Source organism: Sarcophilus harrisii, chromosome 3 (assembly GCF_902635505.1).
Source record: "Sarcophilus harrisii chromosome 3, mSarHar1.11, whole genome shotgun sequence".
In the NCBI taxonomy this organism is placed as follows: Eukaryota; Metazoa; Chordata; class Mammalia; order Dasyuromorphia; family Dasyuridae; genus Sarcophilus; species Sarcophilus harrisii.
Genome location: NC_045428.1, coordinates 295,766,025 through 295,910,203, shown reverse-complemented (window position 1 = coordinate 295,910,203; position 144,179 = coordinate 295,766,025). Strand labels below are relative to the sequence as shown.

General features: G+C 35.2%; 1 pseudogene; it reads right to left on the bottom strand.

The window, feature by feature from the left end:
* Positions 1-52,817: 52,817 nt before the first annotated feature.
* Positions 52,818-106,869, bottom strand: LOC111719695 (annotated as a pseudogene).
* Positions 106,870-144,179: the final 37,310 nt, after the last annotated feature.

Here is a 144,179-nt window from a genome sequence, read left to right as displayed (position 1 = left end):
CATCCCCAACTCTGCACACAGGGGAAGGCTCTCTTTGGTAAGTCTGGATTGCTCTCCTGTATCAGAGCCCAGCTCATAAAATGCTATTAAGTGAATTACAGATGACCTAATTCCCAGCTGCAGGACACATTCCATTAGAGGCAGGCTGACTGCCAAGTAATGTCAGCAGTACCTAGATGGCAGGCAGAAGTGATTGAAACCATACTGCTTCTTGCCGTCTGGGCTGCTCAAAGTGTAGCTTTTACTCTCAAGGAGGATTTCTCTCATTCCCCAACCTCAGCCCTAGACCTTCTTCTAGGAAATATATTTGTCATCTTCAGAAACTCTTCATTGGATATAACCAGGGCTTGCCATCCCACAAAAACCGGTGGCTCTGGCTCTGATATAAATATCTAGAATTTCCATCTGTAAATGTATCTGACATTCAACTAACATCACATCTCTCTTACCTGAATTTATATTCTGACAATTTCCTTCATTTGAGTTTTTTCCCCTCATTTCATTGCAGGTGTTTCATTCAAGTCTGAGCCTTCATGACTCCATTTGGGGTTTTCTTGACAAAGAGACAGAGTGGTTTGCCATTTCCTTCTCTATCTCATTTTATAGATAAGGAAACTGAGGCAAACAGGATTAGTGACTTGCCCAAGATCACATAGGCACTAAGTGACTGAGATCACATTTGATATAAAGACTTCCTGACTTCAGCCCTGGGACTCTATCCACTTTATCACCTAGTTGCCCTTTTCTCTCTCTCTCTCTTTTTTTTTCTACTTAAAAACCTAGTAAGATTCTGCTGGGCAAATATCATGTCATGTTCTTCGTGTGTGTGTGTGTGTGTGTGCGCACGCGCGTGCGCATGTGCTTACCTATCCTTCACAATACTAAACCCATAGTAAGCACTAGATAGTTACTTATGAGAAAGACAGAATCAAAGAGGAAACATTGTAGGGGAGAAGGAGTAGAGTCCATAAGCAGAAGTTTTAGGCTCTGCCACCATTTCATCAATCCCAGAGAAAGAATGAAGAATATTGGATTTGGAATAAAAACCAAAACTGGGCTAATAACCTAGTTTTGCTATTTTTACCTGTATGACCTTTGACAAGAGTTCACTTCTCTGAAGCTTAGTTTCCACTTTTGTAAAATGAACAAATGGAACTCAATGATTCTAAAGTCCTTTTTAAATCTAAAATCTTACCATCCTATCTAATAATTTGGTCTAATTCAACAAAGCATTTGTCAAGGGCTTACCAATTGCATAGCATTATGCTAAGTGCTCAGGGTTTAGATAAAGGATGGTATCTGTTCTCATGAATGAATGAAAGATAAAAGGAAGAAATGAAATGATGAAATGAGAGTTATGGCAGTCTCCAGTAAGGACATGAATTAAAATCCTAAACCATTGCAGCAAGAAAGAACCTGAAAAATCATCTAATAAAATTTTCTCATTTCCAGATAAGGAAACTGAGGCTCAAAGTGACACAAGTATACTGTGAAAAATCAATACCAAAATCCAGCTCCTGAGTATCAGTCCAGAAATCTTTTGAGTCACATTAGGTTAAGTAGTGAAGTGGACAGAGTGCTAGGCTTGGAATCAGCGAGACCCATCTTCAAAGCTAAAATCTGGCCCCAGACAGTTATTATGTGACCCTGGGCAATTCACTTAACTCTGATTGCTTCAGTTTCCTTATCTGTAAAATGAGATGGAAAGGGCAAACCACCCCAGGATCTTTGACAAGAAAACTTCAAACGGATTATGAAGAGATGGACTGCAAAAAAGACTGAATCCTCCCTCCCCTCTCTTTTTCCCTCACCTTTTTCTTATTGGCTGTGTGACCTTGGGCAAGTCATTTTATCCTATCTCAGTTTCCTTATTTATAAAATGAGCTGGAGAAGAAAATGGCAAATGACTCAAACATCTCTGCCAAGAAAACTTCAAATGGGATTTCAAAGAGTCAAAGACAATTGAAAAACAACTTAATGACAAGGATGAATGATGAGTATACAGAGAAAATTTCAAAGCATTCCAAAAACTAATCTATTTTTAACATACATCAAAAAAGGCTGTGTGCATTACTGACTAATGCAGCTTTGCTGGGAGAGAGAGCATAGGACTTATCTTAGAGTCAGAGAAACTTCAGTTCAAATCTCACCTTAGCCATTGACTAGCTGGATGATCCTGGGCAAATCAATTAAACTCTGTGCTTCAGTGCTTTCATCTATCAAGGGGGAAAACATGGCTTTTAAAGTCACTTCTTGCTCTAAATGGCTGCTATGGATTTATTGGAGCCATATATGGCTCCTCTGATTCTCTATTAGAAAGAATAGAAGTTGGGAGTCCTGGATCTTAGATTTCCTTTTATTCCTATGCTATGTATATGCTATGTAACCTTACTTTCTGAATCCTGGGTTCTTCATCTATAAAAGGAAAGGGAGGGAGCTAATATTCTTCCAGGCTTCTTAGTTAGCAAATAAAATTGTCTCTCACTTAAGATGAGCATGAGACAGGACAGAGTTAGGCTTCCTGACTATCAGTAATGATAGTCATTAGGTTCTTGACCATCAATAACCATTTTCATTGTAAAACCAATATGTATAATATTTAAGAGTGATCCAGTATATCCTGACATTTTTAATAAATGTGTACAAAGTCTCCTTTTAAAAACATTATACAAGTTGACAAGAGCTCATCTCCCTCTTTACTTCTCCCCCAAACTTAACCAAAATTTCTGGCACCTGGGGCAAATAGCATGAAAGGAACTCCAAATCAGATTTTAACACAAATTCAACTATGAAAATGGGGGATTGAAAACTAGCTTCAATTTTCCGGTTACAAGCTCCTATTCAGTGAAAGACCTGGGGCATAGCTTCATGGGAGAGTGGCAGAGACTTTAGAATATCTCTAGGCAGAGAGGTGGAGCCAAGATGGAGGAGTAAAGGCTGGAACTCTCCCAACTTCTCCCCCAAACTGCTCCAAATTCCTTTAAATAATGAATCTAAACAAATTTTAAGGAATCAGAACACCCCCAAAAAGCAGAGTAGAACATTCTCCAACTGAAGGCAATTTAGTAGGTCAGTAATAAAGGTCTGTTACATCAGAGTGGGAGTCTAGCATGCAATCCTGGTGCTGGCCACACCAGTTAGCCCCAGCCCTTGGCCCCAGCCCAATCTCTGAGTCAGGGACAGTACTGGTGACTTCCAGACCTCTCAGCCCAGAGACACTCTGGAAAGTCAGCAGAAAAGTCTATGGAACCAGAGTAGGAGCCCAGAGCCCAGAGCACAATCCCAGAGCAACCTCTGCCTCAGCCCCAGATCCAGTAGGGATACTCCTAACAGTTACAAGACAGAAAAGAGGGCTTCTGATCAGATTCTTAGAAGTATTTCTGAAAATAGCTATACAAAACACCTGAAGCTTGGAGCAATACATCCTACATCCTGGAAACAGAGCCCTACTTTAGCAAAGAGTTAAAGATCAAGTAATAAGCAGAAAAATAAGCAGAAAACAAAAAAAAAAAAAGTTTCTGACCATTGAAAATTATTATGGTGACAAGGAAGATCAAAATACACATTCAAAAGATGCTAATAAAGTCAAATCTCCTATAACCAAAGCCTCCAAGATTATCTCAAGGTCAAAACAACAAAGGATTCTGACATAATAGGACTAGACCAGGAAGAAACTCATTTAAGGATCTGGTACCTTCCTCTTTTAAATGATTATCCTTGCTGATTATATATTAAGTTAATTTGTTTCTTATTGTTGAAAGAATATCAGAGCTATCAGTGCCCAATAAATTCTTGTATTCTAGGTTAAAAGTCCTACTCACCCAGCATTAGATTCAGCCCCATCAACTCTTGGATAGAACAATTCAAAGAGAGTCATATTAAAACAATCCAGAGCACAATTGCAGATTGTATTTCACCACATCATAGAATCATAATATTTTAGAGCAGAAATTTTTATTTTTATCTCTTTATCTTCTGTTTTTCTTCTTTATATCAACTTTTTCTTTCAATCATTTTTTTAAAATCCTGACATATAATAAAAATTGCAATTCTATCTAAATTGTTCTACTTGTTATGTACCATACCAAACTGCCAAAAAATTATTTTATAGAACTAGAAAAAATAATAGCAAAATTAATCTGGTTAAACAAATGCCAAGAATATCAAAGGAATTGAAAAGAACACCAAGGATGGTATTTTAGCAGTACCAAACCTAAAACTATATTATAAAGCAGCACTTATCAAAATCATTTGGTACTGACTAAGAAATACAGTAGTGTATCAGTAGAATAGATTAGATATGCACAACATAACAATAAAGGTCTATGGCAATCTAGCGTTTGATAAACCCTCAAATTCCAGCTTGAATAAGAACTCACTATTTAACAAAAGTTGCTGGGAAAACTGGAAAATAATATGTCAGAAACTTGGCATAGACTGACATCTCATACCTCATACCAAAATAAAGTAAAAGTGGGTAGATGATTTGGGCATGAAGGATGATACTATAAACAAATTTGCAAACCAAGGGATAATTTACTTATCAGATCTTTGGAGAAGGGAGGAATTTGTAACAAAAATAAAACTAGAGAACATTATGAAAGGCAAAATGGACAACTTTGCTTACATTAAGTTAAAAAGTTTTTATACAAACAAAATCAACAGAAACAAGATTAAAGGGTTAGTACAAACCTGGGAAAAAATCTTTACAGCCAGTGTTTCTGATAAAGGTCTTATTTCTAAAATATATAAATAATTGTGTCAAATTCATAAGAATACAAATCATTCTACAATTGATAAATGGTCAAAGGATAAAAATAGACAATTTTCACATGATGAAATTAAAGCCATCTATAATCATGAAAAAATGGTCTAAATCACTATAGATTAGAGAAATGCAAATTAAAACAACTCTGAGGTACCACCTCATACCTATAAGATTGGCGAAAATGTTAGGAAAAGACAATGATAAATATTGGAGGAAATGTGGGAAAATTGGGATACTAATGTATTGTTGGTGGAGTTGTGAAATGATCTAACCATTCTGGAGAGCAATCTGGAACTATGCCCAAAAAGCTATAAAAATGTGCAAAACTTTTGACCCAGAAATGCAGTTATTGGATCTGTATTCCAAAGAAATCAGAAAGGAGGGAAAAGGACCCATACGTACAAAAATGTTTGTGGTAGCAAATAAATGGAAAATTAATAGATGCCCATCAACTGTGGAATGGCTGAACAAACTGTAGTACATGAAGATAATGGAATATTATTGTTTTATAAAAAATGATGAGCAAGCAGATTTTAGAAAGGCCTGGAAAGATTTACATGAACTGATGCTGAGTAAAAAAATAGTAGAACCAGGAATACATTGTACACAATAACAGTTAAAATGGCAATGATTAACTATGAATGACTTGGTTTTTCTCAGTGACAATCCCATTAGATTTTAGGCAGAAAATGCCATCAGCATCCAGAAAAAAAAAAAAAAAAAAAAAAAAAAAAAAACCTATGGAGACTGAATATAAATCAACATATGCTATGTTCACTTCTTTTTTCTACTTTTTTTTTCTCTCCCTTGGTTTTTCAATTTTGTTCTGATTTTTCTCTCCTGATATAATTCATAAAGCAATGTATATTAAAATAAATAAATTAATTAAAAAACTCTGATACCCCTTGTATTCTTTTGATTTTTCTGTACCCTATATCGTTTTCTAGGACTACCAGAACTCTGTTCTAGACCCACAAAAGCTATAAAAAAAGGATCGGGGACAAGATCTTGTCTCCATGATCACAAAGCTTATGATCTAAATGAGAATGCAAATGACTTCTATGTGAAAAAGATAATATACCAGTGAGTGAAAAATCAATATATATGAGCCTATAGAACAAAATTATTTAAAGTAAGTTTTGATGTAATAAAAAGGGATTTTTAATATTCTTTTTAGGTAATCACAGTATTGAAAGGGGTTTCAAAGAACGAAAAGAAACCTGTATAGAGAAGGAAGGGCAATTCAAGTAGAAGGAAAAAATATTACAATAATAAAGATTCACATTTATAATATTTTATGGTTACAAAACTCTGTAATATGCACAATTTCATCCTCACAAGAACCCTGTTTTAAGTAATGGGAAATCAAATATCAGCCAGGATATATATTTAGAGTCAGACAATATAGCTTCAAATGCACCTCTACAAAGTTCAGTACAACCTTGAGTAAGTCATAGAATCTGAGAGTTGGAATGGACATAAATGCATAACTAGTCCCTTCCACACTTGAGTTTTTTTTCTTTCTTACCATATCACTGACAAGTGGTCAACATCTGACAATCTCCAAAGAAGAGGAACCCATTGCTTTTCTAGGCAGCCATTTCTCTAATAAGATACATTTTTTCCCCTTTGGAACAACTGAAAATCTATCTTCAGTTTGACTCATTGCTTCTAGTTATGTACCCTAAAACTGGAACAAGTTAGGCTTTCTTCCACATAAGACCTATTTTTTTAAAAGTTGGGGGAGGGGACTGCTGTCTTCTGTTTTTTCAAGCTAAATACCTTCAGTTACTTCAGCTGACCCTCTGTTCATCCCAGAAATAACACTTATTTTGCATATATTTATGTATGCACTTGTCTCCCCTTTTACAATTAAAGCTCCTTGCAACTAGGAAAAAATGTATTTGTATTCACAATGTCTAAAACAGTACTTGGCATGTATGAGGTACTTTTAGCTGATTGATGGATACACACATAGAAAAAATAGAACTATAGATTTGGAATCAGAGGACCTAGGTTTGATCCTTAACCCTGGATATTTATGATTAATTATTGTAATTAATTCTGGGCTAAATACAAATATTTTAACGAGTAGTTTTGGAGAATCTTGTTATCAGTAGAGAATCCTTCTATGAGAAACATCTTTCATGGCAATAGTATATGCCCTCCATGAATGTACAACAGAATGCCTCTATTTAACAAAGATACATCAACATTCAGCAAACTTGTGAATTATTCCATCATATCAATATTTATCAGATGTGAAACAAAGTTATCTTCATAGACATATCAGTCATAAAATTTCATATAAACTCTTGAGAGGTATATTATCTAAGAAGAACCTGTCTAGATTTCTTTTTTTTTTTTTAATTTATTTAATAGCCTTTTATTTACAGGATATATACATGGGTAACTTTACAGCATTAACAATTGCCAAACCTCTTGTTCCAATTTTTCACCTCTTACCCCCCCCACCCCCTCCCCTAGATGGCAGGATGACTAGTAGATGTTAAATATATTAAAATATAAATTAGATACACAATAAGTATACCTGACCAAAACGTTATTTTGCTGTAGAAAAAGAATCAGACTCTGAAATATTGTACAATTAGCTTGTGAAGGAAATCAAAAATGCAGGTGTGCATAAATATAGGGATTGGGAATTCAATGTAATGAACCTGTCTAGATTTCATTTTTCTCTAATGATCTCAAAATTTTAATCAATAAGATTTAAGAAAAAGAAATGCAATCGGGATTTTTAATCCTCTATTGTCTTTTGACTTTGGTGGGAAAGATTAGAATTAATTGTTAGGACATATTCATCTATATAAAGTCACCTATTAGAGTTTATCAGTTATTTTCTCTTGTTTTCTTAGAGAATGCCTTCAATGGGTACATAGACCATTTTTATAAACCCTCAAAAGGTTTTTGGAAATGAAAAAATGTATATGGGACAGAAGCTATTTTTATCTTTTCATTTGTCCTTTGTTCAGTCAAAGCCCTATTTGTGATTTTTTCTATTCTTTTGGAATTTTTGAGCTATCTTGAAAAATGATCCTTGAGTGTGTTTGAAATTGTGTCATTTCCAGTATGAATTTCTATTATATGTGTTTGGTCAGGAACAACCATTCTTATTTATTTCAATTTTTTAAAAGTTATTACCACTTTTTTGTATAATAAATTAGATATAGAGGTGAAGAAATCCAAAATATGACATTTCCTCTATTGTTGCCTGTAAAAAGAGATCACTATAGAAATGCTGGCAGACAAAAGATTACATGTAAGAACACATCTTTGCATGTCCCCAAACTTTTTTGTTGAGGATGGGGTGGGGAGGAGTAGTATCCACAAATTTGAGATACTGCATATATCATTAAAATTTTCCTATGTCTTGACTGGTTTTGCTGCTTCTTCCCCTCTCCTGTTTCTTTCTCTCTTTTTATCTTTTAACAAAAAACTTTTGTTATAAGGAATGGCTCTCTGAGGGGAATAAGAGAAAGACTGTGAGGAAATTTAAGCAACATATAAACAAAGGATGCCAATAAAAAATCTATCTTTAAAACTCCAACAGATCTAAACCATTTTCTGACTTTATTCTGATTTCTTCTACAACATTCTCCAGAAAACAAGCCTATTTTGATCTCACACCAAATTCTCTGCAGGTTCATTTTCTCCTCAGCAGCTTCTAATCTTTCATCATTCTTTTCCAAGGTGTTTTACAAATGAGCTTGTATGCTTAAATGGTTTATCCTTGGCTGCTATGGCTCTCCTCTTGGCAGCTTTTTGGCTAAAGAAGTTTCAAAGCACTTTGACTTTGTTTCGTTGTTGAGGTAATTGTATTTCAATTTTTTAACTTTCTCTACAGTATAATAATCAACATAGTTTATTAATATCTTTTTCTTTTGGGGGAAAGAGGGAAATTGACAACTTCCTAAAATCAATTTTTTAAAAAAGATCACAACTTCCCTGTCTGTTTTCAAGACTTTGCTTAGCAATTTGGAAGTGTGCCCAAAGTGCTATAAAACTGTATAGATCTTTTGATCCAGCAATGTTACTAATGGGTCTGTATCCCAAAGAGATCATAGAGGAGGGGGAAAGACCCACATGTGCAAAAATGTTTGAATTGGCTCTTTTTGTGGTGGCAAAGAAGTGGAAAATGAATGGATGCCCAACAATTGGGAAATGGCTGAATAAGTTATGGAATATGAATGTAATAGAATATTATTGTTGTATAAGAAATGATGAGCAGGCTGATTTCAGAAAGAACTGGACAGATTTATATGAACTGATGCTGAGTGAAGTAAGCAGAACTGGGAAAACATTATACATAGTAATGCCAAGATTGTGTTATCAACTATGGTAGATTTAGCTTTTCTCAGCAATACAGTAATCCAAGACAATCTCAGTAGACTTGGGATAGAAAATGCCATCCACATCCAGAGAAAGAATTATGGAGACCAAATGCAGATTAAAGGATATTATTTTCACTTCTTTTTTGTTTATTTGCTTTTTCTTTTTCACAATTTTTTTCTTTTGGTCTGATTTTTCTTTTACAACATAACTAATATGGAAATCTGTTTTACCTATATCAGATTGCTTGCTGTCTTGAAGGAAAAAATAATTTGGAACTCAAAATCTTACAAAAATGAATGTTGAAAATTATCTTTACAGGTAATTAAAATAATAAAATATTACTGAAACATTAAGAGAGAGAGTAAAAACATTGAAGTAGCAAAAAAAAAAAAAAAAAAAAGACTATTTAAGTTTCACTTTCTGCAAGAGATCTTTCCTGGTCTCTCACTCTACCCTCACTCCCCAGCTAGCTCCTTTCTTCTGAGATTACCTTCTTACCCCATATACATGCTGTATATACAGTTACATGAATGTTTTCTCCCAATTAGAATATAAGTCCCTTGAAGTCAAGAAACATCTTTTTTGTCTTTCTTTGTATCCTCAGTTCTTATCAGTGTTTGGCATATAGGTAAGCATATAATAAATTCCTGTTGACTAAGTATGTTTGAAGCTTCTGTAATCTAATACAATGCCCCTCTTCTTGTTTAGTAATGTTCAACTCATAAACATTTGCAGTTTTTTAAAATAATAACTTTTTTAAAAAAATTTTTTCCTGAGGCAATTGGGCTTAAGTGATTTGCCCAGGGTTGTACAACTGGGAAGTGTTTAGTGTCTGAAGTCAGATCTTGAACTCAGGTCCTCCTGATTTCAGGGCTGGTGCTCTATCCACTGAGCCACCTAGATGCCCCCTCATTTAAAATTTTCTTGGCAGAGATACTGAAGTGGTTTGCCATTTTCTTGTCCAATTCATTTTACATATAAGGAACTGAGGCAAACAGGGCTAAGTGACTTGCCCAAAATTACACAGCTAATGAGTATCTGAGGTTGCATTTGAACTCATGAAGATGAGTCTTCCTGACTCCAGCCCAGCATTCCATCCACAGCATCTCCCTCCCTAATGAAAGCCCACTTCAAACAATTATCCTCTCTTTTAATGTTTCTTTTTCCTCCTAACTTCTGAGCTAACCAGGTGATGAACAAAGCCCTCCAAACAGCTGATTTTGAAATGATTATTACTTCTCACAATTACTTTCTGTCATCAGGTTTCATTGCTTATTGTCCTATTTGATGATCATACTCCCCAACTTTCTTCTTAAAGAAGATATTTAGAACATTCAGGCCTGAGTATTTTTAGTATCTAAACTTTGAAAATTTTCATTCTGTCCTCAACCATAATTTCCAAAATATGAATACTGTGCTAACTTTTGCAATAAAATCACTTAGTTTCAAAGTATATATTGACTTGGTTTGTCATTTTGAAAATGTTCTCTCCAACCACTTTGTCTTTATTTGCAAAACTATTGGTCTGATTTTCAGATCTTATCCTCTGATTGTACATGACATTGCTAAGTGCTCCCTCTTCTTGATGCTCCTTTAAACTCCATGATATTGGATTTCATAACATTGTCCCTTCATAATTCCTACTCCTTCTCCTTTTACTGGCTCTTTACCCTCTTTCCAAACTTTAAATCTGATGACTTTCCAACGCTCTAACTCTGGCTCACTTTTCTTCTCTTTTTATAATCCATCATTGGTGATTTTATCCATTACAATTACTTCAATAATCCCTCTATAAACATCTTTCCAAAATCTACATCACAGAATAGATTTAGAAATGGAAGGGTTCTTAAAGGTCATCTACCCCAACCCTGCTGCCCCTTTTACAGATGAAGAAAGTAAGTTTCTTTTCTCTCAGGAAGTTATGAGTTGAACCTAGAAACTCTAATTCCAATCCATACTCGCTTTCCTCTGTGCTACATTACAACTACAACAAACTCTTGTTTTAAAATATGCTGCCCTTTTTTCAACTGCTTACTAGATAACTTCATTTACTATCCCACTGCCTTCCAAATTGATACATTTTCCCTGAACTCCATATATTCCCTTCAAAATTTATCTGTCCTCTAACTTCTCTATTTCTGATGATGCAACTCAATCTTATCAACTTAGAACAATCTTTTAACTCTTTAATCTCATTCATCCCTCTCATCTAAGCAATTGCCAAATCCTATGAAATTCATCCCTTCACTATCTTTCATATCTATTCTACTTCCTCCACAATTAACTTACCTAAGATCCCATCTTGTTTAGATAATTGAAAAAGTCTCCTTACTTGTCTTCTTGCTTTAGTCTCTCCCTTCTCCAATCCATTATTAACACTGCTATCTGTAGTCTCCATAATGTACCACTCTGATCACCTCATATCTCTTCTGAAAAACTTTCAGTAGCTTTGAACTAAAGTATCAATTCCATATCCTGGTGTTTGAGATCCTCCAGATTCTTTCTCTAATCTTTCTCTAGGTGAGCCTTAACTCACATTACTGCCTTCCATAGTCTCTATATTCTAGTCAAACTGGATCAACTACATCTTGTTGTAGATTCTGTTATAAAACATTTAGAAAGGAGAAATGACTAAATCTTAGATATGGTTGTTTCAAGGACAAGACAAAATAACTTCTCTCTTTAAAAATCTCCATAATCCAGTTAAATTTTCCAGTCAAACTCACAATTCCCTATTCTCATCCTGTACTCTCCTGTTCCTATACCTTTATAAGTATTGCCCCCCCCCCCTTCCCCAGTCTCTAGATTGGAATCCCCTATTAACTTCTAATCCCAGTCTCTGTCCTTCTCTACCTCTTTTGAAATCTCTCCATTCCTTCAAGGTCCAATGCAAGTCCCATCTATTCTAAGAAGTCATTTCTGACCCTTTCAGTGGAAAGTGTAATACAACAAAAAGAACCCTGGATTTGTGGTCATAAAATCCAATTTTAAATCCTAGCTCTTCCACTTGTTACCTATGTAACCTCAGAGAAATGAGTATGCTGGAGTTAGCACAAGATTGCTAAATTTTCAGTGTAACCATTTATATCTCAGAAATCAGTAAATGCTACATATCAGGGCTTGATTTATTTTTTTGTTGATTGTCTGGATTTAAGAAAATAATGGAGAAAATGTTAATAGTGCAGATTAAATTGAAAGGTATGTTTGCATACTTTTTTTTTTTTTTTTAAGAGTTCTGGTTGTTAAATATTTATCAGCATATACCTGCCTTGAACAATGACTTGCCTTCTCTGGACCTCAATTTCCACTTCTGTAATTTAAGAGAATTGGACCAGATGACCATTAAGGTCCCTTAAATTTAAAAATTGCTGATCCTAACATCTCCCTGAATTTCTCACAACACTTTGTATTTGCCTTACCATGGCACCAATCACATTCTCCCTGGCATCAGTATTATTTGTGTTTATTTTCATCTACTCTATTAAATTACAAGCTACTTGAATTTATCTTCTTTATCTTTGTACCCTAGAACCTAACATGTTTCCTTTCATATAAAAGTGCTTAATAAAGGTTGAATGAACTGAATCTTGCTATATGTGTAGTAAAAAGTCCACTTCACCATGCTGTTTTCTGTCTTTCTTACACCCCACTACCACCACACACTTGAAAAGTCTTGGAACATCTGCTTCTAACTCTCCCCCTCAAGGCTTAAGGTTCTGAGTATTGAAAGGCTTGAGGCAGTAGAAACTGAGGCTGAAAGCATCTGGTGAGAAATGGAGTCATAGTATGATCACTGTGCTACATGGAATGAGGCAAGAGAAGAGAAAAGAAAACCAGGATAGGCATCTTGGAACAAACAAGGGAAAAGACACCGAATTCTCTACATCGTTGTGTAGACCCTAAGATGAAACATTTAATACTCAGAAAAAATGACTAAAGTAATTTTGCCTTCTGTGTAGTATTATAAGAAGAAAACCTATTGTCCCTTCAAAGATATCTGTAACTTGCAGACATCCAATGTCTGAAATTTTTCCTAATGGTTTCATTACTTCCCAAAAAAGAGGAAAGATTCCCTCAAATGCAAATACTTGAAAAATAAGTGTGTGAATGTGAATAAATATATCAGATCCTTTTCATGTTTTGACTAGAGAAGTGGTTGGGGCAGATGTTGCCACTGAGGGAAGAAAATGAGTACAAAGAGGTGATTGGTGACACTCAAGACAAATTTAACAAATGTCAGTTCTGTCTTGAATCAGAATCAACTGTATTTGTCTTCATCTTGTACACATCTATAGAAGCTATAAACAAAGATATTTTAATGTCTCAGGGAAATGCTGATTGGCATCTTTATTGAAACTCTACTCTGGTTCCCAGTCCATACTCTTGTCAACATATTAACTTCCTCACATCTTCTTGATGATGGATGAACACTGTCATCTTTGAATACTTTGTACCTTATACAACCTAAAAGGTAGATAACATACACCATATGTATTTTATATGTCCTCACTGTCTAAATTTTAGTTTTTAAAGATGTTCAGACTATGAGGTCAGAACCACATACTTCTATTCCCCCTCTTCCACCCCTCATCCCCAGCACCTTGGTAGCTGCTTTTTCAAATTACAAACATATTGACTAGGAAGAACAAACAGCCACTGGAATATTAGTGAGGACAGATGTCATAGAACAGTACAAAGGCATCAGGGTTTAGAGGGGCCCCAGATAGCTCAACTAGTCCTAACACAAGTCAGTAATATAAATTTGGCTGAGGCAACACCTCATTCCTGGCAACTGAGTCCATGCCAACCTAGTCAGGGAAATGACCTCATTGACTTTTCTCTGGCTAGCTTTGGCTCAGTGATTCTGTCCTACCAAGATTCTGAGAAAGGTACCTCAAAGAACTAAACAAAGAGATCTTTTTTATTAGTCAATCTCGCCCTGAGTCTATATTGAAAACTAATTTTTCAGTTGAGGTACTAAAAGCTTTTTTTAAACTTCGATGAATGCACCCACTCTTGACAACAGATCCTAGGCATGCAGCAAATGAAACTCTCAAACCTGCCAAAGAGTTTGCTGTTCCTGGTAACCATCTTCTAGACATTGTTGTTCTTTTTTATTTTCTCTTCCCACTTTCTTCTCCATGCTAGACTAATATAGCAACATACTTTTTCCTCCCTTTTTACAATATGACATCTGTCCAAGCAAGGACTTTTCACTCCTTGCATCCTTTCATGTAGACTGGGTGTATGTGTGAGTGTACTTGCCCACACACATATTTCTATATATTTGTTCACCTAGCAATTTAACAACTTTCTTACCAGAAAAAATCTTTTCCCCCTCTATCTTTCTCAAAACCAGCTAACATTTATTAAGCCCTCTCTACTTCTTCTTTCTTTATGTTTCTCTCCTATTTCATGACAGCTACTTGGTGAATTCATGCTTCTCAAAATGCACTTTACAAAATGTAATCTTACATTTGAAAGCAGTCAAGCCATCAGAGGTAAAGAATGAAAAATTTGGATACCATAATTTTTGTTCACTTAGAAAGTTTACATGTTCTGTGTATATAGGATAATACAATCTTAAAAGTTAGAAGGGATCTTGGAGGATAACTCATTCAAGTTCTCACATCATATGGAAACTCTTTTTAAAACATCTCTAGGAAAAAAGGTCAATCATCATACCCTTAAATACATCTAGTGATGGAAAGCCAACAATTTACCAGAAAGGTTCATTCTATTGCTATATAGTTCTAATCATAACTATTGGGGGGGGGGGAGGTGGAGCTTGGGGATTTTATTGGCATAGGGAATTCCTACTGAAGGAAATCTTTCTACCAATGCAGATCAGGTTCTGACCTGGGATTTATACTTATAGAGAGTTGGTCCCCAAGGTTCCAAAGAGTCAGGATTGTACAACAAAAAGGAGCATTAAGAGATGAAATGCCCTTCCTAGGGTATCAGACTGTGTATCAGAGGCAGGAACTAAACACAAAAGTTTTTGTATTTGCTATCTCTCTTATTAGAATATAAACTCCCAGAGTGAGAGTATGGATCTTTTCATTCTCTGTCCTTATATTCCCCAACACCTGGTATAGTTTCTGACATCTAGTAAGTGTTAAATGATGGTTGTTAATTGTTGAAGAAGGCTGATTCTCCATATGTAACAAAGTTGTGGAGGAAAAAAATCTCTTATTTAGGTGACCTTCTTTGTAAAGCAATTTCCTAACAACTTTGTGAAGAACATAGGAAACATGGTTTAGCAAAAATCATCCTGAGTTGGACATGAAGAAATGCATGATTTTGTTGTGTTCCACTATCAAGATTATGGCTTTATAAGAATCATATGAAGTGAGTAAAAATATTTAAGCCTTTCTTAATTTTTTAAAATTTTATTTACTCTTAGAATATTTCTAAGTAATACTGATGCTATAACAATGATGTGGAGGAGGGGCAAGTTCTATTATAGATGTGTATCTTGCCATTCTGAAAGGACTTTCATATTTTTGAGGATAAATGTCCTACCATTACCTTCAATCAACCAATCTTTTCACCTCTCTAAAGGCAATGACTTCTGGAATCAGTAAAGGTTCAAACATGTGTGTCTTAATTTTTCTTCATCATCACACTTTTAATCCTCTTTCCTTCTCCTGGCTTATATTTCTAAGGCCCAAGCCAAGAATTAACATATGAACTATGTATTCTATATAAGGATAGTTCCATCTAATATTTACCCAAGCAATTTGTTTCACATTTAAATTACTCATGCCTTATCCTTCCCATTGCATGCTTAGGAAAAAGTGCCCTTCTTCCTCCACCCTAATATTTCCTCTGATCAAATCAGGCCTGATATACAATTTCCTCTCTTCCTCTTCCTTGATTCTCTCTTCAAGAAGAAACTTAAATTCAGAACTAAACTAACTTTGTAGCAGTTTTGACTGGGACATGCCTCCAAGGCCACAATTTTAAAACTTTTTGGTCTCCGGATTCCTTTAAACTCTTAAAAATTATTAAAAACTCAGAGCTTTTGTTTATGTGAGTTATATAAACAAATCTATTGATATCTACCAAATTAGAAATAAAAACTGATACATTTTATACATTTTAAAATAATAACATAGCAACTGTATATTAATATGAGTAACATTTATGAAAAATAATCCTATTTTCCAAAAACAAAAATAGCTACTGAGAAGAGTGACATTTTTAATATATTTTTGCAAATCTATTTAATGTTTGACTTGATAGAAGACAGCTGGATTCTTCTATCTGTTCATGCATTCAATCTGTTGAGATATACTGTTTTGGCTGAAGGATCTGAAGAAAACCTAGACACACACAGATTTGAAAAAAAAGAAGAATATTCTAATAGGTAAATAACATTGTAGGATTATTATGAAAACAGTTTTGATCTTGGAGATCTCCATCGTCATGGGGACCTTGAGGGACACAGAGATCACACTTTGAAAACTGTTACTCCAAACTAATGCAATAATAACTAGAAACTGATCCAAAGAATTTAAAGAGGATAGTAGAGATCCTCAGGGGACCGGCCTTTTGTTGTCTAATGCATTCTGAAAATACAACCCCACCAGAAATCAAAGGACTCAAGTATTTATAAGGACTGGAGAGTTCTTTGAGAGCATGGAGAACTGTTATTTGCTATTCTTAATGGCAATTCCTCCCAACAAGGGAAAGAAGTACCTCTTACTTTACATGAAGGTTATAGAGTCCACTTCAGAGAAGAGATGACTTACACAGAGAAAGAGCAAGTCCAAAGAGCAGTAATAGTGGAGCAGACAGACCATTACAAGATGTCTCAAATGTTTCTGGTGTTACTGTCTGAAGAAAAATTGATGTTTTTGTTGTAGTGCATATAGTACTATTTCAGCAAAGAGCCTCCTAATCACTCACACAGAGTCCATATTGATAATCAGGATATTGAGAAAAAAAAAAAAAACATGGATAAATAGAGAACATATTTGGAAGTATTACACAGTTGTTTTACCTGGACCAGGAAATCCCATCAAACATTAGACTACCAAAACCAAAATAAAGATTAGTTCAAATAAGTCAGTCCAGGCAGAATTTGTTGTGATGTTGACCATGTTATAGTATAAATTATTCCAAAAGTCAAGATTGGGCATTTTGGTAATAGTACCAGAGAGCACACACAGAATCCAAGGTGCATTTTGATACAATTGTGTACAAAGTGGGCACATGTGTCCTGACCGCCTACCCTAAAGATTCCCTGGGTCTCTGCCATTTTTCAGCAATTATTCATGTGACCTGAAGGTATTGGTTTATCTGAAGGTATTGTTATCATTGTATTTGGAAAAACCTTTGGAAGAATATGAGTAAAAAGACCTTTTAAGGTTATCTAGAGGTTATTGATCTAATAATTTACTATCAATCAGTGTCAATAGAATAGACCTTCGGAATCTTTGTCAAGAATGGGAGTCTTACAGTACCTCATCAAGGAGTTTTTCCCTCATCTAAGATGTGTTCCTCATCTGGCCATATCTAAAGAATTATCAAGAGCTGAAATTAATCTTAGTGTTCAGTGGCTACAATATTGTATCAACATCACAACTTTTTTGGTGATTTTATCTGTGATTATACAATTGAAAAAAGTAAAACCAGAAAGGCAGAATGGAATAATTTGTACAAGACCCTTTGGCAACAAATGGATATTGTTGGTATTGAGAAAGATGAGTAAGAATGTAAGGACTTGATCAACTGCTACAATTATACACTAGTGTTGTCCAAAAAGACATTTTGTATCAAAGATAAATTCCAATCTAGAGGAATTAGGAGTAGTTTTATAGTCATCAAATAGTCACCAAAAGCATGTATCATTTTCTGGTAGAAAACTCATTAATGTTGTGAGTCATTATCCAATTCATATATTAGAGTTCTTGACTTTAAAGTGGAATGTCACAGTTCAGGCATTTGACTATGTGTATATAGATTAATCCCAGATATGGATGAACAGCAAAATATGTCTTCTGACATATTTTGACAAGGCTAAATTGGAATCCATCAGCTAGAGATTAGTAGTAGCTTTAGTTAGATATGTTTATCATTCTTTACTCTTCAGGGAACAGTAATATAGATGCAAACTTTTTATTCTATAAACCTCTTGAAACTGAACCCTTAGAGATACTTATGGAGGTGGGGAAGGTATTCTATGATGTAAAGGTTACTTACATAACAAAGTATCTCATACTTTCACTCTGAAAATGTGGGTCTTCCCCCAGAAAACATTCCATCATTTGGAGTAAACATAGCATTAAAATAGTCTTGCCTGCTTTGCTTGTTTGAGGACAGCTGGAACCAACTGCTGGATGATTGTGAGAGGAAGTCTGATAGGGTAATGGACCAATCACTAGCCTTGAAGTGAGGAAGATGTGGCCTTAAATTCTATATCAGATACTTATTAAGTGACTGGGAAAGTCACTTAACTTCTCTAGTCCTTTCAAATTGTGTGTGTGTGTGGGGGGGGGTTAGACTTCATTACTGAAACAATTTTTGTTATTGCTATTCAGTCAATCATACCCAATTTTTATTACCCCCTTTGAGGTTTTCTTGGTTGAAATACCAAAGAGATTTGCCATTTTCTTCTCCAGCTTTTTTTGAACAGGTGAGAAAACTGAGGCAGTGATTTTCCCAGGGTCAAACAAGCTAATAAGTGTGAGTCTAGATTTGAACTCAGGAAGATGACCTTTTTGATTCCACATTCAGCACCCTATCCACTGTGCCAGCTACATAACTTGTAACCTCTATTGTCCTATTAATACTAGTATTAATCTTTAATACTGCCATCTTATGACAGAAACCTCAAGAGAAAGGGGTAAACTCAAGTCTCATTCAACAGAGAGCACCCTGCAGTCAGAGAATATATTAGAGATATTGAATAGAATAACGTACTGAATTATAAGTGAGCCCATTTGGTTTTGTTTTATTTTGCTTTGTTTTCTTTTTAAGGCACTATTTTTTATTTTCAAAGTAGTACTCAAAGTCTGCCAATCAAAGGCTAGGGAACTATAATAGAATAATAATCAAATACTATATGATGATTTTGGACACCAGATTCAAAAGATAACCCTGGACTGGCACAAAGCAAGTTCTATTGGTATGTACCAAAAATTGAGAGACCTATGTTTAAAGAAGTGTAATTAACTCTTATTGCCACTTCAGAATACATAAGCCTTTTAAAGTAATTTTCATGAACTTCATATATAAAAGATATGGAAAGAACATAGCCAACATCCCAGAGGTGACCAATATGCATGGAACTAAGACTTCTTCAGGAACCCAAATATTATAAAAGAAATATTTATCATTGTGTAACTTTTCTGCTGCAGTGAGTTTTAATCAAAGTGCAGAGCAAATTCTTGAGAGTTCTTCAGTTTCTCAGAACTTAAATTTAGAAGATGTCATATCATCCTCAAGAACCTCACAATCAAAGCATTTTAATTGTACATGCTATAAACCTAAGTCCTGAGCAGAAAACTCCATGGAATTAAGATATAATTGCTTAAGTATTTACAATTAGTGTCACCAAGAATGATGCCGTGGGTTTTTCTAATTGTTTTCCAATTCTTATTTTATTTTAAATAATAGCTTTTTTTATTTTCAAAATATATGCAAATTCACTTCTTGCAAAAGCTTGTGTTCCAAATTTTTCTCCCTTCTTTCCCCCACCTCCTCCCCTAGACAGCAAGTAATCCAATATATGTTAAACATGTGCAATTCTTCTATACATATTTCCACAATTATGTTGCACAAGAAAAATCAGATTGAAAAGGAAAAAATGAGAAAGAAAAAAAGCAAGCAATAACCACAAAAAAAGGTGATCCACATTCAGTCCCCATAGTCCTCTTTCTGCATGTAAATGGCTCTCTCTATTACAAGTTTATTGGGTTTTCCAATTTTTAGCTAGGAATCTTGACAAGGTAAACTTCCCTTCCTAACTTTAGAAAGTTCTTCCCAGACTCTGGAAAGGAAAGGGGGTGAGATAAGGGAAGGGGGAGAGAGGGAGAGGAAGGGAAGGAAGGTTCACTAGAGTTCTTATATTCATTTCTAATTCATCATGCTCAAAACAGAACTTCTCTTTTCCTAACCCCTCTATTACAGTTAAGGATACTACCATCCTTCTCACAAAGATACCATCCTTACTACTGCTCAGGTTCATAACCTTGGGTTCATTTTAGATCCAACCACTCAGAGATCCAATCAATTGGTAAATATTTCTAATTTTATTTCCTTAACATCTGGCATCCATTCTCCTCTTTCTACTTATTCATCTACCACTCAAGTTCAGACTTTCATTGTCTCTCAACTGTATTAGATTCTGATAGACTTCTAATTTTTTGCTGATTTGGCTTTCCCCTCTCCAATCCATGTGCCATATAGCAACCAAAATGATATTTGAAAGCACAAGTTTGAACATTTCATACCTCTGCTTAAGAAGTTCTAGAAGCTCTCTGATGTCTCTGATGATCTTTCATTTAGATTCTAGAGCTCTTCATGACTTCAATCCACCCTAGATTTCCAGATTTATGATAGGGAGAAGCATTCCAATCAAAATAAGGTAAAATCTCACTTAACAGATCCTAGTTACAGAGGCAGAATCCAAGGTTGGATGGAGTGAAGATAGGAGACAGAGATGGAAATGTTGGCCAGAATAGAGGCAGCATAATGTGAGGGGGGATGGAGGAATGACCCATTTAACATGTGAAAAGTGAGATTTACCAATGAGTTTAAGAGATTTGCTCAGTTATATCATTATCGTGACAGTCAAGATTTAATTCAGGCTTACCATGATTCCAAGTTCAGTATTCTATTTAGAGCCCTACCTAGGCTGTTGCAGTAATGTATATTTTATGGTACTTTAACTTGTATCTATGTTTTCCTTAATTTAAGTATGAAGGTAATTTGCATTCTAAATGGAAAAAAAAGGTTTCTTGTCTAAAGTTTGGGTGACATTTTGTTGCTTGTGAAAGCTCAGACAATTACAGATAGGTATTCTGAAAGCCTTTTCAGTGACATCTGCAACTAATACCAGTGGTCATATTCAAGACATGGCTGTGATGATGAACCTTGACTCTTTATTCCTCACAGCACCTCCCATTTAGGGCAGCCCTCCCCTAGGTCTGTGGAATAGGAAAGTCTCCAACCTGAAATCTTGGGAATTTTTCTCTGATCCCCAGGCTTCTAGACTTGAAAACATCATCTTTTCTCTCTATTCTCACTCCTGAATCTGACTTAAGATGAAGTCATTAACCTTGTCATATGAAAGCAATTTGTGGAGAGAGAGAAATTGAATGGAGGCTAAACTGAGATCACCATTGCTTATAAATTGCCGCAATAGCCACAGCAGTTCTATCGAGGAAAAAGGTATGCAGGAAGATTAGCTTAAGGGGTTACTTAAAATCAAGCAAGTCTCTAGAATTGCTGTTTTTGAGTAGAACAAGTCATCCTACTTCCTTTTCTATTATGCCCACTGCAGCAGTTTTCCCATGGTCTCCACTCTACTGTATAGATTACAGAAGACTACATCTCAAAGGTATTTAATGCAAAAGGGTTTTTCCTCCTTTTTCTCCCCTTAGTTTTGTTGGATATCACTGGAAGTAAACTGTCTCTTTATATTTTTTTTTCCCTTGTGCAAAATTCTTTTGAGAGGTGAAAGTAGGAGAGAAGTTGCGCAGAAACATTGGAGATGTGTGTTTGGGTTTTTTTTTCCTTGTAATTTTAAGTCTTTTCATTGTTTGTTTTCTCACTATTTCCATAGTTTTCAGTTATCTATGTGAGTAACCAAGGCACAAGTATTTCTGCATGAAGGCTAAGATCCCAAACGCTGCAGGAGTTCCAGCTAGAAGTCACAGCCACCTGCTTAATATTTTAAGGGTGAGGGCTAGCCCTCTGATGGAGATTTCTGCCACAGATTCTCTCTGAGAATTTAATCACTAAGCCACATTTAGCATTCACTGGACCGGACCTTAATTGGAGCCAACACTATCTGCACCCACACACCAGACCCTCAATCCACTCTATGCTTGCTCTAAAATTCAGGGATCCCCAGACAGCAAAGCCAGGGAACAGCTCCTATCACTTCCCCCCTCCCCTTACAGCTCTGGAGACGTGTCAGGGGTTGGGAGAAATGAGAGAGAGACAGAAGCTGCCAGAAAAGGGTGTGGCCCCTCTACCACCTATAGCAGAAATTTGCTGCATAGTGGGCTTGAGGACTTCGAACCTTCTCTCTTGTTTTCCCAAAGAAAGGGGGAAAATGCTGCTTCCCTGAGGCTATTTCAAAAAAGAGGGGAAGGTACCCAAAGCACCTGGGAAATTCTGCCCTTGGCATCCTGAAATAGGAAACAGCTTTTTAAAAAAATCTATAGCTCAGGCATGAAATAAACACCCCCTCTGCACCCTCCTGATTTTTTTCCTTTTGCGTGCGTGATGTGATTCAGTAATCCAAAGGGATTTTTCATATTCCCTTTCACCAATTCTAGTGCTCCAACAAAGTGAGAGTTTCTCTTTATCCCTCCTCTTCTCTCTCCTCCCCTTTCTATTCCCCTCCCCCACTTCCCTCATTTAAATACAAACACTCCCTCCTCTGCTCCTTTTCCTCTCTCCTCCGTAGCCTCCATTTACATCATGCTAGGGTCTCCATGGAAACCAGAAGGAGAGCAGCTGTCTCCTGGTGCTGAGGCAGCCAAGAATTCCCCGATAAAGGAAGTGGCAAGGAACAGGAGACAGAAGCAGAGGGCTCTTTGACTAACTGTAAGAAGTCCTTATCCCCAAGAGTATAGTTCTGGGAAGGGGTTAGGAAGATTTGGGTACAAAGGGGCAGAGGTGATGTAAACAGATATCTCTGGGGGAACAAACATAGCAAAGATCAGGAAAAGGGAGAAAGTCCATTCTTACCATGGCCCTAGAGGACTCAGAATGAAACTTACCTTGTTCCTGAAACAGGGGTTCTCATCTCAACACACACACACACACACACACACACACATTGTCAATCAACAAACCCTAAACCTAATTTAGAAGAGATTTAAGTAAAAAAAAAAAAAAATCTGTTTCTCTCTTTATTTCATTATAATGAATCTGTTTCCATAACCTAGACCAGTAATTCCTGAGAGGGCAATTAATACAAAATGCCTGGTCAACTGGAAATCTGAGCTTCCTGGTTTTCCTGGTATTTGGAAGATACTACAAAGATGACTGTTTTTGATACATGCATACCCATTCAAGAAAACACTATCAGAAAAATAGGAATATTGAGACTGATCAGAGCTAACAATTATGGAGTGCCAATGTTGCAGAGTTCCTCCTTTTAGATTTGCATTATGATGGGTGTCTGGAAGGAAGCTTACTTCTCTCTCTCCCCTACCCCTCCTTATTCAACAGACCATTTCATTTGAGTGTGGTGACATTGTTATTCCCATCTCCCACTGGTATTCATCCACTACTGTGCCTATGTGACAATATTCACATAAGTACAGACTGCCTGGTGCCACCTGGCCTAAGTACCTGAGTCTCATGGGACACTAGAAACCAAAATGAGGAATAATGATAATAGTAGAGCACACCAGTCTTAGAGTTTCTGTCTCCTCTAATCTCACCTTCTCCTTTTTCTACTTGAACTAGTCCTTAGTGCCTGAATTCCTAGTTATGGGCACCCAGCATGGTATAGTTTTAGGAGGAAAGTGAAAAGGTTACAGATTTTAAAGTTGAGTCCTAAGTTTAAATCCTGCCTTTGATGTTTACTACATGTTATGCTTGGTAAATCATAACCTCTCTATACTTCAATTTCCTATGCTATGCTATAAAATATGCTAAATGAAAAATTTAGACTAAGAGATCCCTGAATCCCCTTCTATCTCTAGATTTATGGTTATATTTCTTATTGCAGAGAGAGAGAGAGGGAGAGAGAGGGAGAGAGAGAGAGAGAGAGAGAGAGAGAGAGAGAGAGAGAGAGAGAGAGAAGAGAAGAGAAGAGAAGAGAAGAGAAGAGAAGAGAAGAGAAGAGAAGAGAAGAGAAGAGAAGAGAAGAGAAGAGAAGAGAAGAAAGAGAGAAGGAAAAGAAAGAAAGAAAGGGAGGAGGGAAATAGATTTATGATATCATTAGTAAGAAAAATCCTTCTACCAATGCTAAATGGCAAATTTTCTATAATTTATAGTCTTAGAAAATTGCCTGATACATTGAAAAATTAAAAGTTTATGTAGTATCACTTAGGCAGTATGTGAATAAAGTAAGATTTTAACTCAAATAATCCTAAATATGATGCTGGTCTGATGTTGACCACATTGACACTCTACTACCTTGTATGTGGAATATAATGGTAAAAACAAGCTGGCTTTTATTTTAGACTGTGATGTCCCAAGTGATTGCACCTTGGTGGCAGAGTTCCATCTTCATTTTGTAGATTCAGAAACTATCCTTCTTTTTCCTAGTTCACTGGAGTGATGAAGCCCTTTGGAATTGATTCACTTGAACCAGAAATGGATGACAAAATTTAATTGCAAAGATTTCAGCAAATTGAAATGATGAGCCCAATCTTATATTTAAAAGAAATAAAAAGGGAATAAATGTAAAATCTAGGACTTGAATTCAATCAGTACAGGATGGGGAAGACCTAGTTTAAAAATAGTTCATGTTGAAAAAAAAGAAACATTAAGTTGGCAGCAAACTCAAAATGGGGTAACAGTGTGACATGACAACCAGAACAGCTAATAGAATCCTGGGCTGTCTCAGCAAGTTTGTCATCAGTCATTCAGTCAATTCAACAATCAGCAAGCATTTATTAAGCACCTGGCATGAGTCAGTCTCTGTACTAAGTAATGTGGATGCAAAGAAAGAAGAAAAAAAAAAAAAAACAATCTCCATTTTCAAAGAGCTCTCAATCTAATGGAGGACCCAACTTGCAAATAATCTGTTAAATATATCACTCCTTTTTATAGAGTACACTGTTGTTTTTTTTTTTTTTACATAATTAATTTCCCACAATAGCCCTGTGAGTCAAGTCCCTTCTAACTTTCATCACCTAAAAGCCTAGGGTGAATATTATTGTCTTTGAGGAAATAAAGTTTAGAAGAATTTACCATCAAATGTCTAATAAGATTCAGAGCTAGACTCCTGAGTTGTGTTCCACTAAGCCATGCTTCGCAGAAAAAATGTGACCAAAACAAAACTGGTGATACTTCCCCCCATGTAATGGTTAAACCATATGAAAGCTCCTTTAAGACAAGGACTATTTTGTGCTTGTATTTGTAGGCACATAATAAATGCTTGTTGAATGGCTGACTAGAGTACATGGCTACTTTGAAACTTACTATCTCAGCAAACTGATTGACTGATCCAGGCTATCTATAGCCATATAGTAAAAATAATGTTTCAAATTACTAATCATCAGAAATGTTAAAGTAAAGCTTTAAATTTAAACCAAATTTAAAGTTATCAAAAGAAAGATAAAGCAAATGAGTAGTCTATAAGCATTATTAATAATAATTAATGTATAAATAACACTGTGTGTGCCAGGCACTTGTTAAATACTTTACAATGGATATCTCATTTTATCCTCACAACAACCCTGGAAGGTAGGTGTTACTATTATCCCCATTTTAAAGGTGACTAAACTTAGGCAAAGAGATTAAGTGAACACAGTCACACAGCTAGTAAATATCTAGAATAGTTGATGGAATTGGAGATGTTTAGTTAGCAGAAGAGGGAGGGAGGAGAGTGATTTAGAAGAAAGGTTCTTAATCTGGTATTCATGGGTAGATTTCAAGGGATTCTTGAAGTGGAAGTAAAATAATTACATCTTTCTGTCAATATAATTGGCTTCCTTTGTAATCTTATGTATTTCATACTTTTAAAAACATTAAGCTGAGAAGGGGACTATAAGTTTCACCAGATTATCAAAAATTTCCATGACACATGCAAAAAAGGTTTAAAAGCCCTGAATTGGAGAAATAGGATAGATTTGTTGGGTTGGATTGAATTAGATGGGAACATGATAGCTCTCTTCTGATGATATATTATGTGAAAGAGATGTTTGATAATTTTTATAACTCCAGATGCCTGAATTAGCCTCATAGATAGAAGATATGAGGAGACAGATTTTGGTTATGGTAAGGAACAAATTCTTAATAATTAGAATTGTGTATATATTGCTTCCTCCCAGTGAGAAAAGTTTCTTGAGAACAGGGGGCTGTTATCATTTTATCTCCAGTATCTAGTATGATTCCTTGCCTATAATAGGTATTTAATATATTCTTGCTGATGCATTGGTAGAAAGAGCACTAATTTGAGGCAATATTACTTTACTCTTAATAACCATATAATTTTTCCAAGGTTGTATGAGATTCAATTCAATTCAATAAACATTAATGAAGTGCTTACTGTTTGCCAGTCACTGTACTAAGCACTAGGGAGACTGTCCCTGATCTCAGTGAGTTTACAGTCTATTTGGGAGATATCATGCAAACAAATCTATACAAAAAACAAATCTACATACAAGATAACTGGAAATACTGTAATCATCAGAGGAGTTAAGGAAAGTTTTATGTAAAAGAAAGAAATATCATTGGGACTTAAAGGAAGCCAGGGAAATAAGTAGAAGAAAGAACATCTATATATGGAGGATGAACAGAGTCAAGAAATGGGGTGCCTTGTTCATGTAACAACCAGGGCACCAGTGTTACTGGATCAAAGAGTATGTGTCAAAGAATAAGATATAAAAAGACTGGAAAGAGAGAAGGGAGCTAGTCTGTGATAGGATCTGAGTGCCAGAATGATGCTTCCTTATTTTTAAAAATAGGACTGATAATAGCTGCCATATTTGTACACAGGGTTATAGTAAGGATAGGATTCTCTAGAGTTATACCATTTAAACACAAGCCTATATTCTTATCTATCTGGAATTCTACAGAAAGAGTATTTCATTTTGATGGTACTTGGATCAGATGGCTCTATAGAATTCTATATGATAAATGAAATTTACAAGATCAAGCTTTGTATTCATTATCTCATTTGTAAGAAGACTGTGCACTTAACAATACAGATATTATAATCCCTATTTTATAGATAAAGTGAATCACAGAAAGATTAAGCATCTTGCTCCATTGTCAAACATTTAGTGACAGTTACAGGATCCAAATTCAAAACATTTGACTCCAAATCTAGCCATCTTATTACTATACCATTTCTGGGTTCCATTCTATGGTCTATATAAAAGTTCAGCTCTATAACTTTGTGATTCTTATGATTCTTACCTTAACACCATGAATCAAAAATGAATTTTATTTTAGCACAATTAAATTTAATTTTTGCTAATGGTAAATCATTTATACAATTGGAGATCTGTGTTTCTCTATTTTGTGAATGACTAGGAATGGGAGACAATAGTTGACATGTTCTTCTAATGTATTGAAAGCCTGCCAAGTAACTGATGAAGTAGAACCTTACTACTTTAAATGATTTTTATACTTTCTACTTCAACTCAATTTGTACAATAAAAAACACAATAATTAACATAATCTTTACCATGTCAACCCATGACATGGGTTCTCAAACAATTTTATGGTTTAGCACTTTTAATTCTTGAGAATGGAGACTGTTACCATTTTATCTCCAGCACCTAGCATAGTGCCTGGCTTTAATGTTTTGCCTTTACCTCTACCTTCAAAGAATAAAAGAAGTCAAAAGAGAAATTGCTAATTTATATTTGATTCTTACCAGCATTATATAATTGGTTGCTTAATCAGAAAAAAAAGTGAGAACCTTGGGGGAGTGAATCTTTCATCATGGAATTTATGATATATATAGAGAAAAACTAGGGATAATTTGTTTTTCTCCCTTGACTTTGGAAGAGCAGATCTCAAAGGATTCAGGGAAAAAAAAAACATAAGATCTCAAGACCTCCCTAAATTCTTTGAGTAATCTATGTCAAGAAAGAAGAGAAATTTTAGAGAATGAAATTCTATATATCCAAATAGAAACCATTCCATTGGGAGAAAGAAAATTCTCTGTAAAAAGATCAATGTGATTGTATACAAGTTTGACTGGATAATATGAGAGAGAAAGAGACAGACAGACAGATGAGACAGAGAAAGAAATGTAAAGAGATAGATATATCTAGTTATGTGGGAATGTATATATATAAAATGTTGGAATACATGGGAGAGCTGTTGGAAAACACAGGAATCACCTGACGGCTGCTGGAGATTCATCCCAGAATGGATCTTCTCTTTTGAGAGGATGATACAAGGAGAGTGAGAGTCAGTTGCTGTTCTTTGACTTCTCTGACTGAGAGGCCATTGTGTTGTCTGACCTCTCTCCTCTTCCCTCTGCCTCTAATTTATGTCATTCCCAGTCTGCAACACCTGTGTCAGCAAAGGCTGCCCTGCAATTCCTTCAGATGCTATGATCCACAACTGTGTATGGTCTCAGAGAATTGACTTCTCTCTCTCTCTCTCTCTCTCTCTCTCTCTCTATATATATATATATATATATATATATATATATATATATATATATACACATGTGCAAAGACACATATAAGTAGATAGAGATATACTTGAAGCAAGAACAATCGAAATATTTTTCTTTCTTTTTTGACAAGTATTTGTTTCCTCTTCCTTCTACCACCCCTACCTATTTAAACTAAAAAAAAGAAAAGAAACCCTGAAATCTGCCAAGTGTTTCAGTCTGCATTTTGAATCTGTCATTTCTTACATTTTTTGGTCCTTTATAATCATGGTTTCTCATGGCATTTACTGGAAATCTTTCAAAGGTTTCTTTTTTTTTTTCCAATGCTGTTGCTATAAGATTCTTCTTCTGATTCTTCTCTCTTCAATTTACATCAATGCTTGTGGTTCATCTCCATTTCTCTGAAAACTGTTCATTTTATCCTTTCTTATGATGCAATAATATTCCATTATATTTTATACTATAATTTGTTTAAACCTTATCCAATAGGTGAACAACTGCTTACTTTCCAGTTTTTTGCAACTGAGAAAGATGCTGCTATAAATATTTATATTCATAGAGGTTATAATCAAGAGCAGGTTAATGAAAATGAAAACTTGTGTGGTATAATCCTGAGAAAAAAGTGTCAGGCATGCCAAAGCTCAAGAAGAATAGTTATTGATGATCAATGTTTAGGATAGCATAACTCCATATAATTCTTCTTGTCATTTTTAAAAACTGAATTAAGAAAAGATCAGGATCAAAAAAAGGATGTGTCTCCTGCTTGAAGTGGATATGTTGTGGATAATGGATGATGTAAAGAAGGCAGAATTCAAGATAAAATAGGAGACTGCCTAGAATTCCTCAACAACTTTAAGATACCAGGTCCAAATGAATAATATCCCAAGATAATCAACAAGACAATCAACAAACTGTGGACATGATTGTAGAAACCCTGCTATTGATTGGAGGTTATTATCACAAACTACTTTGTATTTATTTTATGTAAATATTATTATAACATATTACCTTCTATTTATTTTAATTATCTTTTATGTATATATGTATTTTCTGTATTTTATATGCATCTGAGTTTGTGTGTGTGTGTTCTGTAAGCATATATATAAATTCTCTGTGTATATATACATAAATGTTTTATGTATGTTCTGATATGTTTCCTGTATAAAAAGACTATCCTAATAGAATCTAAGAACTTTGAGAGCAAGAATTGTTGCATTTTTTTGCACTTTTTTATTTCCATAAGCTAATACACTGCCAAACCATAGTAGGTATTTAATAAATGTCTATTTATTGATGGATTGATTGACTAAGCCTTCAAACAGAGTTACTTAACTGGAAAATGAAGGGCCATTATATTCATATCTTATACCAAGATTGTAGTAAAGAATGTCTTGTAGGATTTCAAAATATCCACACAATCTGGAGAAATATGGACTAGAAAATAATATAGATGGCTGAATTTGAAATTGGCCAAATGACTACAATAAAGATTAATGGTTTGATGTCATCTTAGAGGTAGAGCTATAGTGAAGATCTTCAAAGAATTCATCTCTACCTTTGGACTACTGTTAATCAATAATTTGGATGAAGACATGTTAGAGATCACTCTCTTATCAAATTTGTAGACAGCATGAAGGTGGGACTGATCACTAACAAAGATGGTAATTAGAAATGAATTATAATGGATAAAATCTAATAAAATCAAGTTTAGCTAAAATATGTTTTAAAAATCCTGCACATTTTCAAAAAAATAAAGTTTTAAGTATAAAAGAAGGGACAAGTGTGCTTCAAAAACAATTCATATGTTTTAAAATGCTGAAGTTTTGGTAGTTTTTTTTTGGGGGGGGGCTTACAAACTAGATATGTCAATAATTTTGCATGGTTCTTGGATTCCATTTAGAGAGTTAGAACTTAGAACATTGGGGATGCTAAGTCCATTTTCCTCTGCCATGGTCAGATCATATCTAGATTGTTATTTGCTGGACATGTGGATATATCTTTGATGGAATGGGTTGAACTTGGTAGCCTCTTAGTTATTCTTTGACTCTATGATTCTATGATTCCAGGATTTTCTTAGATGGGGGAGGAAAGAGGTAAGGACCTGCCTGTGATTTTGTTGATATAAGGAACTTTCAGTGAGGAAATTTCTTTCACCAAGACAAACTGTTATGCTACTTATAGAGTTTCTAAAATGCAGGTTTTATCATGGCAGATATATACATGCATGCACACACCCATACACACCCACTCAATAAATACCAGTAGTTTTCTATTCCATCAAGATCAAATATAAAGTCATATTTTTTTTGGTATCCTGGTTGTCTTCTGTATGTGGAATGCTTTCTCTTCTAATCTATGTTTCCTAGAATTCTTGACTTCCTCCAAGATTAAGCTCAAATGCTTCCTTCTACAAGGGGAAAGTCTCACCCAGTTCCTTCCAGATGTTAAAGGTTTTCCTTCTAAGATTGCTATTCATTGACTCTATATGTATCTTAAATATATGTATTTAAGTGCAATAATTGATTGGTTACTGTCCTACATGCTAAAAGAGGACCAGAATGATTTCACTATGTTGGCATCAAGGTATAGTATGTTTGTTCACTGTAGCTGATCAAACTAATAGGACCTTAGAAGGTTCTCCCACAGGTTGGTAACGAAGAGCCCATAGGAACATATGAAGTGGAGATATCACTAAATTTGCTCATCTCACTTTTCTTTCTATATGTAATATTCACATCTTTATATTCACACAATTCACTGAAGAGTTCAGAGAATATAAATCCCAATGTAATTGTTGATTATTGAAAATAACTATTCAATAGAATAAAGTGTGGTCTTAAAAATCTCTCTTCCATCAAGATATTTTCCATGATTATTTTAAAATAATACAAAATTCCTTTAGAGGCATAACATTAGAAATAACATCAAAGTGATACCTGTTCTCTAAAGCAGTGGTTTCAAACTCAAATAGAAATAGATTCCTAAAGGCAAAATATTGACTTAGAAATTGACAAATTAACATTGTCTTTATTGTACTGTATTTGTATTTATTCTGTTAAACATTTTCAGTTACATTTTAATCTGGTTCAGACCACATTAGGAAATTTGTTTGGCCATGTGCTGCCCATAGGTAGAGAATTCTACATCTCTACTCTAAAGATATTTGCTACTGCATTAAAGATATCCAGTGCATAGTCTAAATGAAAAATATTTCCTGTAAATTGTAAAGTCTTCCAGAGGTAGATGAGTTGATTGCATTAAACTGCATCAGTTGTGTGGAATATCCCACTAAAACATAGCTAATTATACGAAGCATAATATGGATTAAATATAGGCTTCACACCAACTAGAAGGAAAAGTGACACAATAGGATAAACAGCAATAAACTGGAGAATTATCTTAAGAATATAAAATTAGACAATAGTTTGGAGGGTCTTGAGAGAACAGAATAATGCATTTGTAGAATGGTTAATTGGTCCAACCAATCTGGAAAATAATTTGGAACTAAACCGCCAAAGTCACTAAATTATGCTTATACTTCAACACAGAAATTCTATTACAAAGCATATATCCTCATGATATCAAAGACTCAGATATACAAAAATATTTATAGAAGAACTTTTTGTTATACCAAAGGACTGGAAACAAAGTGGGTGCCTATAATTGGAGGCTGAGTGAATAAATTATAGTATAAGAATATAATAAGAATAATAGTATAAGAATATTGTGCAATAAAAATTGAAAGAAAAAAGAAAAAGAGAGATTCAGAAAAATCTCAGGAAATTTGTATGAATAGATGCAGGAAGAAGTAAAAAAACCAGAACAATTTTTACAATAATGACAGAAATGTAAAGAGAAATAACTGACAAATTTAAGAACTCTGATCAAGAAAGTGACCAATGCTGATGCAAAAAAAACATGCATGGAGAGATGATAGATTCCAAAAGTAGAATGAAACCTGCTTTTTCAGAAGACCATTATATGAATTTGTTTCACTTGACTATGCTGATTTGTTATAAGAAAGAGTTTCATTGAGAAGGAAAGGGGAATTGTGGGGTGAGAAGCAGGAGTGATGATAATGATTCAAAGAAAAAAAAAAAAAGAAGAGCATCAAAACATTATAAAAATACATTGATGGGATTAGAAAGAAATTCAGAAGATAATCACTGTAAAATTGTTATCATGTTAAATGTAATTTATGCTTTAAAAAAAGAAGTTTTATTTGAAAAAGTAGGGAATGAAGGAGTCCTACCAAATTCCTTTTATGACACAGACATGGTACTGATACCTAAACCAGGTAGGTTGAAAACAGAGAAAGAAAACTATAGACCAATCTCCCTAATGAATATTGATGCTAAAATCTTAAATAAAATATTAGCAAAAAGACTACAGAAAATCATCCCCAGGATAATTCACCATGATCAAGTAAGATTTATACCAGGAATGCAGGGCTGGTTCAATATTAGGAAAACTATCAGTATAATTGGCCATATTAATAACCAAATTAACAAAAACCATATGATCATCTCAATAGATGCAGAAAAAGCATTTGATAAAATCCAACATCCATTCCTATTAAAAACACTTGAGAGTATAGGAATAAATGGACTTTTCCTTAAAATAATCAGTAGCATCTATTTAAAACCAGCAGTAAGCATCATATGTAATGGGGACAAACTGCAACCATTCCCAATAAGATCAGGAGTGAAACAAGGTTGCCCACTATCACCATTACTATTTAATATTGTATTAGAAATGCTAGCTTTGGCAATAAGAGCTGAGAAAGAGATTAAAGGAATAAGAATAGGCAATGAGGAAACCAAATTATCACTCTTTGCTGATGATATGATGGTATACTTAGAGAACCCCAGAGATTCTACTAAAAAGTTATTAGAAATAATCCACAACTTTAGCAAAGTTGCTGGTTATAAAATAAACCCACATAAGTCATCAGCATTCTTATATATCACTAACAAAATCCAACAGTCAGAGTTACAAAGAGAAATTCCATTTAAAGTAACTACTGATAGTATAAAATATTTAGGAATCTATCTGCCAAGGGAAAATCAGAAACTTTATGAGCAAAACTACAAAACACTTTCCACACAAATTAAGTCTGATCTAACCAACTGGAAAAATATTAAATGCTCTTGGATTGGGCGAGCAAATATAATAAAGATGACAATACTACCTAAACTAATCTATTTATTTAGCGCTATACCAATCAGACTTCCCAAAAACTATTTTGATGACCTAGAAAAAATAACAACAAAGTTCATATGGAAAAACAAAAGGTCAAGAATTTCAAGGGAATTAATGAAAAAAAAAATCAAATGAAGGTGGCCTAGCTGTACCAGATCTAAAATTATATTATAAAGCAGCGGTTACTAAAACCATCTGGTATTGGCTAAGAAATAGACTAGTTGATCAATGGAATAGGTTAGGTTCAAAGGACAAAACAGCCAATAACTTTAATTATCTAGTGTTTGACAAACCCAAAGACCCCAGTTTTTGGGATAAGAATGCATTATTTGACAAAAATTGCTGGGAAAATTGGAAATTAGTATGGCAGAAACTAGGCATTGACCCACACTTAACACCGTACACCAAGATAAGGTCAAAATGGGTTCATGATCTAGGCATAAAGAATGAGATCATAAATAAATTGGAAGAGCATAGGATAGTTTACCTCTCAGATCTGTGGAAGAGGAATGACCAAAGAAGAACTAGAGATCACTATTGACTACAAAATCGAAAATTTTGATTATATCAAGTTGAAAAGTTTTTGTACAAACAAAACTAATGCAGGCAAGATTAGAAGGGAAACAATAAACTGGGAAAACATTTTTACAGTCAAAGGTTCTGATAAAGGCCTCATTTCCAAAATATATAGAGAATTGACTCTAATTTATAAGAAATCAAGCCATTCTCCAATTGATAAATGGTCAAAGGATATGAACAGACAATTTTCAGATGATGAAATTAAAACTATTACTACTCATATGAAAGAGTGTTCCAAATCACTATTGATCAGAGAAATGCAAATTAAGACAACTCTGAGATACCACTACACACCTGTCAGATTGGCCAGAATGACAGGGAAAGATAATGCAGAATGTTGGAGGGGATGTGGGAAAACAGGGACACTGATACATTGCTGGTGGAATTGTGAACACATCCAGCCATTCTGGAAAGCAATTTGGAACTCTGCCCAAAAAGTTATCAAACTGTGCATACCCTTTTATCCAGCAGTGTCTCTACTGGGCTTATACCCCAAAGAGATACTAAAAAAGGGAAAGGGACCTGTATGTGCCAAAATGTTTGTGGCAGCCCTGTTTGTAGTGGCCAGAAGCTGGAAAATGAATGGATGCCCATCAATTGGAGAATGGTTGAGTAAATTGTGGTATATGAATGTTATGGAATATTATTGTTCTGTAAGAAATGACCAGCAGGATGAATACAGAGAGGATTGGTGAGACTTACATGAACTGATGCTGAGTGAAATGAGCAGAACCAGGAAATCATTATATACCTCAACAACGATACTGTATGAGGATATATTCTGATGGAAGTGGATTTCTTCAACAAAGACAAGATCTAACTTAGTTTCAATTGATCAAGGATGGACAGAAGCAGCTACACCCAAAGAAAGAACACTAGGAAATGAATGTAAACTGCTTGCATTTTTGGTTCTTCTTCCCTGATTATTTATACCTTCTAAATCCAATTCTCCCTGAGCAACAAGAAAACTGTTCGGTTCTGCACAAATATATTGTATCCAAGATCTACTGTAATCTATTTAACATATATAGGACTGCTTGACATCTGGGGAGAGGGTGGAGGGAGGGAGGGGAAAAATCAGAACAGAAGTGAGTGCAAGGGATAATGTTGTAAAAAATTACCCTGGATGGGTTCTGTCAATAAAAAGTTATTAAAAAATAATAATAATAAAATAAAATAAAAATATAAAAAAAGAAGTTTGTGTAGTATAAAATCATAAGTTCACATAAAATGAATAAATGAATGAATTTTCAGTCTTTCTTAAGTATTTATTATGTGCTATGCTAAGCACTGGGGATACAAGTTCAAAAATCAACATAGTCCCTGTCCTTAGAAGTCTGTGTTTTAATACAGGAAGACAAGAAATATAGAGGAGCAGTGACCAAGGAGAGAAGTTTTAATCAGGGAAAATACAGGGTTTATAATTGGAGTCATAAGACAATTGATTGATACATCATTTCTAAAAATTTTAAGTATTGATTTGATTACTGATCTCAAAGTTATAGGTGGAAAGGGGTAAGGTATTCACTAAGTCACTATATAAAAATAAAATGACACTGATTGGGAGGTCTGGGTCACAAACAGTTGGCTAGGACCTGAATTTCCTCATCTCTAAAGCGAGTGTGAACCTGCAAAAGACTCTTACTCCTTACTACTTACAACTAAAACTGTTGGGTTTTAGGACTGGGAGAGAGTTAAGATTCTGAATTTATGGTTCTGTTATACAAATGAAAAATGGATGAATGAATGAAAAGATATCTATTTAGTGCTTACCATATATCAATCACTGAACTAAGTATCAAGGATGCAAATACAAATAAAAACCAGACATTTTCTCTTTTTATAGTCCTTACACTAATTGGAAGTAACAACACATAAAATATAGTTCATTTGTAGGATGGATAGTTCTAAGGATGCATCAGTGGGGCTCTTGACAACATATGTATCAACTAACACCTTACTACTTCTTACATTCCATATCCAATGCCAAAGTCTGTTGATATTGCATTGGAAATATTTCTCAAATATTTCCTCTCTGGCTGACACTGCCATTGCCTTGGTGCTGACCCTCATCATCTCACTCTTAGATACTTGTAATAGTCTTATGGTGAAACTGTCTTCCTCAATTCCCTCTTTATCTCATTCCATCTACCATTAACTACCAAAGTGATTTTCCTAAAGTGTAGGTCTAACCATGTCAATCCCTAATCCATAAACTCCAATGGCATCCAACCACTTCCTAGACCACAGATAAAATTCTCTGTTTGATGTTCCTCCTACTTTTTTAGGTTTTTGACACCTTATTCTTTGCCACATTCTCTTCAGTCCAATGATTATGGCCTCCTTACTGTTCCTTGAACCAGATATTCCATGTCTTGACTCTAGGAAGTGTTTCTGGTTGTTCCTAATGCCTGGAATGCTCTCTCTCCTCTGCTCCTCCTTGGCGTCCTCCAAGTCCCAGCTAAAATTCCATCTTTTACAGCAAGCCTTTCCCAACTCCTCTAAATTCTAGTGCTTTCACTCTGTTATTATTTTCCTTTTATTTCTTGTATATCATTGTATATCACTTATTTGTATGTAACTGTTTACTTGCTATCTCTCCCCAATGGATTATAATTCCTACAATTAGATTGTAAATTCCTTGAGGGCAGTAATTGTTTTTGTTTCTTATTTTCATATCCCCAGTACACAGTGCCTGGTACAAAGTAAGTACTCAATAAATGTGTATTGACTAATTGATATAGTGCAACTGGAAATTTGATAAGTGTCTAAAGTTCTGGAGCATGTCAGAGGCAGGGCATGTAGAGGCAAGCCCAGAGAATCTTGGGATGCAGTATCAGATAGATAGTAATGGCTGATGTCCTCCACCTCTGGGAAAAAATTCTAATTGGTAAGTCCCATTCAAACACTGTGAACAATCTTGTCTCTTTCCCTGGCATCTCCAAGGGTCTAAGCATCCTGGATATTGGAGGAGAGGATGAAGAAAAAAAAGGAAAGGCACCTTCATTGATGTGTCTTCTACTTCTTCCCATCCCAAAATTGGATATCTTTGCTTGGGACACTTTTCATCTACATACTGGTGCTGCACTCATTCTTCCAATATTTTAGAATTTATTAATTCCCTTTATAGTACTATATTGGCTTTATCTTGAGAACCAGCATCTATCCTCAGGCTTTCCTGACAAATTAACTTCACCCATCTTAGGTATAATGAGGCTTCATGCCATTCAGAGAAGGCAAAAATTGTTTCTAATAACCTCTCTGGACCCACCTACAGCTTTTCGGGGAATAGATATGTAGAGATATTCTTACTTAGAATCAAACTGCAGTCTGTCCCCTGCCCTGCTTCTACCCTTCATCTTTAAATTGCTTCCTTCCTCCTACTGTTCCCCAGTCTCTCTGAGTCATATCAGTTCCAAACATATGGAAATGTGGGTACTGTTGTATGGCTAATGCCTGACAGGAAATAGCTATCATTTAAACACTGTTCATTAATAATCAGATCTGATGTGATCAAATGGATATGGATATTAAGTTTGAGCCTTGTCTTCACCATCTCAGCAAAAAAGCACTAGGCATGAGGACTGACAGCATTACATAAAACTCTTTCCTTCTATTTTCTATGCTTCTGACATGTTCACATTACACTAAATAAAAGTGAACACCCCCATACGCCCACCCACCAGGCGCTCACTTTATATATAGATATAGATATTCAATGCAAAAAAAAATGCTCTTCTGCAACATAAAATTTGAGGTGGGGGCAGGGAGAATGCATAGTCTGCTACCTACAGCCAAGTTCTGGGATGAAGTACTTGTGTGCTCTGTATTTAGTTCAGATGGTGGGTTTAGAAAGCAACCTTGGTTAGGTCAAATATCTCTAATTCTCATCTTCATCTTTATAGTGAGACTATTTTTAGTAGTGATAATCTATAGTTATCTAGAACCTTAAGACCTACTTAAAACTAAAAGAGGAAGGAAAAGAAGGAAGGAAGGAGGGAAGAAAGGAGGGAAGGAAGGGAGGGAGGGAGGGAGGAAAGAAGTAAGAAAAAAAGGAGGGAGGGAGGGAGGAGGGAAGGAAAGAAAGAAGAAAGGAAGGGAGGAAGAGAGGAAGGGAGGGAAAGAGGGAGGAAGGAAGGAAGAAAGGAAGGGAGGGAGGAAGGAAGGAAGGAGGGAGAGAAAGAAGGAGGAAAGAAATAAAGGGAGGGAGGGAAGGAAGGAAGAAAGGAAGGAGGAAGGAAGGAAGGAAGGAAGGAAGGAAGGAAGGAAGGAGGAAAGGAGGAAGGGAGGGAGGGAGAGAGAAAGGAAGGAAGGAGGGAGGGAAGGAAGGAAGGAGGGAGAGAAAGAAGGAGGAAAGAAATAAAGGAGGGAGGGAAGGAAGGAAGGAAGGAAGGAAGGAAGGAAGGAAGGAAGGAAGGAAGGAAGGAGGAAAGGAGGAAGGGAGGGAGGGAGAGAGAAAGGAAGGGAGGGAGGGAGGGAGGGAGGAGGGAAGGAGGGAAAAAGGGAGGGAAGGAGGGAGAAATCAAGTAATTACTATATGCCAGACTCTGTACTAAACTCTGGGGATGCAAATTCATTAAGAGAAACAGCTCCTACTCTCAAGGAATTTACAATCTAATGAGGAAGAAAGCATATATAAGGGAGGGACATTTTCATCTGAAAGGTTACTGGGCTGTGAGTAGAATCATAAAAATAAATTGACACACACTGTTGGTATAATTCTGTTTCCAGACCTAAAAATAGAAGGAGGAGAAAAGGTATGCATATAATGACTTGGTAGTCATGAGAAGAGAAAATAAAGGGTAAAAATGAAATATGGCTCTAGCCTCTTAGATAAGTGAGCCATAGTGACCGCTCAACAATCAGGATAGAAATCATGGAGCAGGGTTGGGGTAGTGGGTAATGGGGGTTTGGGCAGGTGAGGAGGGAGGTGGCAAAACCCTAGGCAGCATTTCCGGGAGTGAAAGATGTAAATCTCCAAGGCATAATCTCTGACCCAAAGTTGCAAAGGCATGAAGTTTGGCAACAGCAGCACTGCAAGCCTGTGAGGTTAATGATAGAATTATTATCCCCCATTTATAATTAAAGGAACTGAGTTGAAGAGAGATTAAGAGGCTCACCCAGAGTCATGTCTTCATTAAGAGTATGAGGCAGGTCAAATCATTTGAAGAGGATGTGTTGAGGTTTAGACCAAATGTTGAGGTCTAGATTTGGGGTACCTAAATGAAATTAGGGTTTAGTTAAGATCTAGTGGTGGGTTTGGGGTACAGGGAGTCAAACAGAGCTCCCCTACAACCCCTTGGATTCGGCGCAAGGATATGGCGGTAAATGAGGCCTAGTAGCAGCGCGAGTCCCCAATAAAAGCATTTATTAGCCCGAGAGTTAGATTGATAAAAGAGGTTTATTATTGATTTTAGAAGGAGATAGGTGAAGGTAGAGATAAGGAGGGTACTGGACAGAGGGTCCAGTGGACAGAGGGTCCTCACATGGCTACCATGTTTGGAATCTCTGTAAAGAGGGGTTCCCAGCGTGGCCCTTTTATAGTAGGAGACTTAGCTCGAGGGGCTTTTGGGTGTAGTCCCAAAATTGGCTCAGATCCAGGTGGGGCTGAGACAGGTCCGAATCTTCTATTGGAATTCAAAGGAACCAGGATTTGTGAGTCAAAGGGTAATTTACATTAACTAGGGGGGGTTGGGAATCAAAGATTGGAATCTTTCCCACATCAGATGGACTTTCAAACAATTTGAAAATGTTATCTATATGTGACCAAAGAAATCAATGTTCCTAAAACAACAATTCTGATAGCTGGGAGAACTCTTAGACATCATACTCCAACCTCTTTATTTTACAAATTAGGAAACTGAGTCCATATAGATTGAATGATCTATCCATGGCCACATAACTAGTAATCATCATATGCAGGAAACTTCCTCTGACCGAACAGTCATTTTCTTTCCTCTCTACCAAATTGTTTCTCCCTCCCCTCTTCTGCCATTCCCTTCTCAATAATTAAAGGCAACAATTAAATGGGACAAACTAACGACCTATGAACTTCAAAGTGATGAAAACGATTTTGGTGAACTATAATTGAGAATAATTCTATTTCAGTGAATTTATCATTATGAATAGCAGTGTGGTGCAATGGAGGGAACTCTGACCTGAGAGTACACCAACCTGGGCTCCAGTCTGATCTTTGCTTCTAAATGTTAAATTATTCCATCACATCCCTTTTCAGGGTTTATCTTCAAGATTCCTTTCAAACTTGATAAATCTCTGAATCACTATCATTTATTATTGTTGCTTGTCCTTTGTTCTCAAAGAGGTCCAATGACTTCAGAAGAGTGATGTCTTGACTTGCAAGTGAGTTGGATTTAAGTGAGGCAGAGCTGTGCAAAGCCATCAGCCTCACTTTTACCTCCAGAGTTTTCGGAGTGCAGTGGCAAGATATAGGTCAGGATGACTGGTGATGGCCCTGACACTATTATTTAGTGTACTTACAAATGATCAAAAGAATGATTTCCTTTATTAATGATACACTGGGTCAAGGGGATCAACAAAATTATTGGGCAATGCTGTCTATTCAGTTTGCCTCACTTAAACATTCTATATACTTGTCTCTGATGGAGTCATGAGAGATAAGTAATGAAGCTGGAATACAGTGGTGTTACTGGATTCTCTGAAATGGTTCTGATAGCTTTGAATAGCTCAAAAAGGATTGTTTTCATGTGATGCATGGGGAATTTGAAGTCATATACTTTAGCTGGGTTTGGAGGTAGCCCTGCATCTTATGCTTAGCAGGCATGCAGTGTACTCTATATTGTATTTTATTATTTAATTATTACCAAAATAAAAAGCTACAACGAATTTAGCCAGTTAATACAGGTAGATATAGAACAAAGACATTCTCCCATCTTCTGCCTCTGGTTATTTCTACCCAAACTTGAATTTAACAAGTTGCATGTAGATGTTGAGGTGACAGGAATATTTTGTAGGCAGAAATGGAAGGAACATTCAATGAAAGGCAATGTCCCAGAATGAATAGGGATTTGAACCTGAAGTCATCACGACCTATATTTGAATTTCATCTCACACAGACTGTGTGACCCTAAGTCACTCTAAGTTTCTTCACTCGTAAAATGAGTATGTTGAACTCTATGAATTCTAAGGTTCCTAAAAGCTATGATATAATTACTCACCTACAGCTGAAGCAATGGAATGGGATCTTTCTTAACCAATTGTGGCACTAGACAAAGAAATTCGTCTTGCCCGGTAATGTCTATCCTAGCCAAACATCTATTTCTTATCATAAACTTACTGGTAATTTAATGGATTTCTTTTTCTGGCTGAATGCTCTAGGGATCTATCCCTTTATTTTGCTCATCAATAGCCACTAGATTCATAGAATGAAATTCGGCATTTGAAACCTTGAAAAGAACCAATAATAATTCTATGTGGATCTATACCAGCCAGAGAACTTAGCACCTCTTTTTTTTTTAAACTATCTAATTATTAAGTGAATGAAAAGATGTAAGAAATAGACTGTGTAATATTGGACTTGACCTAGAGTTAGGAAATCCAGGTTTAATTGCTAACTTTGATACTTATTAGTTATATGACTACATGAAGCAAATCACTTATCCTTTACAAGCTTCATCTTCTTCATCTATAAAATGGAGGTAAAACTATCATTACTTATCTCTCATGTTTGTGAAAAAAGTTCTGAAAAACTCAGCTTGGAGGGTGAGTGTAATAAAGTACTCAAAAAGAAATAATATCATTAAGTTTCCTTCTAATTCTGATTATAGACTTACCTTGTCCTTATTGGGCTTCACTTTATTGCTTTTCACAGATATTCCGTCTTCTTACACATAGAAGGTTTGTGGCAACCCTGTTAAGCAAATCTATTGGTGCCATTTTTTCCAGCAACATAAGCTTACATGCTATCTCTGTGTCACATTTTGCAATATTTCAAGCTTTCCCATTATTATTATATCTGTTATGATGATCTATGATCAGTGGTCTCTGATGTTACTATAATTGTTTTGGGATGATAAATGTTGTGTGTTCTAAGCCCTACACTGATCTGAAGTTCACTGTCTCTTTCTATCTCCTTCTCCTCAGGTCTCCCTAATCCCCTGAGACACAATCATTTTGAAATTAGGCCAATTCAATTCCAATGGTCTTGGTTTTTTTTTTAATATATAGCTTTTTATTTACAAGCTATATGCATGGGTAATTTTTCAGCATTAACAATTGCAAAACCTTTTGTTCCAATTTTTCCCCTCCTTCCTCCCTCCCCCTCCCCCAGATGGCAGGTTGACCAATATGTTAAATATGTTAAAGTATATGTTAAATACAATATATGTATACATGTCCATACAGTTATTTTGCTATACAAAAAAGAATTGGACTTTGAAATAGTGTACAATTAACCTATAAAGGAAATCAAAAATGCAGGAGGACAAAAATAGGGGGATTGGGAATTCTATGTAGTGGTTCATACTCATTTTCCAAAGTTCTTTCACTGGGTGTAGCTGGTTCAATTCATTACTGCTCTATTGGAACTGATTTGGTTCATCTCATTGTTGAAGAGGGCCATATCCATCAGAATTGATCATCATATAGTATTGTTGTTGAAGTATATAATGATAATCTCCTGGTCTTGCTCATTTCACTCCACATCAGTTCATGTAAGTCACTCCAGGCCTTTCTGAAATCATCCTGCTGGTCATTTTTTACAGAAAAAATAATATTCCATAACATTCCATAACAATTTATTCAGCCATTGTCCAATTGATGGGCATCCACTCAGACAATTCCAGTGGTCTTATGATGAAGAGAGCCACCCACACCCAGAGAGAAGACTGTGGGGACTGAGTATGGATCACAACATAGTATTTTTAGCTCTTTGCTCTTGTTAGCTTGCTTTTTGTTTTCTTTCTCATTTTTTTCCTTTTTGATCTGATTTTTCTTGTTCAGCATGATAAATATGGAAATGATGATCTATGATCAGTGATCTCTGATGTTACTATAATAATTGTTTTGGGATGATAAATGTTTTGTGTGTTCTGAGCCCTCCATTGATCTGAAGTTCACTGTCTCTTTCTATCTCCTTCTCCTCAGGTCTCCACACAATCATTTTGAAATTAGGCCGATTCAATATAGAAGAATCACACATGTTTAACATATATTGGATTACTTTCTTTCTAAGGAAAGGGATAGGAGGAAGAGAGGGGAAAAAAACTTGGACTACAAGGTTTTATAAGAGTGATTGTTGAAAATTATTCATCCATATGTTTTGAAAATAAAAACTTTTAATTTAAAAAATAAAATAAAATAAGACCAATTAATACCTCTACAATGGCTTCTAAATGTTCAGGTGAAAGAAAAAGTCAATGCATAAGGCAAACTTCATGGTTGTTTTATTTAAAGAAATCCCCACATCTTCCCTGATCTTCTACAACCACCACCCTGATCAGTCAAATGCAATCAACATTGAGGCAAGACCCTCCACCAAGAGTGTAAACTGCTGGAGGCTCTGATGATAGATAGAATTATTTTCAAATTAAGGTAAATACTATATTGATGTTTTTAGATGTAATGCTATTGTATACCTAATAGACCACAGAATAGTGTACACATAGCTTTTATATGCACTCGGAAACAAAAAACTTTGGGGAAAGCCAAAAAAATTCATATGACTCACTTTATTGTGTTATTTACTTTATTGTAGTGGTCTCAAACTAAACCAACAATATCTCTGATCTTGAATAAATAAATTTTCCAATCCCCAAATCTGGCCCTTGCATTTAAGTCAGTGTCTCCTATGAGATAGATCATGTTTCAAAGTTTATTCTCTGAGTCAGAATTTGAATCTAGATAAATGCAATCTATTATTAGCATACCTTTAGTTTAATATATTTTTTTTTGTTTTTCAGTCATGTTCAGCTCTTTATATTAGGGATTTTCTTGGCAAAGATACTAAAGTGGTTTGTCATTTCCTTTTGCAGCTCATTTTAGAGATGAAAAACTGAGGCAAATGGTGTTAAGTGACTTGCTCAAGATCACATAGCTAGTATCTGATGCCAAATTTGAACTCAGGAAGATGAGACTTCTGGACATGAGACACTGTGCCAAATAGCTATCCCTAGAAATATAGGAATACAATCAAGTAAGCTGTACTACCTATCTGTCATAAGTAAAGCCTTTCTCCGGAGATTATAGATTTATAAAAGCAGCAGGTCGAGGTCAATGATGGGAAGTCAGGGAGTCCTGGGTTCAAATCTTGCTGCTCATACTTCCTACTATGTGACTTATAGGTCAGGTACTAAGGACTACCTATGAAGGAAGAGATGGATTGGGAGATATGTCACAGAGGAAAGTAAAGATCCTTGAGGTTTTGCCATCTTGTAATGAATTTGTGCTCACCCATCCTCATCCTACCACTTTCCCTCTGTATGACTCACAGCATGCACAATGATTGGTCAGGGTCAGGAGTCCAATCTGTAGCTATAGAATAAAACAAATAGAATGAAGCAAAGTGTTAAGGTCAAGAACCCTGGGGGGGGGGGGGAGCAGACAGCTGGGAGAGGAAGATGGAGTGTTCCTGTATTCATCCACAATTGTTCATTATCCCCTCAGGCTATAAAAGTGTCAAGGTACCCTCTTGATGTTGGTGATTGTTACTGGCATTCTGATGTGAGGAGCATGTAGTGGTTATTACTGAATGAGTGAAGGGGAGAGGGAAAGAGAGAGATACAAAAAGACAGAGAAATGGAGAAAGAGATATAAAAATAAAAACAAAGAGAGATAAAAGGAAGGGGGTGGGGAAGAGACAGAGAAAGAGGGAGAAAGATACAGAGAGACAGAGAGAAACCGAGAAAGACAGAGACAGAGAAACAGAAACTGAGAGACAGAAAGAGAGTCAGAGAGAGACAGAAATAGAAAGTGAAATTTTGAATGGTGCAATGACATCCTCTGAACCATGGACAAGTATGGCAACCATCCCCATCATGTTTAACCTCAAGGGCTTGCAGTTCTAGAGAGTGATGAGAAAGAAATGAATATGAGAAAGATCAAGATCATTCTTTCTCCCGGTTTCGGTTGAGATCTAAACTCACAGGGAAGGGAGGACGAGAGACAAAGATAAAAAAGTATCTATTAGTGAGTCAGTGCAGACCTCTGTAGAATATTAATAAGTGAGTGTGATGGAGGAAGGGCAGTCAAGTAAATATCTTCAAAATTGATTGTGTTGAGTGTAAAGGACTGGGTTCTAGGACGAAATAAACGTAAATATTTCCTGCTTACATAGTTGACCAAAGAATTTGTGGGCCTTGGATCCTAGGGCTAACCCCCAAACAATATTAACATTTGGAGAGTTATAATAATCCATTCCTGAAAGATACAGAAATATAATTAATATAGCTCTGAGCTCTAAGTATTCACTATAAGGGAAAAAAGAGCCTTGAGATTAAAAGGCTAGGTGTGGGCATAATTAATGACAAGTGGGAAGTGCTATGAACATATGTGACTAGATCTGTGTCACAAAGGGAATGAATCCATCACCTCAGACTCATTAGCATAGTACTCTAATTCAGTGTTTCTCAGCTATGTTGAGTCTGTGCCATACATATGGTCTTTCCAGGACACACTCCTCCCTCCTGTCCAGTGATCCATCTGTCCAAATGCATTCTCCCATCTTAAGGCCCCTCTATTATATACAATCCCTCTTCTTCCTTTAATTCTCCTATGACTTGTGAGCTCATCATTGTGGGCTTTATCTCCATTGTTGCAGATAGCAACCCATACACTTCCAAATCTAATGATTTGGGAACATGTCCTCCCATAAATTCTCCATAAAGGATCCACGCAGTGTGGTTTACTACAAACCTCCCACAGAATTTCAAAGTTCAAATAAACTTTATAGATTATCTAATCTATCCTATCCTACACACACACACACACACACACACTCACTCTCTCTCTCTCTCTCTCTCTCTCTCTCAACAAGGAGTCAACTTTCCAATTTAATGGAAAAGTCACTTCCTTCAAGGAAGTCCACTCCATTTTTGAATTGTTAGGAAACTTGCCTTGTATTGAGATGAAATCTGCTTCCCAGAAAGATACTAACCCTGTTTCTGCCCTGTATGGTCAAGCAGAATGAAATGCAAACACTCTTCTATATGAGAGCAAGTAAATATTTGTAGATGCTATATGCCTTACAAGTTTTTGTGTCACAGAGTTAGCAAGAAAAAAGGGGGAAAGGGGATATCTGGGGAAATTAGTGACTAATAAGTCAATATAGCTAATGTTTTATTTCAAAGGAAGCAACATTATGGTAATGGTAAGCAATCCCAATCACCTCTTTATATGAAGATAAGGAGAAAACAGAATGAAGGAAGAAAAAAGACTTGAGCTTTCCCTTTCTCCTCCATAAACTTATTCAGAGGGCAAAAAGCTCAAAGGAACTTCAAGAAAACAACTGTTCTAGCCTGTGTCAATTAGATTAGATAGTATTATCTCAAATTTGCAAAAAAGCAAGAAAGGCCCAGAAGAAGGATCTTCAGGTCTTTTTACATTACATGACAACATGCAAACTATTTCCTTCCTAATGCCTCCTCATCACTTATGACATCTGGACTAAAAACTAGAAAAGAAAAGTAGGAAATTCAGAGAATTATGATATTCCAAAAGGAATCCTTTCCTTAAATTATTGGGGAGAAAAGCATTTTAGGCTGTGGCTAATATGCCACTTGAATAATTAGAAATATTGTAAACCCATTCAACCTATATCCAAATTATTACAAATCCCAGCTTAATGATAGTAGAAATAAATTGTACAGAATGTTTTACTTGTAACATGAATCACTTACCAACAAACCACTGGTACTTCAGCTCCAGTGATAGGCAAATAGTTTCAACCATCCTCTAAACTTAATCACAATTTCCCTTCTCAATCTTCCCTTATTGTAGATTTCAGAAACTTTCCATATCCAGAAATTGAAAGAATAGGGAAGGAATCAAAACAATATGAATATCAACATGAATCACTTACCAACAAACCACTGGTACTTCAGCTCCAGTGATAGGCAAATAGTTTCAACCATCCTCTAAACTTAATCACAATTTCCCTTCTCAATCTTCCCTTATTATAGATTTCAGAAACTTTCCATATCCAGAAATTGAAAGAATAGGGAAGGAATCAAAACAATATGAATATCAAGCAAGTTCTTAGGGTAAAGTTTGAAAAAATTTTCAGAAATGTCCCTTAGATTACAAAGTTACTACATTTCATATTTGCAATGGACCTAAATGAGTAACATGTCAAACTTATACCCTAAAAAAATTATCCCTGTAGCTGTCTGACCTTACCCCAATTGCCTCAGGGAAAAAAAAGAATTACCCCTACAACATATCCAAAATTGGTCTGCCATATTTTCCTTGAAGATTTCCATTGAGAAAGACCCCAGATTTTTTAAAAGCTTTTTATTTTCAAAATATATGCATAGTTTTCAACATTCATCCTTGTAAAACCTTATGTTCCAAATTTCTTTCCCCCTTTTCCCCCCCACCTCCTCCCTTAAAAAGCAAGGAATCCAATATATGTTAAACATATGCAATTCTTCCATACATATTTTCACATTATCATGCTGCACAAGAAAAATCATATCAAAAAGAAAAAAAATAAGAAAGAAAACAAAAAGCAATAAAACAACAGCAAAAAAAATTACCATACTATGTTGTGATCAACATTCAGTCCTCACAGTCCCCTTTTTGGGTGCTCTCCATCACAAGTCCATTGAAACTGGCCTGAATCATCTCACTGCTAAAAAAAAAAAAAAAAAAAAAAAAGTGCCACATCCATCAAATTGATCATTGTTTAATTTTGTTGTTGCTGTATATAGTGTTCTCTTGGTTCTAATCATTTCACTTAGCATCAGTTCATATATGTCTCTCTCCAGGTCTTTCTGAAATCACCCTGATGATTGTTTCTTATAGAACAATATTCCATAACATTCATATACCATAACTTATTCAGCCATTCTCCAACTTATGGACATCCACTCAGTTTCCAGTTTCTTATCACTACAAAAAGGGTTACTACAAACATTTTTGCACATGTGCATCTTCTTCCCTTTTTGATGATCTCTTTGGGATACAGGTCCATTAGAGATACTGCCAGATCAAAGGGTATGCACAGTTTGATAGCCCTTTGGGCATAGTTCAATATTGCTCTCCAGAATGGTTGGATCAGTTCACAATTCTACCAACAATGTATTAATAAGACCCCAAGCTCTTGAATCAGAAGGTCTAATACTTGATATGAGCTAGACCAATCTATATTATCTCCCTTTGTCTTCCCTATGATTTCAAAAAATATTTTGTTTAAATCAATACTTGTATAAAACTGGGAAATTTACAAAGGCTACTTACTTACTATGTAACTTTGGACAAAAGCCTCTCTGGGCTTCAGTTTCCTCATTTTTAAGCTGAATAGATTGGATTGTTGGCTTCTAAAGTTCCTCTGAAATCCTTATGTACTGAAAAACATGAAGAAGTAGAGTATTAAGTATTTAACTAATTAGGCATTAGTGTATGATGGAGGAGACAGGTGGAAAGCAATGAAGTGCCCAAATGGATTGAATGAAAAGAAATGAACAAATACTTTAACTGTGACATCTCCTTATATGGAAGCAATATATTTATCTTTTAGATTTTATTTTTGATTTATGGAATAAAACAAGCATTGCTATAACACAATGCAATAAAAAGATGAATGCACATGAAACTGCAAATCTATTATGTATGACTTGTTCTTTCTTACAAATCTATAACAAAAATATCATGTGAATTTCTTTTTGTTCCCTTTTTTTTTCCTTTTCTATCCATTATATCCTGCCTCAGAGATGGCTACCATTAGATACAAATATATATGGATGCAGATATATCCTCTATAATTACTTTGGTTATTTATAATACTCAAAATAACTTATTCAATCAAAGTCATTCTTAAAATAATATTGCCATTGTTCTATACAATATTCTCTTGGTTCTGCTTATTTTGCTCTTCATTATTTCATGCAAATTTTTCCATGTTTTTTAAGATCATTGAGCTTATCTGCTCATCATTACCTAGTGGTAATACAGTGGTATCCCACTACAATCATATTCCCAACTTGTTCAGCCATTCCCCAAAGAACTGGAAATTGAAGAAATGGAGGTAATTTAGTAGATATTTCTCCTGGCTGCTTAGGAGCTCAGGTGTATACTCCCTTATTCCAGAGAGTAGAAGATTAACAAGTATTCTTGTTCTCCAAAACCCTCTTGGTTGAGCATAGGAACTTTGTGGACTTGTAGAAATCAAAGGATAAAAGGGTGAGAGGATGACAGAAAAGAGCTGAAAGGCATCTCAGAAATCAACTTGTCCTTTTCATCATTTCCCAGAGGAGGAAACTGAGGCCAATGGAGGTAAATGGATTTGACCAAGACCTTCAATAGATTACAATCATTGAATCTTAGATCTAGAACTGAAGGGAACTTCAGAAGCTTTTAGTCCAATCTCATCATTTTACACATGAAGAACTGAGTCCCAGAAAGGTAAGATTTGCCTAAAATTACAAAAGTAGTGTTAAGGGGCAGGTCAATTCTCTGAGAGCCTCCATAGCTGTGGGTCATAGCATCTGAAGGAATTTCAAAGCAGCCTTTGCTAACACAGATGTTGTGGACTGGGAATAAAATAAATTGATGGCAAAGGGAAGAGGAGAGAGGTCAGACAATGCAACAGTCTCTTAGTCAGAGAGGTCAGAGAACAGCAACTGCCTCTCCTTGTATCATCCTCTCACAAGAAGAGATCCATTCTGGGTTGGAACTCCAATGGCCACTGTTAGGTGGCTCCCATGTATTCACATTTGGCGTCTGATTGTGGGGTATAAGAATTATAAGAAGAACCAGCAGCATTCTAGAGCTGTTCGTGAGAAGGATCCTTCCAGAGTTCTTCAGTAACCCACAGCGAAGGAAAGGAAGAAGAGCCCCAATAAGACTTTTTTTAGTCAGGGTAATTAAATAGGCCAACACATTGAAGGGTCCAGCCAGTAGCAAGAGAGAAAAAATTTGCACTCAGACTCTGGATCCATTGTACTTTCCAATGGACCAAATAGTGAAAACTTAAGCATGTTAGCAGGCTTTGTCAATCTAACTTGTTACAGTTAATAACCTGCCTTCTCCTTATCTCCCCTACCCTTACCTTGCCCTTCACTGTACTAGTAATTTATGTCAGATGTTAACCTGTTTTTTCTCAGGTTTTCAGAAATTTACCCAATGATATAAAGATGAATAACATATTGGTTTAGGACATAATATAAATCAAGCAATTCTTGCGTTTAAAAATTTAATATAGTTTATCCATGATTAATAGTACCTTTTAGCTCAATTTTCATGGGAATCTCCAATTTTCTTCAGGCAGGTATGTATATTTTCTTTAAAAATTGATTTGTTAATGTTCAGTATTATTTATCTCTTTGTGACACCGTTTGGAGTTTTCTTGCAAAGATACAGGAGTGATTTGCCATTCTTTTACCAATTCATTTGACAGATGAGGAAATTGAGGCAAAACAGGGTTAAGTGACTTTTCTGAGGCTGGATTTGAATTCAAAAATATTAGACTTCCTGATTGTAAATACTGTGCTTTAATGCTTTAAGGTTTGCATCTATTCCCATTTAATCTTTACAAGCACCTTTGAGGTAGGTGCTACTATTAACCCCATTTTACAAATGAAGAAACAGATTCTGCAAGTGGTTAAGAAATAATAATAGTAGCTATCACTTATATAATGCTTTAAAGTTTGCAAATGCTTAACAAATATTAGCCTAACAACAAACCTGGAAGATAGGGTTTATTATTGTGCCATTTTACAGGTGAGGCAACTAAGGAAGGCAGAGATGAAATGCCTTGCCCATGATCATAGTTAGCAAGTGCAGTCACATTTGAACTCAGGTTATGCTGACTCAGGTCCAGATTTATTTTTTTTAATTATAATACTTTCTTGCTTCATTAGATAAAAATAAAGATAGTTCTGAGGGAAAAGCTGATACTAGTAAATATGAATCAGGCAAATGAAAATCTGGCAGTCTTGCTAGTCTGTTTCTAGGCCTAAGTATTTCAGACAACTGTGGGCAAGGTTTATCCAAGCATTGCCAGCATGCCTCCCCCAACAGGATCTTTGTACTCAAACAAATATACAGGATTAGTGTTGAAATGAAAAGATTTCTTTCTTGATTCTATGCCAATATCTACTTGAAAAAGAAGGAAAGTTAGTGAGTGATGCTCTTAGGCCATTTCAGATACTATATTTGTAGCTAAGCAGTTTAAGCAAAAAGACATTTTCATCCTTGGGATGTTGTTCCGCAAAGGTGATTCCACAACCTGTACACTAGCAATAACAATTTTGATCTGACATTAGCCATGAAAGCCTTCAAGAAGCTAACATTTACCATCCAGGGTATGTCCTGTGGGGCTAATTAACAGCTGGGGTCACTCCAATACTGTGTGGGCCATCAGCTTCTTTCAGCTCATCATTATTTTTCTAAGCTTATATATGCTCTCTCACACTGGGTCTTAAATCTTTATAAAAAGACACTCTCACCAGTTTTTCAAATGCATTTAATAACATCAACAGAATAATCACAGTCCTCTTTCAATAGTGGTTACTATATATCTATTCTGAATTAGCATCTTCTCATTGGTCATAATTTGAGGGAATTTATGCAATTTTTTTCCTATGATGTGCTACTAAATTTGAGACTCAAATGTCTATTAATATAGCATATTGGCCAGATCAAGACAGTCACAGATTCAAATGTGGCAACTGAAGGTATTCTATTATACCCAAATGAAAGGTCATTTTAGACTGAAGTAAAAATCTTCAAGCTAAATTTTCTGACTTGAAGATTTTGACAGTTTTAGAATGACCTTAACCCTGAAGTAATAACTTTAAAATTTGCTTACAAAAAATGTGAAACTGCTTTATATGAGCAAGTTCTTTTAAGTGGCACACTTTTTATTCAATTCACCATCTTTGTAACTTTGTGACTTCCCAGACCAAAGATTGTTTCCCTGGCCACAACTCCTCTATGTCTTTTTTTTAAATTTCAATTTTATTTGTTAAAAAACCAATAAGAGAGAAGAAGGAGGGAGCTACAAGGTTTATCCTGAGAGAGTGTCCAGGCAGGAAATAAAGATTTAGAAAGAATAAAACACACCCATGAAAATGGAGAGAACCTTTGATTACCAAATCCCCTGATCAAACAGTGCCTGTGGAACCTGTCTGGAAAAGAACATACCCCAGAGCTAGCATGCCCAGAGCTGAGGGAGCAAAGAGCAAAGCTGGAAGAGTCCATCTATAATCTGCTGCTCACTTACTGATTGTAGGGAAGAGCAGCTGGCTCAGTCGTCTTCATCCTTCTTGTTCTCCATCTCACCAGAAGCAGCTTATTTCCTTTTCTCTCCATGCTGACATTCTTCTCCATTCATTATCTTCCTCCTCATCTTCCTCATTCTTTGCCCCATCTTCTTCCTCCTTCTCATATTCCTCACCTTCTCCATCAACATCATCATCTTCATCAAGCTCCTCCTCTTCCTCCTTCTCCTTTTCTTCACATCACTTCGCTGTTCTCTCTGCAAACATTCTTCACACCCTCTATCAACCTTAGGGTCAAATCTAGAGCTTCCTAGTCATCAGCATCACAATCATAGAGATAGGTAAGCAGGCACAAAAGGGCAAACATACTGTTCTGGGAGCTCATCACCATGGTCACATCACATTTAAAAAGATTCAGGCTCTTGAGGTTAGGCAATTTCTTCAGGTGCTTCAGTTGGTGTCCTTGATTTTGCTCCCACTGAGGCTTAACGGGATCAGGCTGAGTTTTTGTTCTACCAGAATCCCCACTCCTCTAGAGACATGGTTATCACTCCAACTTTCATAGGTGAGAAAACCTTGGTAGGTTGGCCAAAGATACCTGGTTGATGTTCGCCATGCTGAGAAACACAGGTTTTTTGTTTTTGTTTTTGTTTTTTTCAAATCTGAAAACAGGCCCCCAGTCTTCCCATCATCTGAAAAGCAGTTATTCAAGACTAGATCATCCTTGGGCCTCTTGTTCCACAACTCCTATGTAACCTGTTTCTTGATGTCCATGGCCACATAGCCTGAGCCCAGACAGGGACCCCTGAGAGCCACTGCCATTTCTAGAGAGGCCACCAGGAAGGCACCAAAGGCTTCCTCAATAGAAAGTAAGCTTTTTTTGTTGTTTTAATTTTTTTCCAATTGCATGAAAAAACAATTTTAATTTTTTTTTTTAAATTTTGGGTTCCAAATTCTTTCCCTCATCATTGAGAAGACAAGCAATGTGATATAGGTTATACATATGCAGTCATGCAAAATATATTTCCATATTGTTGAAATATGTTGAATGTTGAAATAAAAAATGCAGACTGATAAATACAAGACAAATCAATGAATTATTTTTTAAATATTCTTTGATCTGCATTTAGAATTCATCAGTTCTTTCTCTGGATTTGAATATTATTTTTCATCATACATTCTTCAGAATTGTCTTAGATCATTGTATTACTGAGAATAATTAATAAATAAATCATTCACAATTGATCCTCACACAATATTACAGTTACTGCATGCAATGTGCTCTGGGTTCTGCTCACAACTTTGTACCAGTTCATACAAGCCTTTCCAGGTTTGTCTGAAAGAATCCTGATCCTATTCCTTATTGTACAATAGTATTCCATTACAATCTTATACCACAATTTGTTCATCCATTCTTCAATTGATGGGAACCCTTTCAATTTTCAGTTCTTTGCCACCAGATAAAGATCTGCTGTAAATATTTTTGTACCTATTAGTTCTCTTCTTTTTCTTTTTGTTTAAATCTCTTAAACAATGAGGATACAGACCTCACAGTGGTGTTGCTGAGTCAAAGATTCATAACAGTTTTATAGGCTTTTGGGTATAGTTCCAAAATGCTCTCCAGAATAGTTTAATCACTTTATGACTCCACCAAGAGTGTATTAGTGTTCCAATTTTCCTATATTCCCTTTTGTTCAATGTTTAAGCTCTTGTCCATTTGGAGATAACTAATATGGGAGAAATGATAGGAGCACACTGTGGCATGAAGTCAGTATTTGATACATTACTTCTTCCCAAACACAGATATTCAGAGACCTAGTTATTTGTCTGAATGGAATGTCTACATGAATACATATGCATATATGTAAATAGAAAAATATAAAGTAATAATGGTCTTAGAAACAGGATATTCCAGCCATGATACAGTAGTTCTAGTTATTCTTTCTCTCCAGTGGGAAAATTAGGACCACTAAAGAAAGAAAAAGGAAGGAAAAAAAAGAAAAGGAAGACAAAAGTCTAAACCTAGGGGTCAGAAAAATTGATTATGTACCTAATTACAGCATAAATATTTGTTACTTTTTTTCATTCATGAAATAGAGATTTTACTATTCTTCCCTAAATTTTTGTGAACATAAAAAAGTATTTTCAATTGTGTGAGTGACCAGTGCATGCTAGGACAGAGAAAACATGGGCATTGCTAATGAGATAAGGTAATGTAGAGGACATTACAGCAAGTCCAGCAGGTAGCTCAAGAGAGGAAAGATATAGATGAGAGTAAGTTCAGACTTGGGCTTTGGACCTAAACAATTCAGAATTTGATGAAAAAAGGTGACATACTTAAAGGGTAATGACAATAGTTCAAAAAGATGTGTGGGAGTTGAATACACAAAACTCCACTATTTTAGCTATAAATGAGAATTTTGAAGAAGGGGGAATATAGTAAAAAGGTAAAATAGTAAAAGTTGGAAAGAGAGAAAGAGGAAGAAGAGGAAGAAAGAGGAAGAAGGAAGAGAAGGAGGGCACGAGAGAAAAGAAGTAGAAATTGTTCATTGGTCCATTTTGTCATCCATTAGGACTGTGGTAGAAGAGGAGAGAGAAAGATAAAACAATATCCATGGCTGTGATAGGGTAAGTACAACAGGAAGGCTCCTTTAAAGGAAAAACCATGCTGTGGATTTGCATCAAGAAACTACAGTTGATTATTAATTCAATCAGGAAAAACTCTAGGGACATATTTACAGTAATTCAAATCCCTGAAAATAAGAAATTTGATGTGAGTTTCAGATAAGAGAGAAATTGAATTTATATTTGAGGCAGTACAGGACATAGGAGTTCTAGTAGGATTCTGTGGCTATTCCAGCTAGGCCAAGTAAAAAGATGCTATTCATTTTCATCAGAAATGAAGCAGGCAATATGTGACACATTGTGACTAGATTACAGAGATTTTATGATATATTGACAGGACTAGTAAAAGGCATCTTCTTTTAAAAATAGAAAAAGAATGAGTTGGAAAATACAAGCAAACTGGTTAGGAGGTTGGGGGTCAGAAGAGATTAACTATATGCCAAATGTTTTTCCTTTAGGGATGGAGAAGGGTAAAAGCTAATAAAAGGATCAGGCAAAGAAACAGTCCGGCTATTTTGAGGGTTTTTTTCTCTAGTTGTACACATTCAGGAAAAATATTTCAGGCATGGAAGTGAAGAATGCAACAGGGATGAAAGTGCATGTAGAAAATTTATGTATGAAAAGTCCAAAGAAAAATCAAAGGTGTTGTAGGTGCTGAACATGTAGTCTGTATAACTCACTTACAAGAATTATGCCTTATTTTTGGAGTAGGAAAGTGTACAGATAGGAAAGAATAATTATGTGTTCAAAGGTTGAGCCCAATCATAGGGAAAGCAGTCAAAATATAGGAAGAAGGCATTGTACTGTCTTTAGGGGGAAAAAAAAGTTGTGTTTCTTGCAAGCAAATCAAGCTCAACATATCAAAAAGTGAATTAATCATCAACCTTCCCTGTATCAATTTGCCCTGTTTCTGGTGATGGTACCACTTTCCTACTCACTTCAAAGTCATCCTTAACTCATTCCTCTTCTTCTCCCCTTTTTTTCTCCCCTGAATTGAATCATCTGCCTGTCAATTCTACCGTCTTTCACCCTCTTTCTTATCTCCAAGTTGTCTATGAAGTAAGTTGTCTTCCACAACTTGTATCCAAGTTAGTTTTTTCATCTCATTTCACTCTAGCCTAGTTCATGCACTCAACATTCTAATAAATTCTATCCTACTCTCTTTGGTCCTCTCTAGGAAACAACCTATCCTCTATTCCTGGATTATACATTGTCTATATTTCTACCTGTTAAAGTTTTTTTCTTTATTTTAAAATCCAGATAAAGGAAAACTTTCTGCATGGCACATTCCCTGATCCTTTCAACTGAAATTCATCTCTCCTTTCTCATTTTGTGTGTGTGTGTGTGTGTGTGTGTGTGTGTGTGTGTGTACTATCTGGGTGTGGCAGTTAGGGGGCACCATGGATAGAGCACTGGACTTGGAATCGGGTAGCCTTATCTTCTTGATTTCAAATCTTCTCTCAGACATTTATTAGCTGTGTGACCTTGGACAAGATACTTAATCCTGTTTTGTCTCATATCTGATCTGTAAAATGAACTGAAGAAGGAAATTGTAATCTTTTACTACTCTCTAGTCTTAAAAAAAAATATATTATTTTTGTCAAGAAAACCTTCAAATTAAAACATTAAGAGTCAGATACAACTGAAAAACAATGTCAACATACTATCTGGTCCCCTATATCACTTTTATCAATCTCAACACCACCCATAAAAACATAACATCCTTGAAAACAGAAACTGTTATTTTTTAACTGTGTGTCTTGCACAGGCAGAAGATACATTTAACAATCATTGAATTGAATTCAATGTGTCTAAAATGAGTCAATAGTTTACCAACAACAATATAACAAGACTTGATAAAACAAATGCAAAACCATAAGAATGGGAAACAAAATGGGAAGGACAATAGTACTGATGATATACTTGGAAGGTTTAGGATTCTCGATATTTATTTTTTGGTGAAGATGAGATAATTTGATGACAAAACAAATTTGGAATTTAACAATTTGAAAATAGATTTGGTATCAGGAAGTCATGGATTTATAAACCTCCTCAAATACTTAATAATTTAATGACCCCACACAAGCCACCTTACTTCTCATCTGTTAAATGGGGATAATAATTGTGCCTACTTCTCAGGATTGTTGTGAAGATCAAATGAGCATAAACATATAAGATGCTATTCAGTCTTTAAAGTGCTATATACATGTTAGCTATTATCATTACTATAGGATTATAGATTTAGGGAAAGGAGTTCAGTGAGTACTTTATCCAATCTCTTCATTTTTACATCCAAAGTGGGATTCAAGTACAAATCCTCTTGATGCATTATTTGCAAAGGCCCCAATACCAAACATTACCATCTCCACCCTGGATGACACCCCACTTTTAATCAGCTCCTGACATTTGTTTCCTCTAGGGCTGTGAATTTTCAACTGTTCCTCCAGCCTGTACAGATCATGGGACCACTGAATGTGACACACAACTCCCCTTAGCTGCTGCTGTCTTCAGATCTCATACCTCCCCTCCTGGCTTGAACCCCTCCCCCTTCCCCAGTACCTCTACTACTCTTGTCAGCTTGAAGTAATTATAAAAGTCTGAGATCTTTGCCCCTTTTTCCCCAAATTAATTTGGGTAGAAACTGCTTAAGGAAGGAGAGGTTGATGGGGGTGTGACACTGTGTTCCCTTTTGATCTATAAAGTTAACACTCTGAAATTCTGTCCCCTTTGATTCTTGGCCTCCCAAGCTCTGAGATATCTGTGAGAGAGCTTCTCAGGCTGGGCCATTTCTAAGGTAAATCATCTTCCTTGATATCCAAATCTCCATTCAAATTCAGGCTGAAAAAGCCTTCAAAGTAATTTTAGTTGGGAAATTCTGGTCTGATCAGTTCAAACTGCCCCCAGTCCCCCACCAATATCTACTCATAAAAAAGATTTCTGCTCTCTCATTTCTTTGCAGAATGTCCAAAGTAGCATGCTTTGCCTCTTTGGCATAGCTGCCAGGACTCCTGCCCGCTGAGAAGACATTCTCTTCTCAAAGCTAGACTCCATTTACCTAATAGGACTTTGCTTTTGTTTTTCTAGCAAAGCTGACTTCTCATCCAACAACAAACTTTTATTTTTGCCACTTAAAACTCTTCAGGTTCATGAATTCTTTCATGAAGGACCTGTGCCAACCAAAAGGGAATTTCCACAACTCTCTGACTGCCATTAGAATCCCATCACTCTGACCTTTGAGTCACCATTCTTTTTACCTTGGAAAGGATATTAGAAATCATTTAGCCCAATAGGACAGGAATCTCCTACTTAATGTTCCTGAAAAATCCATTGATAAGGTCATTGAAAGATCATAATTCGAATATTGCTTGAACATTTTCAGTGATAAGGTTATCCACTATTTCACAATTTAACTAAATTCAGCAAATACTTATTAAATATTTAGTAAATGTCTGTTCTTTGCAAAATACTATCTTGGGAATTAAGGATACACAAAGATTTCTCCCCTCCAGGAACTTATATTCTACTGGACAGCTTCTTTCATTGCTGAACAGCTGAAACTGGTATGATGATTTTCCTATATTTAGAGCCCCCCCCCCAAATTCACTAGGATATGTCTACTTCCTCTTTGATATGATAATTCTACAAATACTTGAAGCCAGTTATCAAGCTGACCTCTACTTACACACATACAGAGAGACAGACAGAAAAAGAGAGTGAGAGAGGGGGGAAAAGGGGGAAAGAAATGGAGAAAGGGGGAGACAGAGGTGGGGGGGAGAGAGGGAGTAGAGAGAGAGGAAGAGAGAAGGGGAGAGAAAGTGATATGTATACATATATAAAAGGATTGGGAAAAGAATGGTCCTGAGGATGAAACACATATGGAAAATAGAAGTGAGAAACAAAGGAAATCAACTATGTTACCAATGCAATGTGTAAGCTAATGTAGCATGCAGGAAATTTTGGTTGGTGATAGAAAAGGAGTGCCAAGCATACTTTTATTTTGTTCAGACTTGTAATTTTATTAGAATTTCATGGAATTCCCTAGATCAATCACCGATCAATTCATCAATAGATATTTATTAAGGGTTTACTGTGTGACAGACACAATACTATACTGATTTATAATTATAAAGAATTGCCTGGGAATCACTTAGAGACTGAGTGACTTTCTCAGGGTCACAAAGTTAATATATGTTAGACGTAGAACTTGAATCTAGGTTTTCCTGATTCTAAAACTAGTCCTAATACTATACCATGCTGACACCTATCATTTATATTAACATATGTTCTTATGTTCTTATGTTATATCTTCTATAACATAATCTAGGTATAAAAAGTATTGAAAAGTATGTAAATATGTGTATGCATATATATATGACACATATATACACACCTAGCCACAGATACATATGTGCATGTGCATGTATACACACATGCACATATATATAGATACATTTATATCCTCATTATTCTATGCCTATGAAACCTGGACAGTGTATCAGCACCATGCCAGGAAACTAAATTGCTTCCATTTGAATTGTCTTTGGGAGATTCTGAAGATCATCTGGCAGAAGAAAATACCAGACATTGAGGTCCTTTCTCAAACTAAATTGCCAGACATTTCAATTCTATTGAAGAGAGCATTACTCTGTTGGGGTGGCCATATTGTTTGAAGGCCAAATGTATACTTTATATTTGCCAAAAAGTACTATTTTATGGAGAACACACTCAGATGAGAACTCACAAGGTAGTCAGAAAAAGGAATACAAGGTTATGCTCAGGATCTCTCTTAAGGACTTTAGAATTGATTGCATGACATGGGAGTCAGTGGCACAGGATCACCCAGCTACCCTCATCAGAGAAGGTGCTGTGCTCTACAAGCAAAGCAGAATTGAATTAGTTCAGAAGAAATGTGGTATGTTCAGAGTTGGCGAGTCCACTCCAAATGGTCATAGGGACTATTGGTCTCAACCTGTGGCAGAACATTCCTGGCTCATATTAGTTTGATCAGCCACCGTCAGACATACTGTAACTTGATTTTGGTCAACATGGTAATGTCATTTTGGTCATCTTCAAGAATGAAGGACAACAACTAAACATATACACAGATGCATACATATCTATATATAATATATGTATATATGCAATGCATATATAAATTACATAGCACATATGTGCATATACATGTAAGTGTCTATGGGTGCATATATACACAATACATACATATATATACACACACACCCCACACACCCCCTCACACACATATATATATTTATATTTATATTTACTTGCATATGTGTATGACTTACATTACATTTTATATTTATATGGGAGGTGCAGTGGATAAAGTGCCCAACTTGGTATCATGAAGACTGCTGCTAATACTTAACTATATAATCCTGGTAAAGTCATTCATCTTTTTTCAGTTTTAGTTTTCTCATCTGTTAAATGGGACTTTTTATTATTGTAGTATCTACTCTATTAGGCTGTTTTAAGGATCAAAGGAAAAAAATAGTTATAAAGCATTTCACAAGTCTTAAAGCATGATATAAATGCAAGTTGTGATGATGCTGGTGTTGATGAAACAAAATGACATCATTATGAAATTGTTTATTATTATGCTTATTAATATTTATTACCATGCAATTTGATCAGTTATTCAAAGCTTATAGTTCCTTTCTCTTCATTTTCAGTCATTTGATTGCTTTTAAATAGTTCTGTCAGAAATGGAACAGGGATTGGAAGAGAAAATGAAACTCCATCAAATTCATTTTTGCTACTTTCTTGATAAAATATTTAGTTGGGTCAAAAGTTGAAGCTGCCTAAAGTCAGCTCACAGTCCCTCACAGTTAGGTGCAGTTGTTGATTTGATTATATGATTAAGATTTGAATAAATAATAGCATTGACCTGCTTAAGAAGTATTTGCATTTTAAAAGAGGAGCTCTGTTAACCCAGTTGAATCAGTGTTTGAGAAATGTAGGCCCCTTCCTCCATTGATATTTCCAGACCTCAGTCCTTTAACTTTGAAGCCTGATGCTCCAGACACTGCAAAACCAAACACTGAGGGTCCCCAACTTCTGTGGTACCTTTTTTTGGAAAGGGATACTTCTTATCAATTGTCTAGAAAGACAGCAGTAGTAGAGAGTTAGTTATAGATAAAACTGTCTGCTCTCTAGGAATATACTGGTAAAGGTTTAACATAGCTCTCCAAATAGCAAACTACATTTATAAATTTAATCTGCATTAAGATTTTCTCCATCATTTTCTTAAGTGTAGTTTGGCAGAGTAATAACTAAGAGCCAAATCCCCATATGTCTACACTCCAATCAAGAAAACAACAAATTTAGTACTAATTTGTTTGCAATTTGTAGCACAAATACACTAAAAATTTAACAACTTCAATATGAGCATAACCCTTCCCTCTTTCATTTCATGGCATTGTGGGAAAAACCAAACTAGGAAGCAAAATATTTAGGATCTAGTACTAATGCTATCATTTATTGAATTACTATGAGCAAATTACTACTTTGATCTAGATCTCACTTTCCCCATCTATAAAATGAAAGACTTAAACATTAGTAATTCCCAACTTAAATCATATTGTTGTTAAGTCATTTCAGTTATGTCTGACTCTTCATGACCCTATTTGGGGTTTTCTTGGCAAAAATACTGGAGTAGTTTTCTATTTTCTTGTACAGTTTATTTTACAGATGAAGAAATTAAGGCAAAGAGGGCTAAATGATTTGCCCAGGTTCACACAACTAGTATCAAAGGCAAGATTTGAATCCAAGGCTTCCTAATTTCAAGATTTGTCCTACATCTTAGCGTCATCTCCTCTTACTTTATCTTAACCTTTGCCTTTGCCTTGCTGTAGTGTCTTTCCCAACTTTGCCCTGACTCACAGTGTTTTGCTCAGGTGGAAAAATTCATAATTTCAGTTCTGTTCATTTCATATTTCTGAGACAACTGTTAGGTAGATACACAAATATTACCAATGCTGCTTCTGCTTGTGGATGATCTGTATCTAGGATTACTAAAATTGCTTCCAAGGATTCACAAAGACTGCTGGTGATGTTTCTCTTATTCAATTCTGTTAATTTTGAGAATTCAGAATGTGAAAGGAGCATTTCATAATTATCCTTTTGTGTGTACTTCCACGAAATTTTTAACTTTTTCTTAATTGTATTCATTTTATTACACAAATTAAAAACAGTAGTCATAGTGCCTTGGAGACTCAAATCTAATTCATGTAGCAGGGAAAATACCACTGATAAATAAGCAAGCTTTTCAACTTATCTTTTATCATAAAAATATAGCAAAAATTGAATACTTCTGATTTTTTAATATTTTAGTTTCAAGTCATACCCAAAATAATCTTATCAAAGCTCCCTCCCGTTTTCTGTTTTTTTTAAATTTTGTATTGATTTTCCCATTTCTCAGAATTTTTCATATCTATGTTTTGATAATATAATTATATTCACATATAATTTAAATGACAATAACTAAATTATTGATTATATCTTTATATCTTTTTGGAAAATATAAATAAAGTTGATATGATTACTTTAGAGCATGCAGATTTTTTCCTGGTACTGTTAAACCCAGGAGTTGAACCTCAAATCAAGGAGGTATGTGCAATTTCCCAATCTTTCTTGAAAAATTTTAAATTGTTTTCAAAAATGGTTAAATTCACAGCTTCAAGATTAGTGAATTAGCATGTATTATCTTCCTATAATTCTTCCAGCATTAAATTTTTCCTTCTTTGTCAATTGTCAATTCTTTGCCAATCAATTGTTTTGATTTGCAAAGCTATGATGCTTATCAATGATTTTGAACAAGATGGTTGTTGATATTTTGCATATCTTCTTTTGAAAACTATTAATATACTTTTACCACTCATCTTTTGAGGAATGGATCTTAATCTTATATATTATGGATATGAGATTTTTATTAGATATGTTTAATGCAAATTTCCCTAGGCCAGATCTTTTCTTCTAATTCTAACTAAACTGATTTTGTTGGTACAAATTTTTAAAAATTTTATATAATCGAATTTCCATTTCATAAAATTAAATGTTGTCTTTTGTAATCTTATATTTATCATCTTAATGCTGCCCTTATATATATATATTCATATATAATATGACCCTATATATTAATACAAAATATACAGCAAAAAATATGAACTTCTACTCTCCTTAATTTTTTATGATGTTGGTTTAGCCATTAGAAATTATGATATAAAGTATAAAATGGTGGTCTAAGCCTATTTTCTGCCTTTTTTTTCCCCAGGTGTATCAAAAGCTCTTGTAGAATAAGGGGTCCCTTCTCCAGTATTTGTTTATAGATTTAATGAATACTGATCTTCTGTTGATATGCATCTTCTTATATTTTGTGGAAAGAGATAACCTGGCATAGTGTCCCAAATACAGTGCTATACCCAGAATCTGGTAGATAGGCTTTTACAATTGCCTCAGCCTCTTATCATCTGTGTGACCTTAGGGAAATCATTTAACCTTTCTTGGAATAAATTTTGTAATGCCGAAGAAACTGAGGCAAGACAGAGATTAGAGGGTTTTACTATTTTAACAGTGGAGAAATTGGGCTAGCCATACTAGCAGGCTTGGATGGGACTCCTGTCTCAAAGCATCCTGCAATAAGCACATAATTCCAGAGACTTTTATAGGGTTCCAGCAATGAGGGAAACAAAGGCAAGGTGAACAGGTTGGGGATAATGAAGATGGTCGAGCAGGAGATAGAAAGTCTGAGGCAGAAGATAACCAGGGGGTTAAGATAAGGCATCTAGAGTTTTATGACTTTTTGGAATGCCAGAGTGGCTAGAGCTTCACAGCCCTAATTGTCTTAATCCTAATGACTATCAGGGAAACTGAGGCAGGACAATTCAGGGAAACTGAGGCAGGACAATTCAAGGAAACTGAGGCATAACAGTTTCCTCTTTTGTAAAACAGGGTTAATAATAACAGCTGTGGCATAGTATTTTGTTTTGTTTTGTTTTGTTTTCCCAAAAGTGTTTTCTTTTTCCAATTACCTGTAAAGATGGTTTTCAACATTCATCTCTGTAAGATTTTGAAGTTCAAATGTTTTCTTCCTTCTTCCCTTGCCTCTCCCCACAAGACAGCAAGCAATCTGATAGCAATTATTTTCATTTTAAACATATTTCCATGTTTGTCATGTTGCCTCATAAAATTTTGTGAGAATCAAATGAAAATGGGCATGAAATAAATGTTAACTATTTTAACATTGTTGTTATTTTTTATTGTTGTTTCTTGATAATCTCACATCCCATAGATCTATTTTACATTTTATCCAGTACCATTATTATTATTAATACTAATGCCAGTTTTTGTGATGATGTTGTTTTAATGATTACTTCTTTGAATAACAGAGGATTCAAAGCTGAGCATTAACAGAAGATTCTCCTCACTGAAAGAAAAAAGTAATCACTTAATATTGTATGTTTGCCTGAGGGACAGGGGTTGAGAAATCTTGTGAGAGGAGAGCTATTTTGACTGCTGACTTCCACAAAAGATACATGTTGTTCTATTCTCTGTTTGGGAAGCAACTGGCAAGATAAGGAACTGGAATCTCAGAGGTTGAACCTATTTCCAATCATCACATTAGAGACCTTGTGATATTTACCCTTGTGTGAAATAGAAGACTCTCTATCCAGCTCCTCTCCCTGTAGACTCCTTCCCAAAGTCTTTCGCTGTGGCAGAAAAGGCAACATGTATGTTCCAGGCTAACCCTGAGTCAGGCCAGTCCTCCTAATAGTTTAGGATTGATATTAGAACAATATAAGATATTTGTAGGTCATTCAACAGTTAATAAAAAGAAATATACTTAGCTGTAGTAGGAGAAGGATATTCAACAAGAATAAGTATTGAGATAATCTCATTATTCAGCTGAGCAAAAGTCCCTTGATTGAGTGGCCCACCAGCCAAATATGAGCATCCCTTACAGTTCCTTGTGGTTGGTTTGTGTTCAGGTGATGAGGAACCGACATCAACTGTCTGAATTCTTATTCCCTGAACCAAGCAAAACTAAGTCTCAATATGTTTTAAGGAAAAAGTAGTCTAACTTAAGTTACCATATTTCACCTAACAAAATACAAATAATAATTATAATAACAACCACAACAAACAAAAACCCAAAACATACTGATAAGCTGAAATAGAAACAATTAGCAGTTGATTACATATGAGAAGTGAAAACCAGTGATGGGATCCTGAATGACTAGAAAGATGATAGTGCCCTCAAAAGAAACAATTAATTTTAGAAGAAGGCTAGGTTTGGGAGAAAATAATGACCTGTTTTGGATATAGTAAGTCTGAGATGCCTATGGAATATTTAATTTAAAATATGTAATAGGTAATTGGTGATAAGAAACAATTTAGGAGACAAAAAAGCAGGAAATGTAAATATGGTAGGCATCTGCTTAAAAGGAGCAATTGAGTCCATGGAAGCTTATGAGGTCATCAGGTGAGAGAGGGTAGAAATAGAAGAGAGGAAGACAGGGCAAAACCTTGGGAAACTATCCACAGGTAGGAGATATAAGATGAATGATAATTCAACAAAGACTGATACAGACAGAGAATGAGATATCTCTGTTTAAAGTGGGTAATGTGGTAGCTTCTACTTCTTCCTAAAGTAATTAAAAACAAGAGGTAATAGTTCTGTTGTTCAAAAGACTCTGGCCAGATAGGAGTAAGAGCAAGTTTACTTGCTTAATAAAATACTAGAAATGAAATTAGCTTACAGATCATCCAGTCTGTTATGGGCCAGAACTTGAAACAAAGGATTCTTACAAGGTACTAAGTCAGTGGAATTGATAGAGACATTAGTTATCTAATTTAGCATGGTTCAGTATAATTGATTCAATCCTACAAGGAGATATTATGGGCCAGAACTTGAAACAAGATACTAAGTGGAATTGAGGAGACAATGGTTAAATCTAGCATTGACTTAATCCTACAACAAATAATGGTTTCCTAGTGATATAATGATTGATTTGTACTCAGTGTACAGCATATAAGAAAGAAGCTCTCAGGGCTAGAAAGGACGAGCGCACTAGAAGCTCTCAGAGGCTGAGACAGATCCATTCCATTGTCCACCTTTGTGGTGGCTGTAGCCTGAAGCACACCTTTGGATTCCAACAGATTCAAAGGGCAGAGAAGGAGGCAGGAGCTCAAGCCCACAAGAACCAAGGAGAGAGGAAGATAACTAGAAAACTAGCTGAGCCCCAAGTGAAGGAGATAGAACTTTGAAGGAGACAATAAAGGATTTGTACTTTAACTCCTGGCTGTACTCTTATGGTAATTACTGAACTGAAATGAAGGCTGCTCCCAGAAGCCCCACAAGAAACCTGCTCCCTGAGAACATTAAATTTTAGAGAGAATATTACACAGTCCACTCTGCATCTTCTACAAAAACAGAAAACTAAGGTCCAGAAAAAGTTCCACCTGAATTGAACTTTAAAAGGAAGAGAACTATTTCAACAGATATGTGAATGAAAATAATAATGGGAATGGGAGATGGATACAAAAAAGCACATATAAAGGAAATGATTAGGATGAGCTCTAGGAACAATGAGTCACATCTTCTGAATGGAAGGTAAAATTTATAAGTCGTAAAACATGTTAAAATTTTGTCTTTTTATCTTCAGCATCTTAACAAAGTGCCTACCATATTGTAAGTGTTTTAGAAGTATTATTGACTTTGTTTGACTTCTGAAATGATCCAACCATTTTGGACAACAATTTGGAACTATGCCCAAAAGGCTATAAAACTGTACATACCCTTTGATCCAGCAATGTCATATTGGTTCTATATCCCAAAGAGATCATAAAAAAGGGAAAATGGCTCACACATGCAAAAATATTTGTAACAGCTCTTTTTGTAATGGCAAGTTGAAAATACAGTGGATGCCCATCAACTGGAGAATGACTGGATAAGTTATGATATATGAATATAATGGAATATTATTGTTCTATAAGTAATGATTGTAAGGGTTAAAAAGCCTCTAGAAGCAAGGAATGCAGTTCAAGGCATGTAGGAAGACCTGAGGGATGAGAGGCTCTGAGGCATAGGCAAGTCCTATGTGGAGGTGGGGCATAGCCCCAGGAGGCGGTGTCTGACCCCAGGTACCACTTCTCCCTCCTTAGTGCTCTCAAAGCCTAGCACGCCTCCCTTCTTCTTCTCTGGCCAATCCCGTTATGACCTGCCTGTCCTGGTTCCTAGAGGACCTCCCCTTCCCCCTGGATCCTCAAGGGGGTATAAATATATGCTATCTAAGAATAAAGTTCTCTTTCGCTTCACCCCTACCTCCTAGTGGTCTGTCTCTATGGGATCCGGGTTGGTGCCCGAAGACAGGTAAGTGTGGCCTAGCCGTGCCTTTGATGAACAGGCATTAAGAGTAGCTCAAAGAGGAGCTACCAGGGTAGAGTAGTCCATAGGGGCGTAACAATGATGAGCAGGGTAATTTCAGAAAAGCCTGGAAAGACCTGTATGAACTGACACTGTGAAGTGAACAGAACAGTGTACTCAGTAACAGCAAGATTATGTGATGATCATCTATGATAGATTTAGCTCTTCTTAGCAATACTAAAGACAATTCCAATACCTTTGAGATGGAAAATGCCATCTACATTCAAAGAGAGAGAGAGCTATGGAAACTAAATGTGGATCAAAGCATACTATTTTCACCAGTTTTTGCTTGTTTGCCTTTTCTTTCTGATTTTTTCCCCTTTTTGCCTGATTTTTCTTGTACATGACAAATATGGAAATATGTTTAAAAGGATTTTATATGTATAAGCTATCTCAGATTGCTTGCTGTCTTGGGGAGAAGGGAAGGGAAGAAAAAAAAAAAGCTGGAACACAGAATCTTGCCTAAATCAATGTTGAAAACTACCTTTACATATGTTTGGAAAAATAAAATGCTACTGAGGAAAAAAAAACATGTTGCAGTAGCAAAAAAAAAAAAAAAAAAAAATGAATGAATGAAATATTGCTGATTGATTATTTAATATGAAAAGCTAGGATTTAATATGAAAAGCTAAGATTGAGACAAATTTCAGAAACCTTTGGCAGAAACCTTTTATTGATTAAGGATTTTATAAGTTATCCTTTGATAATAACAAGTCACTAATATGTTTGATCATAGGAGTAGCACAGTCAGACTATACATTGGGAGTTTGTTTTGGCAACTGTATAATACTAACATGCCCATTATGTAAAACTTTTGCAGGCTCTTTATGTATATCTCTCCTCTAATACTCACCTGTAAAGTGGGTGTTATTATTATAACATAACAATTTGTTATGCTTTCATAATAAATTACCTATTTTTAATTATAACAATTTAATTTTTGCCTTGTGAAGTAGGACCATTTTATAAATGCCAGATGAAACCTAGAGAGGTTAAGTGGTTTGCTCAAAGTCACACAAGTAGAAAAGGACTGAGGTAAGATTTGAACACAGCTTTTCCTGATTCCCAAATTCCAGTGTTCTATGCACTGAATCCAGTGTTCTATGCACTGAGCCTCTTTCAAAAGTAGAGAGGTGAGGGCCACCTAACAATGAAGAAACCAGTCCTGGAATCAGGAGAACCTAAGTTCAAATCTGACTTCAGATACTTACTAGCTGTGTCACTTAAACCAGTTGCCTTGAAAAAAAAAAAATAGGGAGGTGAGAATTGGGAATTGGGGGAAATCAGGTAGACCATATATGAAATGTTTACAATAGTATAGAAGAGAGACTATAATAATCTACAATAAGATGGTATCATGCTGTAAAGAGAAGAAATCAGCATGCAAACATAATTATAAGACTGGGACATTGATTACATATAGAAATATTAAATTAAATTATTAAAATAGAAAGAAGAATCCAAGATTATTTCTAGATTTGAACCCCAGATAAATGGGAATAAAGTATTGGCATCACTAGAAATAGAAGTATTGGTAGACTAAAGTGTGGAGCAGAAAAAGATAAGTTCAGCTTTGGACATGTTGAATTGGAAATGCCAGCTGCACATTTGTTTGAAAATATGGTAATGAAAGCTGAAAAATAAGTCAGAGCTAAAGATATAGATGGAAGGTATAGAGACAATAATTGTAGCAGTGACAATGGCTAAATTCACCAAATGGGAAGCTTTAAAGGAAGACAAGACCAAATATATTGTCTTTTTTATGTAAAAGGATCCAATAATGATCAGGAAGTCTTCTTGTTTAAAAAAAAGGACAACATGGTATGGAGGAAAGAACATTGGATTTGAAGTTTAAATATCTGTATTTGATTCCTGTATTTCCATTTACTAGTTGTGCAATCTCCAGTGAGCCACTTAAACTCACTATATCTCAATTTCTTCATATGTAAAAAGAGAGTATTCAACTCAATGACCCTAAAGTGCCTTCTTTCTTTAAACCTATAATCCTATGACTGGATGATGGTTAAGATGCCTTTTGGTTTTAAATCCTATGTTATCATAATCCTACTTAATCTTAACCAAAATATGAAAGGCACTATGATTAAAAAAAAAAAAAGGACTGTTTTCTTGGGCTCTGCTTCTATAATATTAATATTTGCATTATTTTCCAATAAGCTTCCTGGTTACCAGAGATTGTAAGCAACCATATGCAAACAAGTAGCTTTATGCATAGATAAGATGTTACCTGAAAAATCAAGACAAATCAACCAAGACTTTGCAAGAGTAATATATTCTTCTGTATGCTATAGGTAATATTTCAAAATGCAAAATTGCAAAGTTTTTGAACTGCTGAGGCTATTATAATATTTGCCCAGTATGAACTCTTTGAGCAAGCATTTTTTGAGCATTCAACTATGAATGGATAATAGACTATGCACAGGAAAAATCACTTCTTGTGGTGATGACTTACCAAAGTGCATTTAAAAAATATATATACTGGGAAAAGGAATCATAGTTTTGTGGGAACACCTCTTGCATTTTTTTTAAAGAAGCCCTAAAATAGGAAAGAACAGACTTACTGTAGTAAAAAATCAATTATAAGTTATGTGAAGTCTCACTGAAATAGGAAGTGGTAAAGCATTTGCTTAGCTAACCAACAATACAAATAATATAGATGTCTCATGGGAGAGAATAATGGATCTACATAGTACTGTGATTGAATTGGTATCTCATGGCCTAAATGTGCTTCTTAATGACATAACTGTGAGGGATTGATAACTAATAAGATTGGACACTCAGAGCAAAAGAAGCTATCAGACATAAAACTGGCTTACAGTAGAGTTTCTGTCTTCGAGAAAGATGGCAAGGAATCAAATAGTAATCCGGAAGCAATTCAAGAATATTTGATGGGATGAAATGGTAACATACATTGAGAACTTACAGAAACAAATTAGACTCTTTAAAAAAATAGTATAGTTGATGTCATTAAAGGACCTGATAGTATATAAAATGCCAAACTGAATTGCTTCAAGGTTCAAATGTAAATTTCTCTGAAAATTTTGAAACGACTTTTTAGATATTTGAGTAAAGCTAGCATAACTCTTTTACCTCAATTTCAATAGGATCAAAATTGACATTGGAAATATGAATGAATAAATAAATGAAAGGAATGAAACATTTATTATGTTATGTATTATGTGCAAAGCACTATGCTAAATGCTGGGAATACAAATGGAAAAGCAAGACAGTCCCTGTTCTTTTTTTTTTTTTTTTAATAGCCTTTTATTTACAGGTTATATGCATGGGTAACTTTACAGCATTAACAATTGCCAAACCTCTTGTTCCAATTTTTCACCTCTTACCCCCCACCCCCTCCCCCAGATGGCAGGATGACCGGTAGATGTTAAATATATTAAAATATAAATTAGATACACAATAAGTATACATGACCAAACCGTTATTTTGCTGTACAAAAAGAATCAGACTCTGAAATATTATACAATTAGCTTGTGAAGGAAATCCAAAATGCAGGTGGGCATAAATATAGGGATTGGGAATTCAATGTAATGGTTTTTAGTCATCTCCCAGAGTTCTTTCTCTGGGGCGTAGCTGGTTCAGTTCATTACTGCTCCATTGGAAATGATTTGGTTGATCTCGTTGCTGAGGATGGCCTGGTCCATCAGAACTGGTCATCATATAGTATTGTTGTTGAAGTATATAATGATCTCCTGGTCCTGCTCATTTCACTCAGCATCAGTTCGTGTAAGTCTCTCCAGGCCTTTCTGAAATCATCCTGTTGGTCATTTCTTACAGAACAGTAATATTCCATAATTTTCATATACCACAATTTATTCAGCCATTCTCCAACTGATGGACATCCATTCAGTTTCCAGTTTCTAGCCACTACAAAAAGGGCTGCCACAAACATTCGTGCACATACAGGTCCCTTTCCCTTCTTTATAATCTCTTTGGGATATAATCCCAGTAGTAACACTGCTGGATCAAAGGGTATGCACAGTTTGATAACTTTTTGAGCATAGTTCCAAACTACTCTCCAAAATGGTTGGATTCGTTCACAACTCCACCAACAATGCATCAATGTCCCAGTTTTCCCGCATCCCCTCCAACAATCATCATTATTTTTTCCTGTCATCTTAGCCAATCTGACAGGTGTGTAGTGGTATCTTAGAGTTGTCTTAATTTGCATTTCTCTGATTAATAATGACTTGGAGCATCTTTTCATATGACTAGAAATAGTTTCAATTTCTTCATCTGAGAATTGTCTGTTCATATCCTTTGACCATTTTTCAATTGGAGAATGGCTTGATTTTTTATAAATTAGAGTTTTCTCTATATATTTTGGAAATGAGGCCTTTATCAGAACCTTTGACTGTAAAAATATTTTCCCAGTTTATTGCTTCCCTTCTAATCTTGTCTGCATTAGTTTTGTTTGTACAAAAACTTTTCAGTTTGGTATAATCGAAATTTTCTATTTTGTGATCAGTAATGATCTCTAGTTCTTCTTTGGTCATAAAGTCCTTCCCCTTCCACAGGTCTGAGAGGTAAACTATCCTGTGTTCCTCTAATTTATTAATAATTTCATTCTTTATGCCTAGGTCATGACCCCATTTTGACCTTATCTTGGTTTATGGTGTTAAGTGTGGATCAATGCCTAGTTTCTGCCATATTAGTTTCCAATTTTCCCAGCAATTTTTATCAAACAGTAAGTTCTTATCCCAAAAGCTGGGGTCTTTGGGTTTGTCAAAGACTAGGTTGCTATATTTGTTGGACAGTCCCTGTTCTTAAGGAGCTCATATTCTAATGAAGGACATGATACATGTGGAAAACATCAGCTACAACTCAGATCTTATGATCCTTGGGGTGCAGCAGCAAAGTAAACAGTTAAATCTCTTCTTTAACATCATTTCCACTGACAAAATCATACCAGTTTCTGAATTTGAACCATTTTACAAGGCCAAAGACTTTGATGAGAAGAACTTTCTTTTATGGGTCTTCAGCAGCTATGGCTATAACAGTTGCTAGGCTGCATCTCTATAGGATTTGCTTCTTTTGGTGATGTCAGAAGTCATGGGGCTGGAGGCATTGCTATTACCACTGAACTTCAGGGTCTGAGGGGATTTGGTGGTCTAAGTGGTCATTGTGGTTTGACTTGCCTGACATATGTAGCCTCTCATTTCTTCCTCGGACTACCTTGCTATTTCTGCTAGATTGACTTGCTTGCTCTGTGAGTGGCAGTTGATGGAGATGGCTGACCTCTGCTTAACAACAGCTATTTATCTGGATGATGACTGTGATGATGAACAATATTGTGCTTGTAAAAACCCAGCCTCTCTTTCTGCTGGCTCATCTAGATGTCTAGGGATTACAGTGACCACTATCTCCATGAGACCAGATAATGGCTGTTTTTGCACTAAAGATGGTGGCACATCATGTAGAAATGAAACATAATCTCAAAGGTTGCCAAACACAGAATACTTGAACACATTCATCCTAGGAATGTGGATTAGACTTCTGCTACAAATAACCATCCTCGTGGCAAAGTCTAATTTAACATATCCATTTTCTTCATCCTCCTCAATCATTTTTGACTTGTACAAGAAATTAATCTATGTTGTGAAATAAACCCTATAATGATGTTGATTTCAATCAGTAAAACTTGCCCCTTTCTGTAAGTCTATGAAGATAATACTCCTAAAACATCAGAAGGAAAGACTACAAAGCTAGATGTTTCCAAAAACAGTACCAATTAAACAAAGTTCCATGTGGCAAAAGATGCATTTAATGAGGCTTTTGGAGTTCTTTTCTAGTTTTTTCAACTCATTTTCTGTGTCTGTCTAATATAGAAGGCAATGCTAAGTCCAGAAAGCATCATTAACTTCCTTTTTGTCATTTTACCCTAACAGCAATCATTTCTTTGACTTGTAAGTTTTTGCTGTTTCTTATAAATTGGCAAAAGGTGTGAGAGATGCAATAACCCAGCTCTCATTAGCTTGTAGATCCCTTATACAAAATTGAAAGCACTGAAAATTAACTTCAATTAGTAAATATGTATTTATTATATAAATAGACAATGGTTTTAATTATAATGTGCCCAAAATACAGGCAACAATGTGACATAATTCATAGAAAATTGTGCTTAGGGTCAGTAAGACCTAGGTAAAAACACTGGTCATAATACCCTTTAGTTGTATGATTCTGGGCAAGTCACATAGTTAACAAGCTAAAAAGCATTTATTAAGCATGTACTATGTGCCAGACACTGTAGTAAATACTGAAGATACAAAGAAAGAGAAAAACAGCACCTAATTTCAAGAAATGCAGTCTAGTGAGGGAGACAACATGCAAACAATTAAGTATAAACAAAATATATTCAGCAAGAAATGGGGATCATCTCAGAGGAAAGGTAGTAAGCGTAAGGACTGGGAAAAGTTTCTTCCAGAAGGTAAGACTAGCTGAGGCACAAAAGAAGCCAGGAAAGGAAGTAGAGATAAGAGCGAGTGAGTTTTACAGGAATGGTGGACAAGCTATAGATGGAATGTCTTTTGTGAGGAACAGATAGGAGGCCATTGTCACTGGTTTGCAAAATGCTTGGAGAAGAATAAAATGTAAGAATACTGGAAAAGTAAGAAGGGGCTAGAACATGAAAGGATTTAAAAAACAAAAAGAGCATTTTATATTTTAACCTGAAGATAATAGGGAGCCACTGGATTTGATTCAATAGAACCATGATATGATCAGGTCTGCTCTTTTAGGAAGATAGCAATTATAGATGATTAAAGATAAGTCAAAAATGGGAAAAGATTTGTGATATGGAGACTGAATATTTCTTGAGATCAGATAAAAGACTATTAAAGTAATTTAAGCATGAGATGATGAAGGCCTGTCTCAGTTTGGTGGTAGTATCAGAGGAGAGTACAGGGGTTAAAGGAGTTATAAAGAAATGTAGCAACATAGTGAATATGGGGAGTGAGAAAGAGTGAGAAGCTAGGGATAACTGAGTTTTAAAGCCTAGGTACTTGGGAGGAGGATAATATACTCTAAAGTAATAGAGAAGTTAGGAAAAGGAGAGGATTTGGGGAGAAAGATAATGAGTTCAGTCTTGAATATATTGCAGTTTGAAATGCCTGCAGGCAAGTAGAAATGAGAGACTAGAAGTCTTGTGTAATATATGTATCTCAGGCTACTTCCTAAGACTTATAGGCACTAAATTAGAGAAAGGACTCACCTATGATAATGAAATCACAGACATTCCAAGCATATAAAACATTTTAAAAGCATATTGATTCGTAATGAAATGTTTCCAAATTCATAAGGTGTTTTTAGATCACAATAGTCAATAAATGTTTATTCAACACCTATTATGTGCCATGCACTGTGCTATTAGATAGTCAATAAACATTTATTCAACACCTATGTTGAATAAATTCTTCTATGTGCCATGCACTGTGCTAAACTCCAAGGATACAAATTAAAAAAAAAAAAAAAAGTCTCTACTCTTAAGAGTCTTACACTCTAGTGGGGGAAGCTGAAAGAAGAAGGAGACTGTTTGGTACCTGATTCAAGGATATGATGAAATCAGAGAAGTCCCAGAGCAGTTCAGCCTAGTGAGCTGAGCTCCCTCCTTAAATGTAGGTTTTGGAGTTCTTGGGTTCAACCTTTTGGCCTAGAGTTAGGAAGACCTGAGTTCAAATCTGACCACAAACACTAATTGTGGCCCTGGGCAAGTTATTGTTTGGCCCAGTTTCCTTATCTAAAAAATGAGCTGAAAAAGGAAATGGAAAACTACCCCAGTATCTTAACCAAGTATACCTCAAATGGGGTCATGAAGAATTGTACATGGCTAAAAGAATTCCACAACAATGATCCTTCAAGAGGGACAGGATAATGATGAGGTAGAGTACCAAAGATAATGAAATTTCATATTTTTTAGAATTTTTTTTAAGAATTATATATATTCTCCCCAGATCTCGTTTTATTTCAAAGTGTTTCATAGGATAGAAAATCAAAAGGGACCAAAGAGATCAATTAATCCACAATTTTTATTTTACAAGTTTAGCAGCCCAGATCTACGGAGATAAAATGACTTGCTCAATGTCATTTAGGGAGTACATGGCAAAGCAGGATATAAGCCCAGGCCCTTATCCTCCAAATCAAGTGTTTTACCCACTACACTATACTGTCTCCCTTCCTAGTACATGATGTCTAAGATTCTCACATGTCTAGTGTTTCTTATTTAACTGCCTTCATCTTCCATGCTCTGAGTTGTTAATGTGACAGTTCTAACATGATCCTCCTTTCATTTCTAATAACAAAACTCCTCTTTTATACTGGATCCATGAGGATTGTGCTCCAGAAATACTCCGGTGTATATAACACAAAGAATAAAATATTGTCCATTGATTCCAACTGGTTTGTGATAATTGTTATTGTTCAGTGGTTTTCAATTGTATCAAACTCTTTATGACCCTTTTTGGTGTTTTCTTGGTAAAGACACTGAAGTAGTTTGCCATTTCCTTCTCTATCTCATTTTACAGAAGAAATGAAGCATTCAGGATTCAATGATTTAGCCAGTGTCACACAGCTAATAAGTATCTGAAGCTAGATTGGAACTCAGGAAGATGAATCTTACTGATTCCAGGTCTTACACTAACTACTGCACCACACAGATGCTGATTTAGAAAGAAGACAGTACCAATTACTATTCTCCATTCCCCAAATCAAGCTCCACCCATATGGACAGAGACACTTGAGAAGTAAATCTTGACCTCATTCTTTATTATCCTAATAGGTTATGTAGAATGTGATTTTTTTTTCTCTAGAGCAAGTTTGGAATAGCACAAATTTTCAGGTACACAGAGACAATAAGCTACCTCCTGGCCCATTTTTCCACATTGCCCCCTTCCTGCACATACCAACCCCCCACCCCCCCTCCAAAGCCCTTCCCAATGTTCCATAACTAATTTATTTGCCAAAGGAAAAAATCATGGAGGATCACATCAAACTCAAACATTATGTGAAGGGCAAGTCTTAATTCCTCACCAGAGTGGCATTTGAATTTAAGAGAAAAAATAGTAATCAAGAAGACCTGGGTTCAAATTTTAGTCTCTGATATTTCCTGGCTGACTGACTATGTGCAAGTCGCTTAATTCCTCTGAACTTCCCAGTTTCATATCCATGAAGTGGGGCTACTAAAATCTGTACTATTTCTTAAGCTAACATTAATAACTTAATTAGCATTTGAATTTGCATTTAGTTGTTGGTGTGACATCATTGCTAGCTTCTTCCAATAAAAGTATATGCAAATTCCTAAAAGTATGAGAGGAAGAAAGAAGGCAAGGAGAATGACTCAATTTTGTTTAATTCTTTTGAGTTATACATCTCTATGCTTGTAGACTGACAGTCTAAATGTTCCACAAATCTGAATTTTAGCATATTTAAATGAAGTTAGTTTTATTTCTTTTTCAAAGTTAATTTTATTGGTCATTTTTTCCTTTCATATCACCTTTATTCTCCCACACCTAAAAAAGTCACCCCTTTTAATAAAAAATAAAAGGATTTAAAAAAAAAAGTTCATCCAAACAAATGAAGATATCAATTAAATCTAAAGTATATACAGTATTTCATATCCATAGTTCCTTACTTACATAACAAAGAAGGGAACCTTTTCATATTTCTTCAGTGTAGACTTTGGTCATTTTAATTGTAAGACATTCAATTTTCATTTCTTCTTCTTGTTGTTCTTTCTATTTAAATCACTATGCATATTGTTTTCCTGGTTCTACCTACTCTACTTTGCTTCAGTTTATGTTTTCCTACATCTTTCTGTATCCTTCATATTCATATTAAAAGGCAATAATAATCTATTACATTTATTAATACAATTTATTTAGCCCCTTCTCATTCTGTGAAGTTTATTTTGTTTTGAATCCTTTGCTATTACAAAAAGTACTACTATAAATATTTTAATGAATATAGGTCTTTTCTTTCTTTGGCCTACTTAGGATATATGTCAATCTATAAGATCTCCAGATTAAAGAGTATAAGCATTTGAGTCTCTTTCTTGGCACAATTACAAAGTTGTTTAAATTGAACCAAATCACAATTTCAGCAATAGAACTGTAGTGTATCTTTTCACAGATCCTCAAACACTGGCTTTCATCTTTTGTCATCTTTGTCAGTTTACTAGAAATAAGATGAAAATTCAGATTTGTTTCAACTTGTCTTATTATTAGTCACTTGGAGCAATCTTTCATATGATGACTAGTGGTTTACAAATCTTTCAAGAACAATATGTTCATATCTTTTTGATATTTTCAGGTAGCAATTCCTAGTTCCAAATGATGTATTTGAGGTTTAGCACCAAATGATGAGATGGATGTAGGCACCAAATGTTGGGATTTATCTGTGTGAAGAATTCACAATGAATATTCTCTTCAGCAAAATATAGGTATATTCAAGAGAAAAAGTTACAGAAAATGAAAAATAGATACCAGAAATGAGAAATATGAATTAAAGTTGGGAGAAGATATAGTTAACAAGGAAAGGAATTTTAACAATTAACAATGGAAAAGACAAGTTCCCTGGTTGATTCACAATTAACCAGGAGAAAGAAAATGCTCCATGAGGTGGGAGTATACAATTGACTGGGAGGCTAAATCCATAAAAGAGTTTGGTATTCTAAAAGAATTAATTAACTATAAGAAGGAGAAATTCACCATGAGGCATGGTGAGGTGATGAGAGGAAAGATACCAGGAGTCATGGGGGAAAAATGAGGAGAAAGACACCATGAGACAGAATGCCACCATGGAGGCTTAACCCAAGAGGAATTCAGCAAAGATGGCATGGGGCATAGACAGATTTGCAGGGGAAATTTAATCTCAAGAGTTTGACATAACTTGGATTTCTGACTGGACATGACAAGTTCGAACTACTCATGATTTCCACAGAAGGTGGGACTGTAAAATTAAATTGATCCCCTTCAGGCAGAGCCATGATGGTGAAGTAAAGGCAAGAACTTGTCCAACTTCTCCCCCAAACTGCTCCAAATTTCCTTTAAATAATGTCTATAAAAATTTTAGAGCAACAGAACACCCAAAAAGACAGTGTAGAACATTTTCCAGCTGAAGCCAACTTGGAAGGTCAATCAAAAAGGTCTGTAACACCAGGGTGGGAGCCCAGTATGCCTTGCCAAGGCAAGCCACTCCAGCACAGCTCTAGTCCTGGCCCTGGAGCCAATAAAGCAGGACTCCATTTCTCTAACACACTAGATCTTGCAGCTACAGTGGGGTGGAAACACTTCTAACAGTTTAAGGGCACAAAAGAGGTCTTGTAGTCAGATTTCTAAAAAGATCTCTAAAAAGAACTGCACAAAACTCTTTAAATTTGGAACAGTGCACTCTCTACCCTGGAAACAGAACCCTACTTTTAAAAAAAAAGTTAAAAGCTGAGTAATAGGTTGGGAAAATGAATAGACAACAGAAAAGTTTCTGACCATAGAAAGTTACTAAGGTGACAAGAAAGATCAAAAGATCTGTTTTTGAGAACAGAAAGGGGGAAAGAGAAAGAATAAATGGGGGGGGTGGAAATACAATTAGCAATAGTAATTATACTTTTTAAAACAAACTTTTCTGCTAAGGTCTCATTTCTCAAACATAAAAGGAACTGACTCAAATTTATTTTATGTATACACACACAAATACATGTGTGTGTTTCATATATATATATATATATATATATATATATATATATATATATATATATGAAAGAGCCATGCCCCAAATAACAAATGATCAAAATATATGATCTATGCCCAAAAGGCTATAAATTCATGCATATTCTTTGATCTGTCAACACCACTACTAGGTATGAATACCAAAAGAGATTTTTAAAAAAAAAAAAGGAAAATGACCTATATGTACAAAAATATTTTTAGCAACTTTTTTTTCAGGACAAAAAATTGGAAATTGAGGAATTGCCCATCAATTGAGGAATAGCTGAATAAAGTGTAGTATGAATAACTTAATAATATTGTTCTGTAGGAAATGATGAGCAGGGTGCTCTCAGAAAAAAAAAAAAAAAACTTGGAATGTCCACTATACACTCAAGCAAAGTTAATTGTACTGTATAAGAAGTGATATCAATGTTCTGAGATGATTATTATAAATGATTTTGCTATTCTCAGAAATACAATTATCCACAATCACTCTGAAGGACTAAGGATGAAAAATCTATACTCAAAGAAGAAATTGATTGTTTCTGAATACAGTTAAAGGATTGAAGTGTATTCTCTCTTTGTCTCTCTCTTTCTTTCTCTCTCTCTTTCTCTTTCTCCCTTTTCTTGAGGATTTTTTTTTCATTAGGGTGGGAAATCTATGTTTTCTTTTACCACATGCCATTTATGGAAATGTTTTGCATAACTTCACATTTACTTTCCTAATGGGGTTGGGAAGAAAACCTAGAACTTAAAAGCTTTAAAAAACAAATGTAAAAAGAATTATTTTAAATGTAACTGGGGGGAAATATAATGAACTAGTTCCCATCAGGGTCTTCTCTGCTTGCCTCAGGGTGTAATTTTATCAGTACTTCAGGTTCTCTCTGCTCGCCTAATAACCCAGAACCTCATCATTTATCTAGTAAGTGACTACATATGTAGTAAGGATTGGATATTGGTCATATATCTGTGTTATTTCCCTATAAATTTTGGATATCACTTAACAGAGATATTTGATACACAGAATTTTCCCAATAGACTATTCATAATGCCTTCCCTTCTTATCCTAATAGCATTGATTTTTGTTGGTTTAATTTTTTAAACTTCATGTTATTGAAATTATTTATTTTCTTTTCTAATTATCTCTATCTACATTTGGTTAAAGATTCTCTCCTCTCTTACCTCCCTTAGTAATACCTGATGAAGTAATTTTTAAATTTTTTTAATAGCATAAATTAATATTCATGCCCCATATACATTTCAAGCTTATTGTAATTATAATATCTATATACTATCTGAAGCTTTATTACTTTCAAATCAGTGTAGTAATTGCAGTTAGGCTAATAAGTGTTGCCTTATGGAAATTCTTCTTTAATGAAGAGATTAATATTTAAGAATGGCTTTTATTTAGCAGAACAACAAAAAAAAAAAAAGTCAGCCTAAGCAGTGCTGGTTTCTGTTCACACTGCAATTGCATTATTTGTATATTAACTGGATTCCTTTCGGGTGTGAAAACAGCTTATTCCCTGAAGTAAGTAAAACATCCCTTTTATAATCTTGTGTGCACTCAATATGCCTAACTTCCTCCCTAAGTGTGTAAAGGCAAGCTTTGTTGCAGCCTATCTCAATGATCAAAAATTACAAATTGGTGGATATGAAGTGAAGTCTTGTTTTGCAGCAATCCCATCAGGCACTTATTGTGTTCAAAGCACTTTATGAAGTGTTGTGGGAAAACACACACACACACACACACACACACACACACACACACAAACATGAAAAAAAGAATTCTGTATTTGTAATATCAATGGTCCAAAAAATGGAAGTAGGTTTATTATTTTTTTTTGGGGGGGGGGAAGAAAAATTGAGAACTAAGCAAATATGACTTTCTTCCTTGGCAATAATCTTGATATGATATACTTGATAATGTTGAAAGCCAGTGTGCTAAAACAGATAGATAAAGCATGGGGGTTCTTAATCCTTTTGTGTGTGTGTTATAGTTCCTTTTGGCAATCTAGTAAAATCTATGGACTACTTCAGAGAATGATGTATTAAAGGCATAAAACAAAATGCATGGGGAAAAAAAGAAAACCAGTTATATATATTTTAAATCTATCAAAATATTTTTTAAAAACAATTCATGGACTTCCAAATACCAATTAATGGGCTCCTTAGAGGCCTAGGATCTAGTTTTAAAAACCTAGATAGAGAAATGACCTCAAAATCAGGGATACCTAAATTTAAGCCCCACTTTTAACAAATAGTGGTCCTTTAGTCTTGAGAAAGTCACTTAGCCTCACAATGGTTCTCCAAGACTATAAATTGCATATCTATTGCCATACTGCATTGGTTAGAGGGGATTTCCTTATTGAGTATTCCCCATAACAATGAAATCGAAAATCTGGACAGAAAAGAAAATACAATTTAGGAAAATAAATAATTTCATCCAGCTTCAGTCAAGTACTATCTAGGATGATATATTTATAGATAAAAGGAACCTACTCATCATTTTACTAATTAAGAAACTGAGGTATAGAAGGCCACCTATACCTGTACAGCAGGATCACTCAGGAGAATTCTAATAAAATGTCTGGCTCCTTATTGGGTCCATCCTATCAAGGCCCCACCATCAACATAGCAAAGTCAAGTTTCAGTTCATAAGGGGTGAGAAGCAGAGTGGATCATATGAAAAAGGAAGGTGGACCACTTCAAGAGCAAACAAATCAAGTAAGAACTTGAAATAAAATGTGAATCCAGAGACCAAGAGAATAAATTGGTAATATGGTGCCAAATTGGCTCCAAAAGTCAAGAAAGGAACATAAGGCAAGATTGAACTAGAGTTCAGAAAAACTGAACTATCCTCAATATTTAAGCTAAAAGGGTTGATTATCTATTAACTCATTTGAGTAATTAGACAATCAAACTTACTTAAGACATCTTTACACCTTTGTAAATCAATATTGATACCAATCCTATATTCTCTGTTCTATAGAATGAGCTCCAGTTGTGGACAACTGGCTATCTCAGGGTTTCCTTCATGGAAAAGAAAACTAAGTGCATACCTAGCAAAACAAAACAAACAAACAAACAAAAACTCAATATATTAGCTAGAAGTACATATCTGGAAGTTTTATAATTCTCAAGGGGATTTCTCTTAGAAATTCCATTTCCTTTACAATTACAAATACAGAATTCAAATGTCTTTGAGAATAAGAACTTTAACAAGCTGTACTGAAATAAGTTTTATCATAGAAGGAAAAAAATTATGTAATTCATAATCATTCAGATATAACATGGTTCCAAGAAGTTGTAAAAACTGTATTGACTAAAAAAAAAACAAAAAACACATGTTGCTATATCAAAGAGTCACCATTTCTAAGCTACATAGAAGGTTAGAGTTAGACCTATGATTTCAATGATATAAGGAATACTAGAATGAGGAAACTACCAATGGAGACAGCATGTTCTCTCCAGCTTATAGACTGAATGGATTAAAGTATTGTAAAGTTTTGCCCAGGTCACATAGCTAGTTATGTGTCAAATATGGAATCTGAACTCATATTTTTGTGGCTTTTAGTCTAAATTTTTAATGCACTATTTTTCTTTGTCTTTCTATGTTAGACAAAAAAATGTTCAAAATAGAAAAACTCATAAAAATAATCAAAACCATGTTGGAATAAAATGAATACTTGTTATTTCTGCCATCCTTGCTGTTCCTGGATTTATTTTAAAGATGCTTTTAGTGAACTTACCAAAAATAAATTGACATCCCAATAATTTTATTCAAATGCCCAAAAAAAGCAATTTTGTACTCATATGTATAAAACATAGGATAGAAAAGATAATACTAACTAGCATTTATCTAGTATTTACTACGTGTCAGACACTGTACTAATCACTTTACATATACTATCCCATTTCATCCTTATGTGAAGCTGAATTTGAATTCAGGTCATCATGAATCTAGGTTCTATGGTATAGGTATCCACTCTATCAAATTACTGCCAGTATGGTGATAGTAGGTATATTGCATTAGTTTTGTCTAATGCTTTCAAAAGTTGTTCACCTCTAAATGGAATCTATAAAACAACTTAGATCAAAGAATGGAATCAAAAGACCTTTATGGATGACATCTACATGAACTCAATCAACAATAGGCAGATGAAGAAAATATATGCATCACTGAGTCATGCGAATTGTTTTGTAGAAATGGAGAGATTTTCTTTTTTTATTATACATTTTTATTTATAAAATGTATGCATGGGTAATTATTCAACATTGACCCTTGCAAAACCTTTTGTTCCAACTTTTCCCTTCCTTCCCCCACCCCCTCCCCTAGATGGCAGGTAGACCAATACATATTAAATATGTTAAAGTATATGTTAAATACAAGATAGGTATACATATCCATATAGTTATTTTGTTGCACAAGAAAAATTGGACTTAGAAATAAGGTAAAATTAACCTAAGAAGGAAATTTAAAATGCAAACAGACAAAAACAGAGGAAGTGAAAATGCTATGTTGTGGTTCATACTCATTTCCCAGAGTTCTTTCGCTGGGTATAGTTGGTTCTCTTCATTATTGAACAAATGGAACTAATTTGGTTCATCTCATTGTTGAAGAGAGCCACGTCCATCAGAATTTATCATAATATAGTATTGTTATTGTAGTATATAATGATCTCCTGGTACTGCTCATTTCACTCAGCATCAGTTCATGTAAGTCTCTAAATGGAGAGATTTTCAACAACAATTCACTAAGAAGTTATTTCCATCACAAGTTATAGTAAGTTTATCCTCAAGAAGTCCAGGTCTACTAATCAATATACCTTATATGTAAAAATCAACATATTTGTAAGCTATTTTAAAAAATCAGAACCCGCTGAATACCTAGCAAAAAGTTTGTTATCCTTTGTGGACTAGAATATAAAAAATTCCCACTAGACCTCAAAATATCCTGGAGGACTCACCTAACAAACTGTGCTGGAATTTTTCTTTCTCCCATAATCACTTGAACTTAGCAACGATTTTTAAAAATCTAAAAATAACGCTTTTAATATTTGTTACCAACTTAAATACTTAATCTCTAAGCTACATTGAAGGACAATAAAGACTTTCAAAATATAGAGATCTAGTCAAAGCATTAAAATTCTGTGGGATGAGTATAAAGTATATTTAATTCCTAACATCCTATGTGCTACTGAAGTTGTACTGAGGATGCTTTCAATGAATTTACAGAATACCAGTTTACCTTTGGGAAGGAACCTTTAAAAAAAATATCATAGTAACAAAACATAAGACTTATCATCCTATAATGATTCTAACCAGACAAACACTTTTATTTTGTTATTTTTTTTAACCCAGCTATTTTAGTCCCTATTCTGTGGAACAGAAAAATATTAGCATGAGGACTAGTCCCAGGATTATGTCTATCTGAACATTATCAAAAAAGATGAAAATAATGGCTTATATTTATGTAGCATTTTGTAGTTTGTAAAGTATTTTATCTATTTAATTCATAATAGTCTTGTGAAGTAGATGAGGAAATTGAAGCTTAGAGTTAATAATAGGTAAGTTGGCTCAGGATCAGCCAGCTAATGAGTATCTGAGGCAGAATTCAAATCAAAGTCTTTCTGACTCTAAATGCTCTAAATAATAAAAGAACTAAAGAACTGTAAAATATAACCTTATTCCTCAAAGAGAGTTTCATTGAATTTTTTGGTTGCCACTATAAATTATTGTCACAAAGACACAACTGGAGCCTCTCGTTCTCCTTTTGGCCCTCTTCTGATTTCTTTTGGGTTTCAAAACCATACCCTCTCTTCTGGAGATTCATCTGCCACTTCATTAAATGCCTAGAGCTCCCTCATCTGAAATTGTCTATTACCACTGAAGCCTACAGAAAGGCCTTCACTGATGAATTCTCCAAGGAATCTCCATTTTGTGGAGAGGGGAGTTGAATTATCTTTGTCCTCAGGCTTTTTTTCAGCTACCTATTTTTGTGTTGTGTTCCTTCAAAGAAAGAGAGTGAAAAACCCAGAATTGTATTTGGGGGGAAGGGGGAAAAGCTTACTACAACTAATTAAATGAATGTTAGTTCCTAATGTACCTTAAGGCACTTTGGAATGAGCAAACCCTATTTCTGAAAGAATGAAGATAAGGCAAGCTTTTGAATATCAAATGACATTCAGACAAACTGATTGTTCTAATGGGCTAAAGCAAATTTCTTAGAATTACTTCATATATGACAAAAGCCTTCAGAATAGGTTTTGCTTTCTAAAAAAATCAACTTTTTGAGTTTGAAAAAGCAGACAAGCTATTTCAAACTGCTGGAAGAATTGCTTAAAGTACTGGAAAGCTAATCAGAGTTTGACAGGCAATGATATGAGGCAATAATTTATTGTGACGCCCACAGCAGGATGAATAGCAAGTTGTGACAGGAGCAGTTTATCTCTAATACACTCACCTAGCACCTCCGGAGCTTTGCCCTTTCTGTCTCTCTTTCTGTCTTATTCTCAAATGAGATAATATTTGTAAGATGTTTAGCACAGAACCTGGCACTTTAGTAAGCCCTTAGCCCATTCTCTTCTCTCTGTCTCAGCTATTCGCTGAGTACTAGTAGACATTCAGGAGTTAACAGTGATGAATACTTGTGACATTCTCATGGCTCACTTTTCTATCTGCTTTTTCTTCCACTTTTCCTTTCCTTCCCTACCCTCTTTCTTATTTATTCTACTCTTTTTTCTTTCTCTGTCTCTCCCTTTGTCCCTTAGGGATATTATTTGCCATCAAAGAATATTAGACAATCATAAGATTCTGGAGTTGGAAAGGGCTTTAAAGATCATTCAGTCTATTTTCCTTAATTGGACAGATGGAGTCCTTGAAAAGCGTGCCTTGTCAAATATATATGTTTTTAATTTGTTAGTATAATAGAGGGAGGGGAAGATGTTTAAATTTAAAAGTAGATGGTTCAAGCACTTTTATATTTAAAAAAAAAAACTTTTCTGGGTAGGCCCTTCAATTAATTTTTTTCTTCCTATGGGTCCAAGACCTTATATTTAAAAAAGGTTTCCCAGACTTGCAGTAGTTCTTTTCTATTCAAAAGAAACACAGTGGCCTATGATTCTGTTGCTGACCTTTAAATGGATCAATAAAGTTTCTCATTGGACTTTTTTTATCTTTGGAACTCTGATAATTCCAGAATGAAAGCAGATACCAACCTTTGCCTTTGTGTGCACAAACAACTTTGGGAAGTGAGCAAGGGAAAGGAATTACCTAGTGTTAACATCTGTCAATGTTAAACAATTTTCTATTCCAGAACAGAAGACTCTAGAAATCTACTTTGACCAAGAATGAACTTTTTAGAAAATCATTAGTTACTCCATCTGGACTTCTGAATACTCTCAATTATCAATCTCCAGCCCCTTTCACTGGTCCAACTCTGTCACAGAAAAGTGCTTGCTTTGCATATTCATTTATGGGCCCAGAAAAAAAAAGAGCTTTATTAACTTGAAGAATTGGCATGTTTCCTCTTGTTACTGTGTTACATTTCCTCTGTTACTGAACCTTAGACACTGTTATTACCTTGCTTGGCACCTAAAAGTATTTTTAAAATGCTTGTTTATCTATTTGTTGTTTCTTTAAAAAAAAAAAAAAAAAAAAAAAAACCCAAACAGCGAGAAAAGTCATGCATTTTGAGAGTTAATCCTGATAGGACAATCAGAGGAGTGAGTACTCTTCTTTTGTCAGCATGATAGTTTGTTCTTTAAAATTATACCTGCCTTCTTCCCTTAATTTATAAGGGAAATTAAGTCACTATATCAACAAGCATTTACTAAGTCCCTATTATATGCCAAACAGTGTGCTATAAATTTGAGGATAAAAAGGCCCCCCAAAATAGTTCCTGTTCTCTCCATGTCTCTCTACCAAAATCATTAATGTTCAATATTCTCTTTAATTAGGTCTGGAGAAAGCCAATACACAATAGAGCACTTAGTGGATAAAATCCCATAATCAACACACTTTTTCTCCAGAAAGTGAAAGCTATTTTAGGACTAGCAAGCATATGGATCTTCAGGGAAAATTCTGCACTCAGGAACAGAAATACAAATCCATTTAAAATGGCTCAAAAAATAGGCAGCATAATTTACCAGTAACCTTAAAGACATAATACCCGTGTTTCTCTAAAGAAGGTAAAATGGGATTACCTATAGGTACTTCTCTGAAGCCAACCAATTAGCTACCAGTTAAAGGCTGGAGAAAGAGTAAAAAGAAAGTTACCTTCTACTTTTCTATTGGATGCCTCAGAGCCTGTTTTGTCCTTAAGTCCCACCTATTATTTGTGTTTTAGTTAAGTTACATGAAATGATTCTTTCTCATCTTCCTCATCGATAGACTATTCCTTAGAACCCACTGAAAGTCAAAGGCAAACTCAAACTCTGTAACAGACATGAGGATCAATGGGAGGCAAGGAACAAGTTAGTTTTAAATCCACAGGGTCATGCACTGCTGAAAATAGAAAGGAAGTCTCATCAAATTGGTTTAATTGTAGTCCACTTCCCTGACAGCAGCCAGACAGGGAGGAGTGAGCTATTATGCCCCCATTAGATAAACCTGAAAAGGAACTCAACATCCCTTGACAATTACCCAACAAGTTTGAAATAGTATTTCTTTTATTTCTTTAAATTTCTATTGATATATATGTGTATATATATATATATACATACATACATACACACACATACATAAATATATATAGCACCTTTGTTTTCATATGTCACTCTCTTATCCACAAACCCTTCCCTAAAACTAAAATTAAAATTAAAATAAAAATAAAGTAGGATAGCAAAACTTATTATGTATCAATTTCCAGTTTCTTAAACTGGTTTGCAACCCTATATAGGTCTCATAACTGAATGTGGGATCACAAAATTATGATTTGTTATCAATAAATGTTTGGTTTGCATGCCTATTTTATATTCCTACATAATCAGGGTCACATAAATATTTCTCAGACAAATGGAAAAAAGTTTAAGAAGTCTTGGATCAAATGACTGTGAAGTATATAAAACATTGTGAGGAACCTCCATAGTTCTCTACTTCTTCAAAGTAGGAGCATTTGTTTTAATCTTTTCTTTGGAAACAAATTTTTCACTGCAATTACACAATATAAAAAGCTTTGTTGAGGAATAAAAGGAGGTATTCTTTCCCTTTCCATTTTTTAAAAATTTTATTTGTTTTCAATATTTTCTTTTATAATATTTTGATTTCCATTTTTTCCCTCCTTCCCTTTCCTATCCCCACTCCAAGATGGCAATCAAATTTATATGTTACATATATATAATCATATCAAACATGTTTCCTTTTCATTCTCATTGTCATTGTATACATTGCTTTCATGGTTCTGGGAAGCAATGTTTTAAATGCCATTTTCCTTCAATTAAAAAATTTCTATATCATAATTTTTTTAAGTGACTTCATATTTTTCCATTAATTTCAATAGTAAAATCAGAAATGGTTCTACTGAACTCTTTCATTTGATGCTTCTTTCCTCTAAAACTACTATTTAATTTCCCACATTCTTTTAACTATCAGATTTCTCAAAGTTATAGTGTATGATGCCCATGTCCTATTTATTCATTCTTTTTCCTTCTTGCAGTAAAACTTCTGTTACCAAAGCAGCTAGATGGTACAGTGAATAGAGCAAGAACTAGCTCTAAAGTCAGGAAGGCTTGAGTTCAAATATGATAGCAGATACTTAACACTTGTTAGCTGTGTGAGCCTGAGCAAGACATTTAACCCCAATTGTCTTGCAAAAAAAAAAAAGAGAGAGAGAGAGAGAGAGAGACTTCTGCTGCCAGCACTATTTGAAAAGTGTTTTCTTAGTGAACTATAAATTTTTCTTAATTTTTAGCTATTTTGACCTCTCTGATCAATTGTAGTTCACTTACCTTACTTCTTAAAATGTTCATTCCTCCCTAATTTCCATGACACTGTATTTTCTTTACTTTCTTGATAGCAATTCAATAATTTTTCTGTCACCTTTGCTAAATATTCTTATTTCTGTTTGTATCTGTGGGGGATTCCACAATTTTCTTAATTTTTCTAAAATCCAGCATTTCTCAAAAGTCTTAGCATAGTCTTAAGCTTAAAATTTTTTTAAGCCTTTTGGGAAGGACATACTTTCCTTTATCAAGAAGGTCATTCAGATTGGTTTCAGCTGTTATGTCATTGAATCAGAGAATCATAAATATAATGATGCATGGGACCTGAATGGTTTTTATTTTATAATAAGAAAACTAAATACCTTAACAATTAAATAATGGTTTGAGGAATAAAAGGAAGTATTCTTTCCCTTTCCATTTTTTAAAAATTTTATTTGTTTTCAATATTTTCTTTTATAAGAAAGTCACAACTGAAACATCTACAATTTGAATTCAAGTTTTCTGATGCCAAATCCAGTGCTCTTCTCTTTACCAGCTATCTACTATATGCTTTTGGACCCTTAAGCTATATTTCTAATCCTCACCTCTTATATAAAGGAAACTTCAGGCTTCTTACTGGGCATTCCCATTTGTATATTTTGTTGTTGTTCCATTGTTCCAGTTATGGGTGACCATGACTCCATTTGGGGTTTTCTTGGCAAAGTTTTTGGATTGATTTGTCCTTTCCTTCTCCAGACCATTTTACAGATGAGGAAACTAAGACAAAAAGAATTAAGTGACTTGCCCAGTGTGACATTGTAATGTTCTTCTCTAAAATATAATGTTCTCTGGGAGCAGGTTTCTTGGGGGGGCTTCTGGAAGCAGCCTTAGTTTCAGTTCAGAGTAATCACCCCAAATGCAGCCAGGAGTTAAAGCCCAAATCCTTTACTGTCTCCTTCTAAACCTTGTGTCCTTAACTTGGGGCTGGTTAGCTTTCTTAGAGGCCTATCTCTCTCCTTGGTTCTGAGAGCTCTTGCTGCTAGCCCTTTGCCTCCGCCAGCTTCAGCCTCTAGTTCCCTCCAAATGTCTCCAGCCAGCACAAAGGTGGAAGATGGAATGAATCTGTCTCCTCCTCCAAGAGTGGGCTTGTCCTTTCTGACTTCTGAATGTCCTGAACTGAATCCTGGTTGAGGCTCCTAGTTTATATATGCTCTCTTAAAGGTGTGAATTTTGTAGAACTCTAATAAGTACTAAGTATATTAGTGAACTAGAGAACTGTTAAGTACCATGCTAAATTAGATAACTAACTTAGCACCTTGTAAGAATCCTAACATGACATATCTAGTAATTGTTTGAGGCCAGATTTGAACCCAGGTCTTCTTGATTCCAGGCCTGATGCTCTATCCATTTTGCCACATAACTGCTCCCACTCATATATTTACCTGCCAGTATATATAGTGAAGTTCTCATCCTAAGACTGGTTATACTTCTTAGGCTCATATTTTGAGACTGAGATGAAGTTGCCAGTATTCTTGCTGTGATCAGTAACCAACGGATAGTTGCCTCCCAAATATAGAAGTAATAGTGTTGATGCTACATAGACCAACACTTTATATTTAGAACTAAATATAGATATTATATATATGTGTGTGTGTGTGTGTGTGTGTGTGTATACATATATACATATGTGAAGAAACTGAGGTCTAGTGAAGTCAACATACAGTATCCTTTGATCAACCCTAATTTAGTTGTGGGGGGTTTTTTGTTTACCTACAAATATTTATTTCTGAGTAAGCATTTTATAGGATGGACCAATAGAAATGGATCTCATTCTTTGGGATCTTGGAAAGTCAACCCCTATTAGGAACCTCTTTAGTCTCCATCTAACTCTGACTGTCAGGAAAGAATCAGAGGGCTCAATCAATTTAGTCACATTGATCTCAAATTAGACTAGTTAAGCCTATATCTGAAAGTATTATTCTAGTAATAAGTGTAAACTATCTGAGAAGAGGCAATAACATTAGAGTCTTCTTAAATTCAAGACATCACAAACTGACGTCATCATCTCCCCTCTTACCACCCAAACTTCCTCCACTACTCCAAGACTCTATTTCTGTCCCTATTATTGTTCTTTTCATCATTCGCCAATATGGAAACTTGTATTTCTTCCTCTGTTCTCTCCATACTCGGTACCTAATCGTAGATCAGATCCTGTTATTTCTTCCTTTTAAGTGTCTCTCTCATTTAACTTTTCCTTCTACTACCAAATTCTTTGAACAGACCTGTACCATCCCAGAAACCTTCAGCTAGTCATCTTGAAGACATGTGGCTTCTAAGAGAGATTTGCTTAGTAATTTGTAATTAGAGATATTAACCACATTAGTGTTAAAAAGTTTGAGTGTTTGTAAAGCTGATCAAGATTCGCTGGGCAACATGAACATGTCTGAACATGAATAGTATAGACTGCTGATATTATTCAAATGCATATAGGTAAGTTATAGCCCCAGATTTCTTTCCATTATAGTCAAGCATAGCTATGAACCAAAAGATTCTGTGTGTTTTGGACTGCAGATGATAAAGGAAAACTTTAGAAGCTTGAGAAGATGAAAAGCAATGAAGGTTAGAGAGACTTCCCTATAGGATATGATAGATTTCTATACCAATTGAGTATTATGTTATTCCTTCTTTGAGCCAATTCTGATTAGAGTTAAGGTACAAGAATTCTCTGCCACCTCCTCTATCTTCCCCTCCATTATAATAGCCTCTTTCTTGGCTCTTTTATGTGAGATAATTTACTCCATTGTACCTCTCCCTTTCCCTTTCTCCAAATGCATTCCTTTTTTTCTCCACTCTGAATTTATTTCTAATGATATAATCTCATCATATTCAACTCACATCTGTGCAGTGTCTATATATACTCCTCCTAACTGTGCTAATAATGAGAAATACATGAGAATAATTTTATGAGTTATAATTATCTTTCCACACAGGAATGTTAAAAAGTTAGATCCTATTAAGTTTCTTATGATTTCCCTTTTCTGTTTACCTTTTAATGCTTCTCTTGGGTCTCATTTTTGGAAACCAAAGTTTCTATGGTTCTGGTCTTTTCATCAGGAATGCTTGAAAGTCCTCCATTTCATTTAATGTCCACCACTTTCCAAAAGAATTATATTCAGTATTGCTTGGTAGGCGATTCCTGATGGTGATCCTAGCTCCTTTGCTTTCTAGGATATAATATCTCAAGTTCTCTGATTTATTAATCTAGAAGCTGCTAACTCTTGTATTTTCCTGACTATGACTCCATGATACTTGAATTATTTCTTTCTGTCTGTTTGCAATATTCTCTCCTTGACTGGGAGCTCTGGAATTTGACTATAATATTCCTATGAGTTTTCATTTTGGGATCTCTTACAGGAGAAGATCAATGTATTCTTTCAATTTAAATTTTACCCTCTGTTTCTAGAATATCATGGCAGTTTTCCTTGATAATTTCTTGAAAGAGGGAAGCTAGATAGTGCAGTGGATAAAGCACCAGTCCTAAAGTCAGGAGGATCTGAGTTCAACAAATCCAGTCTCAGACACTTAAGACTTCCTAGTTGTGTGACCCTGAGCAAGTTACTTAACCCCAATGGCCTCAGCAAAATAATAATAATAATAAAGAAAAAAGATAATTTCTTGAAAGATAATGTTTAAGATCTTTTTTTATCATGGCTTTCAATAAGTCCAATAATTTTTAAATTATCTCGCAGATCTGTTTTCCAGGTCAGTTGTTTCTCTAATAAAATATTTTATATTTTCTTTTATTTTTTCATTCATTTGGTTTTGTTTTATTGTTTCTTAAAGTCTCGCAGAATAATTAGATATCACTTGGTAAATTCTAACTTTTGAAGGAATTATTTTCTTTAGTGAGTTATTGTGCCTCTTTTTCTCTTTGGCCATTTATATACTTTAATGAGTTCTGTCCTTCAGTGAATATTTGTGTCTCTTTTTCCATTTGGTCAATTCTACTTTTCAAGACATTCTTCTTTTCATTGGATTTTTGTACTGCTTTACTATTTTGAGTTATTCTTTTTTTAAGACTTTATTTTCTTCAATATTTTTGGTATCTTCTTTACCAAGATGTTGACTCTTTTTCATGATTTTATTTATTTATTTACTTTCATTTCTCTTCTCAATTTTTCTTTTCAAAATCCTTTTTGAACTCTTTCATAGCCTGAGATTGAGATATTTTTCTTGGAGGCTTTGGATGTTGGAGGTTTGATTTTGTTATCTTCTTCTAAACATGTTTTGATCTTCCATATCACCATATAATTTTCTATGGTCAGAATATATTTATGTTGTTTTCTCATTTTTCCCAACCTGTTTCTTGATTTTTAACTCTCTACTAAAATGGAATTGTTTCCAGGGTAGAGGACTCACTATCCCAAACTTCAGAAGTTTTATGGAGCTGTTTTCAGAGATATTTCTAGGGATCTGTCAGTTTTCAGTTTTTCCAAGTTGGTATGATCTAGAAAGATTTTTTTTTACTACTATTTGGTTCTGGTCTTTTCATCAGGAATGCTTGAAAGTCCTCCATTTAATTTAATGTCCACCACTTTCCAAAAGAATTATATTCAGTATTGCTTTTTTTTTTTTTTTACTACTCTCCTATACTGTGCCCTGGTTTGTGAGTGACCTGTGGCATTCTTTGCAGTGCTGGAATTGTGACAAAGGTCCCTGGTCTACTGCAACAAGTTCTGATATGCTAGTGTTTCTCCTCACTATAATATTCCCACCTATGGCTAGGACTCAAATCTAAATATGGACAAGCAACAGAGTTCTGTCCCCAGTGCCAACAAACAGACCCCTATAATTTTCTTTTAACCAGTCATTTGATCCTTTTATATTTGACAGTTTTGATATCTGTGGGCTGAGAACTCCAGAAGCAGCTGCTGCAGCTGTTGACTCATTCATTCCTATGTCTACACTGGAGTGGCCTGAACAGTATTTTACTCCAATCTTATCTTGGTGCTACAGACTTTTTCTGACAAATTTTCAAGTTGTCTTGGGCTGAAAAATTGTTTCACCCCATTCTTTGTGGGTTCTCCCACTTCAGCATTTAATTTTATGGTATTATTTAAAGGTTTGTAGGTTTTGTGAGAAAGCTCAGGTGAGTCCCTGCCTTCTCTCCACTATATTGGCCTCTCCAAAGCAGTTTTAAAAGCAATATTGCCTTTACTGTATTATTTACTGTGCTATTTTAGTTCTGCTCATTTGGCTCTTCAGTATTTTTTGTAAGTCTTTCTCTAGCCTCCCTAGTTTTCTTCTATCATCCATTTCTTCTCTTCATCATTTGATATATAATGTAGTTGAATTTATGAGCACATATAGAGAATAGCATACATTTCTCAGTTTATCATTAAAGTCCTTCCCAAGGTGGCTCTATTCTAGATTTACTAAAATTATTCTTTCACTCTAGGTTCCTAAACACTGGGTCCTCTTGTTTTTGGTTCTCTTGGCTAAGATTCTATCTCCTGCTTCATCTGTAAAAATGAGCTGGAGAAGAAAATGGCAAACCACTCCAGAATCTTTGCCAAGAAAATCCCAAATGGGATCCCAAAGAGTCAGACACAACTAATCAACCAAACAAAAACAAAAATGTAAAGCACTCTGCTAAACATATTGGGAATACAAATAGAAAGCTGAAACAATCCCTGTTCTCAAAGTAAATAGAAATATACATAGAAAAGTCATTTTCAGAGTAGATATCAATGCTCAGATCATGTCACTATTTGGATAAGTAGATTTTAGGCTTGGCTCATTGGGGGATAAAAGAATCTTGTACTAGGAGAATCCATCTTCCTCTCTCTGGATCTTTTTCACTGGGTCTCTATACAGGTGAAATTAAGGTATGAAAAAGATATTTGATGAATTAATAAGTAGATTATTGCTGATAATGCACACTTAATCAGGTGTTTGTAAATCATATCACATTGTTCTTTGAATGGATTTAATCAACATTTATTGAGCACCTACCATGTGTAAACCTTGAGGACCCAAAAGAAAAAATGAAAAATAATCTGGTCTCAAGAAGCTTACATTCTACTGAGAAGATGCAATATGTGAACACTAAATACAAAGTAAATACAAGGAAAATCCAAGATGGGGGAAGTGTAAAGGACCACAGAGAGTGGAGGAATTCTGGGTGAGGTATAAGACCCTTCTGCCCAGAGGGAACCTGCTAACAGTGTCTGGTTTGGCTCCCCACCCTAAGGGCTCTCAGCCTTCCTGAGAAATCAGGGGGTGATTGTAATTACAACAGAGTGATACCATGTGGCAAAGAGTCATCTACATACAATAGCAAGTTGTTTATGTGTTCCCACATGCACAGTATATAGTTAGGGCATCCACCGTATTGCTATGGTTATATAAGGGTTTTAGGGCATACAAGGCCGAAAGAATTTGGAATAAATGGACTCCATGTTTGACCATCCATGTGAGGCCCACCTTATCACTCTTCTAAGACCAAGGACTTGGGCTGGTACAGAGATTCTCTAGAGACCTAGTTCAGACACAACAAGAAAGCATTAATGAAAGGGGGAAATTAAGAAAGGCATTCAGAGGAGCATGCTATGCTTTGAAGAACCCTAGAATGGAGGTGAGAAAGGAATGTATTCCATTCATTTCATTATTTCATTTATTTTAGATTTTTATAATGAAGTATTTAATAGGATAATATGGTAAGAGCAGGAAGTACAAACATATCTGTCCAGAATTAAAGGTATTCTCTCCCCACTACCATCTCAGTCCTAAGGGAAAATGGGCTCAAACTTAAAGTGGCTTTCACAAAAATTCTTCCCACCAAGTTCACTTCTGAATGTGGCATAGTGAATAGAAGAGCTGTTCTCTTTCTTTCAGGACATAGTGTCTTAATTGTCAGGTTCCTGGCCTGGTTATACAGGTACTCCTCAAGGCTAATGTGGCTCCTTGTCATATTCTCTGACCTGAAGATTTGATGTTGTGTTTCCAACAATTCTTTATCTAAGGTAAAGAAACATTCAACACAACCAGAGCAAAAAAAATAGCAGAACCATGCATTAGCAGACCACATGGGGCCTGGGGTGGACAGATGTGGAGAGGCAGAAACGTTTTTAAATGCCTTTCCCACTTCTTCCTACTTGTGTTTCTTTTTTGTCAAATATCTATAAAGAGCAAATCAAATAGATATTATAATATCCAAGTTTTACATATCATTTTATAATTTGCAAAATGTTTTGCATGTATTTTCTCATTTATCCTCACAGCACTATGAAGTAGTCCTATTATTATCCACATTTTATTGATGGAGAAACTGAGACTAATAACTGAGGAGAAATGAGGTATATACAAATAGTTGTATAAAACTATTAAAGTTTTTTTTTTATTAAAGCTTTTTATTTTTCAAAACATATGCATGGACAATTCTGTAACATTAGCCCTTGCAAAACCTTGTGTTCCAATTTTCCCTCCCTTCCCCCATGTACTCCCCTAGATCACAAATAGTCCAATATATGTTAAACATGGTAGAAATATATGTTAAATCCAATATGTGCATACATATTAATACAATTATTGTACTGTACAAGATAAATCAAATCAGTAAAATTTAAAAAAAGAAGAAGCAGCAGAATAAAATGCAAGCAAGAAAGAACAAAAAGAGTGAAAATGTTATGTTGTGAACCACATTCAGTTCCCACAGTCATCTTTCTGGGTATAGATGGCTCTCTTTATCACAAGATCTTTGGAACTGGTCTGAATGATCTCATTGTTAAAGAGAGCCCTGTCCATCAGAGTATAATCTTGTTGTTGCCATGTATAATGATCTGCTGGTTCTGTTCATTTCACTTAGCATCAGTTCATGTAAATCTCTCCAGAACTCTCTGAAAGCATCCTTGTTTCTTACAGAACAATAATATTCTATACCATTCATATACTATAATTTATTCAGCATTTTCCAACTGATGGGCATCCATTTAGTTTCCAGTTTCTTGCCACTACAAAAAGGGCTGCCACAAACATTTTTGCACATGTGGGTCTCTTTTCCTCCTTTAAGTTCTCTTTGGCATATAAGCCCAATAGAAACATTGCTGGATCAAAGGGTATACACAATTTGATAACTTTTTGAGCACAGTTCCAAATTGTTCTCCAGAATGGTTCGATCTGCTCACAGTACCACCAACAATGTATCAGTCTCCCAGTTTCCCCACATCTCCTCCAACATTCATTGTCTTTTTCTGTCATCTTAGCCAATCTGAGAGGTGTGTAGTAGTATCTCAGAGTTGTCTTAATTTGCATTTCTCTGATCAATAGTGATTTGAAGCATCTTTTCATGTGACTAGAAATAGTTTCAATTTCTTCATCTGAATATTGTCTGTTCATATCCTTTGACCATTTATCAATTGGAGAATGGCTTGAATTCTTATAAATTTGAGTCAATCCTCTATATATTTGGAAGTGAGGCCTTGATCAGAACCTTTAACTATAAAAATGTTTTTCCAGTTTATTGTTTCCCTTCTAATCTTGTTTGGATTAGTTTTGTTTGTACAAAAACTTTTTAACTTGATATAGCCAAATTTATCTATTTTGCTATCTGTAATGATCTCTAGGTCTTCTTTGATAACAAATTCATTTGTCCTCCACAGATCTGAGAGGTAAACTATCCTATGTCATTCTAATTTATTTATAATATCATTCTTTATGTCTAGATCATGAAACCATTTTGATCTTATCTTGGTATAAGGTGTTAAGTATGGGTCAGTGCTTAGTTTCTGCCATACTAGTTTCCAATTTTCCCAGCAGTTTTTGTCAAATAATGAATTTTTATCTCAAAAGGTAGGGTCTTTGGGTTTGTCAACTACTAGATTGTCATCGTCATTGGCTATTTTGTTCTGTAAACCTAACCTATTCCACTGATCAACTTCTCTAATTCTTAGCCAGTACCAAATAGTTTTGATGACTGCTGCTTTATAATATAGTTTTAGATCTGATACAGCTAGGCCACCTTCATTTGTTTTTATTTTCATTAATTCCCTTGAATTTCTTGATCTTTTGTTCTTCTAGATGAATTTTGTCATCAGTAAATAGTCAGTAAAAAGGTCAGTAAAATAGTGTCATGGAAATTTGATTGGTATAGCACTAAATAAATAGATTAGTTCATGTGGTGTTCTCTTCTTTAAAATATAATGGTTCTCTCTGAGAGCAGGTTTTTTTGGGGAGGTTTTCTGGAGGCAGCCTTAGTTTCAGTTAAAAGTAATAATCACTCCAAATGCAGCCAGCGGATAAAATGCAAACGTTTATTTTCTCCTTCCAAAATAGCCCAGTTAGTTTTCTTAGAGGGCTATCTCTCTGCTTGGTTCCAAGAGCTCTTGCCCCTAATCTTTTGCCTCTGCCAGCTTCGGCTTCTCTTCTTCCAAATATCTCCAGCCAGCACCAAGGTGCAAATTGGAATGAATCTGTCTTGCCTCCAAGAGAGGGCTTCTGGCTTTCAATCTCCCAGAGTGCTCTGTGTCTGTCCCAGAGTGCCTCTGTGTCTGTCCCAGAGTGTGCTTCTCTGACTCTTGGCAGTGTTCCAAAGTGACTTCTGGCTCTAGCTCAACTCCGACTTGTGGCTTCTTCTGAACTAACTAATCGGAAGCTCTAAGAGCTTCTTTATATATGATCTCCCAAAGGTTGACTCCTCCTCTGAGGGAGGGATTAAGGGAGGTGTGAATTCACAAAGTTACAAAGTATGGACTTGTGAACTCCAATGAGTACTTAAATACATTAGTGAGATAGAGAATTTGCTAAGTACCATGCTAAATTAGCAACTGACTTATCACTTTGTAAGGATTCACTCTAAGGTGTGAACCAATAAGCATTGTATCAATTCCATTGAGTTAACACTAGGATTCCAGCATCTCCCTTAAATTCACCTTGTTTCAAGTTCTGGCCCAAAACATCTGCTTGTAGGATCAGATCAATCATACTGAACCAAGCTAAATTAGATAATTATTGTCTCTATCAACTCTAATGAATTAATACTTTGTAAGGAGTCCAACAAGTTTAGATAGTATTGTCATCTTTATTATATTCACTTGATCTATCCAAGAGCACTTGATATTTTTCCAATTGTTTAGATCTGACTTTATTTGTGTGGAAAGTGTTTTGTGGTTTTGCTCATATAGTTCCTGATTTTCCCTTGGCAGATAGATTCCCAAATATTTTATACTATCAACAGTTATTTAAAATGGAATTTCTCTTTGTATCTCTTGCTATTGGATTTTATTAGTGATGTATAAAAACCCTTACCCTAAATGCGCACTGATGATTTATGTGGATTTTTTTTTTTTTTTGTATCCTACAACTTTACTAAAGTTGTGGATTATTTCTAATAGTTTTTTAGTTGATTCTCTAGGGTTCTCTAAGTCTACTATCATATCATCTGCAAAGAATGATAATTTGGTTTTCTCATTACCTACTCTAATTCCTTTCATCTCTTTTTCTTCTCTTATTGCCAAAGCTAGCATTTCTAATATAATATTAAATAATAATGGTGATAGTGGGCAACCTCTGATCTTATTGGGAATAGTTTCAGTTTATCCTCATTACATGTGATGCTTGCTAATGGTTTTTAATAGATGCTACTTACTATTTTAAGGAAGTGTCAATTTATTCCTGTACTCTTTAGAGTTTTTAATAGGAATGGATGTTGGATTTTATCAAATGATTTTTCTGCATCTGTTGAGATAATCATATGGTTTTTGTTAATTTGGTTATTTATATACTCAATTATGTTAATAGTTTTTCTAATATTGAACCAGCCCTACGTTCCTGGTATAAATCTTACTTGGTCATCGTATATTATCCTGGGGATGATTTTCTGTAATCTTTTTGCTAATATTTTATTTAAAATTTTTCCATCAATATTCATTAGGGAGATTGGTCTATAATTTTCTTTCTCTGTTTTCATCCTACCTGGTTTAGGTATCCGTACCATGTCTGTGTCATAAAAGGAATTTGGTAGGAGTCCTTCTTTCCCTATATTTTCAAATAATTTATATAGTATTGGAGTTAATTGTTCTTTAAATGTTTGATAGAATTCACATGTAAATTCATCTGGTCCTGGAGATTTTTTTCTTAGGGAAATGATTAATAACTTGTTCTATTTCTTTTTTAAAATGGGACTATTTAAGCAATGTATTTCCTAAAATACATTTTTGTTAATCTGGGCAATCTATATTTTTGAAGGTAGTCATCCATTTCACTTAGGTTATCAAATTTATTGGCAAAAAGGTGGACAAAGTACCTCCTAATTATTGCCCTGATTCCCTCTTCATTGGTGGAAAGTTCTTCCTTTTCATTTTTGAGACTAACAATTTGATTTTCCTCTTACCTTTTGCTAATCAAATTAAGTAAAGATTTACCTATTTTCTTGTTTTTTTTCATAAAACCAACTCTTAGTTTTATTTATTAATTCAATAGGTTTTTTTTACTTTCAATTTTATTAATCTCTCCTTTTATTTTTTAGTATTTCAAGTCTGATATTTGATTGGGGTGGGGTTAATTTGTTATTTTTCAAGCTTTTTTAGTTGCAAACCCAATTCATTGGTCTTCTCTTTCTCTATTTTATGCAAGTAAGCATCTGAAGATATAAAATTTCAAGGTGTTAAGTTTTTATGAGAGACTAAGGATCAGGAAAGAGAGGATAATTGAAGGAGTTTGAATTCCCCACAAACCATATTTTAGTTTAGGTAAAATTCCATGTTTCTCCATGAATCTCAGTATTTAGATTAATTTTGCTCCAAATATAGCAGTTCTCATTATCTTCATATAAAATAATATTTGCCAAGTTTGAGTCAGGCTTTCTAACTTCTAGATCAGCAGTATTATGTTTCTACTTTTCCTGTTGTTTGAATACTGCATATAAATCAAAAAACAAGTTCTCAATCTGACCCAAAAATTTACCAGCTATGTTAGTCTGAATATATCACTTAACATCTCTGAGCCTCATATCCTCTATTTGTAGACTCAAAATGATCATATCAGTCCCTGTCAACCTCCCAGGGTTATTGTGGATAATGGATATGAAATGGATATGAAAAAGCTTCATAAACCATAAAGCTCTACAAAGACTCAGGGTATCTGGCTCCAGTTTACCTTTCCAATATTATTTAGAATTATTCCCTCTCATACACACACAGATAAACTGAAGCCAAAGTAGCCTGCTGGAAATTTCCAACATTCAGCCTTCTATCTCTTACACCTATTTTCCTTCTTTCTCCCTCTCTCTCTCTCCCTCCCTCTCTCCCTTCCTCCCCCCTCCCTCCATTTCTTCTTCTTCTTCTTCTTCTTCTTCTTCTTCTTCTTCTTCTTCTTCTTCTTCTTCTTCTTCTTCTTCTTCTTCTTCTTCTTCTAATTCTTTTTCTAATTCTTTTCTTCTCTTTCTCTGTCTCTGTCTCTCTCTCTCTCTCTGTCACACACACACACACACACACACACACACACACCCTCAGGAATGTCCTTTTTATCCTCACTTTCATGTTTTAGAAATCTTTCTTTGAACCTCAACTCAGGTGTCATCTCTTGTAGGAATCTTTACTGATCCCACTCATTCAAAGGTTCTTTTTGAATTAAGGACCCCTTTGAGAGTCTGGACCCCTTTGAGAGTCTGATATAGTTTATGAACTCTTCTCAAAATAATGTTATTAAACAAATCAAGTAAAATACAAAAGATTACAAAGGAAAATAAAAGTTGCTGAAAATGTTTTGTTTTTCCTCACCCAATTCCATGGACCCATTGATTTTCATAGATCCCTAGGATCTTTATGGATCCTGATGCTCTATTGGCTCTATTCTCAAATGATCTTATCTTTTCATATCTCTGTTCATATTGTATTCTGATAATTAGTCTCAAAAAACCAAAAGAATGTAAAGTTCTTGAGGGCAAGAACTGTTTTTCTTTTGTTTTGATGTCACCAGTACCTAGCACAGTGCCTAGCATATGTACATATTTATATAACACGTATTATGTGCCAAATACTGTACTAAGTGCTTTTTATAAATATTATCTCATTTAATGTTTACAATTTTAGTTGAAAAAACTAAGGCAAATAGAAGTCACATGACTTACCCAGATATCTTAGTAAACATCTCAGATATCTGGTAAACATCTGAGGCCAAGGCTGATCAACTAATTTGAATAGGATTATATTTGGAGGGCCAAAATATGGGAAAGAAGCTTTCTTAGAAGACTGTAAGAAGATGAGTCCTTGAAAAATTAGAAGAGAGCTTTGGAGCAGAGCCAGAGATCATTCTATTTGAGATAAATAATCAAAGAAGAATTTAAATGAGTCTAACTCTGTGGCTTGAAACTTCCAGCCTACTTTCTTTTAATTCAAAGACTGTCATATTCATAAGTCCATGATAATACTCTTGATAAACACAATGGAGATTTGATAATATAATAGGAAAAAAAAGAGGAAAAGAAAGAGGAGATGGTGAAGGAATTGGAGGAGGAGGAAAAGAAGATCATGATGATCTTACTTGATGTTAGAGAGTTAGTATTAGAGTCAGGATTTGAACACATATCCTCTTACTCCATTTAGAGTTTGACAGAGAGAAAAATGATAATAAGCATAAGACTAAGGATTATCCTGGGTACTTTTATGATGGTAGATCAGTTGAAATAATCTTTCATTTGTCATACTGGACCAGAAGAAAAAAGTTCACTCTTTCCAGGATGACAGAATAAAATGTTTATTTGCTTAGGGAAGGCTACTGCTATCACATCAGAAAGGCCATTATTGAGATCTATTAGTCATTAGCTACCTCCCTATAGAAACCATACAATGCCTTAATTCTCTCTCTCTCTCTCTCTCTCTCTCTCTCTCTCTCTCTCTCCCTCCCTCCCTCTCTCTCTCCCTCTCTCTCTCTCTCTCTCTCTCTCTCTCTCTCACACACACACACACACACATACAAATGAAAAAGTCTTGCTCTAGTCTACAATTTAAAATCAAGAAAAACATTTATCTAACCCTAATGCCCATAGACACCCTATGCACCTTATTGCTCCTTCCTGAAAGAATTTACAATTTATTTAGGAGAAAGAAACTTAATACCTAAGAAATAATTAGACCCACCTTAAATGCTATTACAGGTTCAGAGAAAGCATTGGATCAGTCAGAGAAAGCATTATGGGAACAAAAATCTTCAGCTCCATCTTAGAAAACTAAAGAGGTAGGGGAGAAAAGGGAAGACCTTTCAGTTGCAGGGAACAATATGAGCACCAATACAAGGAAAATGAGTGGAAAAAGAGGACTGTGGGCAGAAATGATCCATATTGACTTTCTACATACATCCAATTCATCAGTTATTCGATATACTTTGCACTTCACTTTGCCTTTGTAGATTTGAACATTGTTTCCCTGAGGCCAACATTTGGATAAAAGCTAAAAAATGTAGCCAGCTATCTGACTGGCTCCAAATATATTTGGCATCACATAACTAGATCAGTCTGTATTTCTAAAAGTCTTTCACTCAATTTTTAACTGATATGATTGTTTCCTAACCCAAACCATGCAAAACTCATTTTAGAAATAAAGATATTTTGGGAATTCAATAACACATTAAATTCAACAAACATTTATTAAGTGTCTCCTCTGTTCAAAATACTGTGCTATGAGCTGAAGGTTTAAATATGAAAAAAGGCACAGGCCTTGTCCTAAAAGAGTTGACACTCTAAAACAAATGAATGTCAAAGATCTAATTATTTCTTTTTCTCTGTTCTTCCAGTGGTTTTCTCTTCCAACTCTACATATTTTTAATCATGTTCATTGATGTGCTAAACTTTAGGATCTGTTCTTGTTTTAATTGATTGCTTTAGGCTATAGCCATAAAAGTAGTTTAAATCTTGGTCCAAGAAGCATATGAATTTTGTAGCTAGAGGCTCATTTAAGAAACAGTTTCTGAAGGATTCAGGTGAGATAGTTTACAAAAGTTTCAAGTCACTAAGAGAAATGCCATTATATGTAAAAGAGCTTCCAGCTGAGAAGATAGCTCCTGGGAAGAGGATTTTTCACACTTTAAGAGGAAAAATAATTCTTTCTCTTTGCAGAGTCCAGTCACATGGTGTGTATTTTGCTTTCAGCATTGAGCCATACTATGTAGCTTACTCTATTCATGATTCTGTTTGAAGGAAAGAAAGAGAAACACTGAAGGAAGAAAGTTGGAGTAGGTGAGAAATTGCTTTTTACGTTGGGTAGCAAAGAGGGCAGTCATAGGAATTATAACTTACTCCTGATGTGTTCTTAACTAGTAATTGAAAGGAGCAAGGTCTTTTGTTGTCAAGCTAAACTGATGGTGGTTAAACAGCAAGATGAAATACATAATGTAGCCTAATGGAAGGCTAAGGAAAAAAATAATTATAGTAAGCTGTGAATACACTACAAATTTATGTTGTATGATTTCAACTGGACTCACAATCCTGCTAGGAAATTCTATAGTACCTCACTGTCCCACTTTCCACAATGGTTCTTCCAAACTTAACCCTTCCCTGGCTCCCTAGTCCCACTGTTTCAGCCAAGAACTTTGCCTATATTTTACAGAAAAAAAAATTGAGGCCATTAATCATGCATCCTTTTCTCTCCTCTTCTTCATCTCCTATCACTTAGGTGCCTTCTTCTTTCTTCTACTTTACTGGTCTCACATGATGAAGTGGCCTTACTCTTTACCCAGGGCTAACCCCTTTACTTATTCAAGTGATTTCATTCTATCACATCTCCTCCAACAGATAGCCCCCTCTGTCATCTCCACTCTTCCACTTATGTTCAATCTCTCTTTCTCTCTAGTGGCTCCTTTCCTACCACCTACAAACATGTCCATATCTCCCTATCCTGAAAAAACCCTCACTTGATTTTTCCATCCTACTAACTTCTGTATTTCTCTTCTTGTTATCTGATATGAAAGTTCATCTTCTATGAGTGCCTCAACTGTTTTTCTTCTCATTCTCTCTTTAATCCTTTACAATTTGATTTTGGGCCTGGAGGATTCTTGGAAGACTGTAGAGTACATCAGAAAATTCCATGTTTTCCAGATTTCCCTTACAAACTAGACAAAATTGTGCATCAGAATGATTATAGACTGGTGAAAGGATCTCAAACAGATCCTACAAAGAAGACACATAGGAATATAATTGCTAAATTTTGAAATTTCCAGATCAAAGAGAACATTTTATAAGAAACAAAAAAATCCAACTATGCTGGTGCTATAGTTAGAATCATACAAAATTTATTGACAGCTACAATAAAAGATAACAAGTCCTGAAATGCTTATATATATAAACAATCAAAAAAACTAGGCCAGCAGTCAAAAATATCATATCCAGGAGGAAAAAACCTATGATCAAAAATAACATATTCAGGAAAACTAATTATAGTATTGAAAAAAATGGACATTCAGTGAACTCTAAGTTTTTTCAGGATTTCATCTCAACCAAATCTGAACTCAATAGGAAATTTAATATATAAGAGCCAATATCAAAAATTAATTTTAGGGGACTCAAGAAGGAAAAACTACATTTGATATGTGAAAATATAAATCACATATTAAGACTGATATTGGTAATTGGATAGTTCAAAAGAAAGATTGGAGCAGAGCACATATTTGTGCTTAACTGTGGCTTGTGTGGAGGGAATGAAAAGGAGGGGGGGGGGGAATCAAGTAAAAAGTGCACAACAGAGAACAAAAGAATAACCTACAAAGAAGCAAAAATGGACAGCCATAAATATACTATTTTCTATTTTATATGCTTTCTTTCTTAATTTTTAAAATCCCTTTTGATCTCTTCCATGACCTGAGATAAAATCTTATTTTTATTAGTGACTTTAGATGTAAGAGCTTTGACTTTGTCATCTTCTACTGAGTCTGTAGTTTGATTTTTCTTGTCCCCATAGTAATTTTTTATGGTCAGAAATCTTTTTCTGTTGTTTGCTTCTCAGAACCTATTATTTGATATTTAACCCTTTGCTAATATAGGACTCTATTTTCAAGGTAGAGTGTTTTATACAGCTCTTTTCAGAGATCTTTCTAGGGACCTGTACTATGATCCAGCACTGCTACCCAGATCTGAGCATGGTTAAAGCAACAGAGTCCTGCCTCAGTGCCAGCAAAGAGGCTCCCTGAAATCTTCCTCTGACCAGCTGTTCAACCTCCAACTTGTGGGTTGAGAGCTTTGGAAGCTACCACTAGTGCTGCCAGTGTCACTGCTGTTGCTGCCACCACTGATGATTCAAAGGCTCCCAAAGCTCCCTCCTGGTTTGCTGAGCATCTACTCATGCTTTAGCTTAGCAAATCTTTCCTGCTCACCTTCCAAGTCATCATTGGTGTCTGTGGGCTGAAAGATCTAGATATTATCAATACTGCCGTATATTCAGAGGCCTCAAAGCCTGCTCCTGGCTTGTAGGAGCTCATACTGTGCTGTTGAAGGCTCCAGACCCACCCCAATGTTACAGATTTCTCCTGCTGACCTAAGTCATCTTCAGCTAGCAAATTGTTCCACTCTGTCTTTCTGTGAGTTCTAATGATCTAAAATTTGTTTAGGGTAGTTATTTAAAGGTATTTGGTGGAGTTTGGGGGAGAGCTCAGGCAAATCCCTGCCTTCATTATACCATCCTCATCTTGACTCTGTCTCCTATGCCTTCTTGAAATGGTAATTTATTGCTACATATTTTGAATCTTCCCTGATGCTCTACTGGTCATATGACAATGTTTTCGGATTTTTTTATTTCATTTTCCTTTTTTCTGTATTTCTTTTTCTATTTTGTTTTTTCTTATTTTGTATTTCATTTTAAATATATATATATTTTTAAATTTGACTCGATCTTATTTTTCCATTAAAACTGCTTTCTCTGAAGTTACTAATAGTCTTTTAGCTAACAGATCCATTGACCTTTTCTCAGTCCTCAACTTCCTTAACATTTCTGCAGTCTTTGACATTGCTGATAATACTTCCCTCCTTAATACTCCTTCTTTATATTTTTGGTATACCACTATCTCCTAGCTTTCCTCCTACCTCTTTGATGACTTTTCTCTTTATCCTTTTCTAGCACCTCTTTCAGATCATGCCTGCTAAATGTAGGTGACTCTCAAGATTTTAATCCTGGATGCTTTTCTCTTTTCTATCTACGCTACTTCAGGTAGCGTAACTCCCAGGTCCTTATTATTATTATCTTTGTGCAAATGATGCTCAAATCTCCTTTCCTGCCTTAAACTCTCTCTGACCTCTAACCTCACATCTCCAACTTCTTTCAAACACCTTGAACGTGATGTCCAGTTGACATCTTGAAATCAATACTCCAAAACAGAACCCATTATCTTTCCTCCTATATCCTCTCCCCTATCTCCTACCTTTCCTATTACAGCACTATTCCCCTAGTTTCTCAGGCTCACAAACTGATTTGATTTTTGTGACAAACAAACAATATTTTTTCCTGGTTTCCTCACTGTATTTTACCCCTCCCCATATCCAAGCTGTTGCAAGGTCTTCTGATTTCATCTTTATACCACCTGTTAAATATATCTCCTTTTCTCCTCTGACATTGCCTTCATTCTAGTATAGGCCCTCATCACCTCTTGTCTTGATTAATGTAATAACTAGTGCATCTGCCTGAATCAAGTCTTTCCCCATTCCAATCCATTCTCTAATCATTTTTTTCTTAATTTTCCTAAAATAATTTTCCTAAAAGGTTACTTTTATCATGTTATTCTCTGCCTCCCCCCCACCACTCTCAGTCAATAAATTCCAGTAACTTCATATTGCCTCCAGGAGCAAATACAAAATGTTATATTTGGTATTCATAGACTTTTCTAACCTAGCCTTCACCTACCTTTCCAGTATTTTTACAATTTTCATTTCAACATATACTCTTCAATATAGTGACAATGGCTTCCTGACTATTCCTTGAACAAGACATTAATCTCTTGGCTCCAGGCATCTTCCTTGGCTGTTCTTTGTGCCTGAAATGCCCTCTCTTTTCCACTCCAATTATTGACCTCCCTGTCTTCCTCTAAGTCTCATTTTAGAAATCCCACCTCTTTCAGGAAGTCTTCTTCAACCCCTCTTAATTTCAGTGTCTTCCTTCCGCTAATTATTTCCTATTTATCATATTTGTAACTTGCTTTGTTTATATTCCTTTGCATATTATCTCCTTTATTAGATTGTAAGCTCATTGAGGAGAGGAACTGATTTTTGCCTCATTTTGTAACCCCAGTGCTTATCACAATGCCTGGCACATAACAGGCACTTAATAAATGTTTACTAAATTGAATTAAATTTTAAAATATATCTAAAAGGTACCTAGTATTATTTTGCTTTATTCAGTCATCATTCATTCAGACTGAACAGTCAAGGGATTTTTCCCTTAATATAAAAAAATGGTGATAAACTATGAAAATGAATAAAATACTTTCCAGATATATATATATTCTAATTGGAGGTAAAATTCTCCTCCAGGTGTGTTTTTTGTTAAGTCTCCATTCTGTAACTTTGAAAACATGAAGAGGAAGATAGAAATCTTCAAGCTTCATAGTGAATGTGCATGCAGGATCTATGCTTCATGGGTTTACATTAATAGTCTCCATTATAATGCTTTGAAAATCATGAAGCAATGGAATTATGGAAAGAAATCTTCAACTTCATAGTGAATGTGCATCTGCAGGAATCTACAGGAAGTTACATTGAAGGTTTGACATTACAAATATGGTCAATATAAGTATCAGTTCAAGAAAATTCCATGATAGGAAAGCCAATGGAATTCATGGAAAAGAGAGAGACACACTTCATACAGAGAAATGAGTGAATCTATGATAGTAGAAATTAACAGGCAAATATTTAGTCTTTTTGCAGTTGCATCTCTTATAGAAAAATTTAGACACTGATACTCAGTTAATATATCATTCATGATAAGGCTGAAAGCAAGTGATCATAGGTTAGAAATGAAAGGACTCACTAATTTATGCTTGACAGAGAATCAAGTCTTTGAGTATCTATAATTTGCTATAAACAATAAGCATTTCTGGCTCTTCTATGACATTTCATCCTTCACTCCTCTCAAATCCAGAACAGATTTAATCCACCCTAAATCTGAAACTTTATTTATTTAGCTTTATTATAGTTTGGAAGATCTGAGAAGGTTGATCTATTTGCACAATCAATGATCTTCCATAGTGTTATGAAGCTTGGACAGATAATTGTCAAGATCATCTTATAGTAATACCAGTCCAGGATAAATTCTGTTACCTGTACTACCAATAAGACTGGTTCACATGCTTGTGCTCCTCTGTTCTAGGCATCATTCCTCTGTCCCTCCATCCTAGAATCACTATTGCCATTCAGTTCAAGCTCAACTCATACACCACCTCACAATTCTGACTTATATTTAGAATTTAGCTTTCTATTTGTCTATGCATTGGATAGTATCTTGGAGATGAGTTCTAATTCTATTTATCATCCATCACATTCTCCATATAGTGTTTGAAAAGTTTATTGCTAATTAAATTGTCCAAGATCATCTAGCTAGTGAATGCCAGATCCAGGATCAGAAATTCTGTTACTTTGCTGTCATACCTTCAAGACCTGGTTCTCTGCTCTGGAGTTGCATCCTCTGGATTTCTGGGCCATATCCTTTGTCACTCCATCCTTAGAATCACTGTATTGTCCTATTCTTTCTACAGCTCAACCTTCACATACACACACACACTCACAATCATCTCCTTAGTATTAGAATGTAAGCTGTCTCATTTGTCTATTGAAAACCTCAGCGCTTAGCATAGTACTTGGAATGCAGTAAGCACTTGAGAAATTATTATTCATCCATCCATCCACCCATCCATCCATCCATTCATTCTTGAACCCTGGTCTCTTTTTATTATACTTTGCTAGGACTAGGAGTCTTCCCTAGAAGAGCACAGGCTTCATAAGTCTAGTAAGTAAGAGTAGTAGCATGATTGCAGGCTAGTTATGAGCTACCTATTTTGTTTATTTGTTTTAAACCAATTTACAAAGTGGTACTAAATTGTTGATCAATACTATAGAGTCTAAAATTGAATATAATCATCTTACAACTATCAACTTCAAAAAGGATGGCAAAATTATAATTCAGGTGTGCTCCCATTTTTTAAAAAAAGAAAAAGCTTTTTTATGTACAAAATCTAAACCAATGAAATTGATTAAATGGGAAAATTATTCATTTTGCAAAAAAGTTAGCCACTGGGAACTTTTATAAAGGAAATTTCCTCAGGGCTTTTGAAACTTTATTGTTGTTAATTTGTATATGTCTCCCCAGGAACATACATATACATATGTAAGCATACATATGCTTTCTTTCTATAAAGTGAAAAATGGTTATTTTCAAAGATATCACTCCATTTTACAGATTCTTCCATTTCTTCACTATTATGACAATATATTTAATTGCTCTATATTTCTGTTAGCCATATCAAAATAAATATTGTTTGGGGTAATTATTTTTTGAGTCAATCACATATACAATCCCTCAACACACACACATACACACACACACACACACACACACACACACAAACACATACACCTCCTACCTTGAAATAAAATAGGCTGTTCTGCTTTGCTGGGTATTATCTGGTGTGAATGTGCAATTAATTAAGCAGAGTTTAAATGTAAAATTGATTCCAAAAATATAGGGTGATAATTCAAGTCTAAACTTGTTTCAGACAGGCAGATCCTCAGAAAGAAGGAAACTGTGGGGGTGCAAATGAAGAGATATACCACCAGATGATCATAGTTGCCTCTGCCAAGGTTGACACTGCAGAAAAATGAAGCCGAAAGAAGTTGTAAATTAGTTTCGCCAATCAGAATTGAGGAGGTAAAAGGCCTGTGAAATCTGAGGGGTAATTAATCTTTCTCTTTTGCTCTTATAATTCACATTCTCTTCACTATTGACTATAGATGGAGCATGCAAAATAGTGGCTACCACTTGGCCCCCAAACAAGGAAGAGATCTATACTATTTTCTCCCTCTACAGTGATAGCACCATCTATATTTGCATTCTTTTTGACAGCTCCTGCAACTTATTAATTTGTCGGGGCATATCTAAGCAGGTGTTTATTCCATAATACAATTGTGAAACTGGAAATACAAAAAAGTAGAGAGGAGGAAAAAGCCATGACTAACCATCTGTTAACCGAAGAAAAGAGGTGGGCACAAGAAGAAAGGGGAAAAAAATCTGATATTATTCTATTTTGAATGTGGGGATGGAGGGGGATATTTGTGCATGAATGAAATGGGAAAAAATTAGCATATAACAGAAGGCAATACAATGAATTGTATAAATGCAAATATGTTAATATATTCACATGAATGTGTACCTGTGTTAATCTTTTACATATGAGAACATGTGTGTGTGCCTGAATAAATGTGTGTATGTGTATAAGACTGATAAAATGAGCAAATGTATGAGGGAGTGAGCATGTGTGAAGAGATTACATTTTTAAAATTGAAGTAATAAATTATACCTGGGGTTCCCCCAGAGACCTATAAATAGGAAACTGAAAGCATTTCCTTCTATTTATTTTATAAGTACAATAAACTTTATCAGCTTTTAGTATTGGAAACTCGTGCAATATTTATGGGTGCTTACTTTAGAAGTTATTCAGGGGATAGTATCAGGAGGCTAATGAAAAAGAAAATTGGGGTGGGGTGAAGGGCTTCTTTTGGACTGTCTGACAATAAGGATTTATCATAAGGATTTTATCATTCTACCTCCTAAGCTATGTTACAGCCCAACACAAGGTGCTTCATCTCATCCATGATATAATTGGGTTGGCCTCAGGCCTCTGAGCTCTCTAGAAGGTCATTATAGACATTCTCTTTGTGCAAGCACAAGTAATGGATATCCTCTTGGGTTCTGATGAGAAGACACTTACTGAGGAAAATCTGAACTGAAAATTCACAAGAGGTTACTCTGCAACACATCTGGTCAGATCAATAAGAAAAGATTTTCTACAAAGCCACCCACCATCTATAAGAAACCCATGACTGATTGTTAGCTGCTGATCAGTTTGAAGGAAACTTCTGAATAGTTTGGGGCTACCTGCATGTAGATATAATGAAAATCAGTTTGTCCTGAACCAAAATCTCTTTATTCCTCCCTAAGCCTAAAGAAGTGTAGGGATACAAGAAAATGGGAAAGAAGATATTTCAATTTCAGGTTCTACAGCATGTTTTTGCAAAAAAAAAAAAAAAAATCACAACCTTCCTCCAGCTATCTTTCAACCCACCTAAAGTGATCCCTGGAGACTTTTTTATGAATCCCCCAAATCTTTAGAGGGGCTACTGAAACATTAATTACATTTTTTCTTTTTGGGGTTTAAAAAGATAAACTAATTCACCCTGATTTCTTCATTCTTTGCTTCTAACTGGTTACTATAATACAAATAATAAAAGTATTTATATCTAGTCCCCAAAATTTACCTTTGAGTATATGGGTACCTAACTATACCAATTTTTCTTTCTCTCTGCTTTAAAGGCCAGACTTTTGATACTTCAGTGTGCTTCTATGCTCTCCCTCTTTCCTTCTCTCCTGTCCTCTCGGTCTCTGTTCACTCTCTGTCTCTCTTTGTCTCTGTGTCTCTGTCTCTCTGTGTCTTTCTGTCTGTCTCTCTCTGTCTCTGTCTCTCTCTCTTTCTATCTCTATCTCGCTCTGTCTCTCTATGTCTCTCTCTATGTCTCTGTTTTTCTCTCTGTCTCTCTTTGTCTCTGTCTCTCTATCTCTGTTTCTTTCTCTGTCACTGTCTCTTTCTCTGTATCTCTCTCTCTCTCTCTCTCTCTCTCTCTCTGTGTGTGTGTGTGTGTGTGTGTGTCTGTCTGTCTGTCTGTCTGTCTCTCTCTCTGTCTCTCTCTCTCTCAATTCTCACACAACTTCCAGAATTTATCCTCATAATTCAACTTAAAAAACAATTGGGAGGAGGGAGTTGTTTTGAGCAATTTAGCAGCCTACGTCACAGAAAATTGAATGGTTTTTTAAACAAGACAAAAATGAAGATATAAGTAATTATCCAGGCTATGTATACAGGCAATCTGCTCATTAGTGACCCCAACTAGGCCTTGTCTACAATCCAGAAACAGCTACTGTCCAGGGTCTGAAAAATCCCAAACCTCTCCAGCCAGTCAACAAATGTGCCATTCAATAGCTATAGCCTATTCAGCAAAGCCACAACCCTACACACCCAGTAATGAACCCATGGAACCATAACTATAAAGTGCCACTGAGAGTTCATATCCTGGTTAGTTTGCTGGCTACCTTGGTAAGCTATTTTTTTCAATAATACTGAAGTTTTCTCAAAGTAATAACCTTGATTATTATGAACTAGCTCTTCAGGGAATCAAAGTTTCAGTGAATGCTGACCCCAATCCATTTGGTGAGTACTCCAATTTTCCTCATTTTATGTGTATATAAGGAGCCCTAATTGGCTTCCCTGATAAGGGATAGGACAGGGTACACTTATTTAAGTGTTTCTGTGTGAGGTTGAAAAGTAATGATTCTGGGAGAAACACTTGGGGGACAGAGGCAGATGATGAAAAATGGCCCCAAATACTATTTCATGAATAGATAGATCTGAGCTGCAGATCTGGTCTCTCATTCATGTTGATAAGTTGTATCCTGTCACCCATATTCAGGACAAGGGATAGCAATCTTAGAGAAAAGTCAAACTTGTCATAATTAGAGCATAATCTCAAAGAAGGAAGCAACTGAATTCCTACACATTATGTGCTATTAGCCACTTAATGAAAATGTTTGATAAATGTGCCAATGGTGATACAATTTTTTGGAATCCAGAACTTCATGTTTATGAGTACTCCTATTATGGATGTAGATAACAGCTTCTCCACAAGTTATCAGACTAAATAAGGAATTGTCTTGACCAAAACCTAATATCACTCAGTGGCCTGACTCCATGATAGTAATAGGAACTGAAAAAAAAAAAAGTAGCAACCATTATAAATTTGGAAGTGGAAAGAACCTTCTTTGTGATGTTCTTCTAGTTCATTTCCCTACCTTATCCTTTCTCCCCAAACTCACACTCATTTAACAGTCAAGGCCTCTCTTCCAAGATTGCTATGAGGAGGACTGAAGTAAATCACTTAGCAAAGTATCTGACTAGTAGATAATAAATTTCCATGTTTGTCAGAGTACTTGAGAATTAGTAAACAAGCAATATCATTCTCCAGAGCTCATGGAGGTCTCTCTGGTATGGGATGGCAGGGCTGACTCTTGCAATCAAAAAGGCTAAAACCTAGAAGAAACTTTGGAAACCATCTGTTTGAAAACCTCCCCCTACCAATTCAAAGATGCAGAACTACTGGCTATGTACAATGGAAAGACAAAGACATGGGTTAAATCCTAGCTGTGACATTTAACCCATCTGATCCCTGACCCATGTGTTACTTCAGTTACTCCATGTGTTAAAATGTAGGGGTTAAACTAGCAAAGCTCTAACGTTCTTTCTAACCTCAAGTCTATGAAAGATTATAATTTATCTTCTAGGGCTTTGTACAAGTTTCCCTTCCCTTTAGACCCTCAATAAATCTGATTTTTAAAGCCATTTGCAGATAATAGGCAGTTAACTTTGGGCTACAAGAGAGCAGCGGAACAGGAAGTTGGTTTCTTAGTGTTTGTGGCAGACTCTGTGAGTGGACCTTGACTGTGTGAAAATAAAGAGAGCAACTAGTCACTCTGTGTGGTTGCGTGTAGGAGGGCTGTGAGTCAGAGTATTTGCAGTGGGGTGTGAGTCAGCCTGTGTTGTGAATGGGGGTGTCGTTCAGTTGCAAATCCCCAAACAGCTTGAGGCCTTTAGGGTGTATGTCCATTTAGAGAATGAGGGGGTGGCTAAGAAATGAGGCAGCACAAAAGGTTAGCACCCCCAGTCCCAGCCCAGAGTCTGGACAATGAGCCTGAGGCATGTAGAATCCTACAGCTGATTGTCACGGAGGATGCATTTAGCGATTATGATAACACAGATGGGGCAGATGTAAATATCTCATTGACATAATTCTGAACCCCACTAATTGCCTTGTGGGAAAAACCCAGGGGATGGGGGTGGGGTGGGAACAAATGGACCAAAAGCTTGGTGAGCAATTGACCTTCAGAGAGTGTATATATCTGTCTTTGCCCCTTAGGTTTTCCCATCATTGTGGATGACTTTTAGCAAACAGCAACAAGCTACACCAAGTTCAAACAAAGCAAATTCAGTCAATGTCACCCACACTGACTGTTGAGCTGTGACTGAGCGGGGAAAATTGCTTCAATCATTCTGAGACAAATGTAACGGTTATAATAAAGCACTTAGCCATTTCATTGATCTGATGGGCTGTTTCTATCAAAATGGCAGCTATTAGCTGAATTCTTGCCAGTTTGTTACCTGGTGCCTGCTCTCTCTGCCTTAGAAGCTGCCACTTGCTTCTTTTCATCTGGAAGGCTGTTATGCTAACCCAATGAGAATCTCCAATCGCCCATGAGCCCCATGGGATGAACATTAAAGTTTCCTCCAAACAACCTTTGTGATCTGAGGTACACCAGTATGTAGTCATCTAGCTGAGTGACGTGCTAAAACTATGCTAGAATACAGAAACTGTGAGCTTGGTACACATACCATTTCAAGGTGAACTGAACTCTTCCAGGAACTCAGTCTCCCGAGAAACTTTGGGAAGCAAGAGGGTTCACTAGCTGTCCTTGCCTCTCCCACTACTGCACCTTGCCCATCTGAGTCAGGTTTGTCTTGTTGCTGCAACTGAGGCTTCAGACATTCTACATAGTTTTTTTCTAGTCTATGCATTCAACATATGGAAAAATCCTGGATGCCAAATTTTTACTTTCCTTAATGAAGTCATGCAAATGTCACAAGAAATTAGAAATGCTTATAAATTAAGATGATTATGGTTTAATTTAACCAGATGAAATCTCAAGAGTAGGATCTAACAGAATGACTTCAGGGAATCCAGACTAAAAATATTAAGAATAATAGGAGGAACTATTGTCATGAAATTGTTCAACTTTACAAATGAATGTTTATAGGGGCATTGTCATCACTATATTTTCCCTATCATCAACCCCAAAGTGCTGCTTGCTACTAAATTTGCCCCCAAAAAAGCTTTCAGTGAACATTCAAAAGATTAGCTAGTATCTATTTAATATCCATTTATTTAATTACAGACATTGTGCCTTGCATATAGTGGATACTTGATACGCGTTTATTAATTAATTGAATGATAAAAAGCAGTCATTTTATTCACTTGTACATTAATCTCCAGAACATTAAATATGCAAGAATAATAGTGGGATAGCAACTTTTTCAAAGACTATTTCTCTGAAATTGATGAGAGAAGGAAAGAGGAGAATAATAATAATACTGGCAATTATAGGGAGCATAAAAGGGTAGACAAAAAAAAAAAAAAAACAGAATTAAAAAGACCTGAAACACATTAGCTATAAGATTATATACAAATCATTTATTCTCAGTATTCTGGACAACTCTCTAGAATTTTAAATTGAAAAAATGTGTCAGTTGTATCATTTGTTGAAGGGGTTTCTTATGTGGGAGTCTCCCATGACAATGTAATCACAGGTCTGACCTAAATCATAATAATAATTGGCATGTATTTGGTATTTAAGGTTTTGCAAAATACTTTATATATATCAACTTCTCTAAACATCACAACCATCATGTAAAATAGATATTTCAGATTTATTTCTGATCTCATTCTACATATTGGGAAATTAAGACTTCTAAACTAAGAGATTAACTAAAATTTGTTTTTGCCAGCAAGGGGAATTCCAAGTTTGAGAATTTATTCCACCAATGCAAATCGCAACCTATTTTGATATGGTAGATAAGAAGTTGTATGAGTCCCATAAAAGTTAAGTGACTTATTTGTCCCAGGTTACATAACTGCAGGTAAGGTTTGGTGTCTGGGTTTGCTGACTTGAAGTCTAGTGCTGTATTTTTCTTCCCTGCTGCCACTCTATTATAAGCATAGTCAGAAAAGAAACATTAGACAAATAAGAGAGGGGAAATCTACTTAGTTTCTTAGTGACTTTGAGCAAATCTCTTCATTTCTCTGTGCCTTAATTTCCAAATCTTTGAAATGAAGCGTTTGGGTTAGAGGATCTCTAACATCCCTTCCAGTTCTAAAGGCAACAATCCATTGACATTTTGGTATAGTTATTGCTTCCAAAAATGAGGTTGGAGTGACCTGCTAACAAAACTTGGCATGAAAGCTGAAAAAAATTCAAATCAGAAAGCCAATTTTTTTGGTTATTTGATTCCAAATATTTGGACATTTTGAACACCTGGAAAACGATCCCCCCCCCCAAAAAAAAAAAATTTGAAGGTTTGACAGAAAGGAAATCAAACATTTGACTTTTTAAGTGAACTTGGTTTTCCTTCCAAATATGATTCCACAAACCTATAACTAGAATCCTACAGAGATGCTTTAAGTAACTTTCTGAAAATGTATGAGTGGTCACAAAGGCAGAGTTTTGGAGGAAAATGGAGGGCCATTTAGAGGTTGAAGAAATAGATTAAGCATGAAATTTGAATATTTCCATCTTTCCAGTCATTATTTTATAATTTTATCAGGAAAATGGGTTCAAGTCCCTGCTGCTGAGAGCTGGCACATAGTCCATCAGATTCAGGATAAGATCTAGAGTTCAGAATGCCAGGCCAAATCATCAGAGGATGATTAACAATGAGAGTCCAGCGTCATTTACCAGGTGAAGGTCAGAAACTTGGCACTCAGCATCTTGTCAAAGAGATATCTGCCAAGAACCGCATCTGCTTTCTAACTCCACACTCAATATTAGTCAGCTATTTCCCATTGTTACCACCTGACAATGCCCAGGCCAGGTTTGCTCAAGACTGTATTTAACCAGGATTAGAGAGAAGTAAAAGCAGTTGAGGCTAAGATAGAAAACTTCTATCAGTATCTGATCCTGGGATCACCTGCCTTTCATTGGCTTTCTAATTTATCTGTATGGTATCTCAAAAATCTCAGTATGGTTTTAGGGTTTAAACTGAATTAAAAAACTGGATTGCTTTGAACATCTCATAGTTGTTGACTTTGTGGGATGTTAGAAGGTCACATCTTGCTCTGATTCCAATATATTTTTTATTTGTGTTTGTCCAATTGTCCTCTTGACCTCTGTGCTCCTCAGAACCTTGTGGGCTCTGCTTCCATGGTCCTGATTCTTCCTTCTGCTTCTTATGACCTAAAGGAAAAAAGCTAATGCATTAGAGAGGAAATGTAGTCAGGAACTCAAAAGGTTGGAATCTGGCTAGAAAGCCAAAGTCAATAACCAAGGAAAACATGTACCTATTTGGATCTGGTAGCCATCTGGGGAGAGAGAGAAAAGGGGGAAACAAAACAATGCATATGGTAATTTTGTTGTATATTTGAAAGGAATAGCAAGTCGTACATAGTAGATTTGCAGTTTCATGAGGAATCATTCTTTTTTATTGTACTATATTATAGAAATACTTGTTTTATTCCATAAATTTTATATATATATATATATATATATATATATATATATATATATATATATAAATTTTAAAAGAGAGCCGAGGACAACAGAATCATTTTCTAAGCCAAGGTCAAAAGCAGGAAGAATAAGGGATAACCACATCATGTAATCACTCTCTGGAACAAAGTGGATCTAGAAACCACCATCAGGAAGCCTGAAGACCTTTAATAAAGGATATACCTGATTTTTTTTTTCTGCTCACTGACCTTGACTTTCAGGTTAACCATTGCATATCCTGATGTTTGATTTACCACAGGATCTTAGAATCCTAATGCAATGATACTCAAAGCATATATGGATCCTTCACTTGTAATATGGAACCTTGAGAGCCTCTTATTTTTGTATTAGAATGTAACATTTAGCTAGAATCTACTGGGCACATGAGGGTCAAATGGCTCTTGTTTAATGTTAATTACAAATATACTTCTAAGCAAGGCTTAACTTAGGTTTTACAACATTTTCCTTTAAAAAGATTTTGAAAGTGAATTTCAATATAATTCATTTCCATTGTCATCCTTTATATTTTTTAATCACTTAAAAGCAGCATTTTAATATTTTTATTTTTTCCTAATTACATATTAAAATAATTTTTAACTTTAAGTTTTGAATTTCAAATTCTATCCTTCCATCCTTCTTCTCCCCTCTCTTTGAGGCAATAAGCAATCAGATATACATGTGCAATCATGTAAAACATTTCCATATTGGTCATTTTGTACAAGAGTAATAAAAGAAAGAAAGTGAAAAATAGCATGTATAATCTGTAGTCAAACAGTATTACTTTGTTCTCCGGAGGCAAATAGTATGGTTCATCATTAATCCTTTGCAATTGTCTTGGATCGTTGCATTGCTGAGAATAAATGTCATTTACAATTCTTCATTATATAATACTACTGTTACTATATAAAATGTTCTCTTGTTTCTGCTCATTTCACTTTACATCAGTTCATGTAAGACTTTCCAGCTTTTTCTGAAATCATCCTTCTTATAGTACCAATAATATTCCATCACAATCATATACCACAGCTTATTTAGTCATTCTCCAAATGATGGGCATCTCTTCAGTTTCCAGTTATTAACCATCACAAAAAGAACTGCTGTAAATATTTTTAGAAGGGCTCCATAGGCTTCACCACTCTGTTAAAGGATTCTCTCTCTCTCTCTCTCTTTCTCTCTCTCTCTCTCTCTCTCTCTCTCACACACACACACACACACACACACATACATATATAAATGAAAAAGTCTTGCTCTAGTCTACAGTTTAAAATCAAGAAAAACATTCATCTAGAGTAAAGCATTAGACTTATAGAGAAATATCCAGGCTGTATCCTTCTCCTAGATCAACTACCCTATTGCCCTATTTTCAAACTCTAGCTTAGGAATGTACTCTATCAGATAATATAATCAATCTCCTTTGTTTCACTATCTTTTTAATGTTTGCTAAAATTGTCAAACTAAGTGCTTGAATTTTTCTAAGAAGTATTTTTCACATTTCCAAGAAAGAGATATTGAAGATGCATTTTAGAAGACTGGTGCAACAATCATAATTTTTAAATTCCTTATGCCAAATTTTTTTTATGAAGCAACAAGTAAAGTATAGACAAATAAAAAGACATGGATTTCATCCTAGAAGCTAATGAACCACATCAGACTGAAACAGCAATTTAGACTTCAAATGCTATAACCAAATGATAGATATTAAAAGTTAGGTTCAAGTACTTTGGATTCTTTATGATTTCAAAGTATTAATGGAGTTACTTACTGCAGTTGCTCACTCCTAGTAGGCTTATTTCACCCAGGAAATAAGTTATCAAGAAATAACAGAAAGAAAGGGTGGTGCTTATAGATCACCTGTTAAGGAGAGCTTAATTTTTCCTATAAAGAAAAGAAGTGACAAAAATTTAAAAAAAAAATAGATTGGTTTGAAATGAATAAAGGAAGTTTGGGGAGAAAGAAGATCTAAAAAAGGCATGGGAAACAAGATCAGATTACATTATGGAAGGACTTTCTATGTTTATGACATCAGCAGCTAGGTGGCACAGTGGATAGAGCACCAGATCTCTACCTTCCAAAGTTCAAATTTGACTTCAAACATTACTAACTGTGGGATTCTGGGCAAGTGACTTAATCCTGTTTGCCTCAGTTTCCTTATTTGAAAAATGAGCTGGAGAAGGAAATGGCAGACCACTCTAGTGTACGCCAAGAAAATGCCAAAGGAGTTCATAAAGAGTTGGAAACAACTGAAACAATAACAACAGTCTCTGCTTAGCAGACATGCTAACCTAGGTCACTAGGAAAGGACTTTCTGCATTTGTATTATTAGGAGGATGTGTTCCCTAAGACTTGGACATGATTAAAAAATGACTGCATAAAAACAAGCATTGTATATACATACATGACATGCATATGCATAATATATATACATTAATTTCATTATTTTGACATTTTAAAAAGACCACTGAAAAATACTTTTATATGAATTTATCTTTTATGTACTTAAGTGACTTTCAATAATATTTGACACCTGGGAAAAAATCATAAAAATATATGATTTCATGGAGGGAAGCTTACAGTTAAATAACTTCTCTGGTGGTAATTTCATTATTTTCCTGGGGCCAAGGCCCATAATCTTCAACAATAAGGAGTTCAGGGAAACAAATGCTTTCTAGTAAAGATAATATTTTTGTAAAGTGCTTAGCACAGAGCATAGCACATAGCAGATCCTATATAAATGTTAGCTAATAATAGCTAAGCAAATATCTCATTTGATCGTCACAACAATTTTTGGAGTTAGATGCTATTATTTGCATTTTACATATGAAGAAACTTAAGTTTAAGGTTAAGTGACTTGTCCAGAGACAATCTGTGTCTGAGTGTCTGAGGCCAGGTTTGAACTCAGAAAGATGAGACTTTCTGATTTCTGGACCAGCCCTCTATCCACTGAGTCACCTCGCTTCCCTTCACACACACACACACACACACACACACACACACACGTAAAACATACATGGTATGATTTGAGGAGTAATGAAAAAGTCCTCCTCCACTGCACCTATCTACTTAGTAGAGAAACAGACATATAGATAGATTGATAGATAGATAGATAGATAGATGATAAAACATTTATAAATTGCTTCCTCTGTGTTGGGCACTGTGCTAACTACCATACAAACAAATAAATAGTTCCTATTTGCAAGGCGTCTATGTTCCAGTGGGAGAACAGAATACATAAAAAAGAGTTACAAATAAGGGAAAGTGGGTGTGAATACTCATATCCTTGAGGTGGAGGTAAAATCCAAAGAATGAATTGAGTATGACCAAGGATATTCATAAAATGGCTTTCCAGGATAAGGATTCACCAATCAAAAAAGAAGGCCACAGGGCAACTGTATCTTCAGGATAAGAAATACTGTACCTATCATACTATTTTTAGATATTCATGCCTTTGGGTTACTAGTCATACTCCTATAAAATTCAAAAACTATTCTAAAAGATTATCAGCTAAACAGAAAAATCATCATATTTATCAATTAAGTGATCACTAGCAATCTTGGAGGAGTAGTTTTAGTCAAGTGATGATAAAGTCAATCAATAAATCAATCAATCAGAGAGGCCTGGAGAGACTTACATGAACTGATGCTAAGTGAAATGAGAAGAACCAGGAGATCATTGTACATAAGCAACAGCAAGATTATATGATGATCAATTCTGATGGACGTGGCACTTCTCAACAATGAAACAATTCAGACTAGTTCCAATGACATTGTGATGAAAAGAGCCATCTACACCCAGAGAGAACTGTGGGAACTGAGTATGGATCACAACATAGCATTCTCACTCTTTTTTTGATGTTTGTTTGCATTTTATTTTCTTTATCATTTTTTCCCTTTTTGATTGGATTTTTCTTGTGCAGCAAGATAATTGTATAAATATGTATGCATATATTGGACTTAACATATATTTTTACCATGTTTAACATATATTGAATTACTTGCTATCTAGGGGAGGGGTAGGGAGAATGGGGGAAATTGGAACATGGGGTTTTGCAAGGATTAATGTTGAGAAATTATCAATGCATATCTTTCAAAAACCAAAAAGCTTTAATTAAAAAAATAAATCAATAAATTAATCAACAAACATATATTAAACACTTGTTATATGCTAGGCCCTATGCCAGCTGGAGAGGTGAATAGGAAATGAATCACCAAAAATAGAGTCAACAAATTGTAGAATGTTGTCCTTCATGCTTAAAGAGGGTCAAAATGACATCACTATGTTGGGGTCATGGTCCAATATGTCCAATTGTGCCTGATTAGTCAATGTGAGCTTACCTGTCACAGGGCAAGTGCAAGCAGGGCATATGAACATCTAGAGTGCAGATGTTTCTAAATTTGTACATCTCAAGTTTTTGTTTTTTTTTTGAGCTACTGAGTTAAGATGTATTTTGGCTATGAAACAATCATAAGCAATGGAAGAATAAAGTGAAAGTTTGCTATTTTTTTTAAAGACATAAGAGACCTAGATATAATGAGACAGCATGAAAAGAGTCAGTAGACAAAGTAAGCTTAACTATAGAGTGTGTGTGTGTAAATTAAAGGGGCAAGGTTGGATAGGATTAAAAGAATAAGATGGCATCAGTGAAACAGGCTACTTTCTGATCACAGAGAAATATGGAAAATGGGGCATATTTAGGGGAGAGGGTGGAGGCAGGGAAGAGAAAAGTCAGAACAGAAGTGAGGGTAAGGGATAATGTTGTAAAAAATTACCCATGCATATGTTCTGTCAATAAAAAGTTATAATAATTAAAAAAGAAAAGAAAAAGAAAATGGGGCATAATATACAAGGGTTTAAAGTGTTGAGTAAGGAGAGAAAGGAGCTCATTAAAATAGGAGAAAAATGGAAACAAAGCCCTATGCTGAGAACAGGACTGAATAAGGAGGTAAAGTAAGTTTTGAAAACAGAAGAGAAGGCTTGGACTGCCACAATGGAGAGTAAGTCAATTAGTAAAGAACAAAAGAATTACAATGCATCTGGGAAAGTCCAGCATAAATCTGTGGTGGGCTCAGGCACATAACTTTCTCTCTAGCAGTACAGAATAGAAAAAGTAGATGGCGGGAATAATCAAGAATTCAAGGCAAGAACAGCTATAGGTAAAAGGAAAGGGAGCAAGAGATTCAAGACCAAAAGATAGTTTCTATTTGAATTGGGTAACTCTGGGGTCAAGATCTCACAGGGAAGGAAGTCAAGTCAAAGCAAGGTGATTGACTAGATAAATAGGAAAGGATAAAAAAATAACTGGAAGTCTTGATGCAAAGAATAGATGTGGGAAGACCTAGCCAAAAGAAAGAAATATAAGAGTAGAAATGAAAGATGGAAGAAGAAAAGTCCAATTCAGGTTTGCTATGATCTAAGAACAACAAGCTCAATTGATACAATTCTACCTGAATAGTCTTCATTACCCATGAAAACACACACACACACACACACACACACACACACACACACAATGACAATTCAAGGAAAGAAAATTCAATGCCTTCATCTGTATACTTAACCTCCAAAACTCTACTATTCTTTTTCCATATTCCTCTACTCTCTCAACAAATATTCTCTTCATACCAACTATTAAATTCTAGAGTCTACACTACAAAACATGACTAGTCTCTGAAAATAATTCTTTTTTATACGAGATATTGGAAAAGACCATGTTATAGTGAAAAGAACAATAGTGTTGGAGTCAGAAGTTGTTCAGTGGTGGAAGTGTGTCTGACTCTTCATGGCTGCACAGACCATAGCACACCAAGACCTTCTATCTCTGAAGTCTATTCAATGGAGTCAGAGAACCAGGGATTCAAATTCTACCTTAGATTACTGTGTAATCTAAGAAAGTCATTTGATTTTTCTCACCTTTTTTTTTCACATCTAAATTGAGGGAGTTGGATTGGATGTCTTCTAACATCCTTTTTAGCTTTAAATAGTTGACTGTATAATATACTACCAGCCTTCTTCTTAGTCTTCTTGGTCCCCATGGGAAACATGCCAGTGTAGCCATTTCTACAGCTGTAAAATATATGGCAGGAAGAAAGCAATGGAAAAGATGATGGCTTTCCAGTCAAAAGACCCTGCTTCACACACTTATAATATATATTATATATATATGTGCATATATATAATAATATTATATTGTTATATTATTGTTATACCACTGCCTCCATGACTTCCTTGGTCTTGGTTTACCCATCTGTAAAAAACATTAGAATTGGATTAAATGGCTACTGAAATTCCTTCCAGCTCTAAATTTGAAAAGTTCTGAATTTTCCCTTTCTGATATAAATAGCAAGAGAATGGGAATTTTACTTTTTTGGGCCACCCAGAGTGACTCCATTCTGATCTTCACCTAGCATTAAGGAAGAGGCAACTTGGGCAGTATAAGGCCTTGTAGTGTAGAGCAGAACAATAGCCTGATGTAGGAAAGAGAAGTGGCTGGTGAAGACAGGCTCTTGCTTCCCCATATTGCCTTTGTTCTGCCCTGTATCTATGTGTTTCTTCCATTTACCTACAACATGGAGAATCCTCAGAGTTCATAGTAGCCCATTGCCTGATACACAGTGAAGATTTGTTATGTGTTAATTGATTGATTAATAGCACTGATCTGAAGCCTATGGGGCCAGATCATGTTTTACAGTCTTTTGTGACCTTTAACAAATAAGTAGTACACAGACTCTCAACTCGTTCTCCCAATCCACTTAGATCATCTCTGGTCCCCAGAGTGTCACTACTACTTCTCCCTGGGGTAAACCTGAGAAACAGAGGACTCAAGAGAGGGATTCTAGGATGATTCTTCCTGAGCCTTTATCTGAAAAAAGCCAGCTTACTTATGCTAAGATGTAGTAAATTAGGCCATTGTCCCAGAAATGTTCACAATGTCCAATAAAAATAATAGTAGAAATAACTAGCACTTATATGCCCCTTTATATGTTATCTCATTTGATTCTCTTAAGATCACTGTAAAGTGAGTCCTTTTATTTTCCTCATTTAACAGATGAGGAAACTGAAGGTTGGGAGGTTAACAGACTTACCAATGATGACACATCTAGTAGATGTCTGAGGCAAAATTTCAACACAGGTCTTCCAGACTCCTAGTGCTATGCTACATCCATCCATTAAGCCAAGGTTATCAAATTCAAATAGAAATCAAGTCCACTAAATTGTACATAAGGATACATGCAGGCTATACATTGCCCTAGAAAACCACATAATAATATTATCTATGTTCTATTGTGTTTTAAAATATTTTGTTAAATATTTCTCAATTAAATTTTAATCTAAGTTGGCTGCACTGGGAAGCCCAAATACAGACCTTACAGTAGATACTTCTGCACTGTCACCTACCTACCAATTAGAATAATTTGTTATACCATACAGCATGGCTTCTGATCTCACCCAAGATAGGCATTTCTCATTCTTAATCTCTTCAGCTTGAACTCCACCTTTGCTGCCTAGGGATTCTGCAGTAATTTTAACTCATATTGGCTATGGATTTCATTTCTGCCCCTCTCTTTGCCCCTGTGCATGTACTATTTTCTATCTCCTCTTCATGGTCATAGAAAGGAACCACTCCCATGAGTAGAACTTCTACACTCACATCCACCACCACTCACACACACACACACACACACACACACACACACACACACTTGCCATATTCCCTGTAAGCATGCTGAAATATTCCTTTTGCATCTCTTTGCTGACTGAAAGCCACACTTCAGCTATTGAAAGGAGGAAGTCAATTTGTGGACGCACACCTGTGTCCCCAACTGTATGTCAAGGAAATCTAGACTTCCTGGGCTAATACAAGGTTGGATCAACTTAAGCTTGCCCCTCAACAGGATCTCAATGGGAAGTAACACAGTAACCATAGTAACACTCTTTGGAGAGACAGCATCGCCTTGCCATGAAAAGAGGGGAGGGGGCAGCAGAGGGTTCCCTGCCAAATTTGACAGAAAGAAGGCTTTTCTCACTGCAAATGGAGTGTAAACTGCACTCCTACAGCTGAATTCTGATTTTATTCTGACTCCCATGTTGCTTGGATAGCATTCATGAGAACAACACCCAAAGATCTTGCTGAAATCTTGTATATTAGATAGCAGCTCACAATTATAAAGTTCTAAGATTTTTTAAACTTTTACACACACACACACACACATTCATCTATGATGTAGATAGTAGATATGCTATTATTTCCATTTTACAGATTAGGAAATTAAGGTTTAGTGAGGCTAAGTGACTTATCTGAGAGCAGATAGCTAAAAAGTGCCGAGATCAGTAATTTTCTTACCAGTTTCAGCATTTCTTTCTCTTTCTCATTTATGGTCATAACATATAGCCCTAGACAGAATTTTGGAAGGGAAGTTTGTCCCCACTACCTCAGCCATTTTTGCTATTTCAGTAATCTTTTACCCACTATGAGCACCAGTCCCCCAGGAGTCCAGTGCTTTCATGTACCAAATGTATTTCAATTACAATATCCTACCCAAGCAGGGCTCAGGCTTCAATAGTCTACTTCCCTATTCTGCCCTCCTGCTTATGGCTCTATTTATCTCATGAATAAATGCATGCTAAGATAGGTGTGTATACATACACACACATATGACAAATAAAAGTTCGATGCTGTATCTCCTTTATAGAGTATCTTGTTTTACTTTTTAAATTTATTATCTTTTATTTTCACATCTTCATCATTTTCAAATTTATCCTTCTCACTCCCCTACTTAGGAAGACAGTCCCTGTAAATCAAAAATGAGAGAGAAGAAATCAAGAGTCAGAGCTGATCAATACTTTAGTCATGTTTAATTGTATATGCTCCAAATCCATGGCTGCCTATCTCTGCAAAGAAGGGGAGAGATAACATTTCTTCATCTTGTCTTTGGGGTGCAGTATTTGAATTTTTAAAAAGCAGAAAGATTCATCTTCCTGAGTTCAAATCTGATCTCAGATATTTAATAGGTGTGTGACTCTGGGCAAATTACTTAACTCTGTTTGCCTCAGTTTCTTCATCTGTAAAATATGCTGGAGAAGGAAATGGCAAACCATTCCAGTATTTTTGCCAAGAAAACTTCAAATGGAGTTGCAAGACTCAGACATGACTAAAATCAGTGAACAATAACAAGAAATTTAATCCATAAATCAATGAAACTCTTGATTTGATTTTCTGTGACTTATAGCATGTTTTTTAAATTAAAGTGTTTGCAAAAGACAATAAACTTTATGGCTTGATCCTGACATGGCACTCCCAGAGAGAGAAGTTTGTTTTAGTGGTATTTTTAATAGGGAATGGGACTGGTACCATGGTAACAGTAACAAGGTCCAGGCTGTTCCAGCATGCTAGACCACTTTATGCTGATAACATAGATAATCAGAAAGGAGGCAGAAAACCTTGGTAGCTAGAAAGTGGAAGAGAAGGATTAGGGTTTCAGTATTAACAGTAAATCATCTAGCAAATGAAAGGATTATAGGGAAATGAAGCTGAGATTTCAGGGGATGTTGGCTGTGGAGAAGGGATCAGTTTTTCCTTGTCCAAGTTGGCAAGGGAAAATGGCATGGTGACCTAAAAGAGGTAGTATCAGACCTGAAGTAAGAAAGTAGAGAGAACCCTTGTTATTAGGGAGCTGAGGCCATAATAGATGTGATTCTATCTAATCTTTGGTTAGCAGGGAAATTGGGACTAAAATATGATAGACTAGGAAAGGGGAAAACTATTGGTGGGAAATTTCGATCCTACTCTTTCCCCAGACTTTTAAAAATTGTTTTCTTCATTTACCTTCTCTTTTTTGCTCCTGCATACTTTCTCTACCTTTCTTTCTTGTTTAATTTGCCACTATATAGAATTAAACCACAATTTTTAGCATTAGGCAGGAAGAACTAAGTTAAAATTCGTCTCAGAACCTGATCAGCTCTTTAGCCCCGGGCAAATCACCTAACATGTCTCATCCTCAATTGTCTCATATGAAAAAATGGGAAAAATAATAGTACTTACCCCAAAGGATGGTTGTGAGGATCAAATGAGATAATATATATATATATATATATAAAACATTCAAAAATTAAATTACCATATAAATTCTGGCTATCATTATTATTACTATTATCATTTATTATTAAATGAAGTCATGCATTTCCCATTCTTAGACGAAATAACAGACTGGTAATTTTTTTAATTTCTCCCAAAGTTCCAAATTAAGTTGTGGGGTTTTTTTTAATTCATTTGATTTTTCTTTTTCTTTTAAATCTCTAGTGGGTTTGCAGGCCTATTTTAAATGAAAGGAGTCCATTTATAATGCCAAAATTCTAATCAATATAGAAAGTGGGTTAGGACAGGAAGTTACCATTGCCTTTGGATTACATTCCAGTGACTCAAAAATGTCTTCAAGCCACATATTTCCCAAACCTTACTATTATACTGTTAATTGATAAAAAGATAACACACACACACACACACATGCATTTTAATTAGGAACGGTATGCCTTCCATAAACTTCATATAGTCAAAATAGAAGAACAAGAGAGAATAAGGGATTATAAAACTAAGACAAAGGGAGAAGGATCAAAGGACTATAAAATCATAGGTATAGAGCTAGATGGGAACTTAAAGCCATCTAGTCTCCACTCTCCTCACTTGATGAAGAAATTGAGACCTAGGAAAAAGTAAAATTACTTACCTAAGGTTACATGAATAGCAAGCACCAGAGAGAGATTTAAACTCAGGTCTTTAAGTTCAGTCAGTGTTTGAAATGAAGTAAGTCCTTGTTTTAAGAAGTGAGTAATTTGGTTTCTAGTGAAGCAGAAAATTTCAATGAGGGTCTCAAATCTCTTACATATACTTTAAAGATCTGAAAAGAGCACCAGTGTGGATATAGATTTTTAAAAAATTTAAAGAGAAGTAAGTACAGACTCTTTTATTTAAGATTTTAAGTTTAGCTACATGATTAAGTTTAAGATTAACTACACAAAAAGACAATCAGAAGCCAATGGGTTTTAAGAAAGCTGGGAAAGTTGATATGAGCACAGGTAAATAAGTTAGCGGCTTTTCAGACCAGAGATGCTTCAGGGACACTTAAAACCTACAGTACTCTATCTACAGGAGGCAAGAAGCCTGAAATGCTCAGTGGATTGAAAACTCAAAGCATTCTAACCACTCTGACCACAGTGATAAATCACGATCTCAAACAGGGTAACAGTAAAAAGGAATATGGTTAGAAAAGATAAATAAGGAAACCACATTATGGTTAAAGATACTGGAGAAAATGAAACAACATTAATATTTTATATGTATATATTGAATAAGATAGCATCTAAGAACTTTAAGGAAAGAAAAATTGAATTACATAGAAAAATAGCAAACCACAATAGATATAACCTTTAAATATGATTCTTTCAGACCTAGAGAAATCTAACAAAAAAAGGAAAACATGAAAAATTAAGACCTTGAGTAGATTTTTATAAGCATTATGATAAATGTTTAATTATTACTAATTAATAGTAGAAAAGGGTTCCTATCAGTTATGGGATCTTTATAAAAAACCATGTACTATAGCATAAAAACTACATAAACAAATATAGAAAAGTAGAAATGTGACTGACCACAGCTTTTTAAAAATATAATCAATAAAGGGTCTCTGGGGAAAAAATTGAAACCTGAAACTTTAAAAAAAATTGAAAATCCTAAATTTTCTTTTAAATTGATTGTAGGTTTAATTCAAACCAATTCCTAAAGGATTTATTAGGGACCTACTTGAGGAAAGACACTCAGTTAAACAGGATATTAGAAAAATAAAACAATATTTGCTTTAAAGAGTTAACATCTAACTGGGAGTATTTAAGATATTCGTGTATAAATAAAAGGAAAATTGATGTTTGAGGGAGCATTGTCAAACTGGAGAAAAAAATGTCTTCTTTTAAAATGGAATCTGAACTGATCTTTGAAGGAAAACAAGGATTTTATGAAGTATAAAGTAGAAGAGAATAAATTCTAGAGGTGAAGAGTAATTTATACAAAAGCACAGAAGTAGATGATCATGTTTTAAGGATAGGGAAAACTTAACTGTTTTTGGCTAACAGATTTTTGTGAAAAGAGCTAATATGAACAAGACTGAGAAATTAAAAGGAGTCACATGAGGATAAATTTAAACTATATTTTTATTTGATCCTGGAAGTAATAGGAAGCTACTAGTTTTTGAGTAGGAGACTAATATAGTTAAACTTTTACCTCAGGAAGAAGTGGGTCAACAATCATTTACTATATGTTTACTATGTGCTGAACCCTGTTGTCTATCCCCTTATTTATCCTTTTTGTGTGTGTCTTTCCATTTCAAGTGTATCTCATAAACAATACAATGTCAGATTCTGGTTCCAGTTCATTCTTATTTGCTTCCATTTTATGGATGAGTTTATCTAATTCACATTCACAGTTATTAATTTATTTTTCCTTTCATCTTTTTTTTTTCCTGTTTATCCTTCTTTCTGTATGTGTGTCTTTCTGTGTCTCTGTCTATCTCTGTCTCTTTTTTTTCTCTCTCTCTCTCTGTCCTTCTGCCTCTGTCTCTGTCTTGCTCTCTCTCTGTCTCTCACTTTCTCCTCCCCTTCCCCCATTCCTCCTCAAAAATCTGTTTTGCTTCTAATCACTGTCTCATTTATTCTCAGATCTTCTTCTGCTCCTACGTTCCTGTTGGGCAAGAGATTTCAATCCCCACATTACTATATATATTACTTTTCTATATATAAATGAGTATGTATGTTATTCCCTCTTTGGACCAATTCCAATGAGAGAGGGAAATTCAAAACTTGCTTACCCTCCCCTCTCTTCCCCCTCCACTATAAAAATCCTTCCTTGCTTTTTATGTGACATTCTTTTCCCCATTATTCCTCTATCTTCTCCCCTTCCCCCAGGGTATCTCTCTTTCTCACTCCTTAATTTCATTTTTTAAAAATAATTTCATTATTGCCAACTCACTGACTTCTATCTATATAGAGCAAGCTTATCTATCTATCTGGAGTACATCTAACTACCACTAATGATAAAATACTTAGGAGTTAATATCATGTTTTCATGTAAGAATGTAAACAGTTTTACTATATTAAGTCTCTTAAGATTTTTGTTTCATCTTTATCTTTTTAAGTTTCTCTTAAGTCTTTTGTTTCAATGTAACATTTTTCTATTCTGCTCCAGTCTTTTCACCAAGAATTCTTGAAGGTCCTCTATTTTATTCATTAAAAATCTATTTTCTCCTGAGGTATTATATTCAGTTTTGCTTGGTAGATAATTTTTCTAATTTATTAAATGTCTCCCCCCCAAAAAAAAAATAGATTGTTTGGTTTGGTTTGGTTTTCTATTTGTATCCCCATTTTTATTTCATTAATACTTTTGTTTGATTAATAGGTTATTTTTAGTTATAATCCTAGTTCTTTTGCCTTCTGGAATATCATATTTCAAACTCTTTGCCTTTGTATATAGAGGCTGCTAGATATTGTGGGATTCTGACTGTGGCTCCATGATATTTGAATTGTTTCTTTCTGGCTGCTTGCAATATTTTTTCATTGACCTGGGAATTTTGGAATTTGTCCACAATACTTCTGATAGTCTTATATTGGGATTGCTTTAAAAACCTGTTCAATGCATTCTTTAGAGACTTTTATCTTATTCTTTTGTTCTAGACTATCAGGACAGTTTTTCTTGACAATTTCTTGAAATAATGTCTGTGCTATTTATTTTCATCATGATTTGGCAGGAAGTCTAATAATTCTTAAATTACTTCTTCTTGCTCTATTATACAAGTCAGTTGTTTTTCCAGTAAGATATTCTGAATTTTCTTCTATTTTTTTCATTCTTTTGACTTTGTTTTATTATTTCTGAATCTTTCGTGGGGTTATTAGCTTTCATTTGCTCAAATCCAATTTTTAATTAATTGTTTTCTTAGCAAGTTTCTTACCTCTTTTTTTGTTTGACCAATCCTGATTTTTTAAGGCACTCCTCTCTTCAGAGAATTTTTGTCATTTGGATAATTCTTGTTTTTAGGTGTCATTTTCTTCAGCTTTTTGTGTCTCTTTTGCTAATTTGTTGACTTCTCTTTTCAGTATTTTCTTTTATCGCTCATTTTCCCTGGATTTTTCTTCTACCTCTAAAATGTGATTTTTAAAAATCCTTTTAAAGTTCTTTCAGTGATTCTTGTTGTACTTGTGTCCTTTTTACATTGTTTTTTCCTTTGAGATTTTGCTTGTAGGTCTTTTGACATTATTAGACTTTTCCAAGTTTGGCTCTTCATCTTCCCTATCACTATAGCATTTTTTTATGGTCAGGTCCTTTTTATGCTGTTTGCTTACTTTTCTAGTCTATTTCTTGACTTTAACTTTATCTTGAAGTTTAAAGGGTCAAATCTTGGCCCTGAAACTATGACCAGGTACATTACTTTTCAATGGCTATAAGTGCTAATTCTCCTTTCTGTCTTGGAATTGAGACCAGGATTCCTGTTCCCTTGCAAGCAATCACACAGAATCTTCTCTACCATGGAACTGTGTGACCAGGGCCCCAGTTAATCTACAACCACAAGTGCTAGTGGTATTGGGTTAAGGTTGTTGTTTTTCTTTTCCCATGCTGGAACTGCGCCTAGGAACTGAGATCCAGAACTATGTTTGGGCAAAGCCATGGGGTCTTATACACACTGACCAGTTTTATGACATCCTTACCACCTCTGGGCTGGGAGCTCCTGAAGCTGTTGTCACCACTACTTTAGCTTCCTCTAAGGCCTATTGCTAGTACTACCACATTCTGTACTCTTGGTCAGTCTCTATTCAAAAGTCAAAAGCCTCTCCTGTTCTGAACATAAGTTGTCTTGCACTGGAAAAATGTCTTACCCTAACCGTTTATTGGTTCTGCTATTCCAGAATTCTATGTGTGGCCTTATATTAGAGTTGTTTGAAGGGTATGTTGGGAGAATTCAACTGAGTTCCTACCTCCTGCTAGGAGAATTACCTCTAATCAAGGAAATCAATCAATACCATTTAATTCACATCTTTCATACAATCTTCTTTTCTGGAGATCATGAAATAGCAATATGTTGACAAGCCAAAGTATAATAAGAGGAGGACCTCCAGGATAGTGTTGAAAGTCAGAACCCTATTATATGAAAAAGGAACTAGGAATGAATTTATTTGGGGGAGGGGAGAGTAGAGGCAGGGTCAGCTTTAAGGACAAAGTCATTTTGACTAGTAAAAATACACAAATTAAAAATAAAGAACATATGAAAAGACACTAATTGCATCCGGAGAAAAAATTGATAAAAAGAAATATGTGTAAAGTAATTTTATATGTGTGTGTATGTGTTTGATATTTATGGATATATAGATACCTATTTGTGTCTAATGGTAGCCATCTCTAGGATGAAGGAGAGGAGAAAAAAGGGGAAAATAAATTTATATGATAATTTTGTTATATATTTAAAAGGAATAGCAAGTTATACATAATGGATTTGCAGTTTTATATGTAATTATCTTTTTTTGTTATCTTGTCTTCTGGAAATACTTGTTTTATTCCATAAATTAAAAAATAAAATTAATTTTTTTAAAAAGGAGAAAGAGAATCAGGGATATTATTAACTATGGTTCAAAAGTTGGATTATAATGTTGGCATTAGGCTTATTCTGTGGTCAAAAAGCAAAACTAGAAATATGGATAGAAATTATATTTAAAGAAATTCCACTCATAGTAAGAAAGACACTTTATTAGAACCTGTCCTAAAATAAAATGGGCTCCCTTGTGAGATAAGTTGCTCATTCCTGGAAGTATTCAAGCAAAGACTGGCTAAGAATCAGTTAGAATCACTATAGGGAGGATGCCTGTCTTGGCAGGGAGATTGGAACAGATTACCTTCAAGATCTTGGTTTATGATTCTGATTCAAGTCAAAGGGGGCTGAAATGGAAACATAGTTCAGACAAAAGAATTTCCAGACTGGTGATCAAATGGTTTACCAGGGGAGAGTTTATAATCTCCTTTTCTGGAAATCATTAGAAAAGCTGACTTCTACTCAGTGTGGAAACATTTCTTTGTAAGTCTGTCTAAACATGATTGAAAGGACTTTTTGACCCCTAGCAAAGATTTTCCAAACTTCTAATTATAGGAAAATAAAGCCAAAATCACTTCCTATGTTATTTTCAAGAGAACAAAGATTTAATACAGTTGATTTCATCTTATCCTCACAACATACTTGGGAAATACAGATAGCATATGCATGGGCCAACATTTAATTACTGTCCTTATACAGAGTAGAAAAGGACGGCCTAAGCAATTAATATTCAACCAGTGTCACAGAGTCAATGTAGATAGAACAAACAATCTTGACCTTCCAACTACTGGATTCATTAAACTATGGCAGGCTACCTGAACTTGGTCTTTATAGGGAAGATAAAGGAACATGCCAGTGAAACTTTAAGTCTATATCAAATGGAAGGCAATTAGGGTCATCTTTCTGTGAAGGGGTAAGACTATTATAGCTCACAGGTCAGGTCCTAGTTTTGAGAAAAAACAGTCATTATAGTATTTTACACATGAAAAAATGTGACAGGGTTACATTATCAGGTGAAAAGGTTATGAGTTAAACTCCTAAACTAGTTTCTGAGTTCTTAGGTCAGCATCAGAAGAAATGCAATGTACCTGATTCTATGGATGCATGAAGGGATAAGGTGAGGGAGAAGAGATATTCCCAGTAACTTCTTTCATTATAACATCCTCAATAAATAAACCAAGGAGAGAGTATATTGTGAGTACAAAGGAAGGATGCGCATTCCTCTACAGCGGAGTCATTACTGGAAATTGTCAAACTACTCTCTATGATTACTTTTATTGCATGATGGGAATTTCAGAAAGTGAGGGCTTTCTTTTCTCTGCCAGAAGCCAAAAAGAGCAGTATGATGTTGTTGAAGTAATGTTAGGTTTGGAGTCAAAGAACCCTTCAAATCTTAGTTCTGCCACGTATTATCTACATTTTTTTGAATCTCAGTTTCCTTACCCATCAAATGAGGAAATGATTGTAGATGAATTCTAAGGTGCCTTCCAACTCTAAATATATGATCCTATAATTGATGAACTATAGAACAGAGTTTCATTAAATGACTAGCACACATAAAGCTACAAAATGGAGGCAGCTTCCCTCAAGGAAGCAGGGGAAGGAAATAGACAAAGACAAAGTGAGAAAAGGAAGATGATAGGAGAGGAGATGTAACAGAGAAGAGCTCTTAAATGGAGAATGGACAGAGAAAGTAAGCTAGGTAAAAACAAAATCCATTAAATGCTAAATATAAGAATTGGCTGCAAACTGAAACTAAAAAATCCTTAAAATAGTACAGAATAAGAAAAATCCTAAAGTCTCCAAACCGTTTTCATGTCCAAAGGTTATTTTTCCAACTCTTTAGTTGAGTTAAAGGGAAGAAGAGGAAGAAGGGAAGGATCAAACAATATTTGAAAAAGGATAGACTTGTACTTGGATAATATCTAAGATCTCATTTTCCATTAACATTGTAATGCCCTCCAGCAGAGTATTTTGTTTTGGGGGCATGAGGTTTCGGATAAAAAGGGTGGTGGAGAAGCACATTGCCACCAGCCTCATTATGTAGTCAAAAGGGAAATTGCATGCCACCCCCCCAAAAAAAAGTTAAAATTGCTACCTAAAAAATATTATTGCAAACACTTCTCTGCCTAAATGATTCTTGTTCTTCAGGTAGTTTTTCTGATCTCTTTGGAACACTGAGAAATTTTACTCTTTTTTTGTGAGATAATAGCAATATTATCAATAGCAAACATTTATATAGCACTTACTAAGTGTTGTAAGGGCAGCTAGGTAGTACAGTTAACAGAGCACTAGGCCTAAGGAAGAAGACTAATCTTTGTGAGTTAAAATTCAACCTAAAATACTTACTAACTGTATCACCATGGAAAAGTCACTTAATCCTATTTACCTTGGTTTGCTCATCTGTAAAATGAACTGGAGAAGAACATGGTAAGCCACTTCAATATCTTTGCCAAGAAAAATCCAAATGAGGTCAGGAAATGACTGTACAAAATTGTGCCAAGGACTATGCTAAATGATTTATAATTATTTAGTTTAATCCTCCCAAAAATCCTAGGAAAGAGGTGCTATTATTATCTCTATTTTGCAAATGAAAAAACTGAGGTAAATAGGTTGAATGACTTGCTCAGAATCTAGTAAGGGTCTAGGGTTGGATTTGAATTCAGATCTTCTGAGTCAAGCTGATCACACTATTCTATATGCCAAATAGCTGTCTCAATTCATTTCATATTTGAGAAGAATTTCGTAGGTTAAGACTAATTAATTGTTCAAGCAAATCAGGATCTGTACATCTCACACAATGAAAATGCCCCCCAATTACAGCACTCAGTCAGCCAGTGGCAGAACATCTATAACTAATCTTTCAAATCCTTAATGATCTTGTCATCTATCTAATTAATGTTGCAATGCAAATATGATTTTTATTTACTCTAATCTTCATAGAAGCAATGAGAGAGAGGCCTTCTATGTCAAAAAAAATGATTTTTTTTCCCTTTGGGAAAGAGGTATGTTAAATCTCTATTATAAGAAACCTGGGCTTTCATTCTTTGCCAGGAAGAATAAAGATACCTAGTTCTGTGGGTTTCATTCTGTTTGAAGTATTGTGAATGTTCAAAACCTCAGAGACATCTCCCTTGTTCCTCACCTTCAAGTCTTTCATGTTTGTTTGTTTGTTTGTTTGTTTGTTTTTTTGGGTAAAAAATAATATTTTTCCCTAACTGCATGTAAAAACAATATTTAACATTTGGGTGTTTTTTTTTTTAAGTTTCAAATTCTTTCTCTTCCTTCTTCCCCTTCCCCTTCCCCAAGTGATAAGCAATGTGATATATATGTGTATGATCATGCAAAATATATTTCCATATTAGTCATATTGTAAATCTCCAATTCTTTCAAAAGCCATCTCACTCAGCCTTGAGTTTCCAGACAATTGCCACATAGTGAAAGGGTTAAAAGGTAAGATGAAAAAGAGAAAGGATGAATGCACTCACTGGTAATGGTAGGGCTTCTGAAGATCCATCATAAAGATGTTGGAACATTAAAAGCTTGAGAAATATCAATGAGCATGAAGCTGAGAGGACAGGGATTTTAAAAGAAAGAAAAAAGATTGATGTGGTTCTGGATTTAGTGACTGATTTGGGTTCATGGGGAAAAGGTCAATAAGTACAATGGGTAATGGCTACTCACAACTCAGGATGTCAGTGTGAAGAACACTGAATCTGAAGGCTGAGGACCAAGATTCAAGATGACCAGATTCTTTTATTCCCCAACTTTACAATCTTCAATTTTATCTCTCCAGGTCTCAGACGTCTCAACTTTAAAATAAAGAAATTTGACTAGATTTTTGATGTACTTTTCAGATTATATGTGGATCCTCATTTTATTCATTTGACTTTTGAGCTAAATTGGGTTTCTATTCACACATTTTTCCATCACCAAATAACCAAATGGTAAGTCCTGTCCTAAACCAGGTCATAGTCCCAAAAATGTCTGCGCTAGCAGAGACATCAAAGATTTCCTAGTGCAATTCCTTTATTTTAAAGATGAGGATATTGAGACCTAGAGAAGTGTTTGTCAAAGTAGTAAATAAAAGGACCTATACTTTACACCATGTCCTCTACCTCCAAATTCAGTCTTCTTTACCCTATATTATTCAAAAGGAAGGACTGAAATTCAATTCCTGAATTCAGATGTGACTGTGACAGTTTTTAGGTGAACAAGATATTTCTAGCTGACTGTGCTCCATGGGGCATATATAGACTGAAAAAAGCACAATGCCAAAAATATGTGAAGCTTAGCATGGAAAGTCCCAGTTTTTGAAATAAGTGGTTGAAAAATTGAACTATGAAAATATTGTGGTCTGTTTTCATTTTCAATACTAATAACAAGCAAAGGTGATTGGGGGAACAAAAGTTTTCTTTGATAGGAATGATAATGTATATGTTTTTCTATTTTCAATTAATAGAAATGGAATATAAGTATAGGGCATAATTAGCATTCATTAAACTCCATGTGTGGTCAGCTTGATGGCACAGTAGAGTGCTGGGCTTGGAATCAGAAAAACTCATCTTTATGACTTCAAATCTGGCCTCAGACAACTGTGTAATCCTGGACATGTTGTGTGATCCTGGACAAGTCACTTAAACCTCTTGGACTCAGTCTGCTAAATTGTAAAATGGGCCAGAGAAGGAAATGGCAAAACATACCATTATCTGCCAAAAAACAAAAAAAAAAACAAAAAAACACCTTAAATAGGATCATGACTGAAATGACTAAGCAACAAATTTTGTGTTAAGTGCTAGGAGGGATACAATGTATAGATAAGAGAGTCCCTGCCCTCAACAATGTTAAATTTAGTAGGGAGAGATGATACATATATAAATAACTATAGCCCAATGAAACATTTTGGGTATTTAAGTGTAGTTGCCATATATTCTGACTCTGCTTTCTTAGTTTTATATTATTTTGTATATCCAACATAAATTAATTCATTTAAAATAAAAATACTGGGCTGTTTAATTTCTGACCAGAGGGACAGTTTTTTCATTTCAATTTTGTAATCAAAATTAAGACTACATTGGAAACTATACTGGATAAAACTAGATGAGTTTATGATATGTTGAATGCTTATCACATCCATTTAACTGTTCCTTTGCTTGTAACATTCAAATATGCAATTTGTTCAGTGGGAAATTCCCACCCAGACTATATTCTAGCCATTCTCTTCATTGGCTAGGATCTACCCCTGGAAGTTCATTCAACTATCATAGTATTGCCCCAATAAATTCCTGTCTGCTAGTATATCATTGTATATAGAAAGTCAGAATGGTCAAGGAAAAGCCTTGATTTTGGAGACAGTGGACCAGGAGTTTAAATTTCAGTTCTATGTGATCATGGACAAGTTATATTACCTCCCTAAATCTCTGTTTCATCTGCAAAATGAGGGATTAGATGATATTGTTTCTGAGGTCCCTCCCAGCACTAACTCAATGAACCTATGTATCAACCAGTGAATAAAATGCAATGTATTGAAAAGGATGAATCACTGCTGTCATAGACTCCAGAATGAACTTAGGTCCTGATGACCTGGAAAAATTTCTCAGTTCATTATTTCTGATCTATTTGGTACTATGATTCGTCCATCTGACGACCACTTAAGAAACCACTGGTCAAGAAAGCAATTGTGAGATTCAAAGGCAAGTCCATATATTACTTTGACCCCAAAAACCTAAATGAAGATAAACAAAATACAGCAATTTGCCATTGAAGGCATTAAGTGGGCTCAATATTCTAATAACATTTATTTGTACAGATTAATAATGCCTAAAATAATTGGAAATTGAGGGATGCCCATCAATTTGGGTATAGCTGAACAATAGAATACTATTGTGTTATAAGAAATGATGAGCAGGCAAATTTCAAAAAATCCTTTTAAAATTTACATGAACTGATGCTGAGTGAAGTGAGCAGAAAAAAAAAAAAACCCAATGGACACAGTAACAACAACATTGTGCAGTGATCAATTATGATAGATTTATCTCTTCTCAGGAATAAATTCATCCAAAATAATTCCAAAAGACTTGTGGTGGAAAAAACCATGTGCATACAGAGAAATGACTATGAAGTCTAAATGCAGATAGAAGCATACTATTTTCACTTTTTAAAAGTTTTTTTTTAATTTTTTTCTTTATTTGAATGCCCATCAATTGGAGAATGGTTGGGTAAATTGTGGTATTTGAATGTTATGGAATATTATTGTTCTGTAAGAAATGACCAGCAGGATGAATACAGAGAGGGTTGGAGAGACTTACATGAACTGATGCTAAGTGAAATGAGCAGAACCAGGAGATCATTATATACTTCAACAATGATACTGTATGAGGATGTATTCTAATTGAAGCGGATTTCTTCGACAAAGAGAAGATCTAACTCAGTTTCTGATCAATGATGGACAGAAGTAGCTACACCCAAAGAAAGAACACTGGGAAATGAATGTAAACTGATTGCATTTTTGTTCTTTTTCCTGGGTTATTTATACCTTCTAAATCCAATTCTTCCTGTGCACCCCCCTTGGAGATTACCTTCAGTCTTGTGTTGTTGTTGAATTATTTTAGTCATGTCTGTCTCTTTATGATGCCATTTGAGCTTTTCCTGGCAAACATACTGGAGTAGTTTAACATTTCCTTCTCTAGTTCCTTTTACAGATGAGAAAAATGAGGCAGATGCCCAGGATCATCCAGATAACAAGTATCTGAGGTCATATTTTAACTCAGGTCTTCCAGGTCCATCTCTCTATCCATGGCACCTCTCTAATCACAAGTATATTTGTAAAATGTTTAGCACAATGCCTAGCACAAAGTAGGTACTATATAAATTCCTTTCCTCTTCCTCTTCAGTTTTTCTTCCCCTTCCCCTCCTTTCCTTTACCATAAGGTTATCTTGCTCTAGTACCAAAATGAGATGATAATGGTCCTATGAGGCACTGGAGGAAATAAAGTATCCCTCCTCTCCCCACACGAAGAGTTACCTAAAGAGGGAAAAAATAAAAATCTAAAAATAAGTAACAATAAAAAATAAGTTGATCAATCCTCCACTTCCAAATTAACATTATTCATGTCAAGGAAGAGTAACTTATTTGAGATCAGCCAGAATTAAAATGAATAACAAATTCTCTGTTGTTAGCAAGGGGAAAAAATATAATTCCTTTTTTTGTCCCCATTCTCTACAGTTTTGTTTTCACCCCACATTCCCTGCAGTGTCCACTGCTTTCTGCTTTCTCTGTCCCTTCCTGTCTCTTCCCCTTCTTCCCTTTAAGCAGTTCCCTAGCAACAACTGTTTTTAATTAAAAAAGGAAGGGGAGGCCATTTTGCACTCCCTGGGATGGGTAGGGCTCAGGGTGTTGCCAAGGTTACCAGTATATACTGCTGGCAGTGAAGGAAGTGACCTGATTCCATTTATATGTGAATCAATGACCATGGACTCCATGAGCCTCTGAAAATGCATTTGTTACCTGATGACTGATTACAAGGCAAATCTATCTCTATCTTCATCTTCAGTGTCTAGAAATGATAAAAAAAAAAAAAGAATATTGTCTATCAAAAAGATTTTACAAAACTATTGTCTGAGACTAGAAATTTTAGCCATGGAAGTACATATACTTCATAATCAAATACTTAAAGTAAAACTGGCAAATATTTCCATACTCCACTTTGATTAGGGGAGAATTCTCCCATTTTAGCAACTCTCTCCACCTGGGCAGATGAATAATTTGGTTTAATTTATATAAATTTAGAGAATCATTTGGAGCATCAAGAACCTGAATCATTTGTCCAAGGTCACAGAACTATTCTGTCTCAGAGGCATATTTTGAATCCTGGGCTTTCTGACTCTAACACTGTCTCTATGTCCACTATACCATTCTTCTACTATGAAAAAGTGCTGGATTTGGATTCACAGGGCCAGAGTTTGAATCCCTACTTTGCTACTATATCTGTGACCTTCTTAGAAGGTAGTCATTTAATCTCTCTCTAAACCTAACTTTCTTATTTTGAAAATGGGAGGCACTATCAATTTTATTTCTATAATTCCATGACTTAGATTAAAATTCTGGCACTTTCTCAAAGTATAAATAATAATTATGATGATTATTGTTATTGAGTCATTTCAGTCATGTCCAACTCTCTATGAGGTATTAGTTGTAAAGATACTAGAATGATTTGCCCCTTCCTTCTCAAGTTCATTTTACAGATAAAGAAACTATGTTGAGTGATTTGCCCAGAATCACAGAGTTGGCAAGTTTCTGAGATCAGATTTGAACTCAGTTCCTCCTGATGTCAGGGTAGGTTCTCTATCCACTTTGCATTTTTTCAGAAAGTAACAATCTAGACAAGTGACCTGTTATCAAGGGGTATGTGAGTAAGTGTGTGTATGTGTGTGTGTGTGTGTGTGTGTGTGTGTGTGTGTATGTGTATGCATGCACACATGCATGTCAACAAAAGATGAGCATAATTTTGGTGAGCATAATTTATACATTTATAAATGTATAAAAATTAACAATGACAGTGTATTGCACCATTCTAATATTATGTCAAGTTTAAAATGATAACACTGCTTGAAAAGTTTGTGTCTAGTATAATATAGATTTAAAAAATTAAGAAAGGGTTACCATTGCCAATTATCCTAGAGCAATGATAAAAGAATATAAAATACTTTAAATGGAAGTACAATTTGGGGACTAACACAGAAAAAGCAGGTTCAGATGAAATAAGTCTTTGTTACTGACTTTTTTCAATCATTAAGTGACTGAATTTGTCCTATTTTGGGTCCAAATAAGATTATCTCACTAAGTTCAATTACCTTCTCCCTAACCTGGTACTTGCTTCCACCTGTAGGATCCTGATGGACTACATTCTAGAACTGGCTCCTTCCCAGGTATATGAGCTCATTCTCTTATGTATGGTGTAAAATTACTTCTCTTTTATTCCCCTAAGCCAACACCTCTCATTGCCATTACATCATGCACCTCCCTAGGGAATGTGTCCCCAGTATTAGTCATTTTTCACACCAGAATAACCTGTAACTTCATAGACCATTAATCTGCTCAAGAGCTTCATAGCTCTATATGTCCTAATATCCTGGCTCAGCACAGAAAAATGATGGGCCCTTTCTCTCAACTGCCCCTGTCATCTACAAAGAAATGTAGCCCCTTTTCCTATCCCAGCCTAAATGCACATGATGACAATATACTTTACTTCATCTCAGTCCCATGATTTCCTGTTTTCATGAAAACCAGCTAGTATATGATCCATAGTCCAGTATTTTCTTGAAGTGTCAAAATTTTTATATTTACTTGTCTTCCCACCCCCAACATCCCCAAACACTTATCAAAAAAAATTTTTTTTTTCTCTCACCTGAAGTTCCA